Below are 144179 nucleotides of genomic sequence, written 5' to 3'. Positions count from 1 at the left end.
CTGTGTGGTGTTTTAGGTGAATTCCTCAGACTGTCTTCTCATTCCCTAATTTTCTCTTTTACTATGCTAATGTATCAATTAGGTATTGTTGCCTCACAACTCCAAAATTTAGTGGTTTGAAATAAGAACAATGTATTGTTTCTCATGATTTTGTGGGTTGGCTGGGTGGTTTTTCTGTGAGCCTTGCCTGGACTCCCTCTTGCAACTACGGCTATGTGGCAGGTCAGCTCGAGTCTGGGCTTCCCTGGGCTGTGGGACAGCTAAGGACGTGATCTCTCACTGCCCGGGAGATAACCACGGCTTCTGTATTCCCAGCAGCATGAGTGTACAAGACCCAATGCTTACGTACTTTCCAAGCCTCTACTTGCATCACTGTTGCTAGTGATTCATTGGCTAAAACAAGTCACAGAGAAATAGACTCCACCTTCTGATGGCAGGAGCTACAAAAAATGTATGGCCTTTCTTCATAGTTTACCATACCTGGCTAGAATTTATTCATCATCTACATTTTATATTACAAGTCTAGTTTCTCGTTTATAATATTTGTAACTCTTTTTTCACATCCACATACTCTCTTTTTATGCCTATTTTGTTGCATGAAATCTTGTTCTTGTAATGAATATATTTTTTAAATTTCTTTCTTTGAAAGAACAAACTTATTTTAAGATCTTCATCATATTATACCACGCAACTGATTTCATAGGAGGGGAATTTATGTTCTGCTTGTTAACTTTGTTGGTTGTCTTTTTTATCACTACTTTTTTCATGAGGTTCATTTGAGGGGTGGCTTTTGCTTCGATTTGTTGTTTTGGTTCTCAGCCTCTCTCCTCCATTTATCCTACTTTTACTTACTCTCCCACTCCTTCAGACCTGTGGTTCAGAATTGAGTCTTAAAATCTGTTTTTGGGATCCCACGCTATTACAACCTATGGGTTTAGAATGGATTTCGGCCTGGGGCCAGAAGGCAGCTTGACTCAATTTCCAGTTACAAGTCTTCTTGCTTCCTGCGTCCTTAGCCTACATGTTCCTGTGAGCCCCAGTCAGCTGCAAGGAGGTGGAGGGTAAAAAATCAGGGCCTTTCCTTTTTCAGCTTCCTTTCATAGGGGTGAGTAGGAAAGGTCCCACTCCAGCCACTGGCTTTAAGCTATGAGTCAGGCCAGGTGCCCCATCTCCTGTGGAGGATTTTTAATCTTCATTACCACCAGGAGCCATCCCTTCCCCACTTCTGTTTCCAGGCTCATCATCTGGCAGTCTTTCGACTTCAGTCCCACTTACTCATTCATATTTCTGTCAGTTTATGAGCCACAAAGATGTTTCCATGTTTTGGATTCGGCCTATGGATTTTACATTTTATCTATTATGGCTATGCATTTCAACTAGATGAAGTACATTACATATGAATGTACTATCCAACATTTTAGCAAAGCACCTTATATCAACTCAAAGTATATGATAAGCACAGGAAAAGGTGCTCAATACTGTTAACCATGAGAGAAATATAAATTAAAACCACAATCAGGTGTTACCATATAATTATTAGGATAGCTAAAATTAGAATCTGATCATACCAAGTGTTGACAGGATGTAGAGCAAGAGGAATTCTCATACACTGTTGGTGGGAATGAAAAATTATACAAGTTTAAGAAAATAGCCTGGCAGTTTCTTAAAAAGTTAGCATACACCTACATATGATTTAGCCATTCCACTCTTAGGTATTTACTCAATTAATGCATTCATCCACATAAACACTTGTACATAAATGTTTATGACAGTTTTATTTGTAATGGCCAAAAATTCAAATTCTATCAACAGGTGGATGAGTAAATAAACTGGTATATGCGTACAATGGAATGCTACTTGGCAATTAAAAGGAATGAATTATTAATACAGAGTGAATCTCAAAATAATTAAGCTGAGTGAAAGAAGCCAGACAAAAAGAATACATACCGTATGGTTCCATTTATAAACATTCGAGAAAATGCAAACTAATCTACAATGACAAAAATTAGATCAGTAATTGCCTGGGGATGGGGAGGGGAAACGGAGAAGGGTGAAGGTAGAAATCATAAAGAGTCATGAAGGAGATTTTGGAGGTGATGGATATGTTCATTATGGTGATGGTTTCACAGTACTTATATACCAAGCTTAAATTATACACTTGATATCCAGTTTATTATATACTAATTATGCCTTAGTAAAGCTTTTTAGAAAATTGGATGCTATGTATTTCTGAGCTCGTTTAACTTGGACATACTAGTTTTACTTAAAATGAAATTGTAATATTGACAAAAATATTAACAGTGACAACTAAAATTTATTGAGCACTTTGCCAAGCCAGTTATTATGCTAAGCATTCTACTAGGTCATCTCACTTGACCCCTTCAACAAACTTATCAATAACCTCATTATCTAGATAAAGAAGGTTGGGCTTCAAAAGACTAAGTAACTTGTGCAATAGGTGACACATAGGTAAGTGGCAAAAATGGGATTTAAACCACAGCTATGGTTCTAGGGCCCAAACTTTTAACATTACCCCTACCTGGATGGGAAGGACAATTGGCCTCAATCTTACTCAGTTTCCTAGTATTGTCCTTTAAAACTGCTCTGTTGCAACCCCATTTTTATCTTCTCCTAGGAAAGGCCAATAAAGCTTGTTCCCAAGGATGGGGGTCAAGAAAGAGCACCACCTTTTGGTTATGTCTCACCAGGTTACCTATGTAAGGAAAAACTGAAAGACTAAAATTATCGTGTGTCCTTGCTGGTTCATACACCTAGTGATCACTTTTGATTGTCTTTACTGGACTATTTTACACCTCTGTGGAAATAGAAATTGTAGAAAATGGATAGTAATACAGTAATTCCTGTCCATAGAAATGCAAATTGGTGAAATACTATATTGATTATTGCCCTATAGACAGTGACTTCTTTTAGCCTGTGTTTTATCCATTTCAGCATTTCTCATCTGACTGTAGGTTGTCTTTTGAACTGATTGTAACATCTACTGGTTCCCTCATGAATTAGTAAGTTACATAAAATCTTTAACATGTGTTCATTTTTGTTTGTATGAGAGACATGATTTTATCCTTAAAAAAAATCTATCCTTTACTACATATATAATTTAAAATAATTCTAAAAATATATTACCTAGCAGAGCAAGCAGCTCACTGAATTTAGTGATCTCTTCCTAACCCTGTCCAACCATGAAATTCCCTCTGTATATATATATTTTTAATATTTTTATTTATTTATTGAGAGAGAGAGAGAGAATGAGAGAGAGCATGAGAGGGAGGAGGGTCAGAGGGAGAAGCAGACTCCCTGCTGAGCAGGGAGCCTGATGCGGAACTCGATCCTGGGACTCCAGGATCATGACCTGAGCCAAAGGCAGTCGCTTAACCAACTGAGCCACCCAGGTGCCCCCCCTCTGTATATATTTTTAATGACTGTGAGAATTTCAGTTCTAACGTAACACAATGGTGAGCCCCTCCCGTTGCATCTAATTAGATAAAGTAAGATTTGGGAGAGGGAAATAGAGACTAGACACAAAAAAGAGTTGAAGAAGTTCAAATGGGGTTTCCCCTCCCATAAAGGGATATAAAGTTTAAAGAGAAGAGGAGGAGAAGTATGTGCAGACTTTAAGATTTCCTTCTTGTGACATCTGGAAGGGAAAGGAAGGAAGCCAAATACATGTTCTTTGGCTTGAGGTGATCATAGAAAGAGCTGCGACCTTATAAAACTGAGTATTTGGAAAGAAAGTAAGAAATACCTGCTTTATGATGATGAGTGTATTAAATACAGATGACTCACAGTTTTTTTCCAGTTCAAATATCCAAGTTCTTCTCTGTCCCTTAGTTAAGGCAATAAGGTGGTAAGACAGAGCAGATGAGAAGGCCTGACCAAGATGCAGGTGGCTGGAGCATAAGATTAAATAACCGTAGGTACAGAAAGTCAGAAAAGCATTGATAGATCTAGAACTGAATAAAGCCTTGTTATCCAGATTATCTTCCATAAAAGAAAATAAATGGTATGGATATCTGGTTAAAACTAAAAGAGAGGGAAATTCTGAAAATTTTCTATAAGGAAAACAGTAAATGGGAATTGAATACAGCATACATTACTTAAGGTATGTAAAATATCAGTGGTGCTGTCCTTATAAATAAATAATGTCTCATCTAAGATGACATTAAAAATGCTTACCAATCTTAAGGCACAAGAAAGACATTTCTGGAAGGATGCAGGGCTCACTGGAGCAAAGTTCTGGAGGCCCCTGGCTGTACCTGACATTGAGCTGGGATCCATGCTGGATGATGAAAAATCCAATAGCCCTCAGGCAAATAACCAAGGTCACTGGGGCAAGTGACTGGCACTTGGGGAAGTGGCTACTTATACAAATGCATGGGATTATTTTGCTATTTTAATTAAAATGCTTCTCTCTCTCTCTCACTCTCTTGCTCTCATAAGTACTTGGTACTATTCACCTAAATAGAGAAAACAAAGAACTGTGAAAGAATTGGTTACTGTATGAGTTAGGAATGGGCAGAGCTACAAACAGTAGAAAAGTCGACCAGAGGGGCTTAACAGAAGAGTTTTTTCATATCACACACACACACACACACACACACACACACACACACACACCACAAGACTAGATATGAGCAGTCCAAGGTTTGGACATGTGATGCACAGAGACATCGTCAGGGACCCAGTCTCCTTCCATCTTCATGCTCCTCTATCCTCAGCCATCCTCACCATGCTTGTTGCCTCATTGTTGCAAGATGATTCCTGCACCCCCCACCCTTCACCTCTAGGTTTCAGGAAAGAATGAGATGGGAGAGTGAAGGAGTCGTACCTGTCCTAGGAGAGCACATGCACAGCAGACGTCTGCTTGCCCTTGGCCAGAAGTGTGTCACGTGTCACATTATCTACCCTAGATGAGCGTCAGGAAGTCAGTATTTATAGTGATGCACTTTGTTGCCTTGAACAAAATGAGAATTTATTAGTGAGGATGAAGGGGAAAAGAAATATTTGTTGGGTAAAAATACACTACACTCATCTAAAACCTCCATCACAAATTGGATAGAATTGGCTTTACCAATGAATTCTTAACATTTACGAAAAAGTCTTAAAATAGCAAAGTACAGTTCAGTCTGCTATGGGTTTTTAAATAATGTATTGTGTCACTCAGTAAATGTTATTTTTAAATTTCACATCTGCAGGGATGTATGTAATCACAACCTCATGTTTAAGTGGAAACCGTTGTATTACATATAAGCTGTTTCTAAACATGTATAACTAATCAAATTTTTAAGCCAAATTTCTTCATCCATGCAGAAAAAAACACTCCTCATTGATGTTCACATAAAAGCTTTTCATGAGTGTAAGATTAATTTTGTAGTGTTTGAGGAGAGAGAAGGGGCATAATTTTAAAATTGTAAAACTATCCTAGTAGAGGCCATCAAATATAAAGGACTTTTCAACTTAAAAAACATTTTAATTTCAGAGGTACTCACCCCTTTAAGGTAGTTGTATTTTGCTCTTCCTGGTTCTGCTTCTTTTCTAAGGTGATCTTCAGTTTCCATTCTGTCTTTCTCTATTTTTGCTTGACTTTTAATTTTTTTCTCCATTTCAGAACGGAATTTTTATAAGAGTGGTAGAGAAGTTTTTCCCCCCCAAATTGCCCAACATCATGTATCTCTATTCTAGAAAATGGTGTTCTCATTTGTCTCCGCAAAGAGGCTTTTCATAGTTTCTAGTGCAGCAAATGAAATGCAATAAGTTACGCTCCCGTTTAAAAACATCTATGATGAAATACTATGTAAGAGTTCATTGGAGAATAACCCTTGCATAAAACGTTTGAGCATTGCTTTATTTAATGTGAATCCCAGTTTGGGAAGAAAAATGTTTTCAGAACAGTTTCCTTTTGGAAACTGTTAATACTGTTGGATCCCTTAAGTGCAGCAGAGAGGAGGGGGGGTCAGGTAGAAACCAACATACACAGTTAAGATCCTGATACTCACATACAGTGCATATAGTTCTATAATGCCTCAATCAAAAACTAAGTGGCTCTCTGAAAAATAAAGGTGGAGGGTAACAAGTGACATTTCCAAGGTAGATGTTGGTTCTTTGTCTAAACTATACTTACGTTCAATTTGAATTAACTCAAAGTAAGTAGACTGAAATACTTACAGTATTGCTTGAAGCTCATTAGCCCATACCCTAAATTTATGTCACTAATGACCAATGTGTGGTGGTGACCTCCTTTCCTTCTTTTCTTTCTCAAGCCCAGACAATGCCTATTTGACAATGAATGGACCCAGTGAGTCACCTAGATCTAATCAGAGAGAGCTGTAAACTTGGCCAGAATTTGTTGTCACTATAAAATGTCATATCCTGCTAGTGAGGGTATAAGTTGGCTCAACTTTTTGGAACATCATTTGATAATGCATCAAGAGTCTTTTAAAAACACAGCAATTCTACTTTGTACTCATATCTGATGATCTCCTTTGAATAAAGTAGATTTATATACAGATGTTTATCATAGCATGTTTATAAAGGAAAGAATAAAAATAACTTCCAATTATTAGGTTATTAGGATAGAGCACACATGAAAAATGGCTGTGAAGATATAGTATTAGAAATGCAGATCAACTAAGATGGAACATATTGTCCTTTAAGAGTGATTGTCAAGAGTTTCTTGGAACCAGCCTGAGACCCATACATCAACCCCAAGTATCTGTCTATCTTCCTTTCTTTGACTAATTGGTGTTTCCACTTAAGTGTGTCATCATCCACCTTACATTAGAAGTGCCAAAAATGGGACTCCCAACCTAGCTCCCACTAGCCTCATTTTTATTAGTGGCATCATCCTTCTCTCACACTTGAAATCTTTGAGCAATCTTTGACTTCTCCTTTCTTGCCTATCAAGTTACCAAATTATAAACTTTCCTGAACCTGTTCTCTGTCCTTTCTTTTGCATTCCTATGGCTCCCACCCTAGCTTACTTTTCATTACTTCTTTTATGCAACAAATATTCAGCACCTACTCTGCACAAGACATTCCACTGCGGCGATGATACTAGGACAGATGATGTTCCTACCCACATGGATTTTATAGTCTAGCAGGATGGACAGACAGTCAATGACAAATTATGCAATTAATCACCAAACTACAGTTGTGATAATGCTTCACAGAAGAAGGACTGAGAATTATAAGAGCAAGTAACTAGAGAGACATATCTAGTCTGGAGAGCTCAGGTTGAAAATTGCTTGAGGAAGTGCCATTTGTTTTGAGCTCTGAAGTGGGAGCATTAACTAAGTGAAGCAAGGGGAGAGCACTCTAGGCATTACGAATGATGTGTTCAAGAAAACTGAGGAGGAAGGGACTTGGGGCATTCAGAATACTGGTGCAAAGCCAAGTTGGATGGAGGACAAAGAAAAGAGGAAATGGTCTGCCCCGAGGCTGCCAAGGTAGGGTGGCCAGATTATGCAGCGCATTACAGGCAATGTACTAGATTGTAGAACTCAAACAGCCTAAAAATAGCCTCTCTGACTCCAGGGTATACAGCCTCTTCAATTATTATTGCCCACTATAACTAGATACATCTTTCTAAAAGATCTGCTGGAACGCATCAGTCTCCTAACACAAAGAAAACTGAAAAAAAAAAGAAAAGATCATCACTAAGTAGCTCACCACTGCCTATGAACTCAAGGAGACTCCTCGGGCTTTGGTGTAGGCTGAATTGTGTCCCCCTCAAAATTCATATGCTGAAGTCTCTACCCTTAGTATCTTAGAATGTGATCTTATTTGGAAACAGGGGAAATGGGGTCATGGAAGATGTAATAGTTAAGGTCATTCTGGAGTAGGGTGGGCTCCTAATCCAATAGGACTGGTATCCTTACAAAAGGGAAAATTTGGACCCAGGCATATGCACGCAGAGAGAGCGCCATGTAGTTGGAGTTATGTTGCCACAAGTCAAGGAACTACCAGCAGCTATGAGACGCCCTGGAACAAATCCTTTGCTAGCACTTGCAGAGGGAGCATGTCAGACTTCTGAACTCCACGTGAGACAATCAGTCTCTGTCGTTTAAGTCATTTGGTTTGTAATACTTTGTTACAGCAGTCCTAGCACACTAATGCCAACTTTTCACTTTAAATTTTTCATTTGAGATCAGTTGAACTGTTGTCCCCAGACATACAAGAGGACTACCACCTTTCTTGTTTTCCTTATTTCCTGACTAAAATGATCTCCACTTCTCTCTGCTTATCTGTATCAGTTCTTCCTTTTAAAACCCACCCATGGGAACCCCTTCTCTTCTGAAGCCTTACATAATTATTTTTCAATGTCATATTCATGCAACTTTTGTAAGCTACCTTGAATAATTTAGGGGACATGATGAAGTAAAATAAGTGGATAAAAAGGTGGTGTAGTGCCTAATTGCAATACCGTTCATTGTCTGTCATATGATACTCTGTAGTGCCATTTTGTTATGAATTTGTCTCATCTCTCCAACTAGATTATGTGCTTCATGACCTTTCTCGACGTTTTTGAATCCCCCAAAATAGTTCACCAAACCCTACTTTATTGCCTAAAATAAGCATCCCTGACTGACCTCTTGTAAAGGGTGATCTAGCTGATTTCTGGGTACCAGCCACCATGATGCTAACTAACTCTGAGTCAGGGGCTCCAATCCTCACTCTCAGTATCCACCTTCAACATCCTCTGGGACCATCACAGCACCTCTTTTCCAAGGGTCTTAGGGCTTTGGAGAACTAAAATACCTATCAAAACGGATAAGAAAATTTAGGCCTGAGATGTACATATATTAAAGTGTATTCAATTTAGAAACCATAATATAAGAAAGAATACAACAAACAATGGATATGTGCTTTTCCTATTCTAAGGCTAGTTCTATTAAATATGAATGAAGAGCATGGAGCCAATAACATAAAATTGCTTTTAATCATGACTGGAAATTTTTGCTGTGATTCAGACATGGGTTTAGTTTACTTTTTGCTGCTTTTTCAAGGCATATGAAGTTCAAAATCTTGTGTTCCTATTTATTTGTTAAAGCACATCAGAAATAGGAGGTGGTTAATACTTCATGGTAATATTACCTTAACTGCTAGCTTATTTTAAGGAATTACACTGAACCACCTAGAGACATATGTTAGTGTGTAAGAAGAATATGGTTAACCTGATAATTAAAAGAACATTATTTCCCCTTCAGTTAAGAGAAAAAGTCAAATGATGCTAATGGTAATAGTTAAATACAATATCCATAGCAAATGATTGTTTTCATTTGCTCTATTTTGGTGGTAAGGAACCTTTGGAGTATGTTTGTAACTAAAGCATTAACCTGACTCTAATTCCAAAATAGGCAAAATTGTAACAATTTTAATGACTATTAGGTAGGTTGTGCCCACAATATATTGTCTCACAAGCCACCTCTACATAACATACATCCATTTTAAACACTGAGTTTAGAAAGACAAATACTATCTTCCTTCTATGTGGAATCTAAACAAAACAAAACAAAACAAAACATAAAAAACAGAGATCAGATTTGTGGTTGCCAGAGGTGGGGGTGGCAGGTGGGGGAATTAGGTGAAGGTGGTCAAAAGGTACAAGTTTCCAGTTATAAGGTAAATGAGTTCTGGGGATGTAATGTACATCATGATGACTATAGTGAAAATATTGTACTGTATATTTGAAAATTGCAAAAAGAGTCGATCTCATCACAAAAGAAAAGAAATGTAACTATATGAGGCGATGGTTGTTAACTAATCTTATTGTGGTGATCATTTTGCGTGTATACATATATCAAATCATTATGTTGTACACCTTAAACTTACACAATGTTATTTGTCAGTTATATCACAATAAAACTGGAAGAAACAGTTTAAACATTATTTTAAGGACTTTCCTCTTTGCTATTTATTTTCACCACTTAAATTTTTGCACGTTTTAACCTGTGATGCTGCTATTTTGTTCTGCTTAAAATATGTCTGAAATATAGAGAATATGTATTGGTCGGCAGCCTGTAAGATGGCCCCCAGTGATCCCCACCTCCTGATATTCACACCGTGTATATCACCTCCCTTTGAATGTGCGCTGGACTTGGTGACTCACTTCTAACAAACACAGTATGACAAAAGTTATACCCCTTTTGATATTAGATTATAAAAAGAATGTGGCTCCTGTCTTGGGTATTCTTGCTCACTCTCTCATTCTCTCTTGAATCTTGTTCTCTTTTGAATCACCTTGGGGATGCCAACTGCCATAATGCGAGACTGTCCTGTGAAAAGGTACATGGGAGTGACCTTGGAACTGGATCTTCGGAGGCCTACCAAGAGCCACATGAATGAGCTTCGAAGTGGATACTCCTTCAGATGAGACTACTGCCCTGGCTGACAGCTGGATTGCAACCTTAGGAGTGAACTTGAGCCAGAACCATTCAGCTAAGCTACTTCCTGATTCCTGATCCACAGAAACTGCTTGAAGTGGTAAATGTTTGCTATTTCCAGCCACTGAGTTTTGAGATAATTTGTTACATAGCAATAATAACTAATACAGCATAACATTGTACACTATGTAGTAATCAGTTTTCTTTCTGTCTTGAAATTTGCCCAGTCAAGTTTTGGGTGTTGGGAATGGGGCTGCTGACTATATTAAATTTGGTCTTCTGTGGATAAATACATCATTATATAGTCTAATTTTCAGCGATTTCCATAATTAACCTTAGTAGATTACAATGCCCTGTTGTGTTATGTGGATAAATTTATTTCAAAGATCTTAGTGAAATCTTAAAATGTCAAAAACCTCCATATGTTTGGAATATATGACTTGTTCACTCCTGCATTCATTCCATTTATCATTAATTTAGTTAGAAAGCATCTGTTGAATCCCTGTTATAATACTAGGCATTATACTAGGCATTATACTAGGCAATTCAGATACCAAGTGGAATATCATTAATCTTGCCCTCTAGAAACTTAAGGTTTAATAGGATAGCAAACCAATGGCAATCATAATGCAGAGTGATGATTGACAGAAATAGCAGTTGGTCCTGGATGCTATTAGCACTGAGGGAGGGGCATTAGGGGGATGAGAGAAAGCTTCCTTTAAGAAGTCATGACTGGGGCACCTAGGTGGCTCAGTTGGTTTATCGTCCAACTCTTGGTTTGGCTCAGGTCATGCTCTCATGGGTCATGATCTCATATGTCGTGAGATTGAGCCCTGCATTGGGCTCCACACTCAGCAGGGAGATTGCTTGAAAATTCTCTCCCACTGCCCTTCCCCTAACATGTGCATGCACATGCTCGATCTCTCTCTCTAAAAAAATAAATCTTAAAAAAAAAGTCGTAATTGATTTTGAATGATAAATAGGATTTAGTCAATTAAAAGAAAGCATGAAGGAAGTATTTCAAGCAGAAGAAAGATGTGTGTCACAGCACAGAGTAGAAACAGAGTTTACAACCTTAAGGGCACTTCAGGTTGTTTACTGTAGCTATAAGGAAAAAGGTGTGTGGTGACGGTGAGACAAGAAGCTAGAGGGGTTGGCAGGGGCAGATATTAAAAGGATTTGTGAAACAATCTAAGAATTCAGGTAAACCAATTTGTTCCCAGCAGACTAGCTACATTAGAATCACCTGGAACACTCATGAAAGTTATAGATTCTCACATTCCCCCTGAGACCCATTTAATCAGATTCTGGAAACTGAGAATTAAACATTCTAGTAAGCTCTCCTGGTCAATGTTTCTAAAATTAATGTAACATAGGGGCAGTTTTTATAGGAAAAACAAACTGGAACTGACCACCAGTATTTCCAAATGAAATATAAACAAAAAACTGTGAGACCAATAAAATTTAAATCTAATAACCCATTTCCATTGTGGGATGGAGTTGTTTGTTGAGCTAAATTGGTGCTTCATCAGTGACTATGACTCTTCCTCCTGTTGCAGCACTAGATCCTTCGAGTTTAGCACGTCAATATGATTATGCATCATGTAATGATGCTGTTCCTCCCACACTTTTTCCTATTTGAACTACTATGAATTCTAATTTATACAGCCCATTTTGATGTCATTTGACCTTTGCTTAAGAATGTTTTGAGTATTGAATCTATGTACTCGTTAGGATAAGTTCATTTACGAGTGACCAAAACCCAAATACTTAATTTAAACAGGATAGGTGTTTATTATGGTCTTGTTATTTATTACTCTCTTATATATGTCTGGGAAGGCACTACATGTTGGTATAGTCTCCACGGTGTCAGAGACCTGGGCTTCTTTTGCACTATCATGTTGCTTGGCCCTATATGGCCCTAAATAACTCATCAACTAAGAAACGTACTCCAGCTTCAGGCATGAGCCTATATTCTACGCAGAAGAATATAGAAAAGTGAAGGAAAAGGACATGCTTTCTCTCTTTAAGGAAACTCCCCAGAGGTTGTACATACCACCTTCAATTATAGCCTGTGGTCACACCTAGCTGCAAGAGATGCTAGAAAACATAGACTTTTTTAGAGGCTGCTTTGTGGTTCTGTCACTGAGGAAACGGGAACAACTGATTATTGACAGTTTGGTAGACAATTTGTAATCTCTGATACACATCTTTATTTTTTTCATCATTAGCCCACAACACAATTAGTTACACTATTTTTCATACATTTTATCGTAAACATAAAAATAGACAAGGACATTGAATAAGGGAGTCATTGAGATCCTCCAGAGTACACTTGTTTAAATTGTCTTAGATCTGGGGTGCCTGGGTGGCTCAGATGGTTAAGCGTCTGCCTTCAGCTCAGGTCATGATCCCAGGGTCCTGGGATCGAGTGCCGCATCGGGCTCCCTGCTTCTCCCTCTGCCTCCCTCTCTCTTTCTCTCTCTCTCTCTCTCTCTCTGTCTGTCTGTCTCTCATGAATAAATAAATAAAATCTTTAAAAAAAATTGTCTTAGATCATCATGAAAGTGAAAATACAAATGTAAAAATAGTCATGAAATCCATGACAAAATGGGTCCCAGCTTAAGTAAAACTACCAGTGTTATGAAAATCATGAATTTAAAAATCAATGCTAGATGATGTAGAACCATTAAAGAATTTCAAGTAAGTTTATGTTAACAATATTAGTTCTCAAAATGTGAGGGGCTATGGAGAGCCAAGCCCAAATCTTGGGGGATTTGGGAGAGAGAGAGAGAAAGAGAGAGAGAGAGAGTGCACACACACACACACACACACACACACACACACACACACGTGCTCAAGTGGGGAAGGGAGGGGCAGAGGGAGAGGGAGACAGAATCTTAGAATCTTAAGGAGGCTCCATGCCCAGCACTGGGCTTGATCTCAGGACCGTGAGATCATGATCTGAACCTAAATCAAGAGTCAATCGCTTAACTGACTGAGCTACCTAGGTGCCCCAGGGGATTTGCTTTTTAAAAGCATATGAATATATATCTCCTGTTTTTGTGATATGAACAGCAGAAAGTAAAGTTTGATAATATCTCTGTGGGACTGCACTGAAGGTAAAGGGAGAAACATTTTAGAAGGCATAGGTTGGAAAAGTTGACAAATACTGCTTTAGAAAGACCACTCTGATACGAGTGTGAAAAACCATTTGAAAATAAAAGCAGTAGAAAGGAGTCCAATAAAGAGGCTATCACAGTTATTCCAAGAAAAAAAATAAAAGACATGAACTGTCACTGGAGTGGAAATGAAGAAGAACAAGTCTGTGTTAACTTTACATTTTCTGGCTTGGACCGTGTGAATGTGGATGGTCTTGTTATTTACCAAGTCACTGAACACAGGAGATACAGGTATCATTTACTCGTACCAAATGATTTTTGTTTGTTTCAACTATAAATCACACACTGTTCTACATACTGGGAATATGGTGTGAACAAAATGAACTCCCTGCCTCTTGGAACTAGCACTTTAGTGATGGAGAAAAATGTATGAGCAAACAAATTATTGAATTACAAATTGTGGTAAAAAGAATAGAAGGGAGAACTAGTGTGCTAAGAGACAGGGAGGTGATTTATATAGAATAGTGTTACTGGGGAAAATAGTTTTTAGACATTTATTTTTTAGATGATTATGGAATATCTTCTTAGAAAAGTCCCAATACAATGTATACAGAGAATGGAACTAGGAAGAGAAGCTGGTCTTAGGGTTAAAGACTTGGGTTTCACCAGTAGATTGACATTAGTTAAAACCGTGGATCTCAGTTATGACCCAAGAGAAAATGTGTAGGGTTATCAAACTGTCAAATATTTAAGGAGAGTGCTTTTTGAGGTAGATTTTCAAAGTATCTGATTAATTTTAATCTGAGAATGTTACTTTTTTACATCAGATCAGTACAGGGTTTAAAAATAATTTCAAAGACTTTTCAGTAAGTTATAGTATTAGCAACCACAAAAATGGTTACCAATGCAATGTGCATTCAGAAGTTCCATTTGGTAAGTTCGTAAGACTAAGAGGCAGTTAAGTTTAATGCTTAAAAAGTGCGGAATGCTGTGAGGGCTGCCTGGTTTCAAGTGTAGGCTTGGGCACTTACTGTGTGACCGCAGGTTAGTTACTTAAAATCTTTTCATCTCGGTTTGTCTCTCTGTGAAATGGTGATAAGCCTTGTACATTTATATTGAGAAAAAAATGAGAAAATGCAGGTCAAGTCTCTAGCACACTGTATGTGCTCAATTTAAAAATAGTAGCAACTCCAAATATTATTTTTTTAAAGATTTATTTATTTTAGAGAGAGAGAGAGAGAACACGGGTGGGAGGGGCAGGGAGAGGGAGAGAGAATCCCAAGCAGACTCCGTGCTGAGCACGGAGACCGATGCAGGGCTAGATCTCACTACCCTGAGATCACGACTGAAGCCGAAACCAAGGATCAGATGCTTAACCAACGGCACCACCTAGGCGCCCCCAAATATTATTCTTAATGCTGTGAGTATTATTACTTGTGTCAGTAGTAGTAGTTAGTAACAGTAGTAGTAAAAATTGTTCTGTGACAACTTTCTGAAAATTTGTGGGATATTTTGGGCTATAGAATTATCAATATTCTGATATTTTCTCATGGTTATTGCTTTAGTTTTTCATATGACCACAAAGGAGAGATGTGGGTTTTTATCTGTTTGAGATAGGGACAGGGGAAAAAGAAAGAGGATTGTGAAAACACTAAAAAAACAAGGTCAAGGAACCAAACACATGCCTTCTGCCATGGGAACTAAAAATCTTAGGATTTCTCAAGATCCCCATTTGCTCCTGGGACCCCAGATGCTTGGTATTGCTAAGAAATGTGCAGATTTCTCACTCTGAATAAATGTGGAGATTATTTCTTTATTGCACTATTGCATTATTTTAAATATGAAAGTGTTATTAGATTTTCTCAATTGTTGACACTGTGAGAGAGCTGAAGATGTGGTAGACACCTTTAATTTACGTTTATCTTTACCCCTTTATTCTCTTTGAGATCCAGATTTCATTTCTTTTGGATATATACCGTGAAGTGGGTTTGCTGGAACGTATGGTACATAGTTCTGTTTTTAATTTTTTGAGGAACCTCCATATTGTTTTCCACAATGGCCGTACTAGTTTATATTCCCACCAACATATACAAAGTTTCTCTTGTCTTCACAACCTCACAACACTTATCTTTTGCCTTTTGGTAATAGCCATTCTAACAGATGTGAGGTGATATCTCATTGTGGTTTTGACTGGCATTTCCCTGATGAGGAGGAATGTTGGGCATCTTTTCATGTACCTGTTGGCCATTTGCATGTCTTCTTTTAAGACATGTCTATTCACATCCTTTCTCCATTTTTTAATTGGGTTATTTCCATACATATTTTATAATTCATATATTGAAATCCTGATCCCTAGTATGATGTTACCAGGAGGTAGGACCTTTGAGAGGTGATTAGGTCATGAGGGTGGAGCCCTCATGAATAGGATTTTGTTGTTTGTTGTGATGCCAATCTCCCTCTTTTTAGAGGACTCTAAAATCCTCACACTAAAATCAACAAAATGCAGCTAATACAGAGTTTCCCAAATGTTTGATCATAGAATAGCACTGATATAGGAATATTTTTATTGGTTCTTGGATGAAGTGAGGAAAATAATGTTTTTTCTAAATTAAATTTATTTAAATATTTGCTCCTATATGTTTTATTTATCTTATTATTTCTTTTTAAAGCTGTGTTATAATATGCTGATGTTATGATATAATTCTAAACAGTAAGTTTAGAATAAGGCAGGAAAATTAAAAACTGGCAATTGGCCCTAACATTTTTTGGAACTTTTACTGGCCTATTAAATTTACAAGTCTAGGAACTATTTACCTAATGCAGATAATCAATCATAAAAATTTTTCTACCTTATCAATGTTATTAGTTACTTACTGCTGATGTAATAAATTGCCACAAACTTAGTGGCTCTCACCAACAAACATTTATTATCTTGCTGTTCTGTAGGTTAGAAGTCTGATCTGGGTCTCGCTGGGCATCAACATCAAGGTGTTGTGAGGGCAGCGTCCTCCTCTAGAGGCTCTAGGAGAGAAAGCGTCCCCTCGCCTTTGCTTTTGCCTGACTTCCAGAGGTCTCCTGCATTCCTTGGTTTGTAGCTCTTTCCTCCATCCTCAAAGTCACTAACAGTGGATTGAGTCTCATACCACGTCATGTCACTACAAGCTCCTCCTTCTTTACATTTCCTTGTCAGAGCATTTTCTTCTGCCTTGCTCTTTCACTTTTAATGATCCTTGTGATTACATTGGGCCCACCTAGATAATCCAGGATAATCTCCCTACTTTAAGATCCACTGATTAGCTACCTTAATTCACCTGCAACCTTAATTTTCCTTTGCCATGTGACCTTACATATTCATAGGTTCCAAAGATTAGGGTATGGACCTCTCTTTTTTTTTTTTTTTTTGCGGGGGTTGGGGACATTATTTTGTCTACCACATTAACAAACTTAGTCTAAACAGCAATGGAGAGAGAAGTATTAATGTGATTTAATTTTGATTATTTCCTTAGAATGAATTATAAGCTTCGGGATTGCTGGATATATGCATATTGTAAAGGTTTTTGAAGCATATTTGGCAAATTGCTTTGCAAAAACCATTGCAAAGTATTACACAAAATATTATATCAAATTAAAGTTTAGATTCTAAGAAGCATTATTATTTTATGTGCCATTAAGGAAGAAAAAGCACTGCCAGTTAAACTGTGACACTATTTTTTATCACTTAGAATTTTTATTTTATAATTATTTAAAGAATTTTCTTAAACTTACTTGGCCTTGGGTATTTATTACGCATCGCAACAACATAAAGAGCTATGGCCCAGCTCACGCAGTCACGGGCAATGCCAACCCCATCAGAAGTGCTTCCTGGCTGAGAGTGATTTAAGACATCATTGATTGGACGGTACATTTTGATTTCAGAGATGTTCAAATGTGCACGTTGGGATCAATGAAATGCAATATTTATAGAATCAGGAGGTCCTTATAACATGATGATTTAACATTCTTGATTCCCACTCTTCAGTAGTCCCTGAGATAGTCGGTGATGGGAGGTGATTTCACCTTCACTGAGACATATGTTGCATGTTTCCTGTTTGGTCACAGACTCAGGACCTCAGTTTGTGAATGAGCGTGGTGAGTTATGCACTCGACTCACATAGCCCTGAATGCACCCATGCAGCAACTCACACTTTCCCTGCCACTCTGCACCTAAATTTAAGAATATGCAAAGATTTCCTGTAACCTTCAGAATGTCAAGTGTGTGGTGGGCAGTTACAAAAAATAACATATATTACTCAGGGGAAAAATAGGCCTTCAAAAACCCTGCTTGAATAATTAAAAAATAACTACTATTTATTTAGGGCTTATTATGTGCCAGGTACTATGCTAAGGGCTCTGTCAATATTTCCCCGTTTAATCTCTCACAACTAACAACCTTGCACAGAAGATATAAATATACCCCTTTTATAGCTGAAAAACAGTGAGTCTTGGACTAGGTAAATGATATGTTCCAGGAAACATGGCCAGGACGGCAGAGCTGGGTTTTGAACCCTGGCTTATTTGAATCCAATCACTGTACTATTCTGTCTTTGATATTAATTATATTGATTGTTTCTAGACAAATAAATCACTGCTTCCAACTTACTGAAATTACATTAAAGTTGGGAGAATTTTTCTGTCTCTACAGTAATTCATCTTTCTTACAGGATAATGCTTTTAAGATAACTCAGGAAAACATACTTTAGGAAAATGAGCAAGATTCAAGGAGTAACATCACAAAATACAGATTTATTGTTTTTTCCCTAAACCGAAAATGGCTAAAATCCATTTCCCAGGGACATCCCTGCTACCTCCAAGTACCGTTTGGAAAATATTCATTCTATATTATGACTTACACAATAGTATGTATATTGTAAAGGTTTTTTAATTGATAGAATATTTTTGCTAAGCACCTATTCAAAACCACTTCTTTGAAAAAGAACTCCACAAATTAGAAATAATTACTACATATTGAAATATAGGGGAAACTGATATCAGTGCTGTATTTCAATCTTAATAAATAGGTGAATACTTCTAATCTCTAGAAATTTACCCTTTCATCTAATAAACAGAACTGAAGTTATGATTTTCAAAGAAATCTGAAAATAAATAGCCTGATAATCTCTTTCTACATATCATTGGCGTACAGCAATTTGAATAATCACTGACATTTACTCTCTAATTTAGCAGGTAGACCTTTTCTTATTGTTTCTCCACCTCACCAATTCTCAGCATCCTTACCACTAAGGAGTTCTCCACCTTGACCGTATATTGGAATCACCTGGGGGAACTTTAAAAAACTACTAATGTCTGGGTCTCACCCCTGGAGCTTATGATTTCAGTAATTGGGAGTGTGACCTGTGCATCAGGATTTTTAACAGCTTCCCAACCACCAAAGATGATTCTAATGTGCAGCCCAAGTTAAGAATCACTAATAAAAGGATTAGATAATAGAAGACACATCTCTGAGTGTACGAAAAAAGGCTGATTCTAATGGCTTAATAGTGATGCTTTTGAATTAGTTACAGATTTTGACATATATATTACATCTGTTCCTAACACCATAGACAATTGAGATTTAGTTATGTTGCTAAATACTGTAGGCAGGTCATGGACCAAGAAATATAACCAGATCATTATCTCATTGTAACTCTGCTCCTAAAATTATCTTATTTGTTCCTGGAATTTTGTAACAAATTTGTGTTTGGATTATAGCACCAAGAAATTCAATGGTACTACTGTCTTGGAGGAGGGGAGCGGGAGTGTATAGTAATAAGATTTAAAATTATAACGTACCATCTTGGGCAGAAATCACAGCCAATTTCCTTAAAAGGCAATTTGACACACTAATAAAACTTCTGCCAAAATAATCTTTTGCAGGGCCAAAGTAACTTTAGGTATGATAAATTGGCCCCAATGCATGAATTTATGAAACAAACAATTGTAATAGGCTATCTGTCCTTCTGATATTGCTGTTTTCTCTAAAAACACACACAGGGGAAGGCAAGACTTTGTATAGCAAGTGGTAGTGATTTGGGGTAGGCCCCAAATAATAATAATTCCCACTGATACAGAATTTTATAATTTTTTTAAAGCTTCTTCACAATAAAGTTCTTTATTTGGTTTCTATGGTGATTTAAAGTCACCTCACTTCATGGTAATGTTCTTTCTTAAATAAATGTTTTTAGAACTCAAGCAGTGTACTAATGAGGTAATTTAAAAGAAAATTCATGATTGGTTGATTAGAAGCTATCATGATGTTGTCGAGAAGGATAAGGTAAGTCACTATGATGTTTATATCTGGTGTTATCGCTGTTTCTAATTAGCATATTTACCTTTGGTTCAGACTCTAAATCATTATACATCAATATGCCACTTTACATAGCTCCTTAGTGTTATGTCTTCTAAATAGACAATTGGCAACCGCAATGGCAAACACTCCGTAAGAGGAAAATATGACCTCTTAAGAGGAAAGTGTCATCTACTGGGATTTGATGTCAGCGAATGAATATTCATTCAAATAAACATCTGTTACTTCCACAAGCCACTGCAGTAAATCAGTTTTAAGAAGCTATACAGAGATAAATATCACATCACCTTCCGTCACCCCAAATCAATCTCTTTAAAATGGGATCTCTTTTGTTTGGATTTTATATCACACATACCACATTAAAACACATTGTAGCTACTTAGCTTAGGCAATATAGAGCCTGGGCATATGCTCCTGATGTCGGTCCCTGATATTGGTTTTTACTTATTCCATATCTGCAGCACCTAAGTTATGTGGTTATCAAGTTATGTGGTTGTGAATGCTGCAATGTTGATCCTTATGTTTAGTCTTTAACAAGCAAGTGCTTGCTCTTGTGGCAAATTGACTATCTGTGTGCACATGCACAATACATATGTGTATGTATATTTGCACTGTTTTGCTAATTAGACTAAGTATGTTCAGATTAAATCATTAATCCAGACACTGTTTGTACCAGACTAGGCACAAATTGCCTGGTAATGGTGAGAATTTTCTCTAGACAACTCCTGTTAATGACTCACTATTATTTTTATACATGCACATGATTAAATGCACAAATGTAATTTATCAGTTTTAGTGGTTTTTTTTCAGAAACTGAAAAACTTCAGTGTTCTAAAAGCAATCCCTTTGCTGACATTAGGCACAAGTGAACTCTCTCTTATTTTAAATGAAGAGTCTAATTAATGTTAAAATGTTCTTAAATCTAAATTTGGAAATACTTTTTAATTTAAAAGAAAATGTTAAATTTCAACATGAAATGCTTTGTATTTAAGATTTGGTAATCTCTTCTAATATTGAATTGATGGAGTGCCAAGATTTATTTTCATAATCTCTTACTTTTTAAGAATTAGTCCACTTTGGGAGACTTTTCTTCTATTAAGAGTCATTGATCTGCATTTACCACACTAAAAAAGAACAATTTTGAAATAACTTCAGTTGTTTTCCTTTCATGGAAGTGCAGAGAGAGAGTGGGATGATATATACATTTGATTTAATAGATACAATAATTTATTTTTTTAAAGATTTTTATTTATTTGAGAAAGAGCGAGAGAGAGTGCGAGCAGGGTGAGGGGCAGAGGGAGAAGCAGACTCCCCACTGAGCAGGGAGTCCAATGCAGGGCTTGATCCTAGGTCCCTGGGATCATGACCTGAGCCACCCAGGCGCTCCTAAATACAATAATTTAAAATTTAGGTCAGCATTAAAACAGGCTAAAAGGGATAGTAGAAAAAAAGGACAAAGGAAGAGAATGGCATGAAAAAGGAGGATGAACTAAGGAGAGATTGGCTGAAGAAAAATTGCCCAGAAGGACACAAATAATTTCTGATTGTTATAGGAGCTTCGTAAGTGTCTCTTTCTCACTGGGCAGTCTCTGTCAACCCCACTATCCAAAGATTGTCCAAAAGCCACCCCCTTGGGATGCCGAAAATCACAGCACTTCCCCATTCTTCACTAACTATCAACATCTCCAGCCTGTCCTGGGGGTCCCAATTCTTACCCTTCTGACTGTGGGGCCAGTGATGTTTATTGGTTCCTTCTCTCCTCCCTCCCATCGGATCACTGGGAAGGACAGTTATTTAGAAGTAGCATAGGGGCGCCTGGGTGGCTCAGTCAGTTGGGCGTCTGCCTTTGGCTCAGGTCATGATCTCAGTGTCCTGGAATCGAGTCCCGCATTGGGCTTTCTGCTCTGCTCTGTTTCTCCCTCTCCCCCTGCCCTTCTCTCTCTCTCTGTCAAATAAATAAAATCTTAAAAAAAAAAAAAAAGAAGTAGCATAGCATAGTGGTCAAAAGCATGGGTTTTCTAGCCAGGGTCCATCGTTTACTAGTCAGATGACCTTGGGCACGTTACTTTAATTTCTCTGTGCCTCAGTTTCCTCATCTGTAACATTAATATATAATCATAGTACCTGCCTCATTGAGGCTATTGAGAATATTAAATGAGTCAATGTATATAAAATACAGCTTATAAAAAAGATTAAGTATTACAGAGTGCTTATTATTCACCAAATATTTATTGAGCTTCAAAACAGTGCTAGGCACTGAGGATACAGTTGTAATGTCAGGAAGTAAGTGAAAGAAACCAATATCTTAGCTGGAAGGTTGAACTCTGAACTCTGTTCACCTAAAATAAATAAGTAAATAAATAGATAAATAAATAAGAATAACTTGCTGCAATGCAAAAAATAATTCAACTGCTGTTTTTTAACCATGTAATTTAACTCGTTTTCCATCTATTCGAGTAATGCCTACTTCTTCAGCACCTGCTTCGTGTGTGTGTATGTATGTGTGTTGAAGGACATCCTATCCACATTCAAAAATACAGTTTTCTTATTTGTTGAATAGGTACTTAGTGTTTGTTTGTTGAGTAAGCCTATAAATCCCTCTCTTACGTCCTCTAGCTTCTCCTCAAATGTATTTGAAGGCAATTCTAAGGCATTGCTTATTACATGAAGAATAGGTGAATGAAATTCTGCCATTGTTTTTTAGACGGGAAACTCCTGTTCTTGTACTGTGAAAGCCTCCCTCTTAAACCATCCTGCTAGATTATAAACCTGACAGCAGAGATGGTATCATATCTTGTTTGGCACATAATCTTCTAACACTGTGCTTTGTCCTTTAAAAGGTATTTGTTACATTTGTTAAATGAGTAAATAAAGTCTCAGCTATGCAAATAATTGTATTTCCTAAGTTCCACTTTGTGAGGGTTTTTGTGTGTGTGGCAAAATGGCTCTAGCTAAGTTACAGACCTTTTTTTTTTTCCCTAGGGGCAAGGAAAAATTAAGTTTAGAATTAATCTGACCAGGAAGTGGGCATCTCACCTGGTGTAAACAACCTTATTAAAAATAACATTGATTGTTTTCTTTACAAAACTTCAAACAACTAGAATTTCTAGCATATATTTTCCCACTTAACTTAGTAGCTGGTTTGAATGCATATATATTCTTTTAGCCAAAATAACGGGGTGGGGGGGTGGATATGGAGCAGAGTGGCTGGTTATGGTAGCCTTTATTTAAGAAAGACATTCAAATTTTTAAAAGCCAAATTGCATTTTAGCAGTTAATCAACTTGTGTGGATACATATGGCCTTAAATCATTGTTGGCATAAGTCTTGACATGAAGCACTGTTAGTGTTTTAAAAAGCACTACCAGCCTTGTTAGTTTATTCAGTTTGTTCAACAGTACTTACTTATACGATAGCATAAATCATACAGATTCCAGAATTGGAAAGAATCTCTGGACTCTCTCATTTTGCTGATGAGGAAACTGGCATCCAGAAGGCTGAAGCAATGTAATCAGAACTAAAACCCCAGGATGCCAGATTTCTGGGTCACAGACCACGATGTTCTGATTAAGAGCTAGAGAAAGTTGAACCAAATATTTAACAGTTTTATTTTTCCATCAGTCCTTTTAAATATCTCTGCCAATGGGTCTGAAATTGATTGAGGTTGATTGATTTTAATCTTCATTGCTACCATTTAGCTTTATGGAGCACATAACTTGATCTCTTCTATGTAGACATTGTATAAACAGGGAAAACAATTTTTGCTGCCCTACTGTATTTTTAGAAAAAAATATAAGCCAATATTCATTCTCTGACCATGGTTCTATTAGAAGTTTGGTGAGAAAATGTGGTCATTTTTCTCCTGACATCTATTTCAGAGGTTAGGGTCATATGCCAAACACCCTTGATTCATTTGAATGTATGGTCATATTGTTCTTTGATTTATCTAAATACTTTTGGACTCCTGTATTGTCGGCCTATACTATTTTTTATAAAAATCAGGTTAGGCAGTGTAAAAAGATTGTTTCTTGTTGTTGTTGTTTTTCTATAATATTTCCTTCAATTGACTTTAAAAGTGTGAAGGGAACTTGGCCATTCATTCATTCAGGAATTATTTACTGAATATTTTATGCTAGGCACTATTTTGGACATAAAAACCAGATATAGTCCCTGCTCTCATTCTAGTAGGGAGAGAAAAATATTAAAGAAATAATCACACAAATAAGTATTTATTTAGAAACTGTGGTATTTTAGAATATATATAGGGTACTAGGAGTGATTCTAATAGGATTACCAAATTTATGTCAATGTATCAGAGAAGATCATTCTCATGCTCTCAAGGGTGAGCAAACATTGTTAGAACTTTCTGATGACTTCCTTTTAACATCTCTACAAGAGCTGGTGATTTGGGAGACTGGACTATATGCCTCAGTGGATATGACAGTATTGTAGAATGGGGACAAAATTCCAATGTTCTGTATACAGTTCTGTCAAGAGCTACCTCTAAGACTTTAGGGAAATTATTAATATCTCTGAGTCCAAATTGGTCATGCTATTTACCTCCACCACACACTGAGTATATATTCTTACTGAAAATTATTTGTCACTTTTTTAAATCCACTCATATCACTCTGTGATGTTTACTTTACCTGAGTTATTCTGGGACATTATAATACAGAGAAGTTAAAATATGCACTCTGACATTTTACTACGCATACCTTCGACATCTTTTATAAACTATGACAAACTTCTAGAATTTGGACCTGAAAAAACGGAAGTATAACTCTCAACACATTTAGATAATATCCCCATTTTAAATATATTGTTTTACTTCTTTAGTTATAAAGACATTCAACTAAAATGTAAACTTGTTTATCATGTCAAATTAAACCACTTTCTTTGCAGCCCCACATTAAAGCATATTGTTTCCTATTAGATCTCTTTCAAGTAGATAACCACTTGTATAATATAAAAAGGTAGCCAGAATCACAAGTAAACAGGCCCTTAACCCGAAATGATTGTTTGCATATTTTTTCCAAATCTCTTTTATACATTTTCAAGATAATCATATTGTGCATTTTGTTTTCTGAAGCATAAAGCATAAACTTAACCTGATTTTACACTTGAGATATTGTAAAGCATCTCAGAAAAGTTTAAGTGACACAATGTTAAGTAAAAACATCAGTCAAAAAGATGATGCCCAACATCTTTTGTTAGTCTTATTAACTAAGCAGGACATGAGCTGATCTCATAGAAAAGGATTACCGTGAGAAGGAAATGATGGCCAAAATGATAGTTATAATACTCACTATTTTATATTCATGTATATTCCATTGAGTGAATGGACCATAATTTACTAAAGCATAGCCTTATGTTGGACAGTTTGAGTGGTTTCCATTTTTATATAGTATAAATTACACTGGGATAAACATTGTCAGGCATATGGCATTTTTTAATATTTTGGATTATTTCCTTAGGATAGATTCCCAGAAGTAGAATTACTAGGTTAAAGGGTATGAACATTTTTATGACTCTTGAAATACATTGCCAAATTGCTTTCCCAAAAAAGGTTGTATCAATTTACAATGCCACCAGCAATATAGGAAAGTGCTCTTCTCATAATATTCTCACAGGTATTTGGCATCATAGAATTTCTAGATTTGCAAATTTTGTGGACAAGAATGTAGTACCTCACTTTAATACATTTCTTAGTGGGGTTTTTTGTTGTTGTTTGCTTTTTGTTTTTTTTAAGGCAACATACTGTTGAATAACTTCGAATTTCTGACATGTTCTTTAACTGTCTATGCTGATTTGATAATTTTATAAGCTTATACAGAATTATATGTGATTATATTAAACCTTATTCATAGTACAAACTTCTATTTTGTTGTTTCTTTTTTTTTTTTTTTAAGATTTTACTTATTTATTTGACAGAGAGAGAGACAGCGAGAGAGCAAACACAAGCAGGGGGAATGGGGGAGGGAGAAGCAGGCCTCCTGCCTACCAGGGAGCCCGATGAGAGGCTCCATCCCAGGACTCTGGGATCACGACCAGAGTGAAGCCGAAGGCCTAATGACTGAGCCACCGAGGTGCCCCTATTTTGTTGTTTCGGTTTGGTGCATGTAGGTGTATGTATGTCAGGAAGCATATTGAGGATTTAGTTTTTGTACCTGGTCAAATACTTGTTTTCTTCTGTGATTTTTTTTTTCCTGTTGGTTTTTAGCATAACGTAACTCCTCTTTATCTACATTAAGTATGTAAGTTATCTAATTTTTCTAAGGAGTGACTTTTAAAAAACATAACTCTTGAATTCATCTGTAATTTATATTGATGTATGGTATAAAGCATGGATTCCAACTGATCTTTTCTCCATATCAGTTACTAGTTATGGCAATATCATTAGTTGAGTAAGTCTTCATTTTTCTGTATTTTAGGTGAAGTCTCACTTGTTACATATTAATTCATCTAATTCTTCTTTTTTTTTTTTTAGATTTATTTATTTGACAGATAGAGACACAGCGAGAGAGGGAACACAAGCAGGCAGAGTGGGAGAGGGAGAAGCAGGCTTCCCGCAGAGCAGGGAGCCCGATGCGGGGCTCGATTCCAGGACCCTGGGATCATGACCTGAGCCGAAGGCAGACGCTTAACGACTGAGCCACCCAGGCGCCCCTTAATTCATCTAATTCTTATTTACTTCTTCTGTTCCAGTGATCTATACTTGAACCAGTGCTTATTTTTTTATTTAATGTAGAGTTCCCCCAAATGGCTTTCTAAGGATTTAAAAAATGGTCTTGCCTTTTTTAAAAATATCAACCTGAAAATCTTGACAAATTCTAAAGCAGTCTGCTTGAATTTTCATTTAATTTATAAATAACAATTTAAAAAAATCTGTTCATAAAAATTTTTTTAAAATTAAAAAAAACTGTTCTCTCAGAATTTTCACCAAATGTATGCCTTTGCAATTATTCACATCTTTTTGTTCATTATAAAAGTAGTACCTGCCTATTTAAAAATGATTAGAAAAATACTGACTATAGAATGAAAAAGGTTATTCATAGTTGCTTTAAAATATAAGCATAGTCAACCTTTTGTAATATGTTCCTTTCAGATAGTTTTGTTTGTAAAGATGTGGTGCGTATTAGGCAGATATTTATTGAGCACTTACTTTGTCCCAGATACCTTACCAGGCATTGAGTCAGGCTCTGACCTCATAAAATAGACAACCCCTGCCCTCATTAATATTTTATCATAATCCATTCTTATATTTTGCATACTCCTCATATATCTTCTTTTAATAACTGCAAATTTCATTGTGTCATATGAATCACTTTGAGTAATAATTTTCCTAGAATTGGACATTTCCAATTTTTCAATATTATTTTTTCTATATTTAGAATGTTTCCTTAAGATACATTTCTTGAAATGGAGAAAGCTGGTTAAGGGCATGAACACATTTAAGGTTCTTGACACAAATTTCCAAATTACTTTTTAAAAGGTACTAACTTTCACTGCCACTGGAAATGGACAAAGGGAAATTTTTTTACCAATTTGCCCGCAGTGACTATAATCACTAAAAATTGTTTTTGTTGTTTTGACTAGTTTTAATTTTCCTTTTTTGATACCTAGGAAGGTTTGAGGTTTGAGGTTTTTTTAATAAGGTTAAACAAATGTAGTTCTTTGAAAATTTTTCTGATCATGCTTTTGCTCTATTTAAGATGCTTATGTTTTATTTTCATGCATATGAGCTCCTTATGGAATAAAGACATGAGCCTTTTTGGTATTTACCCTCCTTCAGAGTTATCTCAAAGGGGAAGAGCAAAATGATCACTGAGTTTGGGGCCCTGAAGTACCTGAAGTCAAACGGAGGTTTATGCACCTTTCCATTTCCAGGGCCCAACTTAGGGTCCGGGAAACAGCAGGCCCAATGGAGGAGCACACAGATGTCAAGCAGTGCATTGGATTCTGGGGGTCCAGAGACGCCGAGGCTGACAATGGCAAACATGGCTTCTTAAACTAAGCCTGGGCCAAGAAATGACTTCCTGGTAAACCAATCCATTTTTATCGCTAGAAAGAAAAAATTTTATAGCCAGAGGGCAAAAGGATACAAGTAACTGGGTAGCATCTAAAAGAGCCTGAAAAAAAGAAAGGGGTAAAATGAAGGGATAGTGAGTGGAAAGAAACAAACAAAAGCATTTGGAAATCAACAAAACAAATTAAGCGTTGATTCTATATCCATTATGTTGTGAGGTATGTTGCTGTGGTGGGTTATTAAAAAAGAGCAGGAGCCTCACCAAAGTTTATATAATTTGTCAATTCAGAAACTTCGTAGGCAACTCAAATGATATATTCCTGTAAAATTCCTGGTTAAACACACATATACTTAGGTACACACATAACACTAAGACTCACTGGAAGGTTCAGGAGAAAGCATCTCCCAAACTAAAGAATTCTGGGGCCTGCCTTCTCTGCCCTTATAGTGACAGGTCCCTTTTAGTCACAAAATCTGAGGGAAAAGGGGAGAGAAGGTAATTATGGCACTATCTGTTGCCATTGGATTTAGAATCTTTCTTCTTACCCCTGCCTCTCTCAGGGTTGTGAGTGAGAAGCTGACAGGACACCATACCAACAAGAAAAAAACAGGAGACTGAGAGGGGACAACCTTCTTGTGGTAGCTGGTGTCTGCTTTGTGGTACTATTTTGATGGGTAATATGGGAAAATTTTTATTACATACTTTATGGAATAATTTGCATTAGGTCAAATTTATATGCCCTCAGGAGTGCCTATAAAACATGATCCCTAACTTCAAGAGTAGACCTGGCAAAAACAAGAAAGAGATAAAATAATTACAAAAAAGGGTGTCTTGTGAGGAAGAACTTCATGTTAGAAACAATTCTTAATTTACAAGTTGCTTCCGATCAAGATGGTGATGTGATCTTACCTTGGAGATATGTGGGCTAGAAAGAATCACTTGAATGATACCTTTAGTCAGGTGAATAAAGGCAGCTGGGTACCTAATATTTTGGGGGCAGGCCACTACTCTCCCTAACCTTAAGGAGCCACTCATTCTCTTTATGGTGACTTTAACAATACGGTAAGTACTATTTATTGAACATCTATTACGTCAGGTACTTTGCCAAGAGCATTATCTATATTATCACCTATTCATTCCTGCAGGCCCAGTTCACTGTTCTTTTAGCGCACCCATGACTTATACCCCAAGCTGAATTAATAATGCCATTACTGATTAATTGATGATTAATAATGTTCTTCTCATCCTGTTCACTCCTTTAATGCAGCACTCCTTTTCATAGCCTACATTTCTAACTGTCCCACTACCTGAGCTTGATAAGACCAGCGCCCATGTTTTATTCCAATTGCCCAGCATCTGGCAGTTCCTAAGTACCATATTCTGTTGAGTGAATGTTGAGTGGGACTTCATGACTTCAAACTCATTGAAGAATCATGGAATTGTTGAGCAGGAGAGCCTTTGGAACCTTTGCTAGCTACAAGCTTCTTTTACATATGAGAAAAATTAAGTTAGAACAAGTAACTTGCCTGAGGTCACATAAACCTGGTGGAATGAGATTAGAATCCAGTTCCCTTGCTCTTCAGCCGAGTATAGATGCTACCGAAACACAACTAAATATCTTTATTTCCCAATCTCCTGGCCCCACCCAAATCCTATCATCAGTTGGCCTTTGGACCTTCAGGCTATTTCTGTGATGTATATTTTCTAAAGGAACCCACTTCTATATACAGCTTTTCTTTCATAGCTCCCCATTCCAAACAAAGCCCAAACTCCAAATTAGCTGGCTTGCACTGTAGCATCACTGTAAAAGTTGGGGGGGGGGGACTGTCTGTCTATATTTTTACTAACAAGCTCCTTCCACAAGCACCCTTTGATCCACGCAAATCAAAATGCTTGTCAACACGCACACCACACCATGCTCTTTCTTCACCATCCCTTGAGACATGATGGTCATTCTGACTAGAGTATCCTTCCTCCTTATCAAGCTGGTGAACTTTAATGATCTGTTCCCCCTCTGGACTGGGAGCTTCTGGCACAGAACAGAGAGAACTGGCTTTAGTCTCACACAGCATTTGAATGAGTGGATTTTGTGTCCCGCACCTAGCAGCATAGCCCTCAGTAAAGTTCACTACATGACTCTGTTTGGAAAATTACAGAAATGTAACTTACTCTTCAGGGTTGTAAGCAGCCCTCAACCAAAACTTTTCTGTTTGGAGGAAAAATAAGTAAATATGTTGGCTCATTCAGTCTTTTTCTCCTTCTTTTTCCTTTTAGTCTGCTTCATCTGTTATGGCTGCCATTCTCACTCCCTCTGTGAACTGTACATTCTCCCAGCACCCCTGCCCCTGGACACTTGTGGGAGAGGAATCTACAAATTCCTCTGGGGCTCCATCAGTGGAGCAAGTTCTCAGTAGCTGGAGGAGATCTGGGCTGCAAACAGGAAGTTTTTGTACTTCTGGATACTTTGTGCCTGGGGCAAAAACTGCAGAGTCCACCTGGACACCGTAAAAGAGAATGATAGAACAAAACTAACCTTCATTATCCCCATCTGAAGTTTTTTCTGTGTGGACATTCTGACCCAGTATCACTCAGGGCTTCTTTTACCAGAACTGTTGTCTAGCATGCACATCAAAATAGCCCCGCAGGAAAGTCAGGTTTGAGCCCCCCTAACTCCCTTCCTTCACTTTAAAAAATCTTGAGCAGGACATTTAAAATAATGTTTCGGATTTTTAAGTTTTTAAAGCATCTGAAGGACTGTTCCCTTTGGAAGCCTGAGGGCCAAAGAAAAGCAGAGATTGGTCCCCTGGTCCCTAAATCCCTTTTTCCTCCTTCTATGCCCTAGACCTCATCTTGCCCCTTTGGCTCCAAGGGGGCAAGAGGCAGCTTTCCTCCGCGGGCGTGCCTGGCCTCGTCCACGACACCCATTAGTTTCCAGCCTTCCAGGGCAGAAGGGGACTCCCGACCACGCGTCCAGGGCCCTTCCCCAGCTTAGGGGCCTCGGGGTCCACGCCGGCCCCAGCGCAGACAGAAAGGATGTGCCCAACCCTAGGGATGACCTCGGCGCGCCCGCCCCGAAAGCACCCCGGCCCCAGCCTGCGGGGCGGGTAGCCCAATGGGCAGCCTCGCTCCGGAGGCGGGCTCAGGCCGGAAGCCACCCCGCGGCACAGCGGCCCCACGAGACGGCGCCCGCGCCCCCGCCCTCTCCGGCACGGGCTCTACGGCCAAGGGCGGCAGGGGCCAGCCCGCTGGGTCCCCGCCGCGCTCTTTGTCCTGGCCGCGCGCGGGCGGACGCGTGCGCCCCCCGGGTGAAAGGAGGCGCGGAGAGAGCGCGCGGGAACGCGCAGGAAGAGCTCGCGCCCGCCGGGCGCCGGGGGCGCGCGCCCCTCCGCCAGGCAAGCAGCGAGCACGCGCGCTGCCGCCGCGCCCGCCCCTCCCCCCGCGCTTGCCTCGGAACTTGCTGACTGCGCGGCCGGGAGGAGCCGAGCCGGGCGGCGGCGGCGGGAGGCCACAGCGCGCGGGGGTCTCCCGCGTCCCCTCCGCCTCGCCGGGAGCTCGCGCCCTCGCCCAGCCGAGCTCCTACCCCCCCTTTTTTCCGAAGGCGCTGGGCGGCGCCACCCTCCGGCCGGAGCCCGGCACTGCACAACCCCCTCCGACTTTCAATGTTCCACACTCCCCGGCCAGAGCCTCCTCGGCTTCTTTTTTTCCCTCCCCCCCCTTTCCCCCCCCCAGCTGCCTCCATTTCCTTAAGGAAGGGTTTTTTTCTCTCTCCCTCCCCCACACCGTAGCGGCGCGCGAGCGGGCCGGGCGGGCGGCCGAGGTAAGGCGGAGGGGCCGGGGGGCCGCGTGGGGGGCGGCCGGGGCGGCGGCGGCGGCGGTGGGGGAGGGGGCGGGGGCGGGCAGCTTTGTTCGCGCCGGGCGCCCGCGCCGCCGGTGTCCGCGAGCCGCGGCGGGGCCGGCCGGGCTGCTCGCATCACTTGGCGCCCGGCGCGGCGAGCGCTGCCCGCGGCCCCCGCGCGGCCCTCCCCACAAAGGGCCGCGGAGCTGCGTGGCCGCCGCCGCCGGCCGCGGCTCGCCTCCGCGGGCGCGGAAATTTGTTGCACTTCTTGGGGCTTTGTTTGTTTGTTTTGCCTGATTTTTTTTTTTCGTTATTTTGGACAAAATGTCGGTCCGTGATGTAAAAATTGAGCGAGGAACCTTGATGGCATTGGGAGCTTTGCAGAAGGTGCAGTTTGGATTCTGCTTTTCCCAGGGTGGCAGCTCGGTCTTGGCCGGATGAATCTTCGCTGCTGGCCGTGGAAACGGCTAGAGCAGCTTGTTAGTTGATTTTTAAATTCCTAAGTGTTGTATTTAAAGGCTTACGTGCACAGAGGAGGAATCGCCACCTTAAATAAGCATATGGGCGATTAACAGGGTATGTTTTCTTCTCGGAAAGGGAATTTGGTAGCTTTGACCAATGTCAGTGTGTAAATATTTAGACGTTATTAGTGACTTTTTAACATTTTGCAGCGAGATCTGTTATTTACAGTGTGTCATATGTTATTAATGCTCGTTGCCTAAGTTCCCTGGCAAATCTGTTTCATGCCTTCTGAGAAAGTAGACAATTGATAGATTGTCCAAGGGATGGAAAAAAATGTGAGTGGGTTTTCTAACTTGAGTTCGGTAAATCCTTGAACGCTGGCGTTTTGAGACACATCACCTCCCCTGTAACCTTGCTATGTGATGAGATAAGTGTGAACACTTTGAAGTGTTTTGCATTAAAATACGATTTTAGGTGAATATTGAGAGAAGAAAATGCCATTGGTTTATTTCTTAGACTTAACATTTCTTTTCTCCCCCCCCCCTTTTCTCTTTAAAAGTTTTCCAAGAAATAACTTCACCAAGATGTCCAGTGATAGGCAAAGGTCCGATGATGAGAGCCCCAGCACCAGCAGTGGTAGTTCAGATGCGGACCAGCGAGACCCAGCCGCTCCAGAGCCTGAAGAACAGGAAGAAAGAAAACCTTCTGCCACCCAGCAGAAGAAAAACACCAAACTCTCTAGCAAAACCACTGCTAAGTTATCCACTAGTGCTAAAAGGTAATGTGTAAAAGGATTAAGACATTATCAGGTTGTCTTCCAAATGGTTGGACACTTTTCTTGGTTTTACATCAGTGGCATTGGTTCAAAAATATTTACTTCGTGATCACTTTTATTTGCACTTGAATTGGTTGTCATTCTTTAGGTGGTATATAAGCCACCTCCCTGGAATTGTACTTTTAAGCGAACTTACTCTGTACTTTGGTAACTTCAGTAAGAGTGTCCTTGAGTAGAGAGCTTGGACTAACATTCTGACAGATTGTTTTAGGAGTTGGCAAGGAAAATTTGGTGAGCCCAAATTAGCTGGTACATTGAGGATGTTCCTTTTTATGAGTCATACTCTTCTTCTTTGAAATTGACACTTCTAGAGATCAGCAGCGCTTCTCCATGAAACTTAATGATTAGAAATGATTATGTTTGCTAGAAAATTTGTAAATTCAAGGCCTTGGCTATATTTGAAAGCAGATTTAAAATTTTGCTCCAAATTTGCTTTCAATTTTACAAACATGACTTTAAGCCATGCATCTCAGGTACTACTTTTTTGTAGTTAACTTATGGTTATGCCTTATATTCTTGTGAATGCAAATAAAACCAAAAAGTAGCCATTTACAATTTTGGGTGGCACGTGGCTATTGAAAACTTTCATTGTGCTTGTGACTCTTCACTCTGAAACTTGTGGATATGCTTGACATGTTAGTACTCAACAGCAGAAGAAACATATTTTGTTGGGTATATATGAAAGGTCATTTGTTTCCTGTTGATTTATATTATCTTTGATGGCAAAAAAAAAAAGATTCTGTCAAGGGGACTCCATTGGTAGTAGTAGGGGAATATCCATGAATTCTATTAATTATACATCAGATATGTCTATAGCATTAGTCAATATTGACATTTTGTTCATTTTTATTGATCACAACTAAAGGAAAAAGAAAATATAAAAACTGTTCAAATATTGTGTTCTGTAGTGATTTAGAAGTAATCTTATTTTTCTATGGACTTTCACTTCTATCAATAACCAAGTATTAATAATTTGAGAATATTTTATTAAATAACAGCAGTCTTTTAAATAATTTAGAGTCCTCCTCAATTTGCTGTAATCCTGTTGAGGAGCATGTTAAACACATCTTAAGTTTTGAAAGCATTTTAAATTTGAATAAAATCAGAGAACTGCTTTTTTCCCTCTTAACTAGGCTATATATCTTATTATTTCTTTCCTTCCAAATTTATTCAATTTTAGTGCTGTACTCAAGGTTAAGGAAAACAATTGGTTAAATAAGAATGTCAGAGTCCTTTAGAAGTTTTTCACTGGTAAAGATGTTTGTAAATTTTAAACTTTTTTTCACATAAAATATTGTCAGAAGCGTTAATGTACTCATGTAATAGCTTGTTAATTCTTACCTCTGTAAAAGTGACTTGAAGTCATTGTCAAATATTCTAGTGCTTTCCCTCCTCCCTTCTTGTCTCATTTGCATATAAGCTTGAAAAGAGAATTTCTTTGGTAAAAAGTGTTTTAAAATAGATTTTACAGCCTTTATTGAGTACTAGTAGAGGACTATTTCTCAAATCAGGTGTGAATGTCATACTTATTTACAGTAGCAAGTGAGAAAAAGAGCTGCAAAGTTTCTGTTAAGGGATTTGGGTTATGCCTCTGAGAACAAAGAGGAAGCAGCCATGTTAGCATTACTGAAGGCAAAGCCAGCCTTGCATTTAACTGCATGGTGGTAGAGGGCAGTGTAATTCCCCGGTTATTCTGTAGACTATATCAAATCCTTTTTGTCTGTTCTCATTTCACTAACAGAATTCAGAAGGAGCTAGCTGAAATAACTCTTGATCCTCCTCCTAACTGCAGGTAAGAAACAAATTTTGTTGTTTTGATTACAAAATGTGGAAAAATATCAAGAGATTAATGCATCGGCTTTGGATATGTGTGCTGCGGAAGAAGCTACATTTGCTTCTCTTCAGCTTTGCAAGTGGATTAAATAAAAATTGTCTAAGGTGAATTAAACAAGTTTGGGGGAAAAAATACTCTTTAGCATGTATCATACATTTTAGATTACTGAATATACTGATTTTATGCTCCTTATTGAGATTAGTGTGAATGGTGCTGATTTTTGTTCTGTTGTAACATTTCTGTAGAGTGTTTATTCAGAAGTACATTGCAGAAACTTCAAAAATTTTGCTAAGCTTTAAAGTTACTGTTTGTGTGCAATCTGAACTGACCTTCCAAATTTAGAAATTGCTGAATGTGGTGTTACAAAATGTAAATGCAGTAAGCAAGAGTATAGTTTCTGTTTGATTTATTCAGTAATGTGCCTTAAGGACAAATTTTATGTGCTAAGCTAATGCTTTTAGTTGTTTTCTAGAGAATGTATTGTTGGAATTATTTACATTTTAATCAAATGTCTTAATTACTTTGGAAAATTCTTAGTAATTTTGGTCCTTGAAATATGTGTATGAAAAGGAGTAAATGAACTGGAATTTGTAGGAGGAATTCATTTCAGTGAAACTCATGTAGAATAATTTAAAATTGTTGGTTGGTGTAAGGTGCATTAAAAGTAACTGGTTGACAATTTAGTTTGTAAAACGTTTTTTCAGTTTGTCTTACTTAGTGCTCTGTTTTCAACAGTGACTATATGGCTTCCAAAATTTGTCAAACTTAGGAAAAGCAGTTTTGTAGATAATTTGCATACAGATATGTGCTCAACAGCGAGAGTGGTGGCTAGGAGTAAGGCAGAGTTATGGCTTGATATGAAAATGTATTCTCGTCTTACCTGTATTTTTGGTATAAGTTGTGTTCACTTGTGATGATCAGACCTATCTCTGAAGTCTACTTGAGATATAATTGGGTTTAATTCAATTGCTTCTTGTGTGTATTAACCAGATCCTTAGATAAGGTGATCTGATCCTGATTTATGTAGTGAATTAACAGTTTGGCTCATATTTATAATCAGCTATTTCAGTTCAAAAGGCAAACATGAATGTAAACTAATTTTAAACAGGTAGTGGTATGTCAGATTTCAAAGGATTAAGAGCTGTGCTGCCCAGTAATGCAGCCTTGAGCCACCTGTGGCTGTTGACCACTTTAGTTGTCCAAAATGAGATGTGCTCTAAGTATAAGATACATATTGAATTTTGGAAACTTAGCATGAGGGAAAGAATGTAAAATACCTTATTGATTTTTAAAAGTATCTATTACATGTTTGAATGATAATATGTTGGATATGTTGAGTTATATAGAATGTTTTAAAATTTTATTTTTTACCATTTTAATGTGGTTATTAGAAAATTTAAAATTATGTATGTGGCTTGTATTACATTTCTGTTGAACAGTGCTGCTTTAGAGAATAAATAAAAGTATTGCTTCCAGCCTTCTCATTGGTATGTCAAATCTGTAGCCATTTAGTGAGGTCAAGTTAAATTTGCTCTCTGGAAGAATCACTTACCTGGCAGAGTGTATTCTGATATTTCCCTTTATAAAAGATATAAAGATCTATCAATTCAAAACTCTTAAATGTTTTAAAATTGCATGTAAGGTCAAATATTTTTAAAGGTTTCTGTTGATTTCTTACAAGTGGCGCAAACTAGTGTATGTGCATAAATCTATAGAGCCCAGTAGACGATGTGTTGAATGCCCTTGGAGCAGGAGTGTAGTGTTGCCGTTGCTGAAGACGTATGCTTTATATGTTTAACCCAGGAATGGTTCTACAAGGGCACTGAGGATTCTTGTAGAGGAAGTAGAATGTTTCTAGGAGGCAGAAAGTTTAACTTGTTTATTTTTCTGTTTATATACCATATTTCATTTCAGTTCAGGAAGTAATGCTTCACATTTAGTGATCAGTGAAATAGCGAACCTGTGGGCTTGGGAACAATAACATGGACTACATGATCTGTGCTTTCCCTGGTCACAACTTGTGATGATTGTAAACTATTGCAAATTACATATTTCAGGTCTTCAGTTCTTTTAGTATTTGAATTTCTTTGTGGCTATGTGACTGAAGAAAAAACAAACAGAAAATATCAGTCTTAACAGGGAACTGGGAGAAGTTGTTGTCTTACTAGTTTGGGGACGGTCTTCTTCATATGCCTGACATGTAAAATAGCCAGATACTTCTGTGTCTTTTATTATAAGTGTTAGAAATTTTTTTGGGTGGAAGATGATCTAGTTCTTGTCCTTGAGCAGGGATTTGGAATATTGACTGTTCAGTGGAGACATTTTAGGATTTTGACAGCTAAGGCTGAATTTGTGTTGTATTTTTACCTTCATATCATATACAATTATGGTGTTCTTGTAATTTGGTGCATGGGTGAGGATTTTAGCTTTACAGTGATTGTACAGTTTAAATTTATTAATTTATGTTATACTTTAAAATGGGATTCTATATTAATAAATTCTAAAATGTGTGAATTCATATTGTTTGAAATCTGTGAAATCTAATACTTTTTTGACTTTGATGTTTGACTTTCATGTGGAGCTAATTAATCAGAATTCCATTATGGTTTTGAAAATAATTTTTACAAGCTTGTCAAAGTATGTGACAGATATAATTCTTCCTCAGGGAAGAAATGTAAAGTATATCTGTGTACATTCAGGAAAAAGTTGATTGAAATACAAGAAAACGCAGCAAAACCAAAATTACTCAGATGAGACTAGGCATTCTCTTAGATCCCTTCCTCCCTTCCTGTGTTTTATTAATAAAATATCCTTTTTCTTATGTTATATATTCCTTTACTGTTATATAGCTGTGTCTAATATGTGTACACTGAGAGTGATCTTAGGATAGACTTAACTGTTGAATTAAGTGTGTGGCTTTAAACAGGTTTGAATATATTTTCATAATAATGATACTTCTTTTCCTGATAGTATGAAAGTTTGATAAAATGTTATTTCCAGTGATTTGACGGCATTTCAGTTTTTAGGTATTGGGAGTTCCTTAGGCCAGAGCATTCTAAACATTAGGGATTTAATATTTATGTAGTGATTTTAATTTTTATTGTTTACATACTGTATTCTAAATTACAGAATAAATAGTTCATACATCAATGAGAATGAAGGGAAGTTGTGTTATGGGCATTTCCCTATCTGTTTTTGGAGAAAGTGATTGACTAGAATTGTTGAGTAATGTGCAATTAAGACATTTATATTCCCTCTGTTTCGCAAAGGGTGCCTTTGTCCTCACAGTAACCACTTATAGAAGTGGCAAACATTTAGGAAGTTGCTGGATTTTTAACTCAACCTCTAATTCTTTCCATATATGAGAAGGCACGAATACACACTCAAACTATTTTTCAATATGTTGAGATTGAATCTGTGTTAAAGTTAAATTCAGGGGCATTTGTAAATAGTTTTTGGCTGTGGGAAAGGCCTTATTGGAGGGAGATGTAGTAGTATTAGGTTATTACGGTATTAATGTGTGTGCTTGCAGAACTTGAAAGGTATTATATTGTAAGTTTTGCTAACCTCCTTCTTTTAAAAACAAAATTAATACAAGAAGTAATTAAGTTCTAAACCAGAAGCTGGCAACTCTTGATTTCCTCATAAGGCTCTCATTGTCTAACTGTGCGTGAACTCTACCTCCTGCGGGTTACTACCACGTGCCACTATTTTCTAGGGTAGACTAGCTTTGCTGCTCATAGGGTGATCTTCAGATCAGCAGTGTCTGCATCACAGGTAAGATTGTTACATTCCCGTACTGCAGAAGTACTAAATCAGAAACTGAATTTCAGCAAGATTCCCAGGTGAATTGTATGTATATTAAGTTTCAGAAACATTGGTCTGGGTTCAAATCCCTGGTCTGCCTCTTATTAGTTTTATGTTATTTTAGATCAGTTAGGTTATTATTTGTTTGTTTCACTTTTCTTAAATGTAAAATAGAGATTAAAATAATCCCCCCCAATAGGTTTATTGTGAGGATTAAATGAGTTAGTATGTTTTAAAGTTTTATAATGGTGTAAATTGGGTCAGTAAAGTGACCACAGCATAATTAAAGGGAGAGAGGCAGTTTAGACACATGCCCTCACTCTTGCTGGCATTTTCTCTAGTGGGTCAGCATCGTACTATAGGAGTAATTTTATTTTAAGCAGTTTAGCGCCTATTTGAGAATACATCAAGCAAAATTTTGTGTTTATATATATATATGTGTGTTTGTATACATATATGTGTCTGTTTACATATATATATGTAAAAGGAGTTCCTTGGAACTTGAGTAAAAAAATTAATCGAGGGCATTGGGCAAAGATAAAGAAATAGTATATCCCTTTTAAAGGAATATGCATGAGGTTAATGATACTTAATTCAATAGAGAATGCTCTGACTCTCTGCAGTAAATTATAATGAAAAATTTTAAAATAAGGGTGAAAGTTACGTTTTCCCTTTTAAATACCCTGTTATAAAAATTTGCAGTTTTACTGAGAATGAGATTATATCAGTATTTGGAAAACTTAGATTCTGAATTGATATAGTTTGCCAGTTATCTACACATAGCAGTTTTTTTCCTTGTCTGTGATTTTGGAAGCTTTTTGTAATAAACAAAAGGTAATAATCAAAATAACATGTGATATCTGCATAACTTAGTTGGTTGCTTATACAGCCCTTTATTTTATTTAATTTTAATTTAATTTGGGGGGGACAGAAGGAGAGGGAGAGAGAGAGAATCTTAATAAGCAGGCTCCACGACCAGGACAGAGCCAACTTGGGGCTCGAACTCACAACCTTGAGATCATGACCTGAGACGAAATAAGAATCGGGATGCTTAACCTACTGAGCCACCCCAGTGCCCCTGCAGTGCTTGATTTTAAAGCCTCCCACATACATACATAGATTGCTTTTTTCTTTTTTATTTACACATGTGATTGCTGTTATTGTTGATATTAGGCAGTGTGTGCTATGTGAAGGAAGATACCCTCTTTTGTAAAACGAAATTATCTCTCTTTAGTCATCTAGTCCTTTTATTTTCAACTCTTCAAAAAAAATTTTAGAACTCCTTTTTTTACAAAAATTAAATCTTAATTGGAAGCTCTCTTTCTAAAAGAGATAAATATAGAACTACTCTCATTGAAGGTGTTTTCCATACCACCCCATTGTGGTCATCTACTGATGGATAGTTCTTATTATTTTATTAATTAAATTTTGGCATCTGCACAGACTCTCAAAAATCCTGAGGATTTTTTTTGAGACTTGGGCATTACTGATAATTTTAAATGATGTTTTATGTTTCATTAAGCTAATACAAGCTTCAACACAGCTGAAACACGTAATACAGTATGATGATGCTGTATACTATAAGTATTGTTGTCTACCTTCTGCAATAGTGTTCCTTTGAAAGGAGGATGGTCTTATACATTTTTGTAACTCTTGCTTTACGCCGTGTTTTGTTTGTGAAGATTTGTTAAATTAATAGATAAATTGAAGTCTGTCAAATTGACAGGAATAGAAATTCCAGGCAAAGCTGACTTTGGATTGGAGAAGATCTATTAAAAATCCCATATAGGGGCACCTGGGATGCTCAGTCGGTTAAGCATCTGCCTTTGGTTCAGGTCATGATCCCACGTTCCTGGAATCAAGCCCCACTTTCCCCCCACCTTGGGTTCCCTGCTCAGCGGGGAGCCTGCTTCTCCCTCTCCCTCTGAGATCTCTCTCTCTGTCTCTCAAATAAATAAATAAAATCTTTTTAAAAAATCCCATATATTCTTTACTTTTTTTCCATAGTTACGATTTTTAGTATGATTATTCAAAGGCATTTAGCTCCTGTTTCTATTATAAAAGGAAATTGATAATTACAATAAGCCTAATTATTTGTCTCATATGTGCCAGCACAGCAGGAGGACCCAGTGCTGTTGTGACTAAAAACTTTTTCCAAAAGAATGACATGATTGAAAACAATATTTTGCCCCCCAAAAGGTCACGTTTTTATTAGGGACCTATTATGTTCAAAGCAGATAATATAGTTAGAAAGTAGGTGAAAACTGTGTGCGTTTACTACCGGTTTTTTTTTGTCAACTTTCTGTAGTTAACCAATTGGTACCTTATTCCCTCCTTGAAAAGAGTTGCTGTAACAACAGATGGATAGATATGTTTAGTTACAAGAAAATCAACAAATCTTTCTTGCTTTGAGTGCAGGGGCATTCGGATTGAGAATGGAGAGCTTGATCTGCCATTCTCATCTTCCCTACAAAGTAGAGATTAAAAACATGATAAAACCGCTTGTAGATTTAGAGAAATAGAAATGATTTTTTTTCTTCCTATACTGCATTTGACAGGGAAGTATATTTGGCATTTTATTAGAATCTAGAAGAAGAAAGTCTCTTTAAACTTTTATTCTTTCTCTTGCCTCTAGATCAGTGGTTCTCAACTGGGGGTGATTTTTGCCACCCTACTCTTACCTACCAGCTCCACCCCCCTCAAAAAAAAAAAAAAAAAAGCCTAAGGAACAGTTGTCAATGCCTGGAGACTTTTTTGCTTTCTCAACTGGGGGGAAGGGGGGTTGCTACTGATATTTAGGGAGTAGAGGTCAGGGATGCTGCTAAATGCCCTGCAGTGTGTAGGACAACCCCTCTACAACAAAGAATCATCTGGACTAAAATGTCAGTAGTGCTCAGATTGAGAAATCCTGCTGTAGATATTTATTGTGATACCTTGCTGCCTGAATTGTTGCATAGTTTTCTTTTTACCATTTTCCTGTCTTATTAGTGATGACTGCTTAGTATATTCTTGTACACCTTCCTCAGAGCTGATGGCTCTACCTCCCACTACTCCCATGCTATGGTTTACATTTCTTGTATATTTTTTGACATGTGTGTATGTTGTTTTTTATGTGAAACCACAGGAATGGCTACCTTGAATACCTGTTAAATTATGGTCTGTTGAGGCCAGAAATGCTTTCGGCAGTATTTTCATTTCTTTTCTGTCTTCTACCAGTTAATTATACCCCTGCATGATCTAGCTTTAGGCTGTTGTATCTGTGTTCTACCAGAAATACTGAGGTACGATGCATCAAGGAGAAATACCATTGGAAAATCATCAAAATTCAGCTGTACATTGAATTACAAACAGGTTAGAAAGCCATGCTCTTGATTTGCTTTTTAGTTTCATCATTAAGACAGTACAGATCTGGATTATTCACTTCTGTTATTGTTCTAAGTCCACAGTCTTTTATTTCCAACCCTTGGGGCCAGATGTGTTTCAGAGTACAGAAAATTTTAGATTTTAGAAAGGGCATATGATGTGTTTGCTGTATCTTATGTAACAACCCCAGTGGGACCTTCAAACACATAATATTTCTCCACCAAAAATGTATGAATATTTATACTAAATGGATAGAGACTACAAGTAGTTTCAGGTTAGTTCATGTTTGGTGTTGCTGCCAAATTATTTTTCTCCAAACTTATTTTAAAAACCTTTGATTTTTAGAGCTTTTGGGGTTCCAGAATTGTGGATAAGCAGTTGTGGTCCTGTTCTGCCTGTGTTACAGTGACAATTGACTGCAGCCACTTCATGAGTGTTTTGAAGTTGGTCTGCTTTCCTTTCTTTTAACCTGTTTCCTAATAGCAGTTTCCACTTTCTCACTTTTTATTTTTGGATAACTGCTTTTGTTGTTGTTGTTATATGACTTGTATGTCTGATTAGAAAAAAACTTAAGACTCTTGATTTTAGAAATCTTTATGCTTAAGGTGAAGCTATGTAAGTATCAATTTCTTTTTAAGTTGTGTATATTGGATTACTTTTCCACTTGGTTACTAAGTATTGTCTTTTAATCATTCCATTTTTTCTAAATATACAGAATTACACCGAAAGCAAGACATCCTTTAATACTTAAACATAGGATTTGCCATTTTTATGTATGCGTTTTGTCCTGCAGCATTTGAGTACAATTGGGCAGTAAAAGGATACATTTAATCTTGCTGTGTTGAGTTAACAAACCAATCTAGAAGGCTCATAACCATAAACATACAAAGGTTTATTTCTCTTTCTCATATGAAGTCCACTGTAGGTCCAGGAGCTCTCCTGGTAGCTCTTTCACGTGTGGACTCAGATCTGTGCTTCTTGCATCTTGTAGCTCTGCCATTTGAAACATGTGTCCAAGCAAGCGAGTTAGAGGGTCATGTGCCAGCTTTTAAGTGCTTTGGTCTGGAAGTAAGACCTGAATTAATAACATGGCCTCAACTAACTGCAAGGTGGCTGGAAAATGTGGGGGAGCATATGGATATTCAGTGCGAAATCAGTTTTTCTGCCACAAAGGATATATACTTCCATGAATAGATGACTTTTACTCTTAATTCAAAAGAGGAAATAATTGAGCATCCAGCCTGACACTGTACTGGGTTCCATAGTATAGTACATATTAATACACTAACGTGTTTAATTCCCCAAAGAACCCTCTAAAGAATCATTCTTGCTAAGATTTCAAAACTGAATCTTAGAGTAGTTGAGAAAATTGCCAAATGTCACATATGTAGTGCATATACATAACAGATGCGGGGCAAAAATCTAGGTTTACTTTTTGACATAAAAGTAAGCACTTCTGCTTTTGTACAGTGCTGCTTGAGAGATCTGGTAAAAACATTCACAGTTGATTATGGGTCTGTAGGTGCGTGCTAAGTGTAAGTACATCTCCCATTTGTTTGTTTATAGTTTATCAAAGGATCCAAAAATACTGTTTGTTGTAGGGTTTTAGGACCTGGCATATAAGGTCCATATGGTGAGTTGGAGAAAGAAGAGTTTCCTTCTTTGGCTTGGGGGGTGCTAGGCTTTCTTACCTTTTTTTTTTTTTTTTTTGAATTTAATTATTATTTTTTATTATCATTTAAGCTTTTTTTTTTTTTCAGGGAACGTTCCCCAGTTGTCAGCTCTCTTGCGTTATTCTCTTCCCCTGTAAGAAAGAAGGTCAGGGACTGAGTATGATCACAACAGAAAAGGCAGATCTTTGTTCTCTGCCTTGTAGTTCTTTGTGTATGGCTTTCCTGTGGGCAGAGGAATATCTTTAAATCTACCTCTCCTTTTTTCTCTGGGGTATTGTGAAGCAGTCCACGTTTATGAATTGCTTTGAAGTTGGAGAAAATCCCTCAGCAGATAAGAATTCCTAGCTTTATGGAGAAAAGCCCCAATCCCATAGGATTTTAGGAGAATTTGAATGCTGATTTCTCAGCAGCATGTGCACTTACTATTTTTTGATACTGGCACTAGATCTCACTTTTTAACAAATTTGGCTTCATGTTAGAGTCCTCTTGATTTTATCTTGTTTTTTATAGTTTCATAGTTCATTTAATCACTGTTTTTCCTAAATTTGTGAATTTATACAGAAATTATTCCCAGATAGTAGTATGGGGATTTGCTTTTCTTACGAGTCTCTTTGGGAAAGGAGCTGGTCCACTTAGCAAAACAGACCTACTTATGTTCTGAGTGACCTGCTTGGTTTATATAGTTTGTTTTAGATTAATGAAACTAATGAGTTTTATGAATCGATCTGTGCCTTGCATTTTGTCTAAAGGCAGTCTTAAAGTTAGATTCTAAAGCTTTGACATTTTTCTCTTTGTTCACATTTCATTGGTTTTATAAGGGTGTGTAGATAAACAGCATAAGCTTATTTATAGCACCTGTTTTGGATGTGATGGTCAGTAAGAAGCGATTAACCTCAAGAATAACAGCAATAGGGCCAAATTTCTAGGATCATTACATTTAAAAAAAATTTCAGTCCCTTCTTGGTCCTGAGCGTATGTTATAATTATTTTAACTTAATGGTTATTTGCAGCAAACAAAACTGAAAGGAATTGTGGTATTTCCATCTTCATTCATTGTCTGTAGTTCAGTCTGCCTCTTTTGGAGGGATTTGAACCAGTTAGGCCCTTCCAGAGTTCCTTTGCTGCTTCACTGTCCCAGCGCAAATACACTTTGTCATTCTGTTTAACTTCTACCTTGTCTGGGGAAAAATAAAGACATCTCTTGTCTGAAATTGCTTTTGGGAGTATAGCTCCACATGTTTTGGTCTGAATGAAAGGCCTAGGGAAACATGAATTTTGTTACCTTTTTATTTTATTTTCCTTTACTTATAAATCATCATGATGATCACCCCCTTTACATCCGCGCCTCTCACTTTTTATAAACAACATTCATTCCCTTTCTGAGGGTGGTTATTTGTAGTTCGTTTTGCCATTTACAATCTTATAGGTCCTTTACAAATGGATCATTTTTTCACATTAAATTTTAGTAGGTCAAGAATCCATTTATTCAGGGTCCCCAAGAGAATCGATCTCAGAAGATTGTGACTACATGTTTTTTATGGCTTCCTATTGCTTTCCTTAGTCTTCTTAATTTAAACAGTAGCAACAACAAAATATAGAGGACACCATAAGGCCTTGGCTTTATGGTTTTATTTTTGTTTCACACTTGTTTCTAAGGGTATTGGTAATATTTGTTGGGTTTGCGATATATATGCTTGTGGTAAATTTACCTGCTCTCACAATGAGAAAAAATCTGGCATTTGATGGGTTTGAACATGAGTTTAGATGCATGTGTTCCATGTGGAATTCAATGGCAGTTTTAACTAGTATACCTTTAGATTTTCTTTATTTTATTTACACCAGTGTCTGTTTAAAATTTTAAAAGACATTTCTGTTATATCTTCCCAGATGCTTAATATCCCCATATCCATTAGAGGACTGTGCCAAGCATTCATTTTGTTCTTTTTTAAAACCCTAAAATAAACATGTTGCAAATGATTGCTTTCCCCTCCTGCTGAGGTTTCTTAGTTTTTTTAAATTAACTTTTTATTATGGACAATTTGAAACATACACGAAAGTAAACAGACTATTAGGAAGAATCCCCATGTAGCCTTCACCCAGTTTCAATAGTTACCAACCCTTGACCAGTCTTGTTTCATCTGTCATTCCATCCATTTCACCCTCCCATTATTACACTGAAGCAAATCTCAGACATCATTTCATCTGCATTTTTAAAGAACAGGTATTTTGCTGTGTATTTTCAAAAAATAGGGACTCCTTTTAACTTAACTACAATAACACACCTACATATTTTAAATCTAAGTTCCTTAATTGTTCAAATTTACAAATGTCTCATGGATGTCCTAGACAATTGTCCTCCCAACCCCCACTCCCCAAACTTATCTGAATCAGTATCCAAAAAAAGTAGACGCACTGAGATTGGTTGGTATGTCTTTTATATCTCTTCTAATCTGTAAATTCTCTCTCTCTTTTTTTTTTCCCATTTTTGCAATTTAATGAAAGAACTGGGTGGTGTTTCTGAGAGTCTGGATTTTGCTTATTGCATTCCTATGGTGTAATTTAATACCTTTCTTTGCGTTCAGTGTTTCCTTTAAATTTGGAAGTTGGATCAAGAGACTTGATCAGGGCGCCTGGGTGGCTCAGTTGGTTAAGCGACTGCCTTCGGCTCAGGTCATGATCCTGGAGTCCCAGGATCGAGTCCCGCATCGGGCTCCCTGCTCAGCTGGGAGTCTGCTTCTCCCTCTGGCCCTCCCCCCTCTCATGTGCTCTCTCTCTCTCAAATAAATAAATAAAATCTTTAAAAAAAAAAAAAAAAAGAGACTTGATCAGATTCAGGTTTGATTCCCTTCCTTCCTTCCTTCCTTCCTTCCTTCCTTCCGACACAACTGCCTCATAGGTAGTGTGCTTTTCTTTCAGTAGACTTGTAAGATCTGATTCTCTTTTTGTGATGTTAGTAACCATTGGAATAGATCTCTAAAGAGAAACTTACCCCATCTTCCATTTGTTTACCCAGTTGGGTAAGTTACCTAGTGAAGGCAGAGTAAGTGTTTAATTGTTTTTCCTGTTTATCAGTTTTATTTTTAGTGCTTTTTCAAAATAATAGTTGGTTTCCTAGTATCCTTTTTAGAATCATTGTGAACTCGTATCTGTTGTGTTTTAGTCCATTGCAGTACTTCTGCATATTGCCATTATAATCCTTATAGACCTTCTTAATTTTAAATAAACTTCAGCTTAAATTGCTTTACCTTAGGGAACTTTAGATGTATAAAAATTGCATGGCCATATTTCGGGGTAAAAAATAATGCAAATACATATATTCAACTTAACCATTGCCCTAGATATTATTTCAAAAACTGAATACTTACTTAAGTATTGTTTTAAACATGTGACATTCTCCTAGCCACCTCATCATTTGTCAAGGGATAATTAGTAAGTCTTAGCATCAGGATGACTGAGATACCTTTATTGGAACTACAGGTCTGTTTTTAAGTTCTGAATTAAAATCAAGGTGGAATGCAAAGACCTTTATCAGAATCAAAATAATTTATCACAAGAAATGAATTTAAAAATCAACCCTATTGTAATGTAAATATACAATATAAGCAGCCTTCCTTATCTACTTACAGTGTTTCTCATTAGGGCCTCCCTTCACATTTTGGGCTAGATTGTACTTTTCCTTGGAAGACATTGAGCATCCTTGGATTCTGCTGCCTAAATGCTAACAGGGCCTGTCCCAGTATCATGGGCACCAGAAACCACCTTCTCCTCCCATTTCCAAATGTCTTAAGGAAGGAAAAGGGGTTAATCATTTCCAGTTACAAATTACTGGTCTAGATTCCACATTGTAATGATAGCAAATCATAATGTAACAAAAAAATGTATAGCATTGCTTCAAATAATGTATAATAATTTTTAGTAAATTTCTAATGTAAAATCTGTCATGACCAAATGTGTGATTTTACTGCCTATGTAATTATCTTCCATGCAAAAAAAATAGATATTTTCTTCCTGTAGCGTTTTACTTTTTACACCTCCCCCAAATTCTGAACTATCATACTAAATTTGAACTTTGTGCATGAGCTTAACATATGTATATACACACTTGCAAATATGTATCTTTGAATATTCTTTTGATCTTTTTATTATTTAGAGGGAAACCTGTGTACCTGGTGGGATTTTTATGCTGGCCCATTGCCTCAAACTGAATTGTTTCATTTTCTTTTATTTCTAATCTCTATTAACCTTTCCTATTTTTCAGAGATTATTTAAAAGCTCTTTTAATTCTGTCATCTTTTCTCTCATTATCTCCTCACTGGCTTCTCATTTATCTTTACTGAGCAATGTACACAGTTACTTCTCCACTTTTCTGTCTTGTATGTATTTCTTTCATCTTTTTGTAATCTGGCTTTTTGTCTTCTATTTTATTTAAAAAATGTCATTTGGCAATCTTAGCTGTCAGTGTTTTCTTCCTGTGGCTTATTTGTAATTTCTTTTTTTTTAAGTGCTCACCTTGTTATGTCTCTTTACTTTTCAACTTCTTTTCTGCAGTTCATGAAGTGTTTCTTTTTTCTCCTAATTACTCTTCTTTAGTATTTAGTATTTCTTCCTATATGTGATACCTGTTCTTTCTTCACCCATGTATCTTTTTTTTTTTTTTAAGATTTATTTATTTGAGAGAGAGCACGGGCGGAGGGGAGGGGCAGAGGGAGAGGGAGAAGCAGGCTCCCCACTGAGCAGCGAGCTGTACATGGGGCTTGATCCCAGGACTCCAGGATCATGACCTGAGCCCAAGGCAGATGCTTAACCGACTGAGCCACCCAGGCGCCCTATGTGCGTCTTTTGTCTCTTCTTATCTCCCTTAGGCACTCATGCCACACTGTGTCAGAGGGGCTTTTGATTACAGAATTTCCTCAGAAATCTCAGTGATTGTAGGGCACCTGGGTGGCTCAGTAGGTTAAGCATTGGACTTTTGGTTTCATCTTAGGTCATGATCCTCAGGGTTCTCAGTTCGAACCCCCCGTGGGTTTCCACACTCAGGGGGGAGTTTGCTTTAGATTCTCTCTCCTCCCTCTGCCCCTCCCCTCCCCCTGCTCGCATGTTTGCATGCTCATTCTCTCTCTCTCTCTCTCTCTCTCAAATAAATAAATAAAATCTTAGCAATCTCAGTGATCAAACTTTTCTGCATTTGGCTCCTGACTTTTTTTTTTTTTTTTTACCTGTTAATATATAAAAGCCCTGTGCTCTAGTGAAAATGGGTCTGTTTCCCACCTTCTGGGCATAACATGGGTTTTCTAGGCTCTGCATCTTTGTTTACTTCCTCTCATTGCCCAGATTGGCTTTCATCTAAGCAGTAGTGATCTTTTATTTATTTTTTTTAAAAAGATTTTATTTATTTATTTGACAGAGAGAGACACAGCGAGAGAGGGAACACAAACAGGCAGAGTGGGAGAGGGAGAAGCAGGCTTCCCGCAGAGCAGATAGCCTGATGTGGGGCTGGATCTCAGGACTCTGGGATCATGACCTGAGCCAAAGGCAGACGCTTAACGACTGAGCCACCCAGGCGCCCCAGTAGTGATCTTTTAAGGCCCATTTCAAATCCTACATCTTGTGAAGCCTTTCCTGTACATCTCTTGAGAGACTTATATATTATTTATTCTCTGCTACTTATTGCCTCTTGTCATTTGCCCTTTCTTCCCAACTAGACTTGGGTATGGGTCTCATGTTTCTTTATATTTTCATCTCTTAGTGTAATGTTCTTGCATTACATTTTAGAATAATTTTAATAAACTTGTTAATATATTAAACAAATACTTTGTTAAAGTAACTTTCCAAAACATGGAGTTAAGATTACTTATTATGTGAAATTGGAATAAACAAATAGTGTTTTTAAAAAATTGTTAGTCACAACTTTTATAATATAAGCTCCCGATGGATGAAAATCTTAAGTATCTTGTAAAAAGTCAAACTGTTAGAGAACTTTGGGGAATGGGCATATGTATATTGTTGGTTGTTCCGGAACATCCACATTGTGGGTGTCATTTATACTGTACTCTGTTGAGCATAGCACAGCACAGAGTATAGTAGACGTGGCGCCCTGGAGCTGTACAGTATGGTGGCCGTGATCAGACCCCGAAGATTAACTTTAATTTTTAATCCATAAGCAAAATCATAAAGGAGATGATTGAGATAAAGTAAGAGCTCTTGTGCTATGAAAGGAACAAAATTTTAAACACAGGAAAAATATTCGCAGCAGCATTGCAAAGAATATGTATTGTAAGGAGCTTATATTAATAATAAAAATACCAAGATTCATAATGACTAGATGAAGGATATGAATTCGCACAAGCTGTTAAAGAGACACAAGCTGGAAACAACATGAGAGGGGTAGTACTACTTGGACTGCTTCAAAAACCTATTGAAAGCTATGAATGAACTCTTCAGAGAAATACTTACGCATAACATTTCAGGAAGTTTAGGGGACCACAAAGTTTTTTCTAACTTCTGGAGTTTTATAAATGAACATTTAATGTCAGTTAGTGCAAAGAAACAAAGTAAAATATGTCTGTCACTTATTCAGGAAAGATAGGTGGGAGAGAAATAACTAGATAGCCTCCAGAAAATTGAGAGCTTGCATGTAGAAAGTAGAATTTAAAGAGCTTCCTAAATAGCTGGGGGAAAAAAAATAAAATTATGGTGTGCCTTGAGTTCTGGAAGTCCACCTGCCAGCTATGAATGTGTTAAAGGAACAAGACGTGGAAATAGAACAAAGAGATGATTTGGAGACGGAGGGGTTGAGAGAACACCTCAAGCACAATGGAAGGAATAGGCAGAGAAGTAGAAAAAAGGCCAGAAGTGGCCCAATGAACCTCTCACAACTGAAGGTAAGTAAGCATCTTGACATGAAGGGCAGTAGGAAGCCTTTGCAGGGTATTGAAAGAGGAGTTGGGATTTAGAAGTAACGGATTAGCCTGCAACCTGAGTTGTGTAACTAATTGACAAATGAATGATTCTGGGGGGAAAATGGTCCAGATGCAGTTCAATTTGAAATCTGTTAAAAAACACTGTTTTCAAATAGGGATAAGGAGATTTTATAATTTTATTTTTTATTTTTTTTATTTTTTTTTTTAAAGATTTTATTTATTTATTTGAGAGAGAGAGAATGAGAGAGAGCACATGAGAGGGGGGAGGGTCAGAGGGAGAAGCAGACACCCTGCCGAGCAGGGAGCCTGATGTGGGACTCGATCCAGGGACTCCAGGATCATGACCTGAGCCGAAGGCAGTCGCTTAACCAACTGAGCCACCCAGGCGCCCTAATTTTATTTTTTTAATCCTCCAGTAAGACAGTGCTCTCCTGACTATGAAATATTTAGTGACTAAAGAAAAAAATGTGATGTGTGTCCATGTCTGTGTTTTAATAATGGAAGTTTACAAGGAAGTTTTGCTTTTCTAGTTGTTACACATGGAGATTCAAAGGCCTGAATATCACAAGCAACAGGCGATTCAGTAGAAGCCCAGTTGGCATTAGCTGGAAGTGTATGTGGCCTTCCACACCTTGCTGGCAGATGGAATTCTAGGAATTAGGTCGACTTTATGGTTGGCCTACTACCTACCTCTTGGAATGGATTCGTTTTCATGGATTTGTTTTAATGAAAATGTGTAAAAGTTACTGGCTGCATGATAAAAACACTAGTTCATTAGTGACAGCATAATGTTTTCTGATCTATTTTCAGGTGTGATCTATATCATAGTAATATGTTTATTTCATATTCACTGCTGTTAGCAAGGCATGCTGAGAGGTTGTATGAAAATGTGTGAAAGGGTACAGGAAATGCAGATTGTGTAAAGCGGCAGATATGTATCTCTTTTTCTTTTGTTATAAACAAACTTAGGAAGAATTACAAATGAAGAAAATTTGCTAAACTCTTTTAAGTTCAGGTGGCTTGATTTAAAATAGTGCTATTTAATAAAAATATAATGCAAGCCACCTATGTAATTTTTTATTTTCTAGTAGCCACATTAAAAATTAAGAACTATGTGAAATTGATTTTAATATATTTTTATTAACTCAAATATCCAAAATTATTATTTCAACATGTAGTCAACATGAAATTATTGATGAGCTATTTTAACTTTTTTTTTTTTTGGCACAATATTTTTGAAATCTGGTGGATATTTTACATTTACAACATATTTCAGTTCACACCATCTACTCTGTTAAGTGCTTAATAGCCACAGGTAACTAGGGGCTACTGTATTGGACAGCATGGATTTAGAATGTTTGCCCTGTGTCCTTCCACATACTATGGATTAATTTGTTTTTACTCCCTTTTACCTCTTTTTATTGTGCATAGGTATCAAGAACTGGGGCACACCCCTGTTTGTAAAAGGAAGATTAATAGCCCTTTTTGGCTAGAGGTAATTAGATGTGAAAGGTCCAAAAGTTCAATAGTCAGTACAGAAATGCAGGCTGTTTTTTAAAGGATTTTGTTTTGAAACACAGGTCTTTCTGCCCATGGTTTTCATTATTGGTATCTTATGGTAGTATATGCATAATTGAGAGGGAGTCTCTGTTCTTTTTTTTATTGGTTTCATTGGTTTTATAAGCTGAAATGTCATTTGTAATGAGTTTGACTTTTTTATAGTAACACTTTCTGAGCAAGCGTGAGCTAAAATATTTTAAATGTTTTATCTTGTTATAGATAATCTTGCCATTAGCAATACTATTTCAGACAACCTTTAATGGACATTTATAGAAGTACTTTGTAAATAATTTTAATTGAAATTATTTATGTCTTTCTGAGAACTTCTAGGAGGGGTAACATGTCTCAGGATTTAAAATTGACTTAATCTAACTATAGTTTGTTGGACTTTATTTGATATAAACTTCAAATAAGATAGAGTTAGTTCCATTTTTTGGGCTGTGATTTCTGTTCACTACCCTCATGTCATAAGGCAATCTGCTGTTTTTGAACACAAATTTTAATATTAAAAACTTCCTAAAACACAGTTTATTTGTTTGCACATAGTACATCATAGAACCAGACTATATTTTCCAAGATGTCTAGCCTTGTGCATTTTTATTGCCATTTACTTTTTTCATCTGTGTTGAATTATGACAAGTGTCAGTTAATTGCAGCTGTGCATGCCCATTTGAAACAATAGCTATTACTTATTGATTATGCTAGGTACTTTGTTACATAACTTACATATATTATTTTTCAGTTCTGTCAGGGAGATATTATCATCTTTTTAGAAATAAGAATAAATCTGTCTGCAAGAGACTCATTTTAGACCCGAAGACACCCCCAGATTGAAAGTGAGGGGGTGGAAAACCATTTACCATGCTAATTGACACCAAAAGAAAGCTGGGGTGGCAATCCTTATATCAGACAAAATAGATTTTAAACCAAAGACTGTAATAAGAGATGAGGAAGGACACTATATCCTACTTAAAGGGTCTAACAAGAAGATCTAACAATTGTAAATATCTATGCCCCTAACATGGGAGCAGCCAATTATATAAGCCAGTTAATAACAAAAGCAAAGAAACATATCAACAACAATACAATAATAGTGGGGGATTTTAACACCCCCCTCACTGAAATGGACAGATCATCTAAGCAAAAGATCAACAAGGAAATAAAGACTTTAAATGACACACTGGACCAAATGGACTTCACAGATATATTCAGAACATTCCATTCCAAAGCAACAGAATACACATTCTTCTCTAGTGCCCATGGAACATTCTCCAGAATAGATCACATCGTAGGTCACAAATCAGGTCTCAACCGGTACCAAGAGATTGGGATCATTCCCTGCCTATTTTCAGACCACAATGCTTTGAAACTAGAACTCAGTCACAAGAGGAAAGTCGGAAAGAACTCAAATACATGGAGACTAAAGAGCATCCTACTAAAGAATGAATGGGTCAACCAGGAAATTAAAGAAGAATTAAAAAAATTTCATGGAAACCAATGAAAATGAAAACACAACTGTTCGAAATCTTTGGGATGCAGCAAAGGCAGTCCTAAGAGGAAAGTATATAGAATACAAGCCTTTCTCAAGAAACAAGAAAGGTCTCAAGTACACAACCTAACCCTATACCTAAAGGAGCTGGAGAAAGAACAGCAAATAAAGCCTAAACCCAGCAGGAGAAGAGAAATAATAGAGATCAGAGCAGAAATCAATGAAATAGAAACCAAAAGAATAGTAGAACAGATCAACAAAATGAGGAGCTGGTTCTTTGAAAGAATTAACAAGATTGATAAACCCCTGGCCAGACTTACCAAAAAGAAAAGAGAAATGACCCAAATAAACAAAATCATGAATGAAAGAGGAGAGATCACAACCAACATCAAAGAAATACAAACAATTATAAGAACATACTATGAGCAACTATATGCAGCAAATTAGATAACCTGGAAGAAATGGATGCATTCCTAGAGATGTATCAACTACCAAAACTGAACCAGGAAGAAATAGAAAACCTGAACAGACCTATAACCACTAAGGAAATTAAAGCAGTCATCAAAAATCTCCCAAGGAAAGCGCTGGGCCAGATGGCTTCCCAGGGGAATTCTACCAAACATTTAAAGAAGAATTAATACCTATTTTTCTGAAACTTCCAAAAAATAGAAATGGAAGGAAAACTTCCAAAGTTGTTTTATAAGGCCACCATTACCTTGATCCCCAAACCAGACAAAGACTCCATCAAAAAGGAGAATTACAGACCAATATCCTTGATGAACATGGATGCAAAAATCCTCACCAAAATACTAGCCAATAGGATCCAACAGTACATTAAAAGGATTATTCGCCACGACCAAGTGGGATTTATCCCTGGGTTGCAAGGTTGGTTCAACATCCGCAAATCAGTCAGTGTGATACAGTACATTAATAAAAGAAAGAACAAGAACCATATGATCCTCTCAGTAGATGCAGAAAAAGCATTTGACAAAGTACAGCATCCTTTCTTGATCAAAACTCTTCAGAGTATAGGGATAGAGGGTACATACCTCAATATCATAAAAGCCATCTATGAAAAACCCACAGCGGATATCATTCTCAATGGGGAAAAACTGAGAGCTTTCCCCCTAAGGTCAGGAACGCGGCAGGGATGTCCACTATCACCACTGCTATTCAACATAGTACTAGAAGTCCTAGCCACAGCAGACAACAAAAAGAAATAAAAGTCATCCGAATTGGCAAAGAAGAAGTCAAACTCTCACTCTTTGCAGATGATATGATACTTTATGTGGAAAATCCAAAGGACTCCACGCCAAAACTGCTAGAACTCATACAGGAATTCAGTAAAGTGGCAGGATATAAAATCAATGCACAGAAATCAGTGGCATTCCTATACACCAACATCAAGACAGAAGAAAGAGAAATTAAGGAGTCGATCCCATTTACAATTGCACCCCAAATCATAAGATACCTAGGAATAAAGCTAACCAAAGAGGGAAAGAATCTGTACTCAGAAAACTATAAAGTACTCATGAAAGAAATTGAGGAAGACACAAAGAAATGGAAAAACATTCCATGTTCATGGATTGGAAGAACAAATATTGTGAAGATGTCAGTGCTACCTAGAGCAATCTACACATTCAGTGCAATCCCCATCAAAATACCATCAACTTTTTTCAAAGAAATGGAACAAATAATCCTAAAATTTGTATGGAACCAGAAAAGACCCCGAATAACCAGAGGAATGTTGAAAAAGAAAAGCAAAGCTGGTGGCATCACAATTCTGGACTTCAAGCTCTATTACAAAGCTGTCATCATCAAGACCGTATGGTACTGGCACAAAAACAGACACATAGATCAGTGGAACAGAATAGAGAGCCCAGAAATGGACCCTCAACTCTATGGTCAGCTAATCTTCAACAAAGCAGGAAGGAATGTCCAATGGAAAAAAGACAGTCTCTTCAACAAATGGTGTTGGGAAAATTGGACAGCCACATGCAGAAGAATGAAATTGGACCATTTCCTTACACCACACACAAAAATAGACTCAAAATGGTTGAAAGACCTAAATGTGAGACAGGAGTCCATCAAAATCCTAGAGGAGAGAACACAGGCAACAACCTCTTCGACCTCAGCCGCAGCAACTTCTTCCTAGAAACATCGCCAAAGGCAAGGGAAGCAAGGGCAAAAATGAACTATTGGGACTTCATCAAGATAAAAAGCTTTTGCACAGCAAAAGAAACAGTCAACAAAACCAAAAGACAGCCAACAGAATGGGAGAAGATATTTGCAAATGACATATCAGATAAAGGGCTAGTATCCAAAATCTATAAATAACTTATTAAACTCAACACCCAAAGAACAAATGATCCAATCAAGAAATGGGCAGAAGACATGAACAGACATTTTTCCAAAGAAGACATCTAAATTGCCAACAGACACATGAAAAAGTGCTCAACATCACTCAGCATCAGGGAAATCCAAATCAAAACCTCAATGAGATATCACCTCATACCAGTCAGAATGGCTAAAAATAACAAGTCAGGAAACAACAGATGTTGGTGGGGATGTGGAAAAAGGGGAACCCTCCTACACTGTTGGTGGGAATGCAAGCTGGTGCAGCCACTCTGGAAAACAGTATGGAGGTTCCTCAAAAAGTTGTAAATAGAGCTACCATACGATCCATCAATTGCACTACTGGGTATTTACCCCAAAGATACAAATGTAGGGATCCGAAGGGGTACGTGTACGTTGGTGTTTATAGCAGCAATGTCCACAATAGCCAAACTGTGGAAAGAGCCAAGATGTCCATCGACAGATGAATTGATAAAGAAGATGTGGTGTACACACACACATACACACAGACAATGGAATATTACACAGCCATCAAAAGGAATGAAATCTTGCCATTTGCAACAACGTGGATGAAACTGGAGGGTGTTAGGCTGAGCGAAATAAATCAATCAGAGAAAGACATGTATCATATGACCTCACTGATATGAGGAATTCTTAATCTCAGGAAACAAATTGAGGGTAGGTGGAGTGGTGGGTGGTGGGAGGGATGGGGTGGCTGTGTGATAGACATTGGGGAGGGTATGTGCTATGGTGAGTGCTATGAATTGTGCAAGACTGTTGAATCACAAATCTGTACTTCTGAAACAATACAGTATATGTTAAAAAAAAAAGAAGAAGATAGCAGGAGGGGAAGAATGAAGGGGGGGAAATTGGAGGGGGAGACGAACCATGAGAGACTGTGGACTCTGAAAAACAAACAGGGTTCTAGAGGGGAGGGGGGTGGGAGGATGGGTTAGCCTGGTGGTGGGTATTAAAGAGGGCATGTTCTGCATGGAGCACTGGGTGTTATGGAACACTACATCAAAATGAATCATGGAACACTACATCAAAAACTAATGATGTAATGTATGATGATTAACATAATAAAAAAGTGCATTATTAAAAAAATAAGAATAAATCTTTGAGGGATTATGTAACTTGTCTAAAGACATACTAATTAATGATGGAAACAAGATTCAAACTCAAAGTCTGTCTGATCCCAGAGGTCGTGCTGTTCATCACACTGCCTTGATGTTCTCATGGTATCGGGTGTGTGTGGGCAGGGTAGGAGGTGAAGAGTAAGGATAATCAGTTTGGACAGTACTTTGACAAGGAATACTTGTTAGTTCATGTTTATGTTGCGTGCACATGCATAGGGCTTGTTTCTTTTTAAAGAGGTGAAGGCGTTATAGTCTACTGTGAAAAAAAGTAATGTATATTATATAGTAAGTAATAACGAGGACCACTGTTGCTTCTTGGCCTTTTGCCAAATGTAGTTTTAAAGGCTAGTGGTTGTATGTTAAACTTTAAGGTAGACTCTATCTTATATAGAAAATGTTTTGAAAGAATTTTAAGTAAAACCCAAGGGCTTATATTTGCATATACTTACTGGTATTTTGGCAGCCTGTAAGCCAAACTCAGCACTGTTTATGTGAGAGTTATTTTTAAAAATTGACTTTGAATGCCTGTATCAAGACTCATTTGGTTGCATTAGTAGAAAACTAAAACCAAACTGGCTTAAGAAGAACATGTTTGTTGGCATAACTGAATAATGGCACAACTAAATAAGTTGTTTCATATAACTGAAAAGTTAGGGTAGAGTTGGCCGTTATGCATGTCATCAGCATCTGACTTACCTCTCCATCTGCTAGCTTGCTTCCATTTAGTTGACTCCATTATGAGATGGGTTTTCTTGTTTTGGTCACAAGATAACTGCTGGTATCACCCAGCTACATCCTTCAGGCTCAGATGCAGTGTGAAATAGTGTGAGAGTCCTGGCTCCAGTATTTTCATCAGAAGTGTAGTTGCATCTCATTAACACTAATTGGATTCATCATTGAATCAGTCACTATGGGGTGAGTGGAGTGGGGTGAAATACTCTGTACATATGGTTCATGCCTAGGTGACTGCTCTGTCCCTGAGACTGGGGTAGCATTAATTCTACTGGAGACATGTATAGGTGCTGAGAAGGGCTGCAAATGTGAAATGAGTCACCACAAGTCAAGCGCATAGAGCTGAATAGCAAATGCAATATGCATCTTTTTTGGGGTGGCAGGCATTTTCTATTTCACCATAGTCCTCACTCTTCCCAGTATGCTGGCTTACATAACTAATTTGCATTATTTATTTGGCACTTAAGAGCATTTGAGTTTGATTCCCCTGGCTTATAGCTTCCTGTTACAAGGACTATTGAAGAACTTGTGGTTATATAAATGTATATTTTTCTCAGTTTAACAGATATAGTTTTAATCTTTGGATATCTGTGTCTTAGATGTTCTTATAAGTATATTTGAGTTGTGGAGCAGCAAAGATGTTTGTAGGCATACCTCTGAGATTTGGGGGGGTTCAGTTCCAGACTATTGGAATAAAGTGAATATCGCAATAAAGTGGGCCAAATGAATTTTTTGGTTTCCCAGAGCATATAAAAGTTCTGTTTGCACTATGCTGCAGTCTATTAAGTGTGCAATATCATACTAAAAATGTCATACCTTAATTTAAAAATGCTTTTATTGCGTAAAAACCCTAATCATCATCTACGCTTTCGGCAAGTCCTAATCTTTTTGCTGGTGGTGGGTCTTGACTTGCTGTTGATGAGTACTGACTGATCAGAGTGATGGTTGATGAGGTTAGGGGTAGCCATGGTAGTTTCTTAAAGAAGACAACAGTGAAGTTTGTCGCATCGATTGACTCTTTCACAAGCGATTTCTGTGTAGCATATGATGCTGTTTGATAGCATTGTACCCAGAGAAGAACTTCTTTCAAAGTTTAGACTCAGTTTTCTCAAACCTTGCCTCTGCTTTATCAACTAAGTTTATGTAATACTCTAAACCTCTTGTTTTTTCAACAATCTTCACAGCATCTTCACCAGGAGTAGATTCCATCTCCAGAAACCACTTTCTTTGCTCATCCATAAGAAGCAACTCCTAATCCACTCAAGTTTTATCATGAGATTGCTGCAATTCAGTCACCTCTTCAGACTCCATTTCTAATTCTTTTGCTGTTTTTACCACATCTGCAGTTACTTCCTCCATTGAAATCTTGGAGCCTTCAGAGTCATCAATGATGACTGGAATCAACGTCCAAACTCCTGTTAATGTTGATATTTTGACCCTTCCCATGAGTCACGAGTGTTCTTAATGGCATCTAGAATGGTGAATCCTCTCTAGGAGGTTTTCCATTTACTTTGCCCAGATCCATCAGAGGAATCACTATCTATGGCAGCTATAGCCTTATGAAAGGTATTTCTTAAATAATAAGACCTGAAAGTTGAAATGACTCCTTGACCCATGGGCTGCAGAATGGATGTTGAGTTAGCAGGCATGGAAACAACATTAATCTCATTGTACATCTCCATCAGAGCTCTTGGGTGACCAGGTGTATTGTCAATAAGCAGTAGTATTTTGAAAGGAATCTTTTTTTGTGAGTAGTAGGTCTCAACTGTGGCCTTAAAATATTTAGTAAACCATGTTGTAAACAGATGTGCTGTTATCTAGGCTTCATTATTTCATTTACAGAGCACAGACACAGTATATCTAGCAAAATTCTTAAGAGCTCTAGGATTTTCTGAATGATAAATGAGCACTGGCTTTCACTTAAGGTCACCAGCTGCATTAGCCCCTAACAAGAGAGTCAGCCTTTGAAGTTTTGAAACTAGGCATTGACTTCTCTCTACCTATGAAAGTCCTAGATGGCATCGTTTTCCAATAGAAGGCCATTTCATCTACATTGAAAATCTGTTCTTTACTGTAGCCACTTTCATTAATTATTTTAGCTGCTTGTTCTCATTTTCTTTAATTTTCCAACTGCATCTTCTCGATAACAGGCTGCAGCTTCTGTATCAGCACTTGGTGACTCGCTTTCTACTTTTATGTTAGAGGGACGGCTTCTTTCCTTAAGCCTCATGAACCAACTGTGCTAGCTTCAGACTTTTCTTCTGCAGCTTCCCCACCTCTCTCAGCCTTCCTAGAATTGAAGAGAGTTAGGGCCTTGCTCAGGATTAGGCTTTGACTTAAGGGAATGTTGTAGCTGGTTTGGTTTTCTGTCCAGATCACTCAGACTCTGTCCATATCAGCAATAAGACTGTTTCACTTTCTTATCATTCGTGTGTTTACTGGAGTAGTGAGAGACCTGCGACTCTTCCTTTCACTTGAACACTTAGAGGCCATTATAGGGTTATTAATTGGCCTAATTTCAATATTGTTGTGTCTCAGGGTATAGGGAGGCCCGAGGAGAGGGAGAGACAAGGGAATGGCTGGTCAGTAGAGCAGTCAGAACACACAACATTTATTAAGTTCCTCATATTATGGACGCTGTTTGTGGTGTCCCCAAACAATTACAATAGTAACATCAGAGATCTCTGATTACAGATCACTATAATAAATATAAGAATAATGAAAAAGGTTGAAATATTGCGAGAATTACCAAAATGTGGCACAAAGACATGGAGTAAGCAGATGCTGTTGGAAAAATGGTCCTAATAGACCTCTTGAGGCAAGGTTGCCACAGACCTTCAATTTGTAAAAACACAGCACCTGTGAAGTGCAATAAAGCAAAGCACAGTAAAATGAGGTATGCCTGTACAGAGGATTTGAATTAATTAGTTTTTTTAGAATGACTTTACCAAAACAAGTTTACTTGTTGGTAAAACCTCAGCTGGATGTCCTGAACTGCTTCACTGCTTCTGGCAGGTTTTTAGAAGAGCCTTTAGCCAGATTTGGGTTTGTATGAATAGTTACTTCTAACCCAGGAGCTACTGATCTAAACACCCAGTGGATGGGCTGAGGGTCAGATGGCTACCATAGCTGGAATGGAGAGGGTCCAAGCCTAGTTCTTCTGTAGGAACAAAATCAGGAGACATTTCCAGAGTCCTTCACTCTGAGTACATGCCTGAACTGAAGAGGGTACAGAGGCACAAGTCTCTGGCACTATTTGGGCTTTGTGTCAACAGGATGAAATTAACAGAGTGGGAGCTAGAATTGAGCACAACTAATGTAGAAAAAATTTCTCCAACAAGATTCTCATGAACTGGCATTAGATTCAAAGGCTCATATGCATGTCTTTACTTGTTTTAAAAGCACACCTCGGTGTAGTATCTGTATTTACTCTACCATATTAATTGTGATTTCACATTTTGTCAACTTCCACTCTTTGCCTTTCCAGATTCTATGAAGGCTAATACTTTTGGGTCTAGAGAGGCCAGATAAAATATAGTACACCTCATTTAAGCTGAATTTCAAGTAAATAACAAGTAATTTGTTAGCATGAGTATATCCCAAATATACACAGGATATACTTATATTAAATGTTTATCTTTGTTTATCTTAGATTTGTTTATCTTTGTCTTAAATTTTGTTTATCTTAAATTTCAAATTTACCTGGTTATTCTATGTTTTTCTTTAATTAAACTTTTTATCTTGAGATAATTGTAGATTTGTGTGCAGTTGTAAGAAGTAATTCGGAGAGATCATCTTGTATTTTTTATTTGCTAAATTGAGCATGGGTCTTTTCATCGTAAGGCAATCCAGCCTCAAAACGATTGTGTTTTGCAAAAAATAAATACTAGTTAGAAACCCTTTGGGGGCCCTCTAACACTTCAGAGGAGACTGGTATTTCAAAGAATAATTTTTGAGGAAAGATACTACTAAAAGTACTTAAACATTTATAAATTTCAGAATAAAATTACTTTAAAAGCCGTGCAGGGTTTAGGATGTTCTGTAATTCGATCTCCTTTCTAGCAAGATAGTACTGCATTGGAAATATTATGAAACCATGAACTAACTTAGCTGGTGGCATCCCTGAACATGTAATATTTTGAGCCAGATGGTCTCAGGTCTCTTTTATCCCTCAGTCTTTCAAAGTTCTTCCAACTCTCTTGACCCAGATTTGGCAAGAGGGTTATAAGGCTGGAATTACAATTTGAATAAATCAGATCCTCTATGCCCACACTCCTTTGAATAAGATGAGAAAAAGAAAAGAAGTGATTCTTCAGGTTTTCAGAGTTCTTGAGTCAAAGTGGAACAGCTTGCTTCCTTATCCTTTTCCTCATCTGGATAGTGTGTGGTAGGGCCTAGGGAGAAGCATGGCCAGCTTATTTCCCACACAACTACTTAGTCAATTCCAGCTGTTACTCTCCATTGGTAAATAGACCTGATTAGTACTTTTTTGTTTTCTTAAGCAAATAGACTGAACTGGGAAAAGAAGAGCAAGTGGAACTAAGTAAAACTGAACTAAGTAAAAACTGATTATCTCTTTTTTCCTTTGTGCTTGGAAATAACCTGGGTGAATAGCTGTAAAACATTGTTCTCTAACGGGGAGATGGAAATTGGAGCTGCGATTAGTTACGCCATCGGACCTTCCATTGGATCAGTTTTGGTCTCCAGCTTTACTTCCTCTGGAGGAGCACCGCATCAAGATGTTCTTTCTGCCACTGCTCGGTGGGTGGCAAGACAGTGAATGGAGGCCAGGAGAGCAGATGGTTAGTGCTGGAGGGCTTTGTCTACACCAGTGTTATCCAAAAGAACTTTCTACAATGGTAGCAAAGTTTGATACCTGCCATATATGGGAACTGAGCACTTCAAATGTGGCTAGTACCATTAAATAACTGAGTTTGTAATTTAATTTTACTTATTTAAACATGTAATAGCTGCATGTGGCTAGTGGTTACCATATTGTGAATGGAGTCTTGAACCTTTATCCAAACTTATACAGGAACAAAAAAGTCATTTTGTGCTTATACCCCAAGCATACACTGAAAATAAAAATCATACAAATACAATATTTTGTATTCTGAATAGTCTGTAGCCTGGCTTTTTAAAGTAGGACTTGACAAATATCAAGATACTCCATTTAAGCTTTGGCCTTAGTGATGAAATAACCAGTTGTGACATCGTGGGGTCTCTACAGTATAAACAAATATGATTACCATGCCAGCCAGGCAGTTATTTTGCATGAGGGTTTTACTTTCCTACCTGAGGTTTGGCTGGACACTTTGCAACTAATTCTACTAATATTTATTGAATAATTACTATATGCCAGGCATTGTTGCAAGTCTATAGTAGTCTTATGAATATTATTTTCACTTTGAGATGAGAAGACTGAGGCACAGGGAGTTTAAAGTAATTGCCTAATATCATATAGTTAGTAAAAGGGGGAGCCAGGATTTGAACTCAGACAGGTTCCTGAGTTCATGCTCTTAACTGCTACACTGCATTGGTCTAGCAAGTTGTTAAAGTGGCCGTGGACATTTTGTTTGTTATGCACAGAAGTTGACTCCTGGTGGAAGAGGCATTCTTTGTTCCAGCTGAGGTCCAGGGATATATATTACAGCCTGATTGTGTCAGGTAGAGCTTCCCAGTTCCAAGCCATTGAGGGCAGTTTTACAGGCAGCTCTGGGTTGTAGCCGTGAGAGGTTGGACCTGGCTCCAACACAGTGTATAGTGATAAAGGGAGGGTAATGGAGACTGAAGGGAATTCCTCAGTGGCTTTAGGCTGGGAAAAGGTCATACTTTAAGTGGGTCAAAGAGCACTGGGCATGCTTAAGGCAGGTCAGCTTCTTAAAAGCAAACATTAAACAGTTACTGAGAGGTAGGTGCTTGTTTAATTTCTTGAGGTCTAAGTTTGAAATAATTGATAGATTATGACCATGATTGTCCCTCGTAATCTTTGACAAAGTCGGTCAGTCTCATATTGTTTCCTCATCAGACTAGGCTATAATTTGTTTTTAACAGAATAACATTGGGTCTTGATGCATTAAATACTATGGGCATGCTAAAGGTGGTTATTTTAAAACAGCATATTTTATACTATTTGCATAAAACGGTAAAAAGGCAAAGGATGTAGTTATTTTTGTAAGCCAACTGACATTTTGTCACCTGCCTGCTCCTTATGAAAGAATATCCCGACTTAATCCCTGATTGTCTTCAGTAATGGTTAATTTAATGCTAGTGTGATGTTTTTCCTGGCCATGTAATATTTTTGATATTGAGAGATTGGGCACATTACAAAAGTAAGTGATCTTTTTTCATTATCTATGAATTATTAAATTGACATACTGTATTTGTTTGTTGTAGTGTAGAGACCTGCTTGGAGTCAATGAATATAATTTTCTTCCTTTCAGTATTTATTTCCTTCTTGAAGTGCCGGTTGTGAAAATTTCTTTTGCCTCCTGTACTCTAAAGTACATGCTAATACTAATTCCTCCAAGAAATGTACAAAGCACTGTTTTAAGATTTTGTTGATATCTACAATTTCAAGGTGGTATTTAAAAGCACATTGGCGCTTAGCTACTGTATACGTTTTCTTATAAAGGTACAATCTATTATTATTTTTCTTGATAAACCATTCCAGTTTAATATATTTGTTTGTTCTTCGTTAATTGCCCTCTAAGGTATGTATATTTTGATACTGTAAATGCTATTACTATTTCCTATTCTAGCCAGATAATGTGGTTGTAGTAAGATTCCAGTCACATCCTTTTTTTTTAAAAAAAAAAAAAAAGCAAAACCCTTCCTGGACCACGGTAATGTTTTACAGACTAGAAACAGAGTAAGATGAAAGTCGCCCAAAGTTATTACTTCTGCTATAGTACTGGTGTAATAATTAGAAGATACACATTTGTGGTAGGTAGACTGTATTCTTTTGTATTATTAATTATGCCTCTCTGTATATTTCCTGTGTTCATTCAAAGAAATCAGTAAGTAGTAGATGCAATTTCAGGTGTGTTAGAACTGGTTGCTAACATGTTATGGAACTACTGTTTCTTGTTGGTTCTGTCCTTTATAATATTGGAGGGTTATTTTTTTGAGGTGGTTGCTTTTAGCTGATTCTTTTTTAAAATAAGAGTAGTGGTCGGTTTTCTTAGCTGCAGAAGAAGTCAAAGGGGTATTCATGTATTCAGTTTTGCCTATCTTCCTTAATCTTTTTGTGTGCTCTTTGGTAGAAAGAGAGATTTTTTTTTTTGCAGATACTAGTGGGTTTTTAATATTTCTATAAGATTGAAAATTCTCCTTGCCATGGTGTAGAAATTCTAGTAGGATTGGCACTGTTTTAGTTAGATTTTGGCAATTGTTTTGTAGCTGCCAAAAATGGATTCAGAAGTTACATGTGAAGTTGGTTTTACAGTTAGATATAAAAGGAAAACAGTAGCGAGTAGAATTTTTCTCAATATCATATTATACTTTCCCTTTTTTATGTTTGGATAAACAATGTTTTCTAGTGGGACTTCAGAATAACTAAAACAGCCTTTGACATTAGGGAAAAAAATTCTTTTTGATAAAAAATATGATGTTTTAGGGTATTGAAAATACATACCTCCTGATGGCAGTTTGTGTTACATCCTTTTTTTTTTTTTAATCTTTTTTGCCTTTTATTCTTACATGGGTGTGCTTAGTGGCAATATTCAAATATGTCTCAGACTTCTGTGTGTGTTTTGAGTACCTCTGCAAAAATGAACTTAACTCATTTCCTTATTAGTGAGTGTTGTGAGTTAAAATTTCCTACTGAAGACTTACTAGCTTTAGCTGCACATCATAGGACAGGCAGGGCCATTATGCACTTAACCCACTATAAGCCCCTCACTTTGTTAGTAAAATCAAGGAGTGACTTAGTGACTTGGCCACAAGATCTTGACTCATTTTTGATCAGAGCCAGAACAAAAGTCCAGATCTCTGGGCTCCATTCCAGTGTTATTTCTAGTGCTGCTCAAACAGAATTTTCTTTTAGAAAGATAACCCAGAGACAGCAAAGGAGCCATGATATAGAAGTGTCATTTCTAACTATATTAGCTGCCAGGTAATGTTCTTCCATTTTTCAGCTTCCATCTTAATGTCAGCGTTGTGTGAGCGATAACAGTTTAATCACTGAGATCCTCTGGCAAGTAGTGTTATAAAAATTGGATCATACCATTATTTATTGTTCTTATTTTAGCTTTTGAAACAAACAAACCATATGTCCTCTTTTAACTGCTTTTAGGAAGAACAAATGATAAAGATTAACTAACATTTTTTCTGATTATTTAACTTCACTTTATGGACAGTAATTTTTGTTTATTTGCTTTTAGATTCCCTGAGTAAGGTTTGTTAGGCAAAGCGGACTCCATAGAATACATCATGTTTTCCTGTGGCTTTAGTGTTTCAGAATTAAACTATCATTTTATGTGGAAAGGCAGCTCTGTTTTGCTTCACTGCAAGGTAGAGGACTCAGTCACTAGTTGGGAGGTGGAAAAATTATTATTTTCTTTTGAGAGAAAGCATTGTGATTGGTCGCTAGCTACAAATTTGTTTTGCCCCCTGCCAAGTACGACATTTTTGAATAGTATGCGTATTCCTTTTTTATGCAGCAGTGTGTTAGCAACACCAATTAGGTTAGTTTTAACAAATCTATTATATATAAGTGTATGCTGTCAATTTGCAACTTAGCTCAAATTTTGTTTTATTCAGTTGATAAAAAGTCAAGATGGTTTATCAGTTACAGTTGTCATTTGAAATCAGTATTGTCTTATGATTTACATTATTTCCCAGGTAGTTTACTGTATATTTTAGGTTACCTTGCTAGCCCTTAAAAAACAAACATGGTCAGGGGGTGTGTGTCTGTCTGTGTGTATGTATATACACGCACATGCATATGTACATGCATTTTCATGGATTCATGTCTGTGTGTAATTGATTTTAAGTTATTTATATGACAACCAAACACTGTCAGGTAAGCACACAGAGATTTAAGATTTAATGCCGCACATAATCTCTTTGTTATGCCTGAAGCCAGTTTGGAAGATCTAACTAGTAAAATGAGTGCAGTATATTTTATGTGTGCTAATACTTTGATAAACACACATACAAACACTCACCCCTATTTCTATTTGTCATATATTTATTTATTTGTAAGTCTCTGTTTTAAATTGAGGTATTAAGCCATTTGATGGCATAACACATTGAACTAAAGTTTTATCATTATCTTATAACACATTTATAGTTATGAATTTAGAGGTAAGATATTGGTAAACACATTTTTCATTGAATATTTCTGGAGTACCTACTATGCATTAGACATTACTTGGTGTCAAGCATGTAACCGTGGACAAGTGAGGCTTTGTCTCTGCATATTCTCTTTTTTTATTTAGGAAGCCACGTACGTTATTTTTTTTTAAATTGCAAATATGTTAAATGTAACAACAACAAAACACTAAGTGTTAGGATAGTGTACCAGAAGGGTTGTGTTAGTTATATATTGCTACTTAATAAATTGCCCCCAACTTAATAGGCCAAAATAGGAAACCTTATTATCTTATACTTTCGATGAGTCAGCAATTTGGGAGAGGGTTAACTGAGTGGTTCTTGGTTCAAGATCTTCCACCAAGTTGCTGTCATGGTATCAACAGGCTAGTTATCTTGCAGACTTGATTAGATTAGAGGATCCATTTTCTCGATGGCTCGAGAAAATGGCAGGAGGTCTCAGTTCCTCACTGTCTGTTGGCAGGAAGCCTTAGTTTTTTTGCCACATAGGCCGCTTTATAGGCTGCGTAAATGTCCTAATAATATAGAACTAACTACCTCCGGAGTAAGCATTGGGGCAAGCATTCTGAGAGAAAGACTGAGAGAGAGAGAGAGAAAACTAGGTGGAAGCCTCCTTCCCTTTTTTGATCTAGCCTTGGAAGTCATACAGCATCACTTCTGTATTCTGTTCATCAAGTTAGTTCCAGAGTCCCACCCAAATTCAAAAAGAGGAGAGATAGACCATGTCTCTTAATGGGGAACGGCAAGGTTCTAGAAAAGCATTTGCACCAAAAGTATTGATGTGGTCCTTTTTAGAAAATATAATCTGCTATGGAAGGGAGAACAAGAGGAGATGTTAGTAGATCCGTTAACATGCTTCTAGTGGTTCAGGAGAGGTGATGGTGGTGGCAGTGGAGGTGGAAAGAAGTGGATACCTGTAAGAGATATGCCAGAAGATGGAAAGAATCTTGTGATTGGAAAGATGTGGATGGTGAAGGAGATGGGATGTGAGGTATGACTTTCTGACAGGAGCAATCACGTGAAGGTGGTGCTATATCTGGGATAGGGAAGCCTGGATAAAGGCCAAAGTGGGTATGGAGTTTTGGTTTGGTTTTTGTTTTCAGTGGTTGTGGTTGTGGTGGGCTAAGTTAGTGGGAAGATTCTGAGTTCATTTCTGAATGAACTGAGTTTGAGTTACATGACAGACAGTCAGTGGAAATGGGAAGTTACCAGTCTAGCTCAGAGAAGCAGTCTGGGCTGGACATAATTATGTGAGAATTTCAGGTATATAAATGGCAATTTTAGGTGTGTAGGTATTGATAAAGTTCACTTAGGTGAATGTAGACTGAGAAGATAAATTTTAAAAAGAACTCTGAGGAATACTGTCTTTTAATGGTTGATTAGAGGAGGCTAATCGGCAAGTAAGGCTGAGAAAGAGAGGCCTGAGAAGGAGGAGGAAAACTAGGAAGATACGTGTCAAGGAAACCTAAGGAACATCGTATTTCAAGGGTGTATCAAAGTCAAGTAAATTGAGGATTGAATAATGTTCAGTGGATTTGGCTCTTGGAGGTGACTTTAGCAAAATTGTTTTTGAAGAATGTTGTGGTGAAGATAAATTGGAGTAGTGTGAAAAGCGAGTGGGAAAGAAGGCGATAGAGGTGCCCGGTGAGGCAACTCTTAAATTGAGTCATTGTGGTGAGGAGAGGGACTGAGGCCAGTAGCTGCAGAGGAAAACGAAGTAAAGAGACTTTTTTTATATGAAAATTTTCCCTTTTTAAAATGGAAGGGGCGGGCTTGATACCTTCAAATGTTTAAGGATCAAGAGAGAGAAAAATGCAGGCAGAACTATTTGTATGTTGTCAGCTTAGTTTAAAGGGGCATACAAAAGGATACTTAAAAATTGAAATAAGGTATTTATGGCCCAGTATATAAAGCCACTCCTACCTAGGGCCACATTTAGGCCCACATTTTCAAAATCAGATTTTTACTTAGCTTTATTTTATCATGTAGCTTGTATGTATTTTTTACAAACTATATTGGGGTTTTTTTGGTTCTAGTAAATCTGGAACATTTCTCAGTAACTTCAGTATTTATTGAAATAAATCAGGTATATGTGGTACTTGGTGGGCTTTTGCAATGAAGATGAATAAAGGTAAAGGATTTTATTTTTTACAAAACCAAATGAAGTAAATGATAAAGTATAATCTTGTGGAAACAAACTAGTGACAGTGTTAAAAGACAATGTCTGCATTCTTGGAAAAATGAACAATTTCCATTAAATGATAAAGGCAAGACTACTTTTTACTTTTAATTTATCATTTCAACAGATAAGAACTGATAAAAACAAGCCAGTTGGCTTAGGAAGTCCCCAAGAAATAATAGACATTTAAAAAACAGATGGTACAAATTCCATCAACAGTGAATGGTAACAAAAAATTGGCAAGTACTTAAAAGAATGCAAAGTAGCCTGAAATGGGTATAATCACTAAGCAATCACTTGGTCCTTGCCCCATGTACTAGAGATGAGACTTAGAGAAATTACAGCTAACTGTACTGTAAGAGCCAAGTAGAAATTGGGTCCTCCTCTCACCCTGTTGAGAATGTTGTATAATACCATAGAGCATGTTGGAGTAATGAAAATGGGATTGGAGTAATTGCCAGTGAAGATGAAAATGTGTCCAATTAGCCTAGTTTTATCAAGTTACAGGAATTATTAGGAAGGTAAAAAGTATCTGCATGCTGCCTCTGGCATTCATATGCAGGCTTTGAAATAAATGGTAGTGAACAGTATAATGGGTTCAGTGTTACAGGAACTGAATTTTAATCCTAAATTTGCTACCAGTTTAGCTGCACAAACCTGGGTAAGACCTATAACTTTTCGGATCATCAGTAAAATGGAGTTGGAGACAGGGCTATAAAAAACTCAAATTATTAAGCAGCAACTATGTGACAGGCATAGTGTCATTTTCTTAAAACTTTTCTCATTTAATCCTTACAGCCATCCCATGAGGCTGCCCATGTTAGCTCCATTTTACAGATGAGGCTAGGTAACTTGACAAGTGATAAAGATAGAACACCTACCCAAGTCTGTTGACCCCCAAAGTGATGCTTTTTACACAGCATCAATGTGTCACAAACTTCATTTATTTTTGTACCTTTTTTTTTTTTTTTTTTTAAGAGGGAGAGAGAGAATCTTAGGCAGGCTCCATGCCCAGCATAGAGCCTGATGCGGGGCTCCATCTCACGACGCTGAGGTCATGACCTAAGCCGAAAGCAGGAGTCAGACACTTAACCGATCGAGCCATCCAGGTGCTCCTTTTTTGTACCATTTTAAAAACTGTTGCCCTATCAGTGTGTCACTACTGCTGTTATTTATTTGATATTTTTCTTTAAATCTGTATTCACATATATTTTTTAAATATTTAATTTATTTATTAGAGAGAGAGAAAGAGCACAAGCAGGGGAGCAGCAGAGGGAGAAAAAGAAGCAGGCTCCCTGCTGAGCAGAGAGCCCAATGCGGGACTTGATCCCAGGACCCTGGGATCATGACCTGAGCAGAAGGCAGTTGCTTAACAGACTGAGCCACCCAGGCGCCCCTGTATTCACATATTTTACTCAAATTTATTTCAGAAGGAAACTGCTTGATAAATAAAAACAACACTAAACAAACATATGAAAGACTGAAAAGACAAGGAGCTCTCCCTCCTTCCCTAGGGGAGAAATGAAAGAAAGAAAGAGAGAAAAGATAAGTGAAAAATAGGAAGAACCAAAGGTCCAGAGAGAAAGAAATCTCTTTGGGTTAGAGGCCAGGGCCTGGAAATGCCAGAACATTTCAGAAAAGTGGGTTTGGGACTGGTAATTTGGATCCCATTTGAGAACTGTATCACAGACAAGAAGATGGGAATACTGTCAGGAGCACCTGCATTTGATTTAAAAGAGCTGGAGGTTAGGAGAGAGAGTTAGGCCGGTAATGGGACCTGGATTATCAGAGGGTCTGGAACCAAGAGTTTGGAACACTTCCTGGGAGAGGGGAGAAGGACAGAGCCTGAAGAAGGGGCACAAGGACTGGGGGCTCAGATTAAAGCAGGACAGTGGCCAGAGCTCTCCAGAGATTGAAGGAATGCTCAGGTGAAGGTTGAGGCCCTAGTGGGAGGCTCAGCAATGAAGGCTTAAAGGTGGGTACATCTGAGATTGGGACCCCAGAGACTGAATCATGAGTGCTATAGTTCTGGGAGATTTTCTCCACCAGACTGTTTGTATACGGTAGTATGTACACCACCCTTTTGGTACATATGGTTACTTCTAGGTTTGATTCATCTGTCCCTTCAAGCTCTGGGTTCTCCCTTGACCTATTTTGTCAAGTACTTACTCTCTTTTGTTGTATGTTTATTTAAAAATAGTGCTAAATAAAAGGTTTAAACATTTTTTTAATTTAAATAATACTTAGATCTAGAATATTCCTATAGTTTGCTTTGTCTTTCAGGTCCCAACTAAAAAGGGGACTTTCATAAGCAGGGGGTAGGAGGGGAATTAGTCTGCTTTTCTAAAGAGAGGGATTGACCTGAGAGACTGAGCGTCCTACTTTGGGTTTTCTGGGTCACAGGAATCCCATCTCTCCTGTTGTCAGCCATCATCTTCCAGTTCCCTCTGAGTTTGGTTTACTTTTTTCTCCATTTTCTTTCAACAGTATTTTTACTTTCTGCTTTCTCTTTCTACATACATGTTCACCTTAGTTGATTTTGTTGTTGTTCTTACAGTTTTTACCTAGTCCTACATAATGAGACCACCATGTTGACTGTGCTTTGGGTTCATTCACGCCTGTTGGACTTTCATTTTCTTTGCTCTCGGTATTTTGTCTGCCATCTTTTCTAATACAACTAATAAAAAAAGTTATAGTAGTACCTTATGGCACTAAATCTAAAGAATACTATTTATATTTAAAGATTCTGCCTCTCACCAGAATGTATTCTGGTGATGTTCGTGTATACGTAACTGCACACATATCACATAAAAGCACCCATATTTACACATGTGGTTAGTATTTTCAGCTGTATACATAAAATATTTGACCTGTAGGAAGACAGTGTGTGTACTATATATCTACAAGGGTGTTGTGTGTGTATATATACATCTACATAAGCACATACTTCAATGAAGAGGATTCATTCATTATTAGCTTTTGGACCCAGGGGAGTATAGGTAGTTAAAGCTGTGTGCCTTTTTCACTGCTGACACCTCTGCATTTTGTTTCAATTTCTAATGTCTTTTCTTTTATTAGAGCTTTTAATAAGCAGGTCTGAAAAGCTTGAAGAAGGAAGTAATTTAATTGCAGGAGTTAGTTTGGTCTTTCTCGTTCTTGTTTTTCATTCTGCCAGGATTCTTTATCTTTGATTTGATACAATGGTAATATCTCAGTAAATGGCCGAAGTGTAGTAGTACAACATTTATAAATTTTCTTTTCAGTGTCTGGAGGACCTAGAAAAGCTCATGCCTTTTATATAGGAGAGAATTATTATCCTGATAAATAGTTATCTAGGCTAGGAGCAGAAGAGATCTAAATTCCCTGGTCTCAGATTTTTCATTGTAAAATGAGGAAGTTGGAAACGAAAATTCTGAAGTTCTCTTGCTGCTCTAAAATTGATGAGAGTTTGGGTCTGTGAAAGTCTTGGTTGACAGACATTATATCATGGAGCATGTTCAGCCAGTGCTCAAAATTTTCTGCCCATAAATGTCACTCAGAAGCATATTAACTTTGCATTAATCTCTTTCGCTCCTACCAATATAAACTTTCAGACTTTGAAAATACAGTGCACAGTGGCATTTTTAACTTGCTGTTTCAGGTTACTTCTGAAAACACAGCATAGATTTTGTTCAATTTGCATTTTGAAGGAATAATAGCAACTACAGAACTCTCAGGAGTTGGGAGCTTCATTTGTAATTATAGCACAATTTATTTTCAGTGTAGGGCATAATGTACCAGAATTTTTTTAAAGTCTTTTTACTATTAGTTGTTTTGTTTTGTTTAGTTTTGAAGGTTGATGTATTAGTTTATTTGGGCTCCAGTAACAACATAGCCCAAACTGGATGGCTTTAAACATAAATTTATTGTCTCACAGTTCTGGAGGCCAGCAGTTCTCAAAGGCAAGGTATGGGCAGGGTTATGCTCCCTCTGAAACCTGTAGGGAAGAATCTTTCCTTGCCTCTTCTAACTTCTGGTCTTCACTGGCATTCCTTGGCTTATATATACATCATTCCAGTCTTTGCCTCCTTTGTCACATGGCCCTCTTCTTGAGGGTAACTGTCTCTTCTCTTCTTATAAAGATAGAAGCCGTGTTAGATTAAGGGCCAACCTTATTTATGATCTCAACTTACTTTAGCAGTGATTCTGTTTCTAAACATGGTCACATTTTGAGATACTGTAAGTTAGGACTTCAACACAACTTTGGCGGGGGGTGGGGCCTGGGGCGGGACACATTTCAACCCACAACAACTGTTAAGGTTGTGATCCTAAATAATAATGTACTAAACTCAAATTTTTGTCCTTTTACTCTTCATTTCCTAATTCTTTCAACACGGCTGCTACTGACTTTCCATCTGCTGGGCAAATGTTACTGAACTGTTTTTTGTTTCTGACATCTAAGATCAAATAAAAGCGCTGGTATAGATTCAGAGGAAATGTTCAAACTAGTTTTCATATAAAGCTGAGAGAAAGAAGGTGAACAGTTAAAAGTGGGTTTCATATGTAATACATAAGAAAAAAATACTGGGTAGTCATAGGAACTAGAAAATTTTAAATTCACCTTAACATATCCAGGAATTCCTGGATGTGAGTGTAAAATCTAGTGACATGGTTGTAGCTGACTGGTAAATTTAAGTTTTTATTAAATTTTTAGAGTTAGAGAATGATAGAAGTCAGAAAAAGAAAGGGGGATTTTATTTTTCCTGTTTCATAGTATTTTATTTGGAAATGTTTCAGTATTTTAATGCATTTGAAATTAATGAAAGGGTTATTGCATACTTTGTCAACAATTTTATAGACTGCTGTGCATAAAAACCAGTAATTATGTTGAGAAAGGTGGCTTAACGGGTACAAAAATATGGAGTAGATAATTGCTACAGCAATATACCAGTCTTTGTGGACTTGCATATATAATAACATAATTAAAACTAAAAAACCTGAGCTTAGTCAGGATTGTGGTGCTTTTACTGGCAAACAAGATATTAATCCCAGTGGAATGTTGTTTTTTCTCTTATGATATTATATATTCATTTAAATTCTACTTTTCTGTTCTTATCCAAGTTTTAGAAATTATTCAAATAATTGTAAATGGTTTTTACAAATTTTCTTTTGGATATGTAATGTATTAATATCTGTGGTCATGGAACCAAGTAAAGTGATTTAGTGGTATTTGAACTGATAGATTTCTTAATATTCTTTTAGATTAATTATTTCTTTTGGGTTATACTTCATCTTTTTCAAGAACCATATGTAGGTTGGAAAATGTTTCTGGGTTTTGTTTTCTTAACTTAAATGATTTCCAAGTACATCTTCAGGTTCAGATGAGAATCCATGACTTTAGTCTTGCCTATATGTGAAACCACCGATTTTTCTCTTTTGATCAGTTGTTTTGTTAAGAGTAAAAGCTACCCTGCCTCACTCACAACTTTTCTGAAGATAAAATAACAATGTGTATATCATTTTGGAAATCATAAAATGCAGTACAGATGGAGTAATACAGCATTAAAAATAATATTACAATCTAGGTGGGAATCTGTACTGGTATCTTCCAATTAATGTTTGTTATGGTAAATGTACTCTAAGTCTAGGAATCATGGACCAATTTTTTAAAATGAATATTTAAAGTTATCTGATAGGAAATACAACATTTTCGGTAAGACTCTTGAAAATATGATTAATTTTGCTAGCTCCATTCATTTCAGGAAGATTTATCAGATGGTTAGGAAAGGAAATTCAATTGATTTTAATTATTTGCAGTGGTTATGTTGCCATGAACACTGAATTAGTGAACACTGAACCATTGCTCCTAGGACAAATACAGGGTTAGGTTCCTGTGAGCCTCTGGTTACATTTCATCAACAAGTCAGTACATGACTTATGTTTCTGTTTAAAGATACCTTATTTAATAAATATTGTTAATTCATTAATATTGAATCCATGGCCATTAACACTGTATAACTCATGGCCTGAATGAAGCTTATTTATATAACACATGTATTTTCTCATAAGGTACACCAGAGATTTCTTCCACTTTTAGGGATACTACATAGCACTTCAGCGCTAAGCTTGGGGGCCATTTCAAACAGTGAAAAGCACAAAAATGCAAAAAATGTGGTACTAAATAGATCATGAAAAGAGCACTTGTTTACAGTATGAGAACTAAAACAAGAAGGCAGAGTATTGCTTTATTCTACCTCAGCCAGGACTCAAATTTTCTGCCACTCTGCAATATGCCTCGAATGACTGCAAAAGCACTGCTAGTATTCATGTGGGTTATGTAAATACATTTGGGGGTAGGTGAATTCACAATTTCAAAATCCAGGAATGAATGACGATACTGTATAGGGAACAGTGAAAGAATGAGTTAAGTCATTACAGTTGGATTCAGATACTTTTTTTCTTAATTTCCTAAATTTGTTTGCAGTTAACATCCTCTATCTTTTGTCTTCTGATTTCTCAGTGTAGCCACAAAATCTCCATTATCAATGATATTTGTAACAGATAATTTAATGCCTTGCCCTTTTATTTGATGATAAGGAATCTGCGACTTAAAAAAATCATGAATTGCTGTTTGGTATCAGAAGGAAGACAGAGGACTTTGATCTCTGTAATGAGGGTGTAACATCCCTTACACTACCTGACTGAGCAATAGCCCTGCTCTCTTTAAGTAACTCCACTCTCTCACCCTCCAGGTATTTCTGGGCATAAAAATCAGGGACATTCAGTATAACAAAGGGCTCTATCTTGTTATCATCACTTACTTGATGTGTGAATTTAGGTCTGTTAAGTTCTTTTTGCCACAGGTTCTTACATACTGTGAGGGTAATAGTAGTATCTACTTCATGATTTTGGTGGGAGAATTCAGTGAGCTGATACATAGAACATACTTAAACTAATGCCTACCACTTAAGTTAGTGCTCAGTAAGTGTTAACTATCATCATTATTACTACTATTGTTCTCCTGAATTTAAGTAGACCCTTTTTATTCCTCTGTACCCCTTACTGTCAGGGGTGGTAGAACAATTGAAAAGCCTGTGTTTTATGGTATTTCTCGTATTTGCAGCCTCTCCCAGCACTCATGTTTATCATTGATCTGATTAATTATGCCCCTCCTCCCCATTTTTACTATCATTGCAAGAGGTCACATAGGAGAAGAGATAAACATGTATGTTTAGTCCTCCATTGTGAGCCAAAAGTTGATACAGGACTTCAGCAGTGAGTCACCAAAGGATTTTTTTTAAATACTTAATATCTTCTATCTTCTTCCAAGATTCGTCTTTTGACTGACTTGTTCTCAGAAAATGGTTGACAGTGTATATGTAAGATTGATTCTTAAAGTGAATTATGGATTATGTTAAGACTTCATTAGGAAAAAGTGAGACTATCCTTCCATCCTGCCATCCTATCCACTTACCTTGTATGAAAAATAATCCGGAGAAGTGTTCAAAACGGAAGGAAGATTTAATAATGTATTTTAGAAACTGAGTTTCAGTCATCAATGAAATGAATAAGGAATAACAGGTTAGGTAAAGCTTCAATAAAATAGAATTATAAAACTATAAATTACACTGCGAAATTTTTTAAAATTTATTTTCAGACTTCAGATTTTGTATATAATGATTTTGTAAAGATAGTAATTGCAGTGTGCTGCTATGTAGATAGGAGTCAGTGTAATCTGTTTTTCTCTCAGCATTTTATTGTGAAAATGTTTAAACATACAGCAAAGCTAAAAATTTTACAGTGACTGCCTTTATGCCCACCACCTAGATTCTTTCGTTGAGTAATTTATTTTCATAAAGGTAATTTGGTGTAGCAGTATTATAAATGAAAAACTGTGCCCTCTAAAGAACAAATATGTGAGGGGCGCCTGGGTGGCAGTCAGTTGAGCTTCCGACTCTTAGTTCTGGCTCAGGTTGTGATCTCAGGGTCTGAGATTGAGTCCCAGATCGGACTCCATGCTCAGTGCAGAGTTGGCTTGGGTTTCCCTCTTCCTCTCCCTGTGCACCGCCCCCCCCCCCCCCGGGCACGTGTGCACACGTTCTCTCTCAAATAATAAATCTGTTTACTTATATAAATTAAATAATGACTGAGCCACCCAATAAATAAATCTCTAAAAGAGAAAGAAAAAAATAAATGATTACCAAAATCTTTAATAGAAATGAAATAAAGGTCGTTTGATTTTTTACTTACGTAATTTGCTTGAATTGTAGTAATTCAAATATGGTAATTTCAAAAATAGGTTTTTCTGATATATATTACAATATTGTTTCATGTTAACTCCATTAAAAGAAGTCAAATAATAGAATAATTGTCATGTTCCCATTGGCAGGATAGCCAATTAAAAAAAATTTTGTTGGGGTACCTGGGTGGCTCAGTTGTTTAAGCCTCTGACTCTTGATCTCAGTTCAGGTCTTAATCTCAGGATCATGAGTTCAAGGCGTGCGTTGGGCTCCATGCTGGGTGTGGAGCTTACTTAAAAAAAAAGTTGTTAAGAGGCGCCTGGGTGGCTCAGTAGGTTAAGCAACTGCCTTCGGCTCAGGTCATGATCCCAAGAGTCCTGGGATCAGGTCCCACATCGGGCTCCCAGCTCAATGGGGAGCCTGCTTCTCCCTCTGACCCTCTCCCCTCTCATGCTGTTTCTCACTCACTCTCTCAAATAAATAAAATCTTTAAGAAAAAATTGTTAATAAAGAGTTTTAGAATCCTGCATAACCATTTCTTGAGGCTTTAGTCACACATGGGTGGGTTCTGGGACCAAAGTTGGAAGTATTCTTGGAGAATTAAAAATAGCAAATAACTTTTAGGGACAACAGTGTTTAGAGGTACAGTTTTGGATTTAGGTTGGGTCTGGGCATTTGTCAGAAACCAGACCACTTTGCCCAATGTACTTGACTTTCTGTTTTCACAAGCCTAGACACTCCTAAATAGAGCAGAAATCGTGGTCTGAATAACATAAAGACAGTGAAGTGAGTTTGTTTTCTGAACGTGTTTCCATTTTCATTACCAGCATTTTATTTACAAATGAATACACTTTTGCAGTGTCATTTTGTTGATTTTCTCAATAAAAATGTTATCTGTTTTTTCCCCCTGATATTTGATCTGTTCAGATTGTTAGGCAAGATAACTTTAATATTTTTCTCCAGTATTTATTGTGAAAACAGGTACAATTGCTTGGAATATATGTGTTTAAAGGTATTCTTTAGAACAGTTATATAAGAGATACTTTTAATCATAGTTGTTAAATACTACATGTCACTTTCTGGATTTAAGTAACTACCATGCTGTGTTATTGGAACTTGTCTCAGAAATGATGGAAATACATGGTCATTATATTAAATTAATTCTGGATTTGAATTATGTTATTGTCTATTAATAATCTTCCAGAATCACATCTGCATATATTAGCAGGAAAGAATCATTTTAGTGACAATCTGTTAGACTTAATAAAAAAGAAAAAAGAAAAATTTGAGTTTACACCTTGTCTTCTGTAAGAGCAAGTCTGATGTCAGTGTACAGCCCTTTTTTGTTTTTAAAACACTCTAAAATAGTTCAGTTTTATATGGAAACAATTTTCAAAAGAGCAGGAAATGGATTTATGGAAATTGGCACATAGAGTTGCATTCAGATTTTATTTAAAATGTGTACAGGTTATTTTTAGTGTTCAAAAAATGTTAAAATTTGAATAATACCGAGAAGCAATTTTATTTCATATGGGGGATCCATAGAATAGTTAATAAAATGGTGATAGAGCTGAAGAGACATTCATCATAGGATCAGGTGTGTTGGGATAATGAATACTTAAATAGTTCTAATTAAAATAGCAGGTAAAACTGAAAAAAGCAAACTCAAACCCATTGGAAGATTTAGTAAAAAATTTGGAATATAATGATTTGAGGTTAATATTAGATATTTTCATTGAAACAGAAAAACAGGTTTTTGAATATTGCAGATACAGAGTACATATTCTATAGATTGTTTATTGGCATTTTCTTGTAATCTGATTTTTTTTTAAATTTAAGAAGACATTGAATAAGCCTTAGGTAACTCCTTCAGTTAAATTCCCTGAAAAGGCAGCTTTAATCTCTCATGGAGCATTTGGATTCCTTTGGTTTCTATATCTTTTTTATCCGAAGATAGGGAAGAGGTTTTTTTTGTTTGTTTGTTTGTGTGTGTGTGTGTGTTTTCTGTCAGCCATTTATTAGATCTTTCAGCCATTTTTTGATAATCCTGGGGAAATGTCCTCCAAAAGTTGAGAAAAAAAGAGAGGGAAAAGCTGCATGTAATGGGCATTAGATAGAATAGTGTTCTTCAAGTTGCAGTAATGCCATTAATTTAAATGTTTGGCTCTGGCCTTTTGGTAGATGAGATACATTATGTCTTTTATGTCAAGCACTATAGTTGTGTTTAATTAAACCTGTAGCAATGGCAATACTGGGTGTATTATACATATACTGTCAGTAATCTTATATTAGTTTGATACTGATTGAAATTCATGTCTAACATGAGTCTGTGGACCATATGACATTTTGTATATTTCTTTGGTTACTGTAAAGATAAGGTTGATAACCAGTTACCCAGGCAATTGATATTTTAAATGTTTCGATTTGAATTTCACTAATCAAATATCTCTGTCCATGAAGCTAATTATTTATTAGTAAGATTTGTGAACGGTTTTATTTTCTGTCTCCCACTTTAATATCACTGTAGCTCTACTTTCCTAGTCATTTCATTCTGCAGAAAAAGTATACTCTTTTATTTTGTATGTAAGTATACTTCTAAGTATTCACGCAGCACATAATGAATGCATAGAAAAGAATAAGTGGAACATGCTATGAACATAATAATAAAATAAACATTAATGACGGAATCCCACTTAAGAAATGGAACAAATCATTGCATCGTCTATAATGTTCATCCTTATCCAGTCTTCTGCTTCCCCTCACCCAGATGAGGTTTTTAAAAGTTATTTCCTTACTATTTAAAAAATACAGGTTGTATGTATATTCCTAAACAGTATATCTTTTGCTTATTTTTAAGCATTATATACTTGATATCATAATGTAACTAGATTTCTGCAATCTTCCTTTTGTCTATCATTTTTTAAAAAAATTTCTAATGAGATATAATTGATGTGTAACATTATATTAGTTTCAAGTTTATAACATAGTGATTCAATATATGTATATATTGCAAAATGAACACCACAGCAGGTCTGATTAACATTGATTACCACAGATAATTAAAAATTTTATTTTTTTCTGATGAGAACCTTTAAGATATTCTTTCTTAACAACTTTCAAATATGAAATATAATACGGTTAACTATTGTCACCATGCTGTATATTACATGCCCAGGGCTTATCTATCCTACAGGTGGATGTTTGTATCTGTTGACCACCTCACCAGTTTAACCCACTCCCCATTCCACTTGCCTCTGGCAACCACCAGTGTTCTCTATATCTATGAGTTCAGTGTTCTGTTTTTAAGATTCCACATTTAAGTGAAATCATATGGTATTTGTCTTTCCGTGTCTGACTTACTTTACTTGGCAAAATGGCCATCCATGTTGTTGTACATGGCAAGATTTCATTCTTTTTTACTAGTGAATAATATTCCATTGCATATATAAACCACATTTTCTTTCTTTACCCATCAGTGGACAGTTAGTTCGCATACATGTTTTGGCACTTGTAAATAAAGCTGTAATGAACATGAGGTTGGATATATCTACTCGAGTTAGTGTTTTCATTTCCTGCAGGTAAATACCTAGAAGTGAAATTGCTGGATCGTATGGTTAGTTGTATTTTTCATTTTTTGAGAAACCTCTGCACTGTTTTTTGTAGTGGCTCTGGTAATTTACATTCCCACCAATGGTGCACAAGGGTTTCCTTTTCTCCACATGCCCAACACTTGTTATTTTTTTTTTTTGTCTTTTTAATAATAGTCATTCTAATAGGTGTGAGGAGATACCTCACCGTTGTTTCCATTTGCATTTCCCTGATTAGTATACAGGGCATGTTTTCATGTACCTGTTGGCCATTTGTCTGTCTTTGAGAAATTGTGTATTCAGATCCTCTGTCCATTTTTACTTTATTTATCTATTTATTTTTAAGGACTTATGTACTTATTTTAGAGAGAGAGAGCATGAGTGGGAGGAGGGGCAAAGGGAGAGGGAAAGAAAGAGACTCCTGCTGAGCGCAGAGCCAGATGTGTGGCTTGATGGCAAGACCCTGAGACAATGACCTGAGCTGAAATCAAGAGTCCGACACTTAACTGACTGAGCCACCCAGGCACCTCTGCCCATTTTTAATTTAAAGAAAAAAAAATTTTTTTTTTTGGCTTTTGAGTTCTATGAGTTCTTTATATATTTTGGATATTAACCACTTAATCAGATGGGTGATTTGCAAATACTTTCTCCCATTCAGTAGTTTGCCTTTTCATTTTGTTTATGGTTTCCTCTGCTGTCTAGAAGCTTTTAAATTTGATTTAGTCCTACTTGTTTATTTTTCCTTTGGTTGCCTTTGCTATTTGTGCCTGATGTGAAGGAGTTTACTGTGTGTGTTTTCTTTAAGGAGTTTAATAGTTTCCGGTCTTATTTTCAAGTCTTTAATCCATTTTGAGTTGATTTTTGTGTATGGTGTAAGATAATGGTATGATTTCATTTTTTTGCACGTGTTTGTCCAGTTTTCCCAACACCATTTATTAAAGAGACTGTCCTTTCTCCTATGTATATGCTTGGCTCCTTTGTTGTAAATTAATTGAGTAAATATGTATGGATTTATTTCTGGACTCTTTCTGTTCCAGTCATTTCATGTGTCTTACGTCAGTACTGTACTGTTTTGATTACTATAGCTTTCTAGTAAAGCTCAAAATCAGAAAGTGTGATGCCTCCAGCTTTGTTCATTTTGTGTAAATAGCCAAAGATTGCTTTGGTATTTGGAATCTTTTGTAGTTAACTCCATACAAATTTTAGGATTGTTTGTTCTATTTCTGTGAAAAATGTCATTGGAATTTTGATTGTGGTTTCATTGAATCTGTAGATTGCTTTGGGCAGTATGGACATTTTAACAGTTTTGAGTCTCCTACTCCATGAGCATGTATTATCTTTCTATTTATTTGTTTCTTCTATTTCTTTCATCATGTCTTAAAGTTTTTATTGTACAGGTCTTTCACCTTCTTGGTTAAATTTATTCCTAGGTATTTTATTCTTTTTGATGCAATTATAAATGGAATTGTTTTCTTAATTTCTTTCTGCTACTTCATTATTAGTGTATAGAAACTCAACTGATTTTTGTATATTGATTTTGTTTTCTGCAACTGAATTTACTTATAGTTCAAGGTTTTTTGGTGTATGTAGTCTTTAGGGTTGTCTGTATATATCCTCCCATCTGTACATAGAGGCAATTTAACATCTTCCTTTCTGGTTTGGATCCCTTTTATTTCTTTATCTTGTCTAATTGCTCCAGCTAGGATTTTCAATACTGTGTTGAGTAAAAGTGTGGTGAGGTAGTTATCATTTCTTCATCAAGATCGAGTATGATGTTAGCTGTGGGCTTCTTATTATTGGCTTTATTCGGAGGTATAGTCTCTACCCACTTTGTTGAGAGTTTTTGTCCTAAATGGATATTGAATTTTATCAAATTCTTTATCTATTGAGATGATCATGATTTTTATCCTTCATTTTGTTAATATGGTGTATCACATTGATTGATTTGCATATATTGAACCATCCTTGCATTCCTGCATTAAATCTAACCTGATCATGTTATATGATCCTTTTAATGCATTGTTGAATTTTGTTTGTTCATATCTTGTTGAGGATTTTTACATCTGTATTCATCAGGATTATTGGCTTGTAATTTTCTTTTCTTGTAGTGTCCTTGTCTGGTTTTGATACCAGTAATGCTGGCCTCATAAAATGAGTTTGGAAGTGTTACTTTCTCTTCTATGTTTTGGAAGAATTTGAGAAAGATTGGTACAAATTCTTCTTATAAATGTTTGGTACAAGTCACCAGTGAGGTCATCTGGTCCTGGATTTGTGTTTGTTGGGAGGTTTTTGATTACTATTTCAGTCTCCTTGCCAGTAATTGATCTGTTCAGGTTTTTTATTTCTTCATGATTAAATCTTGGGTAGATTGTGTATTTCTAGAAATTTATCTACTTCTTTTCTTTGTCCAGTTTGTTGGTGCATAATTGTTCATAGTCTCTTACGATCCTTTGTGTTTCTGTGGTATCAGTTGTTCTATCTGCTGTTTCATTTCTAATTTTATTTATTTGAGTACTCTGTCTTTCTTGGTAGCCTGGCTAAAGGTTTGTCTATTTTATCTTTTCAAAAAACCAGCTCTTCATTTAAGTCTTTTCTTTGTCTTCTTAGCCTCTGTGTCATTTATTTTTGCTCTTATCGTTGTTAATTGTTTTCTGGTTATTTGTAATTCTTTTGTTCCTTTCTTCTTCTCTTGCTCTCTTTCTTTGTGATATATTTCCTGTAGTGATATGCTTACATTCTTTTTTTCTTTTGTGTATATACTATACGATTTTGCTTTATGGTGACCATGAGATTTATGTTAAACAGCTTCTAACAGCCCATTTTAAGTTAATAGCAACTTAACTTTGAATGAACTCATTCTGAGTGTCTACATTTTTACTTTCCTTTCCCATGTTTTATGTATATGTTACCACCACTTACATCTTTTTATCTTGTGTATCCATTAACAAAGTATTGTAGTTATAGTTATTTTTAATACTTTTGTGTTTTAACCTTCATACTAGATTCATAAGTGATTAATCCACGACCTTTGCAACATTGGAATGTTCTGAATTTTACTATGCATTTACTTTATCAGAGAGATTTGTACTTTCGTATGTGTTTCTGTTACTAATTAGCACCCTTTCATTTCAGCTAAAGAAGTACCTTTAACGTTCTTTGTAAGGCCAGTCTGGTGGTGATGACCTCCTTTAGCTTTTGTTTTTCTGGAGAACTCTCTCATTAAATTCTGAAGGACAACTTTGCTAGTCAAGTATTCTCATTTGGCATTTTTTTTTTTCTTTCAGCACTTTAATATATCTTTCCAATCCCTTCTGGCCTACAAAGTGTCTGCTGAAAAATCTGTTTATAGTCTTTGGGGTATGTTACAAGTTGTCTTTCTCATACTGCTTTTAAGATCCTCTCCTTGTCTTTTACTTTTGACATTTTAATTATAATGTGTCTTGATGTGGGTCTCTTTGGAGTCCTCTTATTTGTGTCTCTCTGGGCTTCCTGGATCTGGATATCTGTTTCCTTCTCCAGGTTAGTGAAGTTTTCACTCATTATTTCTTCAAAAAATTTGCTGTGCCTTTATTTCTCTCTTCTCTTTCTGGGACCCCTATAATGCAAATGTTAGTCCACTTGATGTTGTCCAGTAAGTCCCTTAAGCTATCTCCACTTTTTTTTCTTTTAGTCTTTTTTTTTTTTTTAAATGTGTGTGGCTGCTCTGATTGGGTGAGTCCCACTGCCTTGTCTTTAAGGTCACTGAGCCTTTCTTTTACTTCATTTAGTCTGTTGAAGCCCTCTGTTGTATTTTTCAGTTATTGTATTCTTCAGCTCTGTGATTTCTCTTTAGTATTTTCTTATATTTTCTATCTTTGTTGAAAGGCTCACTTTCTTTATGTATTATTCTCTTGACCTCAGTGAGTATCTTTATGACTGCTATTTTGAACTTTTTATTAAGTAAATCACTTATTTCTGTTTCATTAAGGTCTCTTTCTGAGGTTTTATCTTCCTTCATTTGAAATAGATTCCTCGGTTTCTTCATTTTCCTTGACTCTCTGTGTTGGTTTTTATACATTAGATAAAATGCCACCTCTCCCAGTTTTAAAGGAGTGGCCTAGTTTAGATGAACTCTCATTGTTAAACCTTGCCCCAGCTCTTAGTTGTCTTTCAAACCTTGTGATTGTCTCCTTTATTCTTAGGTGCTCCCAGTAATTCAGGGTGTGTTAACATTTGTCAGTGTTCAGATGGGAGAATCTCAGTCAGCACATAGATTCAGGCTGATTAGAAGCTGAGCTTTTAGGTAGTATCTTTTAAAGTATGCTGTTATACCTCTTTTAGAGAACAACTGGGAGATGGGTGTTCTCTCTGCTCTCTCTGTCCTGAGCCCTGGGGTGATAGCCAATTAAGAACTGTTTCTTTGTTTGCTGCCATCTGTTGGACCTGTCAACACAAGCCCTGCTGGCTCTCAGAGCTGGGCTGTCAAGGGGGTGCCAGACTTGTTCATAAGCTCCTTTCTAGGAGATACCAGTGACTTAGAGTGAAGTAAAGGGAGACAGTGAAGGTGATGCCTGCTGCCTTTGTGCTTTTTAGAGGGTATTTCAGTAGGCTCCTAGATACGTGTTAAATTAGATGCCTACCCCTTAGGTAGAAGCTTTTAAAATAAGTGCTTAGGCCTCTTGAATGGAGGGACTGGGTATTTCAATCAGTTGCTTCTGCTCTGGGTCCTGTAGTATAGCTTCCATGAATATGGGTGAGCCCATTAAGACCTGGTTCTCAGTTTGTGGTAGTCTTGTAGATATTGTGGACATATGCCCTGTTGGCTTTCAAAGCTGATGTTTTGTGGGCCCGTCTCTTAGGTGCAGGTCTTAAATGTTGTGGTGCCAGATATAGGGTCAAACCTTTGCTCTTTAGAGAGAAGCAACCCTTTGTTTCTCAGGGAGAAACTCCCTCTTGACCTGGGTCCCCACACCAGGGGTGTGGTCAGATCATGTCTCAGGCTCTTCTGCCCATATCAATGTGGGTTTTTTCCTCTTCACATAATGTAAGTAACTTCACTGGTTTTTAGGTTTCTTTCACAGGGAATTGTTCCATATGTAGCTAGCTGTAGATTCAGTGTGTCCATGGGAGGAAGTGAGTTCAGGATCCTCCTACATTGCCATCTTGAGGTGAAACTTCTTTTTCTCTTAGATCTTGTTTCAAGATTTGAATCAGGGCATGTAGCTATAGTTCATTAAATTTTACTGCTGCATACCATTTTATTATGTGAATATACCTTGATATAGTCTACTGCAGTAGGGAATATGGGTCTTCTATGTTTATTTTGTCATGAGCAATTTAACATGTGTTTTGGTATATGTGAGTAGATTTTTTAGTTGTATATCTAGGAATGGAATAGGTGGGGGGGGAGGTCACAGGGTATGTACATGTTCATCCATGCAACATAATGCTAAATTGGTGATGCATCATTGTACAGTCCCATTGGCAGTTTGCTCTGTATGCTCAACACTGACCTTTTGATTTTTTTCCTAATCCATGTATGTAAAAATGGTATCTTGTCATGGTTTAGTTTTGCATTTTCCTGAATGATAATGAGGTCAAACATCTTTTTATGTTTATCTTCCATTTCAGCTTTTATTTCTGCATTTTGTTGTATCGGTCTCTTGTATAGTTAGCCCTTTTTTTTTTATGTCATGGTTAAGAACTGTTTAACTGCTATAAGGACTTGAAAATAATATCAATATCTTACTACAGGTTTGCTCCTCATATTTATTTTAAGTCTATCAGGAATTGATTCTTTGGACAGTGTAAGTTAGGGGTCCAATTGCATTTTCCTCATATAAATGACTGTTTTTGTACGTTTTATTGAATAGCCTTTCCAGTGCCTGGAGTGCCACCTCTGTCATTTCATGGTTGTGTATTTGTGTGTTTCTATGTTGGGTTCTTCCATTTTATCGATCAAGTTGTCTGTCCTGCAGAAATATTACATTATACTGTTTTAATTACCATAATTCTAATGAGTCTTGATGTCTGGTAGGGCAAGAATCCATATCTCCCATCAAGCTGCTTGACTCATCCATATAATTTGAGATTCAGCTTATCAAATCCTTGAAAATTTCTTTTTGTAGTTTTGATTAAAATTTTGTTAAATTTGCTTATCAAATTAGGGAGAAGTAAAATTCTTAAAAATGTTGACTCTCATTGTACATGAACATAGTACATCACCCCATTAATTTAGGATTTCTTTGAATACAGTTAAAAATTGTTTAAGCATCGCATATGTTTTGTTAGATTTATTCCTAGGTGTTTAATATTTTTGATGGTATTATAAATTACATCAGCTAAAAATTTCAGTTTCCGTTATGCTGTATAGAAATTGATTTTTTTTTCTGTTGTCATTGTATCCATATCTAGCACCCTTACCTAAACTCTTACTGATCTAATAATTTGCTTATATATATATTTGAGCTTTCTAACAATCCTGTTACCTGTCTGTGAATGACAGTTTTATTTTTTTGAAGCCCTCCCTTTTCGTTTCATTCTTTTTCTTACTGTAATGTTCAGGTCTACAAGGTCATAAGTGTGCTTCCTGTCTTGTTCCAGTTTTTAAACAAGAATGAGACACATTTTCATCTTTGAATGTGATGTTTCTTATGGGTCTTTATCAGTTAATGAAAGTCCCCCTCCCCGCCTTTTTTTTTTCTAATTTTCTAAGAAAATATTTTGGTTGTTTTTGTTAGTGATGTTCTTATGTAAAATATTTATTGGTTATTAAATTTTATCAAATGTTTATCTGCTGTCAAGGAGTAAGCATGGTTTTCCTTTGTTAATGTGAGAAATAATGTTTACATATTTTTCTTTTTTGTTTGTATATTTTTCTAATGTCAAACTAACTTGCATCACAATTTGGTTATGGTATACTATCCTTTTTTAAATTTATGTTATTTATGTATTAGAGAGAGAGAGAGAGAGAACATGAGCAGGGGGAGGGGCAGAGAGAGAAGCAGACTCCCCACTGAGCAGGGAGCCCAATGCGGGACTTGATCCCAGGACCCCAAGATCATGACCTGTGCTGAAGGCAGATGCTTAACTGACTGAGCCACACAGGCGCCCTGTATATTATCCTTTTTAATAAAAACACTCTTGGATATGGTTTGTTATTAAGAGTTTGCATCTGTGTTCATTAATGAGATTAGTTTTTAACTCTTTTTGAATTGTACTTTTAAAGCCTTCTTTTAATACCAAGTTTATATTGGTCTCAGAAGAAATTTTCTGGAATTATTAGAATGATCTATTGCTTAACATTTGTTAGAACTCTTCTGTAAAATAATACTTGGACCTGGAAGTTTTGCATTTGAGGTGGTTTGATTTAGGGAAAACATAAAGAATAACTACCAATCCATTACTTTTTTGATTATAGCAGTATTCTCATAGTCCTTTCCTTTTGATAACTTACATTTTTCTAAGAATAGGATCATTTGTCTAAGATTTATTCATGTCTGTTTGTGCCTTCTCTCATTCAGTCTTGTCAGAGGTTTATATGTTTTACAAAAAAAGGAAAAAAAACTTAATCTTTCTTGATTCTGTATTCTGTGTTTGTGTTCTGTTTCACTAATTTATACTCTTACCTCTGTAACTTCCTTTCTTATTTATTGTAACTTTATACTGTTCTTTTTGTAGTTTTTTAGGTTGGGCATTTAGCTTGGTGATCTTCAGCTTTTTTACTTTAAGCCTCTAAACTATAACTTTATCTGTAATTACTGCTTTTGTGGTGATTTTAAATATTTGATGAAATTTTCTTTTTGGCTTAATACATGTTTGGATTTTATAAGTATTGTTAGTATGTTTGAGAAAAATGTGTCTTCTCTAATTGTTAGGTGTATAAGGTTCTATATGTCTCTGTTACATAAAGCTCTGTATGTCTCCATTGTATTAACTGTGTGGTTCAAATATTTTATATTTTCATTTTTTTCCCCTACTTGACTTACCAAAAACAAAACAGGAAGTGTGGGATTATATTGTCTAATCTTTCCTGTATCTTGAGGTTGTTTTATTAGGTAAAGCAAGTTAAAAATGATATGCCTCAGTATTATTAGGCTTTTGATTTTTGTCTTTTAAAAATACTACTGTGTGTATATGTGTGTGTGTGTCTGTGCATTCAGTTTGACAGTCTCTGAAAAGTGATCTATTTATATTTATTGTGGTTGAGGCTTGTTTCTGCCATCTACTTAGTACTTTATCTTTTCTGTCTGCCTTACTACCTCGTCCCCCCTTTCTTGTACTTTTTCTTCCTGCCTTTATAAATTTGAAGACTTTTTACTTGTTTATTAGTTGATTTTTTTATTTCATATTTTTTCTACATCCATTTTGGAAGATAAACACTATTTCAGTTTTCTTATGATTGTTTTGAAATTTTACCATGCCTACTTAAATCCTAATAGTATCTTAATGCCTTCTCATGTAACACAGGGGCTGTGGAACAGTTTAACTCTGGTCAGCTTCTTCCCTGATTTAAATGGTTCCAGACTAATGACTTTTTAAATACTGTTGTTTCAGTCTAACTCAAAGTTAGCCAGGCCCACAAATGCCAATTTGGAAGTGCCGTGTAACCTGTTCTTATCATCCAGAAGTTATTTTCTGCAATGGGGAACCTTTGTCAGGGAGGTACTCCATTAGCCAAACCTGGAAACCAAAACTGCCAATAATCACTCTTCTAAGGTTTTTATTCTCTGAAGAAACAGAAACCTCCATTGCTACTTTGAGCAGATTCTATGCCCAGCTTTTGTTGGGAGACGTCTCTGACAAAATGAAGCTTTATGTTGAAGTAATATCTTATGAAAGTAATATCATTATTTCAAAGGAAAAGAAAAATAGAACTTGGCCTTACTTATTCATCTAGTAGCAATTGTATGAAATAATACATATTCAACATTAATATTTAAGTGGTGGCATTTATTTTTCTGGAGAGTCAGCTTCTGCTGTCTGATAAAAATGTGTATTATTCTTGCATATATAGAGACTACAGAAAAACCATTTGGCTAATTTATTCATATGGCCTCTATCAAAGGGAATCTCTGTAGTGTAGATAATGTGGATGAAATAATGAAGTTTCAAAAAATATTAGAGCGAATCATTCTGTGTTTTTGAATATGTTCTTTGTATTTTAGCACTTTCTCGTTTGTACATTTTTTTTGTTAACTCTAAAGGTTTTTTTTTAAGCTGGTATTTTTCTAAATAAGAAAAAATTAAGTTTGAAAAATAAAAGAAAATTTAAGTGTATCATCAAACTTTGGACACACAAAGAAAATGAGACTGAAAAAATAGAATTTTTAAACCTGCTTCCTTATTCCCAGCTATGATTCAGAATCACTGAAATTTATGAGCAGACATTTGAAGTAATTTTAGGTTTATCAACCACTATCCGAAATTTGCTGCAACTATCATGTCGCAGTATTATTTTATGCCCCACTCAAATTATAGTATGTATATCAGTTGCACTTCATTTTTATTTATATTGATGTTTCAGAAGAGGTATTGAAAAGAACAAAATGTGGCTTTCAGTAGGTAAAATGGCTTGAGTATTAGAAAAAATGAGATTTGCATTTAAACACAACTTTATCATTGTCATTAAATTTTTCTAATGTTAACATTTTTAAAGGATATGTGATAACATTCAGGGAAGAAATTTTGACACTTGTAATTTAAGAAAGGTAAAGCACTAGTATTTAGATTATTTTAGGTAGATAAATTCTACTTAGGTAAATGGCAAAAATCTCATTTAGAAAAGCTACATAATATCTATAATACAAAAATCATAAACTATTCAAGTTACTTAAGTACTTTAGAGTTAGTATTCATAATTATTAATTTGTGTGTATTATAGGAAAACAACTGTTTTGTTTCAGTGTATGCATTCTCTTTAAGGAACAGCATTTTCAATAGTGAAAAGTGACATCTTTAAAAAATTTCTGAGGTACCTGTTATTCTGTGATTTGTATAATGCAGGGATATATATAGAAATAATATGCATATAGGTAGGTATGTAGATAGATATAGATATATATGAGTATATAAAGATGGATATATAGTGATATATATAATATCCCTTTTTCTGAGGTATTTTGGGCATTGTGTCAGTCTGTATAACGACTTTTCTTTTTCATATACAAGAATTACTGAGTTTTTTAAATATATTTTTAAAGAGTATGAATTAGTTTTTAAATAATGATTAATCCTAATACAAATCTTACTCCATACATTCTCAGGGTTCTTGCCATGGAGGCGGGAAGAGGGTTACATAATAGGCAATATAAGTTTGTAATGCATTCTTTTGCTCTTTCAGTAGTCTGCTGTCTTAGGGTTCAAGATTGATTTTATGTGAAATTGAGCTCTTGGTGTAAAAGGAAGCCTCCAGTGTGGCAGGTGAAGTCAATACAGTACATTCTTTAAACAGCAGAGATACATTTCTCATCTTCTTGAGTGGCATTTTTGAAATAGCAGAATTTTTTTAGATTTATTTATTTATTTTAGAGAGGGTGAGCAGGGGGAGGGGCAGAGGGAGAGGGAGAGAGAAACCCCCAAGCCGACTCCCTGATAAGCTCAGAGCCTGACATGGGGCTCGATCCCAGGACCCTGAGATCATGACCTGAGCTGAAATCAAGAGTCTGATGCTTAACTGACTGAGCCACTCAGGTGCCCCTAAAATAACAATTTTTTAATTGAAATGGACAGGATGGAGGGGCTGGATTGTGTCTGGCACCATTTTGGACATTCTAATTTTTGAAAATATAAAAATAGGACTCGCACTCCTTGATTTTAAGACATACCATATAAAGCTACAGTAATCAAGATAGTGTGGTATTGGCAGGAGGATAGACATATAGATCAATGGAACAGAATAGAGAGCCCCAAAATAGATCTACACATAAATAGTCAGTTGACTTTCTACAGAAGTGCCAAAGTAATTCAGTAGGAAAAGCATTTCAACGGTTGGTGCTAGAATAACTGAAATCTATTTGTAGAATTACGAGCTTTGACCTTTGCCTCTCATCATACACAGAAATTAACTCAGTGGGTCATAGATCTACATGTAGAAGCTAACGTGATAAAACTTCAAGAATAAAACATATGAGAAAGTTTCATGACCTTAGAGCAAAGATTTCTTAGGATACCAAAAAAAAAAAAAACGAAGAAGAAAAGGAAAGGAAAAAAAATGGGTAAATTGGCCTCATGAAAATAGAAGACTCTGTTGAGAAAATGAAAAGTCAAGTTACAGACAGGGAGAAAATATTGCAAAACCTGTATCAGATAAAAGACTTGTATCCAGAACGTTCACAGAATTCTTACATCTTAATTGTGAGAAAAATAAATCCAAAATGGGCAAAAGATTGAATAGACATGTCACCTACAAAGCTTTATAAATTCTAGTGATGCTTAACATCATTAGTCATGAAGGAAATGCAAATTAAAACCACAGTGAGTATATACAACTACACTACACTACATGGACTTTAACATTTTAAAAAGAAAACAAAAAACAGATCATACCAAGGGTTTGGGAAGATGTGGAGTTGCCACACATAGCATTTGAAAAGGCAAAATGGTATCATCCCTTTGAATAATAGGTTGGCATTTTGTTGTTATAAATACGCACTTACCATATGACCCAGTACAGGTGGTTGAGTTGTGTCGCCCCAAAACGGTATATTTAAGGTCTACCCCTCAGTACCTCAGAATATGACCTTTTTTGGAAATAGGGTCATTGCAGCTTATAAAATAAGGTCATATTGGAGTAGGGAGTTCTTAATCCAGTATGACTTGTGTTCTTACAGAAGACACAGAAAGGAGAGATGGCCACATACAGACAGAGACATAAAAGGAGAATGCCATATGAGGATGGAAAGAGAGGTTGGAGTTACGCAGTTTAAAACCAAGGGCTGCCAGTACCAGACAGTACTGTATGAGAAGCTAAGAAAAAGACATAGAACAGATTCATTCTTAGAGGCTTCAAGAGAGCTTGGCTCTACCTTACATCTTGATCTCACACTTCTAGCCTACACACTTGTAAAGGAATACATTTCTGTTGTTTTAAGCCACCCATATTGTGATACTTTGTTATAGTAGCCTTAGGAAGCTAATACACTCAGGATTATCACTTAGAGGTATTTACTTAAGAGAAATGAAAGCATACTTTCACAAATATGTGCTTCAATATGCGTAGCGGTTGTATAGTCCTAATAGCCAAAAGTCGAAAGCAATCTACCAGTGTCTACTAATTGTGTGGATGAATAGACAAATTGTGACATACCTGTGTGATTGAATGAACTGATACACACCACAACATGGACGAGTGTAAAGGGATTATGCTAAATGAATGAACTCAATTACAAAATTCTACATACTATACGCTGCTAGTGATAGGACATTCTAGAAAAGACAAAACTATAGTGGCAGAAGTAGATCAGTAGTTCCCAGGAGCCAAGGGTGGAGAGAGGAGATTAATTTCAAAGGAACATCAGGGAGCTCTTCAGATTGTAGAAATGTTCTATATGGTGATTGTGGCAATGCTGTAAGATCATATATATTTGTCAAAACCCATCAAATTATTTACTTCAAAATGGTGAATTTTATTATAAATAAATTATACCTCAACAAAGCTGATTAAAACATTTAAAAGAATATAATAAATGGTTATATTGAGTATATAATGACTATACTTTTATGTTGAATGGAAAAAAACATTGATCTTAACATTGTACAAATGATACTTCTGGCTGATAAAATTTTTGATAACAGCATCAATTGCACAGTCAAAAAGTGCTGCATCTCAATAACTTAGAAGTGAAGATAATGTACCCTGAAAAAGGATTCAAGTGTTGATAATGACACTAATCTCAAGGAGTTGAATAAAATTTTAAACAGTGGAGGAAAGCATTATTTGCAAGTTAATTTATTATTATATTGGGTGATTTTAAATATCTCTAGCTGAACTAGTTATTTTCAGTGTTTCCTTGGCATTCCAAAAATCATACACTTAAATGGGGGTTGGGATTTTTTTTTTCTTTTTTTACGGGGAAAATGGAGGATTGCCATGTATTCCGGCATGCATAGAGCTTCCTCTTTTACCCAGTTAAACAGAGTTGATACATCCTCCTTCGTCCTTCCATGTGTCATTGAACTATGTCTAGTTCTGCACCTGTTATATAGTATTGCATTTAACATTTTCATATCTGTAAATTTAGTTAGGTGGCATCTTCTTTATCCCTACCATAGTCTACAGTACCTGGCTGCTGGTATACATAAAGTAAAAAATTGGTGAGTAAGACAGAACAGTTTTTATTAAGAATCAATCTTGTGCCATCATCATGCCTTTTATAATGTTTGACATTTATTTAGTCAGCAAGCACTTATTGAGTGTTATGTGGAAAGCATTATACTAGCTGCTTTGGGACATATAAAAATGCTGTAACATCTAAACTTTTAAGGTTAGAATAAAATGTAATTTCTATTTAGTGAAAGGTGTAACAAAAAGGATGAGGGTAGGTAATCACTAGAGCTTTTAGGTAGATCATAGGTTAAAAATATTGGAAAAACTGTTTAGTCTGATGACAGAGGAAATCACTGCAGCAGCCATAATATTCAAAATAATCATGGTTTAAATGTCATTTAACAAAACACTTGTGGGATTTTTGTAAAACCATTCTCCTTACTGTCATATTGTTGTTGATCAAAAGAGTTGGACTGTGCAGTAAAGGAAATACTCTTCACCTTACAAGAGCGGAAGACTTGAATTTTCACAAGTAGACTCTTAACAGTTTCCTTCTGATGCTTCAGCATATTTTCTTTTCTCTAAAGAAGTACAAGAAAGAATAGTGCCTCTAAGATTCACCGTTGTTTGTTTTTTACCCTTTTAAGTAGATCTCGGTCTTCATATAGGGTGTCAAATAGCTATGAGACAAAACCTTTACCTCTCCTCATAGGGGCATTGAACAGGAAATAGAAGCTTAGTATGAAGTATTTTTAATATAAGTGATCGGTATAGCTCCAAACTAATTGTTAAAATGGATGTCAGAGTTTTCTGTGAATGTTGTGAAACATAAAGATTCTTAGTACTGCAAATTGTGATAAGGTGTTGTCAAATAGAATTATTCATGGCTGATGCATTCACTCAGTGAACTGAATGAAAAGCAGGCCCTGGACATGAGGCGTGTGGTCCAGAAGAGCACTGGAATGTGAGACAGAAGAATTCCTCCCTACCATCACAAAGTGGAGGGTCATCTCAGTATTCCTTAGTACTGTTGACTTAGTACTCTACGGATGCCTATCCCTTAGGCAATAGACAGCAGTTGTAAATGAGAAAGCCTTTTTGAAGCCTTCTGTTACATTTGTCAAAACTAATATTAGATGATTAGAAATTAATATTGTTAAGTTACTATTAGCTTAACTCTAAGCTTTATTCATATATTACCAGTTTTTCACTAATACCCGTTTTTGATTCCAGGATCTATTCAAGGATACCACATTGAATTTGGTTGTCATGTCTCCTTGGTCTAACACATTGATTTTCAAGCGCTTTTGAAGTTTTACAGATGTTTGAAAATTAATGTTTGCCTGTATTAGGAAACAGAATATGTGCTGAACATCACTCAATCTTTTCTTGTTAACTCAAGGCTGTTATTTTGAAACATGTTACTATTCTGTGCCTTCAGGGGTTGTTTACATGTTTCATGTTTTTTGCCTTGACCTCACACCACCTTGCTCTTCTTCTAGTTGGCCTTCAGTCAGTGTGTCCTAACCAAAAAGCCAAACAGCTGTGTGTACTAGAGAAGTTGAAAAAGAGGGAAGAGTCTTGTAGCGTTATGGGAGGCCTTCTGTTTGTTAATGAATTCAGATAAAGAGTATTGAAAGAAGTAGGAGTGATTGGGGAGGTAGAAGAAATGACATGAACAGAAACTTGAGGGATTTTTGCAAGGATTCTGAAGGACTTCCATGCCTTTCCAACACAGTTGTTTGCTACTGCCATTCTTAGGATATAAGAAAGATGGCACAAAAGGACTTCCTGAATGATTGGATACAGGGCCTGGTGAGGAAGGAGGCTTAAAACTAAAGTTTTGTGTCTACACAACTGGAATGATAAATGAAAGTGCCATTTAAAAAAAATACTTTTATTTTCTGATTATAAAAGTATAATTATCGTAAACATTTGGTAAGCCACAAAGGCAAAAAAAATACATAAAAAAATCAACTGAGTTTACTGTAGCTATAACCACTGTTGGTGTTTTTATCTGTATACATATTTTACACATTTAGATTACTACTGGTATACAGTTTTGTGACCTTTCTCACCTTAATCCATCATATTTTTTCCACACCATTAAATAGCCTTCAAAAACTTGAGTTTTCGTGGCTACATCATAGTTCGTTGAAAATCAGAAATGATTTAACTGTTACCTTTTTGTTGGACATTGAAGTTATTTTGAGTCTCGTTACTGGTTATATTGCTTTCAGTCTCCTTATAGAAAAATCTTTATCCACGTCTGTATTTATTCTCTTAGGACAGCTTCCTAGGGGGTGGGATTACTTATCAAATGGGTTTTACACATGTGGCTAAGGAACCTTTAAAATGTTATGCTCCTTTCTCCTCCCACCGGTAGTGTATAAGCATGATTGTCCCTCTCACACTTTTGCCATCAAGAACTGTAATTGTTGGACTTTAGAAGGGCCAGGAGGGCCAGGTTTGTTTTGACTTTGTAGAGTTTCAGGTGACAATTGAACAGTCAAGTACAATGTTTAGTAAGTAGTACTAGAAGAAGCCGAGTGAGAAATGCAAATATATAATGCTACAACTGAAGATTTAGAAACTCTATGTGTAGTTTATATGAAATAGGATATTTCTAAGCAATAAAGATACATAGTATGGGTAATGATATCTGTGGCATTACATACAGCAAAAAGTGGGGAGCTAAAGACTGAACTTCAGGGAAAGCCCAGGTAATATGGGATGGAAGTGGAGAAAAGGATCTTTCAAGGTGTAATACAATGCTGGAGATGATATAGAATTGGGTTTATATTAGTAGCAGGTTATGTTTTCTGTAAGGCCTGTCCTAAGGAGTATTTGGTTTTAGCTTAATGTATAGCGACTGCTTTTGTAATTTCAAATTTCTGACCCAGTCTCAGTATACCACTGTCATACCAATAAAACTGTTTTATGTCACATAGACTAATATATTCTTGATCTTCTTAGTGAGTCTTTGCTTTTTTATATTCTTTTAGATGTGGTAAGGTATTACTTAAGTCCTTGAATGGCAGTTATAGGCCTCAAACTGTTCAATTCTGCATAATGGTCATATAGTAACTGGTCATGTTACTGGTGCGTATTCTAGACTTAATAATTATATATTATATATAATTAATATATTTTCCCATTATGCAGAATTTTCTAAATGTTGAATATAAAGTGAGAGAATTTAATTTGTGTTTATGCTTTTAAGTCTGTTTCTGCTTTGTGGCAGAAAGGGAGGGAAATGGAAAGAAAGCATAGAGCAGAAAGAGCAAGGATCTTCAACTGTGATAACAGCATTTTACTTTCTAATGACAAACATTACACGCAAAATTACTTGTGATTATGTGAGTAAGAATATTTTTGAGACCTTTCCTCATTTGACCAGTGTTTTGAAAAAAGTTGTATTCTGCTGGTTGTATCATCGCAGCTTTTTGAGATGGTGATAGGGAAGTTGCCCAGGAAGGCTGGCATGCACCTGGCTGACTGCAACAGAGCAGCATTACCTTAGTACATTCACTATCATCCAAAGATGATAATGAGTTTTGGCATAAAGTTATGACAGTCTCTTACAATGTGTCTACCCAGTAGGAGTAACAGTTACAGAGCCCAGGTAGTTATGTCATATCTGAGAATTGGAATATTTTCTCAGGTTTCCATTCTGTCATTCCCCATTCTTCTTGCATGTCAGATCTCTTCTTTCCCCCCAGTTGTTTTGAATCTCGATTGTACCTGAGAGTTTTTAAACCTCAAACCTCTCTAAGCTTGGATCACACCTCTGCTGAGTAAATCAGAATCTCCTAGGTAGGGCTTAGGAATCAGTAATTTTTAAAGCTCTGTGGGCAGCCAGGGTTGTGATCTGTGGTTTTAGGTGTAGTAATGCCATCAGTGAACTTAGTAGTTCTTAAGGGGGTTGCGTATTAAAATCACCTGAAGTTGTTCTCCACAGTATTCCTTCCCTCCCTTTCCCCTTACTACTTGAGTGAACCAATGTTAACTGATGGGAGTATATAGCCCATGCCTTCGATGAGTTAGGACCAAAAACCAAAGGATCAATATGTTAAGTACTGTTTTCCTGTACTCTTTTTGGTAGGTATTCTGCTTATGTAAGTGACTTTGCATTTATCCAGTGTTATTTCATATTAATAATTTTGTGTTGTTTGTTCACTATTTGCATATTCTCTGAGAGGGCAGACGTCGTGTCTGTTCTGTTCATCACTCTGTTTTCAGTACCTAACAGTGCCCAACACATAGTGGGTACTCAGTAAATGTTACAAGAATGAATCATGAACACTGAGTCTTGGGAGTACCTCACTATTTTATGTCTATATGCACTACCTATATTATTAAGCTTTATAATTACATTATCCACTGAGGAAAAAGATCTTCTGTAAAGCAGAACATAAGCAGGAAATAGATGTATTGAATTTTGAAACTCCTTTTCATGTCAGGGATTCTGTGTGGACATTATTAAGGTTTGAACGGAATTGCAGCTCACAATACAAACATTTCCTGGTAGAAGTACGCATTTGCATACTTGGCCCTCATATCAAGTGTCAAACCAAAACGTATAGAAAAACTAGTGAACAAACAGAGTACTTTTAGAGTCTAGTTTAAACTTCACAATAAGCTAGAGTCTAGGCATATATATCAGCTTGTTAGTTGTATTTTACCCATAGTCTGTCTTAAAGTATAAGGTGGAAACTAAAAATGAGGTGATCCTGTCAAATGTGTTTGATTTGTGATACAGATTTACAGTATATTGGCAAAATGGCTTGAATTTTGGATGAGCCCTTAATTTTACAGTGTGTAAAGAATGAAGTAGAGGAAGGTACCTAAGAAAGTCTAAGTAGTTCTAGCCAAAATATCTAAAAGCTCTTCTTAAATCTATGTTATTTCAGAATTAAGGAATCTCTGGCGCCAGAATTCTCCAGTTCTAGCATTGGGGATAACAAAATATATAAATTCACTCTGCATATTTAAAATCCTTTATGGTTTACATTTTCTTCTGTAATCTTATTAGTGCTTCAGTGATATAAAACTCACTGGGATTTTTTCCCCCTTATTTGTTTAAAAAAGAAGATAAAACAACAACAACAACAACAAAAAACCTTTCTGGACAAGTAAATAATTCAGAATAGAAAAGAAAATACAGTGAAAAGTAGGTTCCTTTCTATCCCAAAGCATCAGGTCCTTCTTAGAGGAAACCACTATTAGCATTTTCTTGTTTATCTTCCCAGAAAGAGTCCATTCTTCCAGCATACACATGCAGATAGCTTTTGTAGTTTATACTGTAATAAAGCATTGATATCCACTGCTCTATGCCTTCCTTTTTTTTTTAATTTAACATACGTCTTGGAGATCTTTCTAGATTACTTTTTAATTTTCCTCACTGCACGTTGGTATGATCCCTGTATCTTTACCAGGTGAAGTCTTCCCTACTTTTTCTAACATCCTTTTCAAACCCAGCTTCTACGTATCTCTCTTCATGTAATTAATCTCTCCTCTGCTTTGCTTCCATTTACTTTCTTCGTCCTTCTCTTACACACTTGTTACAGGTCTGCCTTTTCATGACTTCTATATGATTCTGTCATCCCAGGGGTCCCTTATCTCAGTCTGGCTCATCCCACCTGCAGGACCTTCATTCCCATCTAAGTACCAAGGTTTCACAAATACATATGTACAGCCCGGGCCCCAACTCCTGAGTTGTCAATATATATCTCCTTGATATATCTATTTCTTGTATATCTCTAAGACATCTTAATCCCAGTATGTCCAAAATCAGCTCCTTTTTCAGTGTCCCTATCTTAGTAAATGGCATCTATATCAGTCTCAGTTGTATATTCCAGAAAACTGTGAGCTATTCTTGATAACCCCTTCTCATGTCCTATATTGCAAAAACATAACTTTAGTTGATTTTTACCTCCTCAGTCCCTCAAATCCATCCTCTTCTGTTTCTCTCTAATACGGCTTTAGTCTAGCCTACCATCTTCACCTGGATTACCACAGAAGTCCACCCACAGCCCCTCTGGTCCTCTTCCAGACCATTCTCCACATAGCAATCTGAGGAAGTTTTCAAAATGTAAATATTGTATGACCCCCCCCCCCATGCTTAAATTATTTACTGACTTTCTGTTGCTTTTAGGATGAAGCCAGATATCTTTATAGCCTGACAGGGTCCTGCATGGACATTCATTACTACTTCCCTCTTTTGTTATCTCTTACTGCACTCTCCCTTTGTTCTCTTTGTTCCTGCCAGATTGGCTTTATTTCTAGTCCCTGCTACTCCACCTTGCTCCTTACTGCCTCAGGGCATTTGCATATGCTATTCAGCCTTGTCCCGCTCTTCTTTTACCTTCTCTTAGTTAACTCCCACTGGGTGTTTTCTCAAGCATTGCTTCCTTTGTGAAACTTCCCTGATCTTCCTAACTAGGTCACATTCCCCTGGCACTGAGCAAGGTATAACCCTCCTTTGTAGCAAATTTTCTATTTCACTTTTTTTGTGTGTGCATTTATATTTGATTAATATTTATATCCCCAACTAGATGGTAATCTCCCTGAAGGCAATGGCTGTTACATCTTTAGTTTCCAGCATAGGTGCCCAGCACAAAATAGTAGACACTTAAATCTTTAGTGAATGAATATTATTTATTTCTATTTTCTCCATTGAATCTACTGTACTTTGCATATTATAAAAGCTCAAATACATTTTTCAGATTCAGAGTGAATTCATATGCCCCACGAGGTACAGTATGAATTAATAAGCAATGAATACCATCATTTTTTTTTTTTTTTTAAGAGTTATTTATTTGTTTGACAGAGAGAGACACAGCGAGAGAGGGAACACAAGCAGGGGGAGTGAGAGAGGGAGAAGCAGGCTTCCCACGGAGCAGGGAACCCGATGTGGGGCTCGATCCCAGGACCCTGGGATCATGACCTGAGCTGAAGGCAGACACTTAACGACTGAGCCACCCAGGCGCCCCAATAAATACCATCATTTTTCACTAGACTTCACAGGTCTTGTATTTACTGGAAAGAGGTCATTCTGGGGGGAGGGGAATAGGAAGGTAAGATAATTGTGATCTGCTAGCAGATAGCTAGGTATCTCTTTTTAGTTAGTAGAATTATTCCTTGTATTGTTTCCTAAGCCATCTCCCCCTCCCATTGTCTTGTATCTCTCCCTAATTAAGTTGTGAACTTCTAATTCCTCCAAACTAGAGAAATATGACTGTTTCCAAAGCACTCAGGAATAGCACCTGTTTACTTAAAACAAATTGCCTAAAGTTTGGAAAGAAATAGAGATGTGGTTAAGTTTATATTCTCTCTAGATAGACTCACTGTGTCTGCCTTCCTACTACAAGCCAGAAGACTTTAGCGGGGGAAGCTGCGTAGCTGCTGTGAGCCTGGGTTTTCTCATCTGTGAAGCTGGGGTAGTTACAGTGACTTCTCTTTCATTCTCTTGACATTGTCTTTTACAGAGCAGAAGATTCTAATTTTAATGTAGTCCAGCTTATCAATTTTTTTTCATGGATTGTGTCTTTGCTGTTTTATCTAAAAAGTTACTGCCATACCCACAATCACATAGGTTTTTTCCTGTGTTCTCTTCTAGGATTTGCATTCTATAGTAGTTCTGTGGTCCGTTTTGAGTTAATGTTTGTGAAAGGTATAAGGTCTGTGTCTTAAGTTTTATTTTTTTACGTGAGGATGTCCAGTTGTTCAGCACCATTTTTTGAGAAGACTGTCTTTATCTTTGCTCCATCCTGTTTCCTTTGCTCTTTTGTCAAAGGTCACTTGACTTTATCTATGTGGGTCTATTTCTGGGCTCTCTATTCTGTTCCATTGATCTGTTTTTCTGTTCTTTTGTCAATACCACACTGACTTGATTACTGTTGCTTTTGTACCAAGTCTTGAAGTTGGGTAGTGTCTGACTTGGTTCTCCTTCAGTATTGTGTCAGCTGTTCTTTTGCCTCTCCATATAAACTTTATAATCAGTTTGCTGACATCCCCAGAACAGCTTGGTGGGATTTTGACTGGGATTGTGTCGAGCCTATAGATGAACTTGGGAGGAATTGACATCTTGACACTTGAGTCGTCTTACCCATGGACATAGAGTGTCTCTCCCTGTATTTAGGTCTTTTTTTGGTTTTATTTGTATTTTTAATAGGTTTTGTATTACTACATAGTGCATTAAAATTCAGGGAGGGGTGGATAAGTCCTATCAAAGTTAAATTAACACGGCATCTTAATTCAAGCTCTTCCATTATGTAACCCATGCTTCAATAAGAACTTTGTGTTTTTTTTTTTTTCATTTCAAATGCATCCTACGCTGTATATATACAATATACATAGGAATATTCATTTTAACACTGTAATGATTTAAAATGGGACACCTAACCATTATACCACCGTTTTCACAGTTGACATGTCAAGTCTTAACTTAAGTCGTTATGTCCTTTTCTCTTCGAACTAGTTCAGCTTATTTTAAGGTAAGACTTTTTGCCATAGGGTTAAAAAAGCATAGAATTTTAGTATAAACCTTTGCATTTAGCTTGGTACAGGACTAAAAAGTTGTGTGTATAAAAGCATTGTTTAAGAAAAAATGCTTATTTGTAAAATGAATCCATTATTAAATTGACCATTTGAAACCTTATATTGGGAATCATTCCAGTGCTGGAAAAGGATAGTGTTAATGACCCTTGCAGTAATTGTAATTGTTGCATTAATATTCAGGCAATGAGAAAATGGATTTTGCTCATGCTGCTAATGTTTAAAGTTATGTGAGTGGTTAACAATAAGAGCAGCTAGTAACAGAAGATTTTTAGGTTAAGTTTGTCACTATCTAAACTTTCTACCTGCTTTTTACTTTTGTTGTTTTGTGTAGAACATACAATAGCTTATAGGAAACATGGTATTTAAAAGGAGAGATGGATGTTTGTAGGGCAAAAAACAATAGAATAACTGTACTTCTCATTTTCTTAATAGCATTTAAACCAAAAATTGCATCCTCAATTATGGAATGTAATAATTGATTTTTTTTTTTTTTTTGCATTTGTGTGTATTGAGGTTTCAGTAAACAAAGCTGCTGTTAATTTTGTCTCTGCTTTTTCATAACTTGACTCAGAACTGGAATAAATTTTACTTTTGCTGTATTGGTGAAGTAAATTAAGTAAATGAACCCTTTATGAAGGTAATATAAGAAAACGTTCCCTTCCCCTTCCATCCCCTTCTGTCCCTTTCCTTTCCCCTGCTATTAAACTGGCTCTGTGAGATCTCCCTTTCTTCTCGCCTTGGGCAGGTCCCGCAGCTCTTCAGTCGCTTTGAGTTATTAAAATAGTTCTCACTTTTAGGGCATAAAAAACACAATCCATTGTAGGTTAAAGAGCCCAGTCTATATCTTACAACCTCTTGGAGCTTACATTCTAGTGAGACAGACTGATGATAAGATAAATAGGTACACTATATAATATATTAGAGAGTAAAAAATAACATGGAGAAAAAAATAGAAAGGAATACATAAAATGTGTGGAGATCATGTGTGACATTTTTAGATAGAGTGGCCAGGAAAGGCCTTACTGAAAAGGTGACTTTTTAGTCAAGACCTGCAGAAGGTGATGAACCCGAACCACGTTGCCGTCGTGAAGAACAACATTCCAGGCAGAGCTACATCTGTGCAGAAGCCCAGAGGTGGAAGTGTACATTGTGTGCTGGAGAAACAGGTTGCTACGGCCAGTTGAACAAGAAAGAGGAACAGTTAAGGATGATGGTAGTGGTGGTGGCAGCAAATTATACAGTGCATTGTAGGTCTCATAAGGCTTTGACTTGAACACAGAATAGGAAGGTAAGCCTTTGGAAAGTTTTGACCAGACTTAACATGAACTGATTTACTTTCTAACTATCACTTTGCCTCATTTCATTTGCAAATAGACTACCATGGTGAGAGTAGAGCCAAAGGTGGAAGCAGAGAGGCTATTGTAACTAACCAGGAGAGGATTCTGGTGTCTTGAATCAAGGTCAAGATGGTAGGAGTAGGGAGAAGTAGTAGAATTTTGAGTTTGTTTTGGAGATAAAATCAACAGAATTTGTCGAGATACTGGATGTGGGATAGAGTGTTGTCAAAATGAGGTCTTTGTTTTTGCCCTGATGAACTAGAAGGATGGAGTTGGCATAACTGAAATAGGGAAGATTGTAGAAGTTCAGGAACTTACTTTGGGACATGTTAAATATGAGGCACTTTTCAAAATCATTAGGCTCAAAATACTAGATTTCAAAATAAAGACTGTTTAGTAAGCATTTAGATGTATAGTTCTGGAACTCAAGATAAAAAATCTGGGCTGGAGATAGAGATTTGGGAATTAAGAGCCTACTGGTGCTGTTGGAAGCCGTAAAACCGCATGAGGTCAGCAAAAGAGTGGATGTGAGTAGAACAGGGAAGAGGTCCAAGCACTGAGTTCTGAAGGACTGGCTGTATTGATAAGTTAGGGAGATAAGGAACAGCACTTAGCAGTTAAGAAGGAAGGACCAGAAAAGTTAGGAGGAAAACCAGTAAGTATGTTACTCTAGGAACAAAACAGAGGAGTTCTATCAAGGAGGAAGAAGTGATCAACTGTGTCCGATGTTGCTGGGCCAGTCAAAAAAGATGAAGATTGAGAAATAAGCATTGGGTCTACTGGTGAGGTCACTGGTGACCGTTGATAAATGCTGTTTCAGTGTAGTGATGAGGAGTAAAAGCCTGCTAAGAGACCACTGAGATGGGACCTGGAAGGGGGAGAGTAATAGAGGTTTGTTTTTTAATAAAGATTGGGGAAATGGTATTGTGATATTCTTTGAACATGATTCACCAGAGAGGGAATAACAAATGATCTAGGATGGCACGTGGAACTGCTTGGGTAAGAGAAAGAGAATGCGAACTAGTGAAAAGGTGTGAATAGCACCTGTCTTGAGATTGTTAGTATTTATCCCTCATTTTCTACTCAGCTGTGAAGCCTCAGTGGCAGGTCAGACGCTAGCCTGGAAAATGCTTTGCTTGAATTTGAATGGAGTCAGCTCTCACCAGCATCTCACCCTCCACCCCCACCGCCAAGAATGCCTTGATTTGCACATGGCACCTTTGTGAGAAGGAAAAGGGCTCCTTATTCCAAACAAGGCTGCCAAAACAAGGGCTGGATTTTAGCCCTCACTCACCTTAGGCTCAGTATTCTTGGAACAGTAAAGGAATCATACTACCATAAGCTTCGGCCTTGCTCAGTCTCCCCTAAGACAACAAGGAAAGCCGCATTTAATATTCTGCTATAATAAACATATCCTTTGTCCTGTGGCAAAACAACATAAGTGAGAAAAAAGCAAACTTAAGAACCAGTACGAATTTGGTGTAGGAATCCCTGTTCTTCTGCCACCTGGCAGAGGGTTTTAAGACGCATCATTTACTTTCTGTGCCTTGGTTTTTTCAAGGTAAAGGCCGGAGTGGGGGTGGGGGGACGGCTTCACCCAGATTCTTTTCAGTCTGAAATTCTGTGATTCATTAAAATTCATTAAAATATAGTAATCTCCAACTTCTGAAGCATAGCATAGTTCTGCTAAGAACTAAAAAATATCACTGAGGAAGTTTGTTTTTGGGTTTTTGTTCTGTTTGGATAACAGCGCGCCTTGGGTTCTTATACAAATAAGTATTAGCAGAATTTGGAGATTAAATTAGATGTAGCAGCACTGAAATTAATAAGAGGAAATATAGCAAACCATTGAGGACAATACAGACTAGTTCACAGACTTTGTCCAAGTTCTGTCTGAGTCATTTTGTGGCTGTGGGACATATGGAAAGTTATTTAACTCTCTGAACCTTTGTTTCCTCATCTAAAAATAGGAATGTACTAATAGTACCTACTTCATAGATTTGTAAGGAGAATTAAATGAGTTATGCACTATGATGCTTTGAACAATGCCTGACTTGTAATGAGGATGGAATAAACCTTAACTAACGTTGCTATTATTATTACCACCACCACTGTGTGACATGTATAGTTTAGAAACATTTTAGTAAAACCATAGAAGTCTTTGACATTATAATTTAATTGTATAATGATTACCTTAAGTCACAAGGGAAAAATTAACTTGGAAGAGTAAATGCTCTTGAATCAGGTTAAACCTTTTTTGTTTGTTTACAAAATTAGTACTCAATTTTATGTTTTTAGTTACAATAAAAATTCACTTAGGGAATATACCTGATTCTCAAATGATGACAGAACAGTGAGCCATTATTGTAATTAGCTGCAGTTGCTGTGTATACTTGAAACATGTAAAACAGTATTTATTTTTAAAAATGTTTTTCCCTAAATAGGCCAAAACAGTGAAATTTTATTGTTCATGTACATGCCTTAAAGATAGGTATTTAAAACATCCTGCAAACATTTTGATTATACCATCAAGTTTTCTACACCCTTTCTGTATGAACTATTTTTTTCAGAGCACACATTTGATTATTGATAGCATCACTTACCTGATGTTTACAGTTCACAGTTTGTTTTACAGAATTAGTAAGATACAGTTAAATTATTTTAACTAAACTTGAAAGTCCTGTTGTGATTAATATGGGTGATTTATCAATGCTGGTTTACCCTTATTTTAAATCAAACATTCAGATCATTTCTAAACTAGTGGTCACTTTTAAAGAAGAAATGCTGTATGTATTATACATTAGTTCAGAAAGTCAAGATAATTTATGATGGCAAAGGTTAGGGAAAAATGGAAGTCTGTAGGTGAATTGGAAGGGAATTTAAGGAGTATTGGATGTGCAGCAAGTAATTGTGCAGCTAGATTATATTTGAATTATCTCTCTTGTTTCAGATTTTATAAATGAAATATGTATTGTTGAACACAGTGCAATGTACCTGGGACTTAATAGCACCTAGCATTCAGACTTTGGTTTCTAACATTCCCTAAATGTGAGATTAAAAGGAACCAGAGCTCCTTGAGGAAGTGGCTGATTGCAAAGCTGGAATCCTGGGACATCTAGTTAAATAATACACAGATTAATACAAACGGGAAAAGAGAGGGATCAAGGGCTAGCTGGTAAATGTGGAGGAAATGCTGAAGTTGGAAAATCATGATTTTATCACCATCACAGTATAGTTTATTAGTTCAGCAAGAATCACAATTGGATGTTAAATCTAGGGGTGAAATTTTGATGAAGAGTAGAATATTTGTATGGTCTTAAGGTGTATATCCAAAGGTTATTTATTGGTTGCAGGGAAAAGATAATAAGTAAGCAGTAGGAAAATCAGACAGTTTTTAGTGATGAAAATTAATATCACCAATTAGGGATAGGTGAATGAATATCTTGGTACCCTGAGAACACATCACTTATGTACTATTTTGGCCAGGAATGCACTGTCTGCATCTAATGAGGAAACATCCGATAACTCCAAAAAGATGAGCATTCTATTAAAAGAAGGAGATGATGGGGAAGAAGATAACTGTATTCTTCAAAAATTCGTTATAGAAGTCAAAGGCGGAAAGATTCCACATTAAAGGAAACAGAAGACATGGAACATAGATGATCACAAGAGTAGATTCTGCATTTGGATGAAAATTAAAATTTTAAAAAGGCATTACTGCGTCAGTTAACATTATTTTGCAGATTATAGGTTTAAAGTGTTTTATTGATATATTTACTGAAATTGTAGCTGTATTTTGATTATATTGGAGGTTAATTTAGGAAATGTGCACACTTAAGTATTTATGGGGAAAGGGCCAGATGTATTCAGCTTAATCGCACATGGCTCAGAAAAAAGCACTGTGGGTGTCGGTGTGTGTGTGTGTATACACACACAGACAGAGAGAGAAAGCAGGGGAGGGAAGGAGAAGATGAAAAAGTTAATGGGTCAAAATGCTAACAGGGAGAGTCTGGGTAAGATTATACTGGTGTTCTTTGTTCTTGGAGTTTTTCTGTAAATTTGAAATATTTGCAAATAATTTTATACATACATGTATGCACACATTGGGGCTTCTTTTATATTTATCTCATTGCTCTAGGTTGCTAATTTACCCTTAATACTTAATTGGTTTAAGATGTTAACATTCATTGCTTACAGATACACACATTGATTTTTAATTTCTTTTAAATAGTGCTGGGCCTAAAGGAGATAACATTTATGAATGGAGATCGACTATACTTGGTCCACCAGGTTCTGTATATGAAGGTGGTGTGTTTTTTCTGGATATCACTTTTTCATCTGATTATCCATTTAAGCCACCAAAGGTAAGAACCTAGAAGTCCATTCTTTAATATTTATCCTTCTCCAAAATTCTAGAGGTTAAATGTGTATTGATGTAATCATTTTTATTTCATTGTTTTTCATGAATTGGTATGGAAACTCTCATGTAACCAAGAATTTTAAAACTGAAAGAAATTGATTTCTGCCTTATACAAGTAACTTTATGATTAGCAGAAAGAGGGTTTGTTAATTGTAAATGAAAGTATGCCACTTTGCATACCAATAAAGCAGATAAATTTTTAAAAAATATTTATTTATTTGACAGAGAGAGTACAAGCAGGGGGAGCGGCAGGCAGAGGGAGAGGGAGAAGCAGGCTCCCCACTGAGCAGGGAGCCCAACGTGGGGCTTGATTCCAGGACCCTGGGATCATGACCTGAGCCGAAGATAGATGTTTAATGACTGAGCCACCCAGGTGCCCCAAAACAGAGACATTTTAGATTTATGTTGTAAGGGAAAATATCCTATGGACCTTCCTTGAGAAACATATTGGTGTAAAAAGTAAACCTGTTTGACAACTTGCAGAAATAAGAATTAAATAACTTGAATTTTGTGCTCAATTCCTTACCTTTACTGATCAGCAAAAACTAGAAAACCATAGCAAAGAGGAGGGAAACTACTATTATTTAATCAGCTTACTTTGTGCCTTCTGTAGATAATGATGTAGTAATGGGAATGATGGTGGCTAGGTGGCTTATGCCTCAGTTGGCTCTCAATATGAACTGGGTGGGTAACAAAAGGGTTGAGTTGTACCTTGTAATAATTGGCGATTATTTTTCAAGCCTTAAACATAACAATTACCTGGATAGTTTCCTCCTCTCACTTCTCATTATAAAGTGGTCCAGCCAACAGGTAAAAACCACCAATATTAAGCCTGAACATAATTATGGTCTAGTTACAGAGACTTCTGACATGTCAGGGGAAAAGTATGTTGTTATCAAGCCTTTAACCATGATGAAATGTTTTTCCTTTCAACATAGTTCCTTATGTTCCCTACACTATTTAAAATACATGTAGCAGTTTGACACCTGCGTGGCAGTTTAATGCCTGGGCTCACTTGCATGCTTGGGGGGGGAGGGCAGGGAAAGTAAAAATTAAGAGTTTGTTTTTGTTTTTAGACCTAGGATTTTTCTCCCATTATCTAATAAGATAACAGTTCCACCTAGTGGAATCTACCTCAAAGTACATGCACCAAGGTTCCCTATCATCTAGAGGTATTTTGCTGTCAGCTCGAGTTGTCAGTGTTTTTAGTATTATACTAAGTGATCCCATCAGAATTTAAGATCTTTAAATGATTGTCTTATTGAATGCATTCACGTATGTAGAGTATATATCTTGCTAGTTCAAATAAAGGAACAAAGCCCTCATGTTAATAATACTACATACTGTATTCACATTCAAAATGACACATGTTAACAGTGCTGGTGTATCACTAACTGCTCAATTTGCATTCATTGGTTAAGTTTCCTTTATTGTAGAAAACAAAATCATAGCAAAATAGTTCATGGCTGTCTTTGATAGTAATACTTATTTCTAGATGCCTCATTTTTCTTGAAATTGGTTTTAATGTGGTAGCAAAATTAGAAAAAAGTTTGCAACATTTATTTTTTTTTACAAAATTATTTTGTGAGGGAAGATTTGTTAAGACTTTTCTGTTTTCCTTGGCATCTTTTAATGTAAAATAGAAGTTGACTAACATAAATCTTTCAAACTGTAGTTCTGTATATGACTTATTAGTTGTTTTGGTTAGTACAGTGGTATGTTTTAATTTAGGATTTATTTTTTTGCCGAAGTCTCAGTATTTTAATTTTCTAATCATTCCATGTTGAATCATTCCTCTTGCCTAAGATATCTGACACAGTATTATGAAGCACTATCTAGATCTGTGGTTGAACAAGTGAAAAAGAAAGAATACTTTTGCTCTTATCTTGGTGTTAGGTGCAATTATTTCTATACAATTCTTATTTTTGAAGTTTGGAAAAGGTGTTGAACTTCTTGAGGAATAATAAAAATTTAATTCTCTTCTGTTCACCAATTATTAATAGCTGAAAGGACTTAAAGTTTTTTTTTAAGATTTTTAAAAATTTATTTATTAGAGACCGCACGCACGTGCCAAGAGCGAGCGAGGGAGAGGGAGAAGCAGACTCCCAGTGGAGCAGTGAGCCCCATGCGGGGCTCGATCCCAGGACCCTGGGATCATGACCTGAGCTGAAGGAGATGCTTAACCTACTGAGCCACCCAGGCGCCCCAAAAGGATTCAAATTATTAATTGTGTTTATAAACCATGCATGTCTGTTGAGTAGTCAGCTGTCAGTGATCTAAACATACATTATTCCCATATTCTAGAGCAGAAGTGTCTGACAGAAATCTAATGCAAGCTACATGTGTAATTTTAAATTTTCTATGAGCTACATTAAAAAGGGTAGAAAAAGACAGTGAAATTACTTTTAATAACATCCAGTACATCCAAAATATTGTCATTTGAGCATGAAATCAGTGTAAGAGTATTATTAATGTGATGTTTTACATTCTCTTTCTGGTACTGTGTCTTTGATGTGGTCTGTATTGTACATTTTTAGCCGATCTCACTACGACTAACCGTATTTTAAGAGCTGTAAGGCTAGTATGTCTACTGTATTACACAGAAGTTCTGGAGGTACAGTCCCTTCCTTTTTCCTCCGCTACTAGACCACTGGTTTCTTTCTTGTTTTTAATTATGCATCCTTAATCAGAAATACACATTTGAGGGCTTTTGATATTTCCTTTTTAGACTCTACCTGGGAGATCATATAGTACAATGCTAGTTCCAGGAGATTGGGAACTGTTTTTTTCTTTTTTTCTCTGCTATTCCAAATTAAGAATTAGCCACCCAGTTTATTTGTGATTGTTTTGGAACTTGCCAGTATTTGTTCCTATGATTTATCCTCTTTTTTCATATATCTCAGAGATATATTCGTTTCCTTTATTCATTACCTTAAGACCTTGCTTATTTCATTTTGCTGTGTTAGTCTAACAAGATACTGAACCAGTTACAGAAATGAAAGGCTGAAAAATAGACTGGTGATTTCATCAACCTTCCTCTAAATCCTTGTCCAATATTTTCTGATACATGACAGGACATTAGCTGAGTTGATAACTAATCTTTTCTACTAAGAAACTAATGTAACTTTTGTTTTTTATGGTAAGAAAAATTCTTCACAAGTTCCTTCTTACCTTTGGCACTAAAACACTTCTGTTCTCTCTCACATGCTTTATACAGAGCTGTATGTGCACACGTGTGCACGTATGTATGGTATGTGTGGTCATGCGTACATAGAATTACTTTATCATTCATTTAGAGTAAGCCAGCCAAATCAGCTGCTCACTTTGGTGTAAAATTGATATAGTTCCTAATCTGCTGGGTAAAAAAATTTCAACTGAATTGAATAAAACCATTTACTTTTTTTTTTTTTTTTTTTCAAGTAGGCTTCATGCTCAGTGTGGGGCTTGAACTCACTACCCTGAGCTGAGATCGAGTCGGATGCTTAACCCATGCACCCCAGTTAAAATCATTTACTTTTGATATTACTTAAACCTGGTATTTAATTAGCTCTTCACTAAATTATTTTCTATTTAGTATCTATGATATATTACCCTTTACTTTTGCTGGTGAGAGTTTTAGTTGGTAATAAAGCACTCATTTTCTTTGTTTTTAATGGAACTGCCCTTAGGTTACTTTCCGCACCAGAATCTATCACTGCAACATCAACAGTCAGGGAGTCATCTGTCTGGACATCCTTAAAGACAACTGGAGTCCTGCTTTGACTATTTCAAAGGTTTTGCTGTCGATTTGTTCTCTTTTGACAGATTGCAACCCTGGTAAGCAAACCTTTTATTAACACACACAGTGGGGCTACAGAAATCGGTGTGTTTTGGCTGCCTTAACTATGGATTTGAGAAAGTAAATGCTGTTGGTGGAAAGATGAGCATAAATCATTTTGCAAGGAAATTATCAAAGCCATTTCATTTAGAATAGACCAGAAGTTTCACAGTAACTTTCTTTAGTTTATTAATGGCATGTTACCTATAATTACTTTCTTTCTGTCATTGATGGACTTTCTTCTAAATTCTGTAGCTGTACAAACCATGTTTGACAGGAAGAAAGCCCTGACTGGCCCCAGTGCCTCCTTTTCTTACTCCTTCCATGCTGCCTTGTGCTCTACAGCAACCACTTAGTAACGAAGGGCTTCTAATTCTCCTTCTTTCTTGGATTATAGTTAGGTATTTTAGAAGTAGTAGTAGTGGATATTAAAGTGATAGTTTATGAGTTGGACCAGATTATATTAACTCAGAGATAAAGCCATTAATAACATAGTTCCTAACATTTTTAAGAAATGCTTATTTGCTACATATTAACATGTGTAGTTGACTTGAAAAAGTGACGTTTAGACCTGGGATTTTGCATGTTATCTTACAAGTGGTCATTTTTTAAAGAAGTTGAATTACTTTTTCTATATATTGGACTAATCACCAAAGGCTTTTACTTTTATCATAAACCCAGCAGTTATACCTATGCCCAAGAGAATTAAAAAGGGTGAGGCAGCTCTAAATGAACTGATAGGGAAAGCTCTCCAAGATATATTAAGTGAAAGAGCAAGGCACTGAAGGAAAGTACATATGTATAATAATATTTTAAATGCTTGTGAATGTGCATAATATCTACACAGAAATGCTGTAAACTGTATTGTAAGATTTGAGTTTTTATTTTAAAAATCACATTTTTAAACAGAAGAAGGTAGAAATATAATCACCAAGCACACTTTCATTGCTGAATAAAATGCCAAGAGTAGTATTAAAAAATCAAATTTATTAAGTCAACTTGTATTTTTTAGTTTAAAGGGCTTTTCTAATTTCAGTATTAAAATACACAGATGATTATTATTTGAAGCATTTTAATCTTGAAAATTTAGCCATTATATACCAAGGTGCTGCTGAAAAATTAATGTTTCAATTTAATAGACTATTAAAACTGTAACTTTAAGACACTGTATAATATCTCTTAATGTTCTTTCTACTTTTCCAGCGGATCCTCTGGTTGGAAGCATAGCCACTCAGTATTTGACCAACAGAGCAGAACATGACAGGATAGCCAGACAGTGGACCAAGAGATACGCCACATAATTCACAGAATTTGTATGCGGTGTGAAGGAGCAGAAGGCCCCTTCCCACTGTGCTGCAAATCTTTATAGCCTTTACAATACGGACTTCTGTGTATATGTTATACTGATTCTACTCTCTGCTTTTATCCTTTGGAGACTGGGAGACTCCCCAAAAAGGTAAATGCTATCAAGAGTAGAACTTTGTAGCTGTAGATTAGTTATGTTTAAAACGCCTACTTGCAAGTCTTGCTTCTTTGGGATATCAAAATGTATTTTGTGATGTACTAAGGATACTGGTCCTGAAGTCTACCAAATATTATAGTGCATTTTAGCCTAATTCATTATCTGTATGAAGTTATAAAAGTAGCCGTAGATGACTAGGAATTATGTCATTTGTATTAAACCCAGATCTATTTCTGAGTATGTGGTTCATGCTGTTGTGAAAAATGTTTTACCTTTTACCTTTGTCAGTTTGTAATGAGAGGATTTCCTTTTACCCTTTGTAGCTCAGAGAGCACCTGATGTATCATCTCAAACACAATAAACATGCTCCTGAAGGCATAGTTTCCTGTCGTAATATTTTAAGTCAATCTTGTTAGAAGGTGTATCTGAGATGATTGTTGATGAAATAAAAATGCGGATATGAAGATTGACTACTAAGGACCAGTACAAATAAATGAATTGTTAAATTGAAAACATTTGAAATCTTGTTAAATGTGTAGAGTTTTTTTTTTTCCTTGAAGTACTAATGAGAGAATATAATGAGCTTAAACATGTAAAACTGGATTTAAAATCATTGATCTCAAAACACATAAAGCTCTACTTCGATAAGATGATATTTGAGCAAAAGATAATATGAAATTGTGACTCACTGAGGAATCTGGTATTAACTTATGGAACATTTTGTTTCCCAATTGGTGATTTTCATCCACCATTGGACAGTGTTGTCAAATAACTTTAATCTGATAGTGCTTCTGTGTCATTGGTACATTTTTTACTTCTAGTACTGGTCTTGAATTTTCATGGTGTATGGTGTGTATTACCATTCTTATTATGGCACTTAGCCAGCAGATAATAGCTAGAGGCAGAGTTGAACACAGAAACCATTGTCTGGCCTGAAGGTGGAATAGAGCTCTGGATTAGTGTGCAGATCTGGCATTTATTTCTCATTTGAAAAAATAACTAAATTTTAAGCGTTTTACAGGTTATATAAATTCCTTCTTTTTGGTTACAATTATCAAATATTAGATTTCTTATAGGAGTTAGAATTACTTTGCAGTATTCAGGTTTGGTAAACAGTATAAATGTGCTTAATATTTTTCTATGGCTACGATAATTATTGAGGTAATTCTCCAGTCCTGTAGCCAAGGTTGTGGAATGTGGGGCAAATGTCTTCTCCAGTACTAAATATGGAGCTTAAAGTACCATCTTAAAAATGTATAGAGTGGAGTTACTAGCATAAAAATACATTGCTTCAAGCTAATAAAGTAAAACATTTATAGTTGCATATACCGTCACTTAGTGGGCCTCCTACTTGAGTATTTGTCAACAGAAGTCTTAAATCAGGGTAAAAATAAAGTTTTATATGTGTTTTTCACTAACCCCCTCCCCCCCGCCCCATCTCTCCATATTACAAAGGAACACTAAGCAAATAGGTAGTATTTTGAAGAATTCAGGCTTAGGTCTATGAAAACCTTTGAGCCTTGACTATTTTAAGTGGTAATAATAGATAATGGAGTTCAAGTCAGTGTGATGAGAGTGGGGACCTTTTATGTAAACTGTAAGGGTTTCTGTGTAGGTGAGCTGCAAAAGTGTTTTTTTCCCCCCACTTCCAGTATCGTATATTCTGCATCCTAGAGTAATGAACCTTTCTCTTGATGCCAGAAAAGCTTTCATCATAATGAATATTAGGATGTTTGGGGTATTATCATTAGACTTCCTTTATTTGTTATCCCACTAATTACTACCATCAACCTTTTTGCTACTTTGTAGGCTATAACCCATGCTCACTTGGGACAGAGAAGAGGGAACTGGTTACTTAAAAATGTTCGTGGCTCTTTCACAAACTACCTTTGTGGCCTTGAATATGGCACTTTAACTTCTTTGAGTTTTAGTTTATTCATCTATGAAACAAAAGTTGGAATTTGATTATCTCCCTATTCTCTATTAGCCTTCAAACTCAGTAGTTCTAATCCTATAACATTTGTTACCCTTGTTCTGCTTTCTCTTTCAGGAAACAGGCTACGATTTCAAATGGGCTGAAAAATAACAATTATCATTTGGTTTCTTTCTGTTAGGTTCCCCTTAAAATCCTGAATATTTTTTACCTTGTTTTCTATTTCTGAAAAACTGTAGATCCGCTTTTCAGTTACGTAGGTATTCATCTATGTATACTACAAATAGGGTGGGTTTTTTCCTCCATGAAACTTTGCTCTGGATGTAAATTGTGCTATTTGAGAACCCGGATTTTTCACGTTTTTACTTTTTTTTTTTTTTTTTTTTTTACAAATTTTACAAGTGAAAGTCCAAACGTAACTTCGTACGTGTTCAAGAGGAGTCATGGCCTGTGTATTGCATTGAGCCTGCCGTGCTTGCATTCTGGTCACGTGCCCTCAGGGGAGCCCTGCCGGGTGCCGCTGTGTGCCCGCCACAGCTTAGCTACTGAATATCCCCTGCCGAGCTTTAGGAGAGGAGACCCTCTGGCCATCTTCGGTTGATAGAGTGAAACTGATGCACAGACCGGTTCAATAACTTGCCCAGATTACACAGCCAGTATGATGGGGAGGTATATCCTCCGTTCTTCACCAGGTTGTGGTTTGTAACATCACAGTTAATCTATGTAACAGCAAATATACATAGATCAGTAACTTCTGAAAAGGACTGTCTAGGATAAAGTACAATTTGCATTTTAGTGAATTCTTATTTTAAATTTTATTTTAAAGTCTCAAATGTAACCTTACAAAATAAGGCTTTATTAATTGATTCCAATGAATTTGAGATATGTTTATTTATCTTCTACCTTAGATACTTGTCATAGGAATACTTTTAACATCACTAATTTCCCTTTGTTGATTGGGAAAATGAGATAAATGATGTTATCTTAAATTGTTTTAGTTATACATTGCATAACCACATCAGGAAATTTATATTGATAAATATGTAGCAAGCATTTAATGACTGCCTTTTTCAAACTAACAAGATGTATTAGTTATCTAGACGTTGCTTTTTTTTTTTTTTTTTTTAAAGCAGGAAATCTTAATCACAGGGATAAAACTGTGTAGGCATTTGCGGTTTCGATTGACCCTAAAAGTTCTAATAAGAACTTTGAGGTGTTGGACTTAGAATCAGCCCACTAATTTGTCCAAATGTATTACAACAACACAAGAATGACTGTATTGTAAAATTTAAGTCAGTTTCAGTCCTGTGACTCATATATTAACTTGTGTTGAGTTGTGTTAATGCACATTTTCACTTGACATTTATATTGTGGTCTTTGGACAGAATTATGGCATGATATGAAAACATTATTTTTATAAAACCAATGCAGATTATTTTAAGAGGCTGAGATAATGAGTCTACAGTGATTACATTATCCACATTTCAGTTAGTGTTCTTTATTTTAGATGAGTAGAGTATATAAATAGATTTGTTTCATGTCTAAATAAATTAGGTTTTTTCAAGTAATTCCCAAATAATAAAAAATAACTCATAATTACATTTTGATATATAGGCATTATTTGAAACATCAATTTTTTTGTTACTAATTTGTCAACTTCTGTTTTGGTGTAAAGTTCTTCAGTGATTTTACATAGGCCTTTCAAAAACCGTTATAAAATGAATTTCTAAAAAAAAAGAATTTCTGAGACTGGTTTGTAAACCAGATTGCCAGCAGTGATGGGGAGTGCTAAAGCCTTGTCAGACAGAATCAACCTTGTTAATTAGAAATGAGAAGTTAAGAAGAAATGAGAGACCTTAGAGGTGGATGCATATTGCCACACCTATCTTCACTTTCCTCTTTTTCTCCCTGATGTGCTCCATAAACTCATAAGCACTTCTCTGAAGGGAATATCCTGGATTTTGAGTAGGGTCTCTTGTTTTAGTTTGCCATCTGCTGTGCTCTCAGCTTCTTATGGTTCCAAGTGCTCCTATGACGAGAAGCCGTAGGTGATTTTTAACTGATAGTATCCTTATTAGCAAGACCAAGCATTCAGAAGCTAAGTTTGAAAATTAAAAAACAACAACAACAAAAAAATGAGAGATTACTCAGATTCAGGCACACGGACATTGTAAACATCCTTTGACAGTATTTATCATTAATTTAGTTGTATATGAGAAAGAGTGATTTAACTCTGATTAAGTATCAGAGCTCTGGGTCCTAGCCCTGGATATATTTCAGAAATAAACAGAACTATGGCATAGCAAAGGAATTGATCAACAAATCTAGATATTACCAATGATCCTATTTGGAGATACTTAAATTCACTTTAAGTCTTCCACAGCTACAGGTTACCTTGTTGACATCCAGTAAGGCTAAAGCCGATACGCCAGTCTACCCAACACACAACATTAAAAGCAGTTTTTTCCCCTAAATCCTCCAATCCCTAAAGTTTATCTCAAGTCCAGAACCTTCCATGAAACCTTCCCATTTTACTATCAGGTACTTTTAGTCTGTCTGTTTCTCTGAGACTCCATGTGCACAAACATCAGATAAAATAAAAATAATTTAAGCATGTGCATATTTCCAAGTGCCAGCAACAAGCCAGGTGCCTTCCTCGGCAAGAATCCTTTTTTCTTTTTCTTTATTTTTTTCTATTGGAGGGGATGGAGGTTGGTTATGCTATAGAACCCCTTAACTGACCTCCAGTTCGTTCTACACATTTTAGGTGCTTGCTAATTGAAGATCCTTTCAGGCACTGTGATGCATACAGAGATGAATACATTGTCACATCCTTAAATAGTTTATCATTTTCCTGTCCAGATAAGATTTTTCCCTCATCTTAGCAGAGGAGAACACATCTTTGCTAATTTGTATCCATTTCTGTTGAATGAGAAATTGAACAGATGTCCCTGCTGATTTAGTTATGAAAATATTAGTATAATAATTTGGTAAGTTTTACCCAATCTATATGATATTAAACATACTTAATACTATTTGATGCTTCAAAAATAATTGCTGTCTTTTTTTTTAAAGATTTTTATCTGAGAGAAAGAATGAGAGAGAGAGCATGGGGGGGGGGAGGGCCAGAGGGAGAGGCAGACTCCCCGCCGAGCAGGGAGCCTGATGTGGGGCTCCATCCCTGGACTCCAGGATCATGACCAGAGCCAAAGGCAGTCTCTTAACCAACTGAGCCAGCCAGGCACCCTAAAATAATTACTGTCTTTCAGATTACTTTTAGGTACCCAGTGTCTGTAGCATGCATTCTGGCATTTTATTACATTTAGTTTAATACCTTACACATATTTCTGGATAGTGAGCTCTTGGAGGATAGTATCTATACTCCTTGTCTCTATCTCAGCATAATATCTAATATGATATATGTTTGCTGAATGAATTAATATTATGCCATAGGTATAAGTTTTCCAGAAGGTTATCCAGAGACCATATGAAGCAAATCAGTCCTGTCATTTTTTTTTTAAAGATTTTATTTATTTATTTGAGACAGAGAGAAAGAGAGAGCGAGCACATGAGAGGGGAGAGGGTCAGAGGGAGAAGCAGGCTCCCCGCTGAGCAGGGAGCCCGATGCGGGACTCGATCCAGGGACTCCAGGATCATGACCTGAGCCGAAGGCAGTCGCCTAACCAACTGAGCCACCCAGGCGCCCACAGTCCTGTCATTTTTAATTCCCTGTCATACTGATTCAGTGCTTAATATGTAGTAGGTGTTGGATATAGTCCTGTTAACTTGAAATATCTGAAGTAGTAGTGGGTTGTTCCCATAACCTACTTGATGTCTACTTGTTTAAAATGGAGAATAACTTCATCTTGTCATTTTTAAGGTCCTTAAATATACCAAAATGCATTTTGTCCTACAGAGTTTACATAATTTTCCCTTGTCATTACTCTCTTCTTGAATTGATATATTTCTCCTGTTCTCTTTTATTGGTAAAATGCCTACTTCAGACACAAAGGAATTACATGTATGTGCTAGCACATGAAAATCCCTTTCCTTATGGTGTTTGTTTGCCATTGCAAGGAAACAAAGTTTTTTAAAAAGTTAAAAAATGTGTGCGTGTGTGTGTTAGATGGTAAGTGCTGTGGAGAAAACTGAAGCAGGGAAGGAAAGAGGCACGGTGTGCTGAGCAGGAGAAAGGGGAGGTTGCATTGTGGTTATAAAATGGGTAGTCAGAGAAGATCTGACCAAAAAGGTGAGTCAGGAGCTGAAGATGGGGAGAGATGAGCCACATGGGGGAAGAGAATTCTAGGCAAAGGGAATGGCAAATGAAAAACTCGGCGGTGAGAGCATGCCCAGTGCATGCAAAAACCATGCAAAACCCAGCAAGGGCTGGGGAAAGTGGAGTGAGCAACTAGGAAAAGAGTGGAAGGCAAGGTCGAGACTACGACAGCTGGGGAGACCTCATAGGATCTTGTAGTCCATTGTGGGGAGCGGGGTAGTATTCTAAGACAGGAAGCCATTGGAAGGTTTTTTAGCCAGAGTGATAGGATATGACGTGTTTGATTAGAATCTCTGATTACTGTGAGGGACGAGAATTGGTGGAGGGGAGGAGAGGGAGGGAGCAGGGTAAAAGATTGTGATGACTTCTACTTGGGTAGCAGTAGTAGGTGCTAGTAATAGTAGGTGGTGAGAAGTGATCAGATGCTGGTTGAAGGTGGGGCTAACGAGATTGGCTGATGATGCATTTAACTATGGTGGTGTGGAAAAGAAATCCATTTGGCACCAGAGCAAATTAGGCGGCTAGAGTTGCAGTTAACTAAAATGAGGAACCTGGAGGTGGAGCAGGATTGGGCAAAATTGAGAGCTCAGTTTTTGACAGGTGAAGTTTGAAATGCCTATTCAGTATGCAAATGGAGGTGTCAGAGCAGTAGATATGCAAATCTGGAATTCAGGAGTAGTTCTGGGCCAGGCATGTACATTTGGGACTCCTGCGTGCATAGGTGATATAGCTATGAGACTGAGATCATCAAGGAAATAAGGGCTGCTGGAGAAGAAAGAAGTCTGGGCACTCCAATGTTAAGAAGCCAGGAGATGAGGAATCAGCCAAGGAACCCAGGAGGGAGCAATCAGAGAAGTAAGAGGAAAACCCCAGGAGCCGGTGGGTGACTGGAAAGGAAGTGAGGAGTTTCTCGTGGAGGTGGTAGGAGTGATCTGGATCCAGTGCAACTGATAAGTCAAATAAGATAAAGACTGACGTGTCCATTTTATTTAGCAACTGATGGGTGGTGGACATTAGTGACTTTGATTAGCAGTTTTGTTGGAGTGGTGAGAACAAACGCTCCACTGGAGTGGGGGCCAAAGATAATGGAAAGAGAGGAACTGGAGATGCCTGACAATTTTGCAGTGAAGTTGAGAAATAGGGAATAGTTGGGAGTTTTGTTGGGGGGGCGGTGGTTGTTTTAGGTAGAAAAAAACTGTTGACGGGAAAGATTAAATAGGAAGAAACGAATGAGTGGGGCAGAGAGGCAATGTCCTGGAGAAAATCATCTGCTCCACTGTTTACTGAGGGTGTTTCCAAAACTCCTTGCACTTGCCTTGGACATTTCTCTCTTTCTGACTAGACTTAACTATTTGGGAAACAGTATCCCCACATAAAGCAGTCTAGGCCTTCCACTGAATTCTTGAATTCTAGGTAGGCAGGAGGGGATGGGATCTAACACACAAGTGAAGCGGTTGTCCTTTGCTGGAACTTAGACATCTCATCCCATCCGTAGTCAACAGGAGAACAGGCAGAGGACAAGAGGATAGGTCCAGGCTGGAGGGGTGATGCAGCCAGGAAGCTTTCTTGTTGCTTTTATGCCTCCATGAAATAGGTGGTTATTGACTGAAACTGAGGATGGCAGGACCAGAGCTCGTGTTTGTGTGACTCCTCGTGCCCTGGAGAATCAATGTATGATTAAGTGATTTTTTTTTTATCTAGATGGGCCTTTAATTTCATAGTTAACATGTTAATAATGAAGTAATTAAAATTCCAGTAGCATTTGGAACAGCTCTTTTAATCCATCACGTACGGTCAGCAACTGTTAGTTGGTTTCAGTCTTAAGCACCTTAATATTTTCTTTCCTTCAAGTGATTTTCCTTTTGTCATTGAGGAATCTACCTTGACACCATGTTTAACTAGAGGAATTTAAGTTATCACTTAAATTGAAAGCTAATACTGCTATACATGCTGGAAACAGAAGAAACTTAGGTCTCTTAAAGAGCTCATCGTAGTCTAGTCAGGAAAAGGAATGTCCTAGGTAAGTACAGAGAGCTTTGGAGAGTTGATGTGGCAGAAGACTGCTTTTCTTTTTAAGATTTTATTTATGAGAGAGAGAGCAAGCGAGCACAAGGGGGGGAAGTGGAAGTGGAAGAGGAAGAAGCAGGCTCCCCACTGAGCAGGGAGCCTGACTTTGGACTCGATCCCAGCACTCTGGGATCATGACCTGAGCCAAAGGCAGACGCTTAACCAACTGAGCCACCCAGGCATCCCCTCCCCTTTTTTTTAAAGATTTTATTTATTTTACAGAAAACTTTTCTTAATTGGGTACAGCAAAATGGTTTATCAAAGATGCCTTCTTGCTCATTCCGATGATTCTAGGAAATTGAGCATTCTTTACCCTGGGTCTGCTTGGTGGATGTGATGGTCAGAGAAAGACATAACACCAACTCCTATTACCCTGACTTCTACCCAAGTCCTGTGGTAAACACTCCTGGTTCCAGCCTGCATCCCTTTGGATGAAGCCTTCCCTTACCCAGGAAGTAGGGAATTTGAAGAGCAGGTTTCATTGCCAGAGAACCGAAGGGGCAGTGAACTTAGGACCAGGGCTCCCATCTTCCTGCTGCTTTCCTGACTTCCTGCCTCCCAAGGACCCCTACATAAGGGGGCTTAGCTTAGCTTATTTTCTCTGAAAATCTAGTCAGGCCTGATTCATCATCGGTTCAACCACTTAATTTTGCTTAGAGTCAAGGGTTAACAAATTGTTACAAGTTAAATTTTTTTTCCTGATCAAGTCTTGGTGGAACAGTACCTTTGCTGTGATTATTGCACATTTAAACCCAGCTATGCTTACGATCTGAAATTAAATAGGACATGACTCTTCGTTCTCAAGTTAGTAATGTCCTTTAGAATATTTCATGAATCCTGTACAGGCTGATTATTGCTGTCTTTTCCCCTTATTTCTGAAGGACGTGTGTTCGTGTTCTGTTCTCCTTTCTAGTTCTAATCTCTTTGTTTAAAGTAGGCTCCACACCCAGTGTGGAGCCCAAGGTGAGGCTTGAATTCACAACCCTGAGAGCAAGACCTGAGCGGAGATCAAGAGTCAGATGCTTAACCGACTGCGCCACCGAGGCGCCCATATTATCTTAATGTGTTGTTTAAATTTAGATAGCCACGTGTCCCAGTCCTAGTCCTGTTCACACCCTCACAGTTACCCCTTATCTCTGGGAGCCTTTTAAGTTCCCTCTTGTCCACACAAAGGAGTCGGCTCTCCTTCACACCCCTATCACCGTAATCTTCCCAGGGCAAGCGCTTCATCAGGACACGCCTTGCTCCTAAGATTATTCGAGTGGTTGCCCATTGTTTACAGAGTAAAGTGCAAACTCCTAGAAGCCTTGCTTTCTGTCAGGACAGCAGTGTGTTCCTGGGATGAAGCCGCGTCCATTTCAGTACCAGCTTCGGATGCACGCGTTTCGTAGTGAAATCCCAGAGCCACTCTTGCCAATGGCAGCGGTGCCATCTATCACTTAAGAATATTTTCTCAGAGAAATAGCAATAGTGACTCATTGAGAACTCTTCCTTAATCCTCTTACTGTTCAAGGCTTTCTGCTCATAGGACTACAACTCTTCGATGCGCTGACATTTTTTTAATTTCTTTTACAAACAGCAGTTCAAAGTATTGATGCATGTAACCTTGTTGCTGGCCGTGTTAAGTTTCAAACCTCAGAAAATGGATTGCTTAAGGTACATTGCTAGGCACACCAGTATTTTAAATCTGAATTGATATACTTGGTGCTTCAAGACAGATGGTGCATTGCTTCTGTGCCTGAGAGCATTTGGCAGTGCTGAAATTGAGCCTTCTGTTCAGTCCAGAATAATTCAGTGATGAGTGGGCAACTCTGTACATTTTTTTTTTTTTTTTGCTGGATTTGAATATTTGGAAGTGTTGTAGCTGATATATTAACTGTAAGTGCCTTCCTAAGATGACGTTACAGGTGTAGGTAAGTGCATAATCGGTGGATAAGCGCCGTGTTATCAGTTTGGCATTTGGCACCCCTTGTTTTTATTTTCATTGCAGTGATTTGTTTCCAGTAAGGTTAACAAGTATTTGACCACATTTAAACACAGGCATATCAAACTTTGCAGATTTAAAGTTAACTGTTAGCTAGGCTAATGTTAGTTAAGATCAAAAGGGAAGCTTCCCAGATGATACTGATGAGAGTTTAAAGTAGCAGAGGTTTTTAAGTCTTGTGTTGGTCATTGTCCCCAGTTTCATTTTATTCCCCTGGTTAACACCTCTTCCCAGGCACCTTGCAAAGACAGCATTTCCTTATTTAAGGCCTGGCTGGAAGACTGCAATGAGAAACCTCTCTAAAGCCCTATATTTTGTTACTTAAAATTAGAAATCGTTTTTTATTCCTTTTGATGTGCAGCTTGTTAGAGCCTTCTTGGTGATTAGCTAGAAATGTACTTTTTCTTCTTCATGTGTTTTCAAAGTAGGATTTATGTAACTCTGTGGTTATCCTTTGGGGAACACTGTGTGTTAAATATAGTATGCCAGAAGCCCACGAGATAACACACCAGTGGGAATCTCTGAAGAAAAAGAGCAAAAGCACCCCTATCCTGCACTTGGTTGTGGGTTATGATGTTGATGGAGGACTATGATAGTTGATTTAGGAGAGGGTACTGTACTGTGAAGAAAACATCCAGACCATTTAAGCTTTGGGAAAAGGTATACTCTTTTGAGCTTGGGTTAAAAGTCCTGTATTGCCTGCTCTCCTAATGCTGGAAGGATAAAGAGATCAATAAAAAGTTTCTTCAGATTCTGTAAATCAGACTTGTCTCTGTTTTCTCTACATTTCCGGAGAAGCCAAGCCCACAGATTGGTGGATTCTGGTGGTGGGAATATTAGTATTGGTTCTATAATGTTCCTGTAAATTCTTTTTCTAACATTAAATGTATTGTGCACACGTACTCTGACCTGACCACTCCTCGAGATTTGTGTCAGTTACATACCCATGGACTGATCTCTTAGTAAGTTGCCTCTTCTTTAGCAGCTACAACTTTACACTTGTCTAGAAGACTCAGTTCCTGTCTGTTACATAGCGGCATATGCATATTTTGGCAGCATGAAACCAGAAGAGTGACTTAGGAGGACAACACCCCCCCTACATTTCCCGCCCTCCCCCCCCCCATGACTGATGACTTCTCAGAAAATACTGGACTCTGCTTATTCAACACGGTAGGGTTAGTAACAGCTCCAAAGTTGGGGTCCTGCCCAGGAATCTTTAAAATCATTTCCAAAATAAAGCTGTATCATCAAATGAAATCTGTATTATACTATATGAGAACGAATTACCAAGGGTCGGAGCCTGACATACTTGACACTTTCTCTTGAAAGAAATGAATATGGAGGGGCGCCTGTGTGGCTCAGTCGTTAAGCGTCTGCCTTCGGCTCAGGTCATGATCCCAGGGTCCTGGGATCGAGCCCCGCATCGGGCTCCCTGCTCCGCGGGAAGCCTGCTTCTTCCTCTCCCTCTCCCCCTACTTGTATTCCCTCTCTCTCTGTGTCTCTCTGTCAAATACATAAATAAAATCTTTAAAAAAAAAAAAATATGGAGATCACAACTTTCAAATTTTAGTTGTATCATCACTTAGAGTAATTAGAAGTCATTGATTTATCACAATAGTTTGCATGTGAGTAAAACACCCAATAATAATAATTTCAGTTCTGACTTGTGGGTCTTTAGGATACTGAACTCTAGAGCCATAAGTTTAATTAACCACCAGCCTGTTGCTTTCAAATTTCTTTCTTACTGTACTGTCTTGTTCTGTAAGGAGAATTTTTTTTTTTTTTAAACTTCTCTGGGCCTGAATTTTCTCAATTATTGAACAAAAGATAATGAACAACACTGCAGAAATATTTAGTGATGGGAAAAAATTGGTGAAATACTGGGCATTATAAAGAATCTGGAAAGACTTTTTTTAAGCAGTAAAACAAGACAATTGCAAATTGTATGGATAATTATATGTTTGAGTACAGCATGAAGCTTCACTATTAGAATATTGTTTTTGCTTGTCCTAATAGGTTGTATTGCATCTTTTTTGTTGTTTTTTGTTTGTTTGTTTTTGTCTCTGGGCTCTGAAGATTGAAGTGTATTATTAATTGCCAAGAAGGACATAAGTGAGTATATTTCTTTTAAATTTAACAACACCAATAACAGATACATATTTACCCAACGGTGTTTGGTTATAATTAAGCAATGTAGCTGCCTTAAGATTCTAGGATTTTACATTTGGGAGCTGGTCTAGTCTAATCATTTCTAGATGATTCGTCTGATTCCCAGACATAAATGAAAGAGTGAAGGAGTTGAATTGAGAAGCATTCTGGGTGTGGCGGGAACAAACTCATGCACATTCTTCTCAAGAGAAAAATCACACATTTCCTAATCCTTGAGGTTTCTTTTAGTTCCATGCTATTTCCTCCAGTCTGAAAGTAAGATGTTTGCACTTTTTTTCCATTCTTTTTTTTTTCCCAGAAGAGGTGTGGTGGTGGTGGAAAGGTCTGCCAGAACCAGAGGCTAAGCACATAGCAGTTAAAGGAAAAAAAAAAAAAATTCTTTATTCCAGCTTCCAGAATTCTTCCTCTTCAACCTTTCCTGTTCAATGAAATAATGAAGCCATTAAGCAGTGATGTACAGAAGTCCCATCCAGTGGCTGAAGCCTGGTAGAAAACAAGGAAGTAGGCTGGTGTAGATTGAGCACTCAGTCCTTACCACATTCACTAAAGGGGGAGGAGGGGACAAACTTTAAATTTAACTTGTCCTGTAGCAGATGTAATGAGATTGTGACAATCTTCCCCAACGAGTATTTGTGATCTTAATTTAATAACATGTTAAAGTTTGCAGGTGTCAAATTGACTTTCTCCTAAAGCCACTCAACATTTATTTCCTGTAGCCTTTGGAAAGGACAGAGATGAAACATAGAGCCACACTTCACTGATGGTGCTAGGCTTTTGTGAAAGCTCAGGGCGATAGAAACATTTTATTTTATATTTTTATTACAAAGTAAATGCAATATATTTAGATGAGCAAGTTTAGATAAATTCTTAGTGATATGTGTGTAAAGGAAATTTACCTCTGGATTTAATAAAATTCTCACCACAAAGAGGTATAGAAATTAATTCAAGGGATGTAATGAAAAACCTCGAAAACATTTCCTCCACATTTCCCCTCCCGTCATTTCTCTTCTCCCCTTCCTCGATAACCCTTCCCTGCATTCACTGTAGAAAGAAAAGAGCAGGTGAACACACACTTGCTCTTTTCAACTGAGTCAGAGGGAGGGTTTTAGGGATATCTCACGACTGCAACACTAACCAGCTCTTTGCCATCCCCTCATATCATCCCCTAACTTTTCAGTATCTTGCGAATTGGACAGTGTTTTTAATTTGGTAACAATCAAAATAAAAATATACAAAAAGTGTACTTTTCTTTTTTAATTCATTTATATTTTTTCTTGCTGCTTTGCCTAAAGACCAAAAAGAGCTTTTGCTTCTCTCTGGCCCCACGGGGACTGTGAAGTTGATTTGGGGTGTGCACTTATCCCATAGTGCACCATAAATCTCCACTAGATGTCAGTGTGTCACTAAATGAAACTGGTTCAGCATGCTTTCCAGGTCTGTTCTTGAAACACATTGGAAAGGTGAACTCATTTATAATTTTTAATCAGAATGATACAGAGAACTTTTAGTATATAGGTTAGTAATAAGTTGTATTTGTCCTAATCAATATAAAAAATGAATTCTTTTATTTAAAAAATCCAATAGCTTTTATCTGAGGGGTTTCTTCCCTTGTATTCTGGTTTTGCCATCATATCCTCAAAAGAGATAGAATGCAAATATTTGTTTCACATTTTCCAGTAGAGTAAGCTGAACAGCACGAGGACAGAATGATTGGCCCAAGATCACATAGTGGACATCTCACGGACCCAGGCTGGTGTTTCTGTGATCACACAATCTGCTTTACCTAAATTGTGCTTCTTAGGTGTAGAAGTGTATTTAGCTGCAGATTTCCTTGTCTGTTGGTTGTATTCACTACATTGCCTCTAAAACGAGTTCAAAAAGAGTGGAATAATAATCGTTGTGGTTATTGGTTAGGTTAGTATGGGGATATCAGAGATGTAATTTTAAGATTGTAGCAAGATTGTACAAAGACAATATGCTAAACAACTAAGACAATAACAGCTATGTTTTACATATCCTGTGTTAGGATGAACTCAGATTAATATGAGCCTCATCTTAGTTAAGGTACTCAAGTGGAGAAGGAAAGAAAGGCAGTTGTAATTTGGTCATCAAGTTTTAAGCTCTTGGGCATTTGGGGATTATCAGGCATAGTGTAGGTTTTACACCGTATAATTTCCTTAAAGAGGAGTCTACATATAATCCTGTATATTAGTTTTTAAATAGTGATTGTCCCCAGATTGTGTAAATACGCAGGTTATAGCTATGTAAAAATTATGTTTGTGGATAAAGATTTAAAGAATCCACAGAGAAGATGTTAGGGTCGTGGATTTGTGGGTAAATTTAATATTTCCCTTTATGTGGTAATATTGTTTTTATAATAAAAATAGAGAAAAAACGATTTCTCCTTTATTGTTCATCTTGTAAAGATTTGCCACGATCTCAGTTTCAGAAAGCCTTGTTTCATATCGATGAGGTACATTGTAAACAGTCGAAATTCAAGAAGATTTGGTTTGGTTTGTTTACTTCAAATGTGTCCGTTAAATTAGAAACCAAGCTTAAACTGGCAGAAGTACAGGGTCATATTTTCAAACTTAACTATGAATTTTAATTGAAAATAAATGATTGTCCAAATCCCAGCAGGCTGTTTGCTGTAGTATTTAGTGCACTGTCAATGTTAACTAAATATCGATGAAGAAGTGTTTAATAAATGTAGCTCTCCTCAGTCTGTGTTTTCATTTTAAAAGGTGCAAGATTAAAAGAGTTACAATAAAGTTAGATTTTCAAAATTAAAAATCGTAATAGCTGTTGATCTTACATGCTTGGACCTATGTTTTTTGTTTTTTGTGTTTTTTTGTTTGTTTTAAAGATTTTATTTATTTGACAGAGAGAGACACAGCAAGAGAGGGAACACAAGCAGGGGGAGTGGGAGAGGGAGAAGCAGGCGTCCTGCCGAGCAGGGAGCCCGATGCAGGGCTCGATCCCAGGACCCTGGGATCATGACCTGAGCTGAAGGCAGACGCTCAACGACTGAGCCACCCAGGCGCCCCTGGACCTATGTTTTGATTCAGAACTTGTATATATCAAATCATGCATGGATTTCAGATTGAGATATAAAGTAACTTGACATACGTGAAAGAAAACTTGTACTTTTATGATATGTCTAATTTCAAGTAATAACAGTAGCCACCATTGAATTATTTATAAAAACTTCATGGACAGTAATAAAACACAAATGATCAGTAATTATCAGTTGGAGAAGTTGGGCATGTGTATCAGAATCACCTAGAAAATTTAAACTATATGTATTTCCCTGCCACCAGCCCCATCCTATAACCGTGACATTTGGAAACCTGGATTTCCAGATTTGGCAATGGGGTAGGTGGATGGAGGAAGCAAGAATGTGCAATTCCAGGACTTCTCAGGGCGCTGCAAAGTACTGGTGCATGTAGTATACGCATTTACTGGTGCAAAATCTCCCCACCCCAGGTGTACGCTCAGTTTAAGTTAATTTTTGGGCCCTGGGAACCACTAGAATGTTACTAGCCTAAAACACCATGAATATGGGGCTCACGGTGGTTGGTCTGGAGTTAGGAGATGAAATATATCTAGGTGATAGGTTAGTAGAGGTGATTGGATACCCATTTGGGGGTGAATTCTTTGTTTAATATAAAGGAAAGGAATCCAAGGAAGACCAAGACCAGCTCAGCCTACCTCCAGTCTGATCTGTGGCAAATGAAAACTACAACTTCCACAGAACCTTTATTTTCTCTACCAGTCTCTCACTGTGCCTAGAATCCCACCATTAGAGATTTATTCTTTGGCTTAACATATAATTATCTCCAGAAATCTTTTTTTTTTTTTTTTTACTACTGATATGACAGGAATCAGTAGCACATTGAGTTTATCAGTAACTATACACTAAAGCTCATTTGCTCAGAAGAATCACCCCCCATTCCCATCCACACTGGCTAAGTAAGTTGTTGGGTAAATGGAGATTTTGACAGGAGAGAATGAAACAAGCCCAGAGCGCTCTATCTACTGCTTAAGAGCCTGCAAGGCTGACTGTAAGCTCCAGGAGAATGGAGGAGATGGATTGTCAACTAAAACACAGATTCTGTAGGGCGGGGGCAGGAGATTCTGCATTTCTAACACGCTCCCAGATGATGTCCATGCTGCCGGGGTGGAGGAACTTAAACTCCTTCACCCGTTTGTCTATAGCGAGTCCTGTAACTCGGCTCGCAGCGGTCCATTAGACCAGAAGTTCTCGCACTTGAGCGAGACCAAGAATCACGTGGGGAGGTTGCTGGGCCCTCCCACAGAGACTCTGAGTGAGGACCACGAATCAGCCTCTCTAACTTCCGCGGCACAGAACAGAGTTGGAGTAGCCGTGCTTGAGGCAGCGCGCTCACAAGCCGTATCTGCGACTCTGGCGGAGCACCTGATAACCCCACCATGTGCTGACCCTCCGAGTTGTGGGCGCTTCCTGACGTGCTGCCGAGGTGAGCCCAGCATTCTTATTTTTGCCAAAAAATACCAGGTAGGAGATCTCGTTCAAACTCTCATGATGGTTTTTTTTTGTTTTTTTGTGTGTTTGTAAGCTTAATCATACACGGTAAGATCACGGTTTTGTATTAATGCCTTGCATACTAAGTTACAAGAGGATAAAAAATAGAATTTCGGTAGGCACAGGACCTCAAAATTATGTATGTCACAGTTACCTGGCCATGGTGGGTCGAATTGCTTAAAATCCACAACTTGCTTAAGGATATTCAGCGGGAGTGAGGAATGATACTGTTTTAAGTATTTCAGGCTTTCCTTGGCAAAGTCTCTTCAAAACTTTGATAGAAATATTTTAAGAATTCAACGTTTTGGGGTGCCTGGGTGGTTCAGTCGGTTAAGCGTCTGCCTTTGGCTCAGGTCATGATCCCAGGGTCCTGGGATCGAGCCCCACATCAGGCTCCCTGCTCAGCGGGAAGCCTACTTCTCCCTCTCCCTCTGCCTGCCGCTCCCCCTGCTTGTGCTCTCTCTCTCTGTCAAATAAATTAAATCTTAAAAAAAAAAAATCCAACGTTTTCAAAGTATTGATAAAAAAAAAAAAAACATCCGTAGGCAATTGGGAGAAACTGCTGAAAGTTCCTATCTCCTTAGAACAATGCTTATTCTATTCTTAAGTTAAAGGATAAAGATGAGGCTAAATATAAAAGTATTATAACTTAAAATAAGTTACCTGGAAAGGAATTTCAGTCTTAATCATTACTGCAACTGCTTAAAACACAAAACTGTTATTCAAATTTTTATTTTCCAACTAGCCATCCCCTTTCCATTTTAATCAGCTCTTTTCTTCAGTGTCTTTGAATGTGCCATCACCATCATTATGAGAAATACGGTTACAGTTCCTTAAACTTTACATAGCAGTATTTGATAATAATTGCCTCAGCTTAAGGGTTTTCAAAATTTAATTGTTTCAAAGATTAAATATGGTAATATAATGTTCAAAAATACATTTTAAAATGTGTTAAGGGAAATTTACTCCTTTCATTAGTACATTGCCATTCTCTTTGAACTACAGTATGCTGCGATTTGTGAAATCTCTCTCAGTGGGCATGAATTTAAGAACATTAGCTTTCCTCCTTGGCAATTTGTGAGACAGCTGATAAATAATAAAGTGTCCCATGCCACAGCTGGGTATTACAATAGGAAATAGCTAAGAAACCCTGGTTTCCTAACAACTATGTATGAAACTATAATAATAAGATTCATCAAATATTACTTGTTAACAAGAGGCTGGCCTACTGAGCAGTGCTAATCAGAACAAATCCAAATCACATTTCTTTTCCTTCCTTGCTTACAGAAACCTATAGGTCATCGACTATAGTGGATGAATTTCTTAAATAACTTTCAGTGCTAATCGTTCAGTTACTTACATACTGTTCTATTCCTATAAAAGATTTTCACATGGGAAACCCTCTCCACCACACCAACCCACTTAGGCCAATTTTCTTTGTTTTATTCTCTCCTATAACCAGGCTCTTTCCTTAGTAGAAATCACTTCAGTCCGTAATTAGGATATTTTCTCATGTATATCTATTTGGCTATAGATCTTTGCCACCCGAGCATCTGAAGCACATGAGCACGAGGACCGTGCCTTCTGACTCCTCACTGCAGGCCTGGGGCCTAGCATGGTGATAGTAGCTTGAGAAATACTTACCAGTTATTAGCTCTTCCAGATGCCTCTCCACTCCCACGTAACAGATATTATTTCCCGAGGTGCTCGGCATTGGGGGCCAGTCAAAATGTGTGTTAATGGTTATTTTGTTCCTTGGTCCCTCCAAGTTCTCTCTAGTTAAAAAAAGAGAGGTGCTTGCTTGGGAAGTCTCCCAACAGACTTCCTTCTGTTAAAATGTGGCTACTTCGGCCATCTCTGACTTCCCAGTGCCAGCTCGAGGACCCACCGGCAGTGGCTGTGGCCGCTGCCCCCCAGCTCCCGCCCCTGTGCCCCGGGTGCTGGCCCTTCGCATAAAGGCTACGTCCTCCACGAAGGTGGGAGCTCTCAAGGCATGCAGAGCCAGCCGTCTCCTGCATATCATGGAGCCCTACTTTTCCATTTCCATTCCCGGTGAACTCAGCAGCCCCCGGGGAACTGGGGACTGTTGAAAATCTCGTTTGTCTCATCCTAGATGATAAATAGGCTCCTTGGAAACAGACTTGTCATTTTTCTCCATTCAATGCCTAACCTGGTGACTGTCACATTTTTGTGCCTTTAATAAATCCTTGTGGATGAAACATAATTGAAGGGGTATATTTTCTACTTCAGTGCTAGGAAGTTGAGGCTTTGGCTTTGCTCCTTCTGGTAAAATTGAATCCCCCCAACCCCACCCCCAAACCCATCATCAGAGGGGCTAGCTAATGAGGCACACTGTTTCCGATGCTTCTGAAGCTGTTTGAGGAGTTGTTTCTTACCATTCTCAACCCAACCCAGCCTGAGCGTTTTCCTCTTCCTCTTCCAGGGAGGTGTGTGCTCATCAACCAGGCTGTGTCCTCCCTACCTATGTCCCAAATCCTCTGCCCGGCCAGCCACGTGTCTTTCACTCCCTAGCATTGTTTCCTGTGGGAAAGGGGGTGGGGATTTTTGACTACAGAGGCGCTCATTCATATCTTAAAATGTGACATTAAGGAAATAGAAGCACACGTTTTGCATCAAATTTATTTCTACATTTAGTGTTGTTGCTCTTTGGTAAGGGGTTGTAGATATAAAGTAAGTGTCCTAAGAGTTTTATGAGTTTAAAATAAAAAGATGTTAACCAGGTCTCACATTCATACTATCCTGGGCCATTTGCTCAGATTTAATTTCTTTTTTGTTCTTAGAACAACTTTGTTTTAGACCTTAGAAACATTGTTGGCTCTTCTACACCCTCATTTTCATCAAGACAGCACCTTCCCTTTCTCTGTTCCTCTGGTATCTTTTTCACAGTATAATTCACTTATCTGAACTAATTACATCCTTAGTTTTATGCTCAGGAGAAAGAATGAGTTGATAGTTACCTCAAAGCTTTTAACAATATTTTGTCTCATTTTTCTACTTTGAGAAATAGACAAATGTGATTAGTTAAAAGAAATTTCAGTATTACATAGTAAGACTGGCCATACAGTGTGGCAGTTAACAACATGGGCTCTCTACCTCATGCTAGCTGTTTAACCTTGTGTAAATTACTTAACCTCTCTGTGGTTTAGGTATTTCATCTGTAAAATGTATATAACAGTAGTACTTATTTCATAAGGATTGAATAAGCTAAGGAGTGTAAAGAGTGTAACATAACTCTGCATTCACCTGGCACGTAGTAGGTGCTCCATCAATGTCCATTATGGTTTTTGGATGTACAAAATATCAAACAGCTCCTGAGCATCTTTGTTCCTTTGAAAAGGAACCCTATTTCCCGGACATTCTGACTAGCCTTGCTCTTTCTCTAGCTCTAATCTCGTGATTAACTGTACCTACTTCACCCTCTTACAGGGGGCTCCTTTCTTTAGTTTGCATAAGCATTTCCAACCATAAATGAATTTTTTAAAATGCTACTGAAGAATAATAAAGCAGTAGGTAACTTGTGTCCTAGAAAAGCCTCCTTATAATGATATTGCAGAAGCATCAGTGCTTCGACCCGAGTCCCGGAACGCGTTCTTATAGTAACCTCACGAAGCTGTCTTTTATTTGCCAAGTGTTTGAATAAATCTCTCAATCATTACTAAGTCCTCAGTGTGTTTAACCCGGTTGAGGACTGCTCTTCTGGACCACACATGATGGACGGGTCTCTGGGGCTCACACATGCTGCTTTGCTTTCCCTGTTGGCCGCTGCTGGGTGTATAACTGCTCTTAATCAGGCAGCAGCAAGACCGAGGCAACAAAATTCTTCTTGTTTTTTTTTTTCCCCCCGATCATCACTTTATATTTTGTGTAATTGTACTCTTTAATACCTAGATCTATCATCTATATATCGATTTCTGAGCATCACTTATTTAACAAGTATTTATGGATTTATTGGTTTCCTAACAATAATTCTTGGCGTTTAGCTTTGAGAAACTGTTTGGAGAAACCCAGGTAGGGTGGATAGAGTAGCTATGCTTCAAGATAAATCATTTGAAATGCTTTTCATTCTTAAATACATAATTCAGATATTGGAAAGAAATTGTTTTTCTCTGGAAATGTCTCTTGATTTCTTGTTGTCCGGACCGCTCCATTTCTAATTAGCATAGGTGATCTTTATATCTTAATTCCTTTTGTTAACACACACTCAAGGGAAATGCCCTTTACTCAAATCGAAACAGTGGCATTGTTTTATCTGACCTAAGAGATCTGTGCAAGGGGAGATTAGTGCTCATGCCCTTCCTAAGAGGTGAGCAGCCCAGGGTAAGCTGGTAGTAGGTGTTGTTTTGCAGGCAGCCCTAGGAGCCTCGGGGACAGAGGCAGGTGCTGGTGACAGACATTAAGGATGACAACCATCTTCGGTACTCCGCCAGAGCTTGTGTTAAAAGGTCACTCTATAACCCCTCCAGAAGGGTCCAGATGAGGAAGGAGCTCCATCATAGGGAGAAATCCATGTATAGAGTGTCACAGTTTGTTTGTTTGTTTAAGATTTTATTTATTTGTTAGAGCACAAGCAGGGGGAGTGGCAGGCAGAGGGAGAGGGAGAAGCAGGCTCCCTGCTGAGCAAGGAGCCCCATGCAGGACTCCATCCCAGGATCCTGGGATCATGACCTGAGCCGAAGGCAGACATTTAACCGACTGAGCCACCCAGGCACCCAGGTGTTACAGTTTTGACTGTAGCGCTGTGTGGCACTCAGCTGCCTTGTGACCCTTGGGAAGCCTGTGCAGCACTGAATGATCAAAGGCTTTGTGACATTCTGAGAGCATGAGACACCCCTCTCCTACAGAGGAAATAGAAGGGGAAGAACATTCTAGATAAAGGAGGCATCAAGTATAAAGGCCTGATAGAGCAGGTGGCAGTCGGTGAGGTTTTCAGGAGCAGAGCTGAGAGAGTTGGTGACTAATTAGATAAGAAACATGTGGAAGGGGGTGGATTTTTTAAAATGACCCTGAACGTGCTAGTTTGGAAGACTTACTACATAGTCATACTGTCAATCAAGAAAGGAAATGCTACGAAGAAAGGGAGTGAGAGAAGGTGAGAGCTCAGTACTTCTGTGCCTTGTCATCTCCGTATGAGATTTCTCTGATTCCTTAAAAAACTGCAGGGCAAGAGATTTTATTGAGAAGAATTTGCTCAAGGTGGCAAAGCTAAAGTGGCAGAATCAGGGTTCAAACTCGGCCCTATAAATGCTAAGCCAGTGGCCTTTTGTTACACCATAATGAATAGGAACATAGGCGACCCTATCTTAGGAAGGATGCTTCTTTTGCTGCTAGTACTGAGCCCCAAACCTAAAAATGATCCTATGTACCGAAATGCCAGGAACCCAGTCATACTTTCTCAATATGCATCAAATGCTAACTATTTAATTGAAGAGAAACTTACCCACACAATCGAATCACTATAAATACAGCACTGATGTCCTTCCTTACCTTGTGCAACATGCTGTCTCCGACATGATGAACTGCCTCAGAGTCCAGATTGGCTCAGGTCCAGAATGATAATGGGCTGGAGGGGGGAAACCCAGCAACCTTATTTCCATTTGTCATTACAGAGAGCATAGGACCTATGTTATCCAAGATCCAAAGCCGTGTTTCTTAAGGTGTGGTCCCACAATTCATCTGTCCTGATAGCTGATTCTATGGGTGCTTAGGCCCCACTCCAAATGTACTCTAACAGAAATTACTGCCAAGTGGTCCAAGAATCTGCATTTTAATAATATCCAATATGATTTTCATGTACACTAAAGCTTAAAACCACTGGTCGAGGAGTCTGTAGATAGGTCATTGTTGGAATATAGTGTCATTGACAGTGGGGGCATTCCTCCTAGGGTAAAAGCAAGAACATGCCTTGAGAGATGTTTTTCCACGACCATCTATCATTCATTTTCTTTTCTTTTAAGATTTTATTTATTTAGGGCACCTGGGTGGCTCAGTTGGTTAAGCGACTGCCTTCGGCTCAGGTCATGATCCTGGAGTCCCGGGATCGAGTCCCGCATCGGGCTCCCTGCTCGGCAGGGAGTCTGCTTCTCCTTCTGACCTTCCCCCCTCTCATGTGCTCTCTCTCTCTCTCACTCTCTCAAATAAATGAATAAATAAAATCTTTAAAAAAAAAAAAGATTTTATTTATTTATTTGAGAGAGAGAGCGCACAAGGGTGGGGGATGAGGCAGAGGGAGAGGGAGAAGCAGACTCCCCCACTGAGCAGGGAGCCCGACTTGGGACCCCATCCCAGGACCCTGAGATCATGACCTGAGCCAAAGGCAGACACTCAAACGACTGAGCCACCCAGGCGCCCCTCATTCATTTTCTTATAGACATTCTGAGATAGATAAGAACACAAAAAGTCCTCATTTTTATTTGCTTATGATCATTGCTGCAGTCAAGATACCTATGGCATAGCAACAGTGTGTAAAAAGATGCCTTGGGGCGCCTGGGTGGCTCAGTCAGCTAAGCATCTGCCTGGGATCAAGCCCCAGGTCTGGGTCCCTGCTCAGCGGGGCGCCTGCTTCTCTCTCTCTCCCCCTGCCTCTCCACCCTGCTGTGCCCCCTTTTCTCATTCTCTTTCTCCAATAAATAAATAAAATCTTAAAAAAAAAAAAAGATGCCTCTTGCTGGTTAAAAGGTTATGTTCTTTAGTGAGATGGGTATATCATATTGTGTTGAATTTTCATGGCATTGTTCTTTAATTTCTGTAGCTGTAATCTGCAGTGCTTTTTGTTGGAGTTAGCCAAGAATATTTTCCCCCAACTAATGCACTATTACAGTACTGTGCAGTGCTACCCCAGTACGATGCTCAGTCAATGAAAGTGGAAGAAAAATATGTCCCTAGGGAGCACAGCATGCCACCATCACTCTGATTTCTCGAACAGTGTCATAAGGCACCAAAAATGACCAAGAATAAACAAAGCAAACTGTTTCTGGGAACAGCTTTGTGGCTCCAGAATTCCATTATTTCTGTATTTATAGAGTGATCAATAAAACAATTTGATTGATGCACCTATCCATGTTATTAAAGGTGTGAGATGTTGATTGAAGACCCTCAGCCAAAAACATGTTGTGCCCAGAAAACTGTACTTCGTACTAATAGTGAGTCCTTTTCAAGAGATCCTTCGCTGAGCATCTGATCAATATGCATAGTAGATCCACTCTACTCACCGGGGGAGCCCAAGTCCTACCTTCCCCAAATAACACATTTTGTTCTTTGTGATTATGATGGTTAATGTGGGAATATTAGCCAAAGCGTTGTGACATGGAATTGGTATAAAATCTCAAAGAAATGAGAACCTGATTTTATATTTTATGAATAGTTTCTGCTTAAAACATACAGCTGAAAATTTGAAAAACTTGGACAACTTGGCATTTGTCTCTACAACATTAAACAATTATAGGTTACCCTGTTATGGGTTATTTAAGGTATATGCATATGAAAAGATAAGGATTGATCATCAAATGCATGACACACACAGAAGTACTGAAGACAGTAAAGTGAGGTGGGGGTGGGGAGAATGGCTCTGCTGGAGTATCCAGAAGGCTGAAGGGAAGAAGGGGTTATTGAGCTGAAACTTGCATAAAAATTAAATGAGGAGCAGAAGATGGGAGGAGACAGTGGTAATACCTCTAACAATAAAAAAAGTGCATCTGGTAGGTGATGCACTGAGAAGTAGTTGTAGGAGAACAGTTGCATTGAGAAGGAGTGAGAAATAAGTCTGGAAAAGTGAATTCTTTTTTTTTTTTTAATTTATTTAGAGAGAGAAAGAGAGAGAGCACATGAGTGGGGGGAAGGACAGAGGGAGAGGGAGTGAGGGAATCTTAAGCAGGCTCCACACCCAGCACAGAGCCCGATGCAGGGCTTGATCTCATGACCCTGACTGAGATCATGACCTGAGCTGAAATCAAGAGTCGGACGCTTAGCTTACTGAGCCACCCAGGTGCCCCTGGAAAAGTGAATTCTTGAAAACTTGTAGGTTCTGTGAGACTTATGGGGCATATCCAATACCTTCTGCCCCGGGGTCTTCAAAATATATGCTCCTGAGAATTAAAGTACCAGTGTACAGATGAGAGCCCCTCTCAACATCCATGAGCTTACGTACCTCACACAAAGGTTGAGTGGGGACATGGTGCAGATAGGGACTTGCGGTACTGCTGTCTCCAGCCTGCTGTGAAGGTGCACACGTGGGTTGTGTCTTTTTACAGTATCAACTTTATTCAATCACAAGGCAAGGGTAACATAATTGTAAAGCAGGTTCAGGATTTCAAACTCAGTGACATTTCACTACGCTTATTTATGTGTTTAGTAAGTAAGTAAGTAATTATGTACACCCACTGCGGGCTCAAGCTCACACCCCCGAGATCAAGAGTCACGCTCTTCCGCCTGGGCCAGCCAGGCGCCCCTCCCTATACATCTAAATTGGCTTCCTATCCATCACACAAAGCAAAGGTCAAATACAAAGTCACATAACAAGATAGAACAAGGGACAGGAAGTTAACAAACCAAATGTGAGGTGGGTCCAGAGTGCACAGTGGAAATGAGGCCTCGGTTCTGTCCTTCTGTCTGGAACAGCTCCCGGCACTTACTGCTCCTTCTGTTCAAGCCGTGGAGGATCTGTTCTGTGCAGAGATCACTCGGGCAGAGCCTGCGGCAGCAGTTGCCTTTCTGATGTGGTCAGAAGTGAAAGGATCCACGTCTGGAAATTCTGACAGTGTGCTGCAAAAGTTCTCCCTCTTTAAAAGAGCTTAATCAGTCTTGGGCCTGTGCAGGCCTCTTGTGGTTCTGCGGGTTATCAGTTCTGGGCGCCTTCAGCCTGGGCTGGTTTTGGAGATATCTGGTCTTAGCTGCAACGCCCTTGGCAGCTTGCGCTGCTGCCTGACATGAGTGACTCCATCTTGCTGTCTACAACAGCAGAGCAAATCCCCTAAAGTTGCACAGTCCTATCAGGCATTCCCTCTCTGGCCACTGTACCACCCGAGGGCTTCGCTGCTTCCTCTTACCTCCTCCCAGGTTTTTCCCATCTTGCTGGCTTCCCCTTCCTCCTTCACTCTGACCTTTACTCATTCCACCCAAAGGGGAAAAAACCCGAGAAATCTCTCCCGTCACCCTACACAGAGCAGCTTCCCCATCCTCACGTCGTGTTCCCTGCTCACACCGTGCTCTGCGCCAAGGTGGGAAGGAACACACAAGCACGACCTTTTCCTGAAAAAAGACAATTTCTCCCAAGGAGAAATTCTGATGCCAGATATTAAAGTCCTACGAAAAGATTAACCTCATTCTACCTACAATGCCAAACGAGGAATAGAACAAAACATATTTTCTCCTGTTCCTCCTCACCTGCTCCTGTACCTCAAGCTCTCTGCCTCCACTAACTTGGCCACTCTTCCTACTTTCTTTTTCTAGATGGCGGTCATTTTATTTTGGGTTATCAGGGTCCTCTCTATCTCTGTCTCCCTCCTTCCTTCTTTCCCTCTCTCCTCTTCCCCTTTCCTCTCTCCTTTCTCTCTCTGGCGCTGAGAAGAGAGCTATGAAACTCTCCCCTGCCAGGAAGAGTCACTTAAGACTTGGTGTTCTTTAAAGGGCTCCCTGGAAGCAACTAATATTCATTACTTGTTAATGACTTCTTGCCCAACATGATGTGGGTTTTATATTCACATGCATCCTCTTATTTAATCATCTCTATAATCATGCGACAGAGGTATAATTATCCCCATTTGTATATATGTGAGAACACAAGATGGAACCCAAATGGAAAAATGGTTCTAAGACAGTGCAGCAAACTCAAGACAAAATAAGGATTTGAAACCTACTCTGTCTCCAGGGATTTGAAAGTAAGTTCATTTGATTCCTAATGACTTTCTACTATTTCAACTTCTCTTCCAGTTTTTCCTCGGTCTTTGGCTTGAGTGAAAGAAGAATTGCAGCTGTGTGAATGTGAGCATAACCACTAGCATGTCATCTCTGAAATTACTATTAAAATTTAAATCCTTGAACGAACATGCCTCATATTAATGATCCTTTTTATGCATTTCTCTGTACTGAAATCACACAAAGCACCTAACCAATTTATCTTTGCTTTTCCATTTTCTAAGACTTTTTTAGAGCATATCTTCTATTACTCAGTTCAGACTCATTCCTCTCAGCTTTCACATCCATTCTCAGTATATCCTTAAAACACTATGGTATTAGGTCCTCCAGAGAAACAGAACCAATAGGATGTAGGGAAACACACAGATAGATCAAAAAGGAGAAAGGTTTATTTTAAGGAATCAGCTCACATGATGTTAGGGAGCCTGACAAAGGCAAAATCTGCAAAGGAGGCAGGCAGGCTGGAGGCCCATGGAGGAAGTGCCTTTTCTGGGGATCTCAGTCTGTTTTCTCTTAAGATCTTCAACTGATTGAATGAGGCCAACCCACATTGTGGGGGTTTATTTGCTTGACTAAAAGTCTACCGATTTAAATATTCAGCCCATCCAACAAATTCCTTCACAGAAGCATCTAGAATAGTGTTGAACCAAATATCTGGGTACTATGACATAACCAAGTTGACACATAAAATTACCCCCGAGACAACCACTTACCCCTGAGCTGCTGCTTTTATTTAGGTGTACATTTGTGTGTGCAGGAAAAAAACAAAAAAAACAAAAACAAAAAAAACATCCTGAAGTATACACACAGATTCTTTGCAGCTAGAGATGATTTGTCACCCCGGGCGATGAGGAAGGAGAGGCTAACTTTTTCATAGTAGCATTCTGTATGGCTCAAATTTTGTTCAGAATGCATTAGGATTACCGTTACTTATATTTTCAAATTAGTTTTTAGTTAAAATAACGCATACATACTGTTAACGTAAAATAATACTAGGAAGCTAACAGGGAATTTCCCAGGCCTCTGTTCTGCCCCTCCCCACCTCCTGATTCCCAGTTCCCACAGACATTCATTTTTAACTCTTTCATTCTGGTTTTAAACTCTGTTTCCAATAGCACATTTATACTGCGATTTCTTGGCTTTCCAGTGTGAGACATTATCTCCTGGTAGGATGTTCTATCATAGAACGTGGAGTTACTGCCGCCCCTCCCCGAGGCCCTCTCCGGGTTTCCCTCATTCCATTCTCCCCAGACCATGTCCCATTTGGCTTAAGTATCTATTCAGTGTTAACATTATTATGGCAGCTTAGAAGTCTTCCACAGCAAAGCAATGTAGTATTGTATGATTATATTTCCTTTCTTATACAACTTTTCTCCCCTGAGAATTCCCTAATTTTATATGGTTTACTTTTCTATGTTCTTACTGTTAACTCATTTTCAAACTGTTCGGTAGATCTCTAAAACTCTTTCTAGAATTTAGCACGTAGCTAATGGATCAGTTTCCATTTTCACTTCAAAATCCACACTCCTGGACACTGTCTTCCATTCCAGTCTGAATCATATACTATTTATTATTTACTAATTTCTTCCCTATTCATTTTATCTGAATTAGTTTTCTGGAACTCTTATTAATGGATATGGGAACTCCTCAGTTGATTCTGTTGTTTTCTTATTCTCTGTTAATTTCAGGGTTTTTCTGAGGTGTTTTTGTTTTGTTTTCTTTTTTTAGAAACATAGTTGTTACCATTTAATGAACCTCCCTCCTCAGGGCTTCAAGCTACCAGGACACAGCACCCCCCCCATCCCCCCCATCCCCCTAATCTTCTCAGCTCTTTTACTGAAGAATGTAGCCTTCACGAGGACAGGCTGTCTGGGGAGCCATCCCTTCCCTAAAACTCTGCAGTAGCCAGATCACACCACATCAGTGATAGGAGCAGCCCAGTCTTGTTTTTGGCAGCATTTACCTGTGTCTGCTCACTGACTGAGGTCCATAATTTACCATGGTTGACAGGTGGGCAGAAGCTCTGGTTCCTCTTTCAGTGGTCATGACTCATACTGACTTTTCCAAAGTAACCTGGGTGATATTTGTCGAAGTTGACCCTGTGGTGATGCCTGCCACCAGCATTACCTGGGCCTCCTGGGTGCTTCCCGTGTGTGCCGATGAGGCCATGGCTCACGTGGCCCCAAAGTTTCCAGGTCTTCCTCAGTCAGGATGGCATGTTGGCAGCTCAGATGGAAAAGCCATTTTTATTTTCTAAGCGACATCTTCCACATTACCTCCCGACCTGTTGTTGAATCTTTTATATCTGTTATATTTTTTAGTTTTTAAGAGCTCTTTCTCTGTATGTTCCTTTTTCTGGTATCATCTTCATGAATGCACTCTCTTCTCTCTCTCCTTGTGTTCTTCTTACTGCAATGCTTACTCCATTGTCCTGATTCTTCGAAACTCTACTGTTCCTGCTTATTTGCTTTGGCTTCTGTCTTTCACATCAGAAGCTTCCCTTAAATGCCACGTGATTCTTGACTGTTCATATTTAAGAGTCAGTGACTAAAAAGCTGATTGGAAGTTTTACATGCATGGTTGTTCTTCTTGACCGTGTGGGTTTCACTAGAGGATGATAAGGATTTTCAGCGGTAAAAACGGGCGAAAGGGCCAGTATATGTAGGATTTTTTTCTTTTGGGTTTAGTTTATTAACCAAAGGAATCTTCCACTTTTCAGTTAGGAGTATAATCTTGCTTGCCAGCATCTGAGTACAGAGTGGAGTGTGGTGATGGTGAGGAATAGACTATTACTACTGTTGTTATGCAGACACTTTCTTTAATATCCCTATTTTCCATAGATCTCTCACCCTTTCTTTAGCTGTGTGTTGTCCTGGAAGCACTTATAGTGTGAGCATAGTGGAGGGTTGTACAGGGTGTGGGTGGGAGTCTAGGTATCTAAGTGCCAATTGGACAAACCTAACTTTCCATGCTCCATGCCCAAGCTTCTGCCTTCAGAGGTACCAGAAGGTTCCAGTTCTGAGGCCTTCCCATAGGCAAAAAAAAAAAAAAAAAAAATAGGTAACTAGAATTTAGTTTTCCTCTTATGTTTTCTAACTTATGTTTGATGGCTAATGCAAAAATTATAACACCGTTTGGTGTGGTTTTAAGTGTATGCAGAGAAAATATTTAAGGCAAGTATAAACAGAGGAAG

The 144179-nt window shown here is 37.4% G+C and overlaps 1 protein-coding gene and 1 pseudogene across 4 annotated transcripts; one reads left to right on the top strand and one right to left on the bottom strand.

The window, feature by feature from the left end:
• Positions 1-31348: 31348 nt before the first annotated feature.
• On the top strand, positions 31349-114592 carry UBE2E3 (ubiquitin conjugating enzyme E2 E3). 4 transcript variants are annotated; one of them, XM_032407040.1, is made up of 6 exons: positions 31349-31711; positions 32751-32969; positions 34768-34818; positions 108596-108728; positions 112453-112600; positions 113805-114592. In XM_032407040.1, the coding sequence occupies exons 2-6, from the start codon at positions 32776-32778 to the stop codon at positions 113900-113902; spliced, it is 624 nt and encodes a 207-aa protein (XP_032262931.1). In that variant the 5' UTR covers positions 31349-31711; positions 32751-32775; the 3' UTR covers positions 113903-114592. The 4 variants fall into 4 exon arrangements, with proteins under 4 accessions (XP_032262931.1, XP_032262940.1, XP_032262949.1 ...); XM_032407049.1 differs by lacking the exon at positions 31349-31711 and adding an exon at positions 31908-32116; XM_032407058.1 differs by lacking the exon at positions 31349-31711 and adding an exon at positions 31908-32208.
• A 28157-nt stretch (positions 114593-142749) lies between these two features.
• Positions 142750-143204, bottom strand: LOC116643520 (annotated as a pseudogene).
• Positions 143205-144179: the final 975 nt, after the last annotated feature.

This window comes from Phoca vitulina, unplaced genomic scaffold, assembly GCF_004348235.1.
Source record: "Phoca vitulina isolate PV1807 unplaced genomic scaffold, GSC_HSeal_1.0 scaffold1, whole genome shotgun sequence".
NCBI lineage: Eukaryota > Metazoa > Chordata > Mammalia > Carnivora > Phocidae > Phoca > Phoca vitulina.
This window is presented reverse-complemented; position numbering and strand designations above follow the sequence as displayed.

Bases quoted from the DNA above. Each gene is read 5' to 3' on its own strand.
- UBE2E3 (XM_032407040.1), top strand. From the start codon at position 32,776: ATGTCCAGTGATAGGCAAAGGTCCGATGATGAGAGCCCCAGCACCAGC. The intron at 34,819-108,595 runs GTAAGAAACAAA...TCTTTTAAATAG, and splicing joins GATCCTCCTCCTAACTGCAG to TGCTGGGCCTAAAGGAGATA. The intron at 108,729-112,452 runs GTAAGAACCTAG...AACTGCCCTTAG, and splicing joins ATCCATTTAAGCCACCAAAG to GTTACTTTCCGCACCAGAAT.